Source organism: Melospiza melodia, unplaced genomic scaffold (genome assembly GCF_035770615.1).
Source record: "Melospiza melodia melodia isolate bMelMel2 unplaced genomic scaffold, bMelMel2.pri scaffold_18, whole genome shotgun sequence".
Taxonomy (NCBI): Eukaryota; Metazoa; Chordata; class Aves; order Passeriformes; family Passerellidae; genus Melospiza; species Melospiza melodia.
Genome location: NW_026948525.1, coordinates 17,652,703 through 17,796,881, shown reverse-complemented (window position 1 = coordinate 17,796,881; position 144,179 = coordinate 17,652,703). Strand labels below are relative to the sequence as shown.

Below are 144,179 nucleotides of genomic sequence, written 5' to 3'. Positions count from 1 at the left end.
AGAAATCAAGGTCAGTGCAGAAGGAGCAGCAGGAGGTGCTCCAGGCACTGGAGACCCAAGCACCCTGCTGGAGAGTCATGGAGAGAGGGGCCCTGCTCCCAGGCTGGAGCAGCCTGTCCCTGGAGGAATGCACCCCCTGGAAGAGTGACCCATGCTGCCGCAGTTTGGGAAGGACTATTGTCCCTGGCATGGACTCACACTGCAACAGTTTGCAGAGGGCTGCTGCCCCTGAAATGGACTCACATGGGAGAAGCTCCTGCAGAACTGTCTCCCTTGGGAGGGACCCACGGTGCAGCAGGGGAACCACTCCTCTCCCTGAGCAGGGGCAGAAGCCATGGGTGATGAACTGACCATAACCCCCATTCCCTGTCTCCCGGCACTGCTGGGGTAGGAGGTAGAGCTGGAAGGAGGGAGGTGAGGACCCTATTGTATTTCCCCTTTTCCTGCTCTGATTTTGTTAGTAGTAAATGAATTTCACATCTCTAAGCTAAGCCTGTTTTTCCCAGGACAGTATTTGATGAGTGATCTCACCCAGTCCTTATCTCAACCCATGAACCCTTCATTAAATTCTCTTTGTCCAGCTCCAGAGGGGAGTGAGTGAGCAGCCCACATGGATGCCTGGCATTTGGCCTGGGTCAACCCACGACACCTTGGTACCACAGGCTCACAATGGACCCTTGGCTCTATTGGGGTCTCATTGGTTCCATCAGGCCCTGCAGGGCCACTTCATTCAACAAGGCCCCAAAGTTTCACAGTGGTCTCCAGGATTCCATGAGGCCCTGCAATGTCAAAATGGACCTTTGGATCCATGGGGGCCCACAGTGTCACAATGGGCTCTTTTGCTTCTACAGCTTCACAATGGCCCCTCGGTTCCATGTGTCCTGCACTGTTCCATGAATCCTTAGTTCCATGGGGTCCTGTAGGGTCACAATGGTCTCCTTGGTTTCGTGGTGCCACAGTTGCCATCATTTCCACGGTATCACAACTGCCTTTGGATCCCAAGAGGCTCCAGAGTGTGACAATGGCCCCTTACTTCCATGACGCCCTGTAGTGTCACAATGGTGTCCATGATTCCAACAGGCCCTGCAGTGTCACCATGGACAGTTGGTTCAATGACACTCAACAAAGTCACCATGGCCCCTTGGTTCCACAGAGCCCCACTGTGTCACTGTGGTCCCTTTGCTTCCAGGGCTCAGAAGTGCCAGAATGACCCTTTGGTTCCATCAGGCCTTGAAGTTTCAAAATGGTCTTCATGGCTTCACGAGTACCCCCTGTGTCACAAGAGACTCCTGGTTCCCTGAAGTTCTCCCGTGTCACAATGGGCCCTTGGTTCCAAGAGGTTTGGTAGAGTCCCAATTGACTCCTTGGTTCCATGAAGCCCTGCTGTGTCACAATGCCCATGGTTCCATGAGTGTCAATGGTGTCACCACGGTCTCCTTGGATCCCCAGTATCACCATGGTCTCCTTCGTACCATCCAGGCCTTGTAACAAGAGACAGGGAGTCATTTTGTGCCTTAGATGAAAGGCTGCAGGACTCATGGTTGTGAGGCTATGTCACTGACAAGAGACAAAAACCACCTGAATCTGAACGCCAAATATCGTCTCAAATACCTTCAATCCCAGCCTCGACAGAGGTAGAAAATACAAACAGAGATTCCCCAGTAAATCAAAAACAGGGACCATATTTTGAATGCAGGCAAAATGCATTCAAGTGCACTCAAATGCACTCGCTATGATGGGGAGGTGATGATCCCCTATTCCAAGAGTGAACTTAAGAAGGGCTGACTATTGAAGGAACTGCAGAGAACCACAATATAAGGAAAGCAGGTGGCACAGGTAATTCTGGGATAGGCAGACCAGAAAGCAAGAGCAGATGAACCAGTGTAGCCACCACCAAGAAGATCATGTTCACGTGCTGTGGGCAGCAACCCCATCAGGCCATGTCACCATCCCCTGGTACAAGGTGGGTCACGATGGTTCATTTCACTGATCTCAGGGTGCGAAGACACACAGCAGGGGACTTTCAGTATTAACCAAAACAAATGCACCTTTTATTGAGTGCCCACAGCAGATGCAGCACAAGGATTGGAATGGGGATAAAGGATAGAGAGACAGAGAAAAGGAGGGGGGAATAGCTACCAACAGAGAGATGAACTCCTCGTGGTCCGGCCAATAGATCAATCTGGTCATGTCAGGGAGAGTCTCAAAGTCTTTGGTTAACTCTGGGCTATTTTATAATCTGCCGCCAGGAGGGGAGCAGGACGGCACATGGAGGGAACAGTGGAGAATAAATCCATTTGGAAGAGGCACAGACAGCCCAGTTCTGTACAGCACAAACCGGTGCCAGCAGTGAGCGGGGCCCGTTGTTTCAGGACTGGTTCCAATGGGAAACCTCCTGCTTCCCATGGCAGACATCCCGCTCCACTGAGGCCAGCACCCCTGGGTTAGAATTTGAAGGGTCTCAGTCTCAGTCCTTGGGGAGGGCTTCAAAATCCGTCCTTGACAGCGGCTGTAAGGCAGATGAGGGATCTTTGGACCGTCTCTTACAGACTGACATCGCAAAATATAAAAATAATAATTCATCTCCCCTTAAAAGAAAATTAACTGAATTATTAAAATTATAATTATTTTTCTTATTTATAGTATTATTATTCTATATTTGTATTACCAAATTTGAATGTTTATATTAAAAAACCCATACCATTTTAGCAAGCAAAAAATGTATTGGTCATTAGTTCTAAGTAACATGATTCCCTTCATTAATTCACTGTCCAGTGAAGCTCTTGATTTCTCCTTTATGCTTATTAGTCCCATTTTAAATCCTTTTGTCATCTTTTTTATCATTTTCACAGACAGGGTAAAAAAGGCCACTTTGGGGTCCATGGAGACATTTCTGGGGATCATTTGGGGCAGTTCAGGGTCTGGGAGGGAATTCAGAGAGAACTTGAGGGTCTGGAGGACACTTGCAGGAGCCGGGTGGGCACTTGGATGGGCACTCAGGGATTCTGAGGGACAGTTCGGGGTCTGGGGCAGCACTTGGGGGTCCAGGGTGGCCCTTGGAGGTCAGGGAGGGGAATTTGGGGCCCTTCGAGGTCTGGGCGGGCCCTTGGGGGGCTCTGACTGGGATCTCTGGGGCACGAGGGTTGATGGGAGTTGTAGGCGAAAGTCTAATACGGTTAAACAGGGCCGCGGAGCATCACGGGAGTTCGAGACGCAGCTGCAATGGTTTTCAGTGGGGCGCAGGGCATGACGGGAGATGAAGTCCCGGCTGGAACAGCGCTGGACATACGCCGCAGAGCATTATGTAAGCCGTAGTCCCGGAAGTGGCTCCAACGCTTTGTTTGGAAGTCCGGGAAGGCTCTTCGGGGAGACTCCTGCGTCCAAGCCGTGACTTGAGATCCTCGGGGGAACGTAAGCGGTTCGAGAGAACTTGCAGGGAGTTCGAGGACCTCTAATAATGTTCTTTAGGGTGTGGGGCGCGGCAGGAGTTTTAGGCGCAGGACTGTGTTCTGAGGGGCTCTGGGGCCGCGTGGGAGGAGAGGAGATGAATTCCCAGAAGTGGCTGTACTGGGCATCTGTGCTGTCGGGAGCACTCAGGGGATCCGGGGACGCTTTTGGGGGGTCCCGAATGGGCACTGAGGGGGCACTGAGGGATCCTGGAGGGTCTGGGGGATACTTAAGGGACAAAGTGGAGGCAGATCCTGGATGTTCTGTGGAGTGCAGGGCATGACGGGCGTTGTAGTCCCGGCTCCAATGGGGCTCAATTGGGCCGCGGGGCATGACGGGAGTTGTGGCTACCATAGGCACCGTCCCCGAGTCTCCGATCTCTGGCGCTGATTGGCTTCGAGTGATGACAGGCGGGAGTCTTGGCAAATGGGATGCAGTGAAGGCGGGAACAGCCCATTCAATTTCTCCCGTCCCTCCCATTACAGCCCAGTTCATCCCGAGTACAGACCAGTACAACCCCAGTACAGGCCAATACAACCCCAGTACAGCTCAGTTCATCCCAAGTAAAGGCCAGTACAATCCCAGTGCCCCCTCCAGTCCCTCCCAGTACAGCCCCATCCCTCCCAATAACCCTGAGTTTATTCCCAGTCCCTTGCAGTTCCCTCCAGTGTCATCCACAGGATGCCCCAGTGTCCCCAGTCTTCTCCGCAATGGCCCCAGTGTCTCCAGTATGTCCCAGTTTGCCCCAGTGTCACTCCCAGTATGTCCCAGTGTCTCCCACAGAGTTCCCAGTGTTCCCCAGTATGTCCCAGTCCTCCCCAGTGTTTCCAAGGACAGTTTAATTTCTCTCGGTGGCCATGGCAGCCAAACCCAGCAGTGGGGTCAGTGCAGTGCCCATGTCCACAGCCCCTTGCAGGGGCCCAGTGCATCTTGGGCTGATGATCCACCCTCACAGCTCGCCCAGGGCAGCTCTGCAGTGGATTTGGTGGCACCTGGGGCTGGCACACACCTGAGCACTGGGTCTGTTTGCACTGGGGAAACTCAGCAGTTTGAGATGGCTGCAAAAAGTACAAAAAGGGAAAACCCCTCTCAGGCTGGGTGCAGCCAGCTCTGCAAGCACAGCAGGGCCCAGGGCAGTGAGGACAGACAGGATGGGGCTGGGCAATGTGGAGCAAGGTTGTCCACACTGGGTCAGAGCTCCAGGCACAGCTTCTGTGAGCAGGCCAGAGCTGCTGAGAAGAGACCCTGGGTCAATATCAATCACAGAATGCTGCAATCACCTCTGCTCTAAGGAGAAATTTAATAAAAGACACCCTTTAAAATAGGAATGTATATTTTATTACTGCTCTTTGAAATCTTTCTCCATAACTGGACTAGGAAAACTTTAATGACCCTCTCAGGGCTTTGATTTTGTTTACATCAGACTCAGTCCTTGAGAGTGTTTTGAAAAAACTTCTCAAGAACACAAAGTTAAATTTAGACTCCAAATTTTCTTGAAGTTTTAATGGGTCCCACTGAGAGACACGACTGGAAAAATGTCCCCAGGTTCCAGTCTGAGCAGAACACTGGAGGCAGTGATGACAGCTGGGGACAAACAAGGCAAAGGTGTCTTTGTGGGGCCCTGTGACAACAAAGGATCATTGTGGCACTCTGGGGCCTTCTGGAACTGTAGAGACCATTATGACACTTTGAGATGTCATGGATCTATGGGGCTATTGTGACGCTGTGCGACTCAATGGAGCCAAAGGTCCCTTGTGACATTGCAAGGCCTCATGGAACTGTGGAGAGATCATTAGGACACTTCACAGCCTCATGGAACCAAGGGGCCCTTGTGACACTGAGGGGACTCATGACTCATGGAATCATGGAGACCATTGTGACACTATGAGGCCTCAGGGAATAAGCAAAGCATTGTGACACTGTGGAGCCAAAGGAGGCCATTTTGACTCTGCAGGACTTCATGGATCTGAGGGGTCATGGTGACATTGTGGAGCCCCATTGAACCAAGGGTTCATTGTGACAATGCAGGGCTGCATGGAACCAAAGGTCCAGAGTGACACAGAGGGGCCTCCTGTCATCAATGTGACACTGTTGAGACAAAGGAGACCATTGTGACACTGCAAAACCCCAGGGGCCAGAGATCCATTGTGACATTGCAGGCCTTATGTAACAGAGGAGTCACATGTCACTGTGGGGCCTGTGGAACCACGGAGACCATTGTGACACAGCAAGGCCCTATGGAAATATTGGGACAATTGTGACACACCCAGGCCTCATGGAATCATTGGGACCATTGTGAAACTGTGAGTCCTTGTGGAACCAAGGGGCCATTGTGACACTGTGGGATCCATCGAACCAAGGGTCCATTGTGACATTGCAGGTCTTCTTGTAATCAAGGGGCCATTTTGACACTCCTGGATCCCATGGAAACAAGGGAACACAGAAGAGGTATGGCTGGTTTGGCCTCCCAGGGGCCACCTGACTGGTCCAGCTGACCTTGGCATGTTGAGGGTCTCTTCTCATCTGCAATTGAAACACTGGGGCTCTGTGCTTTCCTTCCTATGGAAAAGATCTGTCCTTGCTGTCCAGGAATCCGTGGCCAGAATTGGATTTCACCTCCAAATTTCCTTCTAATCAGGGATTGTTCCCATAGGAATATTGCCAGGACAAGTCTGGCTGGCAACGGTTTCACAATGGTCACTTCCCATGAGTCTGCAAAACACTGGGGAAGGCTCCATACATTACTTCCTATGGGAAAGAACTGTCCTGCTTCTCCAAGCACTCATGGCCAAGACTGGGCTTCCACCTCCAAATTCCCTATGTCCAAAGAATGCTCCCAGAAAAAAATCTGCCCTTACTGACAAGTCTGGCTGGCCTTGACCTAGTGAGGCTCTCGCCTGCCATCCAAACACTGTGGCTCTGTGCTATGGAAAAGAACTATCCTTCTCACCCAGGTGCCCATGGTGAGAATTGGAATTTCCACTTCCAACATTGTCTATTGAGAAAGACTGGAGGAGATTTTTGGCTGAAAACATTTAGTGTGAGGGGGAGGAAGGGGCAGGTCCAGCCTTGCCCTGCCCTGTGACCCCAGCACTGCCCTTCCCTGGAACCCCAATCCCCCGAGAGCCTCTATCCCAGCCCAGCAGTGTCTGCCAGTCCCTGGCACAGCACAGGCAATGCTCCACAGCCACCTCTGCAGCCCCAGCCCAGCTCCTGAGGGACCAAATGAGCCCAAATCCCACCTGGGGGAAGGGCCCAGGAAGACCAAGGGGTATTGAAGGCTGACCACAAGGCAAGCACACTTGTTGACCCTACTCCTCTTGGAATTTCCGTCTGAACAGTGCTGGAATCCAGGAGTTGGTAGCTCTGTGTGCTTCTCTAAATCTTTTATGTTTGTCTCTCTTTCTGTGTCTTCTTCTTCTGTTTCTGTGCTCCTGCAAATTTTGATTAACATTAAATTCAACAGGCTTAGAGTTTGTGAAGTTGAATGGGCCAAGTCAATGCCTTGAGAAGTGTTTTCTGTTGACTGAATATCTGTCTCATCTGACATGAGAAGAATTTTCTAAAGTAATACAAAACTTTTTGTGTAACTGACAATCTGTTAAACCACTAAGATACTGAACATGTCTCTGTGAAACACATATGTTAAAGACAAAAATACCCAGGAACCTCCTCTTTCTTTTCCAGTCAACAAGAAGCAGTGGGCTCTGGCCCCGGCCCCCATCACAACCAAACCAAACCAAACCAAACCAAACCAAACCAAACCAAACCAAACCAAACCAAACCAAGCAACCCTGCAGTGGGCTGAGCCCCTTCTCCCATCCCCAGGCTACCCCCTCCATTGGCCCCATTCTAACCAAACAAACCCCAACAACTACCAAACAGGAAAACAAAAGAGGCTACAAAATCCCAACCAGAAAAAAGCAGCCACAGCCATTAAAATCTTACCATCAAGTCCCTCCGCTCCTCAACACAATTAAAACTGAAAACTCCTACAAACTTCAACCCATACAAAATAACCCTACCACGAAAATTAAACACATAAAAACCAAAAAACCAGCCATAAAACTAATCCTAACATAACCCAACCACAACTTCCACCACAAGTTACTGGCAGGGCAGGTGTTACTCCTTTCAATACTTCAATCGTCCCTCAAGTAAGGGAAAAAAACAAAATACAAAACATTAAAAAAAAAAAGATAAAATCATCAAAGTCAATAAAGAATAAATTAAATCCAAAATAAAACAGAAAAAAATAATTTAAACCTAAAAGTAAAATCCTCTTATAAACTATAAAGAAAAAACTCTTTTTCTTTATTACACATAAAACTATAAAAAATTTAAATATTCAAAATAATATCAAACAAAAACTATATTAAAAAACAAATGTTTTTGTAATATACAGTTAAAATAAATGTAATTTATTTTAACTGTATATTAAAAATAAATGTAATTTCATAAAAAGTTTAAATAAAAGTTAAAATAAATGTAATTTCATAAAAAGTTTAAGCAGAAGGAAAATAGCAATCCAGTACCCCCAAGAGAAGATCTCTATTCCCAGAGATAAAAATAATTTTAAAAGTAAATAATAAAAACATTTACCTTTAAATAACTGTGGTGGTTTGACTAGGAAGAAGTGGGAATTCTGGGATGCTGTGGTCAAACCAATGGGTGCTTGGATTTTGATATTGGCACCTGGTGTAGCCAGTGGGATTTTGGACACACCTCCGAGAACACACAGGGGTTAAAAGCAGAGCTTCGGACCTGGGAGACTCTCTTGGGACTTTGAGGGACGGAGGTCAGATCTCCCTCCCCTGTCCAGCCACTGCTGCTGGGCGGGGGAGGGGCAGCCATGTGGTAGGCCTGGGCCTGGACAGAGATGGGAGTTGAGGAGGCCTTGGAGGATGGAAGGGTGGAGAGCCCCAAGAGACATCGGACAGCCATTCCCCCCCCCCACCACCCCCTTGGAGACAGAGAGTGCAGCCTGTGTCATTATCTCGAAACTCAGTAAATATGTGCTGGCAGCAGGCAGCCTGGCTGAGGAGATGGGGGGGGGGGGTGCAGCCAGGAGTCCAGCTGCCTGGAGGAGTTTTTAACCCTTTTTGGACAATGAAAACCTTACAGAATATTAACCCTTCCTAGACGAGTGATAAGAGTGGAGGAGGACGAAGGAAATGAACGAGTGATGGAGGTCTGGACCAGAGAGAGAGAGTGAGAGATGTTGAAAGAATGGAGAAGATGGAGTGGCATTTTATGCTGGACTCTTTCGTGTAGTCATGGACAGAGCCATGTTTCCGTGTGATACAGAGACTGAGTCCAGGGGGAGAAATGTCCCAGTGCCAAAGAAGATTCAGTGTGGGTACCCCTCGGCCCCAGGGGTATATAAAATATGGGGGGGATAGATGTCCCAAAGGTGGGAAGGTGAGATACTGTGCTTTTCTGGAACTGGACAAAGCATCCTTAGAAAGACAACCCTGGAAGCAGTCCTGATCCCTGTTCGGTGGTGAGAGCACCGGAACAAGGACGGAAGAGGCCACCATGACAAATGGAAGGACTCCCTCTCCTCTTGAGGAGCTGAAAGTTTGAGCAATTTAAAGGGTGGTGTTGGACTCAGAACTGGTGATTTTGGAGGATGTATTGTATTGGGAATTTAGGGGGGAGGAGGGGGAGAGTGTTTTTTGTGAGGTTTTCATTTTCCTCGTGTTTTCTTTTTTTTTTTTTTTCTTTTGTGTGTAGTTTAGTAATTGTTTGTGTGTAGTTTAGTTAATAAACTTTTCTCTATGTTTAAGTTGGAGCCTGCTTTGCTTATTCCTGGTCACATCTCACAGCAGACACCGGGGAGAAGGTGTACTCATGGGGGCTCTGGCTTTGCCAGGCCAAAACCATAACAATAACTAATCTTAAAAACAAAACCCCATAGGTCTACATGGCCCTTCAACAAGTTGTAGAAAAGCTTGAAGCAATAAAAAAAATTATTCATAATAACAAATTTCCCCAGACAGCTGTTATGCATGAGAGAATTAAGAACCACAAAAAAACTAATTTTAACTAATTTTTCCCCTTATAAACAATCTTCATAACCTTAATAAGAAAAATTTTTCTTCCTAAATAAACAAAAAAAACCCCTTTTCTAGAAATAGTAAACAAATTAGAAATTTTGAGTTTACTTTGTTTCCATTGTCAGTAAAATGAAAATATTGTAAAGAAAAAAAAAATGTTCAGAAGAGTTTGTTTTAAGTCTTAATACCTTTTTTCCTTAGGCTGCTTTTAATGAAATTTTCTTTACACCCTTTTAAAATTTTAAGCCTACTTTACGTATCTTATACTCCTATTTCAGAACAAAACAAATACATAAATAGATTACCAACACTAAAACCCATCACACTCCCAGAATTTTTCAATACATTAATTAAGTAATCTCATGAACAGAAAAATCTTAAATTGACAAACGAAAACAATTACAATGTCATAATAAACATTTTGCCAAATATCTCTTCTTTTCTAAAGCACTCAATAATAGCTGGTTTGTTGTTTTATGCTCCTGAGAATCTCTTGTTGGTATTGCTCCAGTGCATCAAACTCAGAGTACATAAACAATTGCAATTCCTTTTAAATGTCTCCTTGAGAGAGTTTTTTGGCGGATGGCAGTCAGGGCTTGTGGGTCCTGCTTGGCCCAGCCCAGGCAGGGCTTTCCCAGCCACATTCCACACTCCATTGCCCAGCTGCAGCCGCTGCTGCCTCTGAGTTGTGCTGCCCCAGCCCCAAGGACGCTCTCCTTCTCTGCCCATTCCCCCACAGTCTCTGGGCAGGGATGGCCTCAATGGGGGCTGCTGACATCCTCAGCAACTTGGAGGCTGCTGCTGAATTTTCCTGCTCCAGGGGCTTGTTCAGCCTTCAGCTCTTCAGTGCAGGAATTCAGTGTCCCAGGGCTCGTTAGCATCGGAACACCTTGACCATCCAAGCCTCTGGGGATAATGTGATTTCAGTTTCCAAATCTTGTGTGGTTAATAAGAGAGATTGCAGAAGTGCATTCAACTGAATATGTTTTATTTTAAAAGACAGTGAGAAAAATGTCGACAGAAGGGAACCAGGACATCAGTTTGATCATCACAGGCTCAATTTTATTGATCAGTACGGCGGGTTAAATACAGTTAATAATGAGCTTCATACATATTGCAAAAGTTGAGCTCAGGATTGGTCAGCTTACATATCAGCACCTACACCTACTTCTACATTCCTATGGTTCTACTTTTGATACTTTCTACATATTCTTAGGATGTATTCAGGACTAATCTCAACTCCCTATCCTCATGTTGCAGCAAGGTCACTGCTGACTCTTCCTTTCAGCTTGCTGACTGCTGACTTTTCTCCTTCAGCTTAACCAGTGGCATTATATCAGTGTGGCCTTTCTCAGCTAACCAATTATTAATAATGCTCTCCACATTTCCCCCGTTTTCTTCTTGTGCAAGGAGATTAGTTTGCCATGTTTTTGCTATTTTATGGCTGACCATGTTTTGAATACAGTTAAAGATACAAGGCAAAATAAGCAAAAACAGTAAAATTACACCCAGCAGTCCTATAGCATAGATCACAAGGTTCCTCAGCCATGGTCCAAGTCCTAAGCCTTTAAGCCATTCGTCAATTCCTAAACCGTCTTCTTCCTTAAGTTTGTGAAGTCCCTGTTGTAATTCTTTTATCTTAGTGTGAATGGACACCGAATGATCAGACAGATTCATGCAACACATTCCCTCGAACTCTTCACATCCATGCCCTTGTGCTAAGAGCAAAAAATCTACAGCAGCTCTATTTTGCAAAACAGCATGGTTAACACTTTGCACATCTGCAGTTAACATGTCCAGAATTTGTGATGTCTTGTTCAGCTCATCCCTTGCCCAGCATCCTAATTGTTTTGCCAAATTCATGGCTTTATTGGCAGATCCTCCTGGCAAGATAGTTGAAACCACCACCTGTTTGAATGTGCCCCAAAACCGTGGATCTCCTATCTTGCTGCAGTCTAAGTCATGTATGCTACGTTTTCCCCTGTTTGAATTTTGACTCAGCTGCATTAGCAAGGACACATTAGGATGAAACAATGACAATTTTCCCAAAAAACAGGGTCCACCCTGTGGTTTAGCTGGTATACCATTCCATGCCCTGTCTCCACAAATCAAAAATATTCCTGTAGGTAACTTCATTGGTGCTGTGATATTTGTGCCGTTACATTGACTGTAATGCTGTGGAGAGAATTCACTCACATTCAGGGATGAATCTAGGGTGGCCCATGTTTCTTTAGGTTGGTTTAAATTCTGAGCACCCGAAAGTTTGAAGCTAAACCATCCACCAGCTGTAGTGTTAGATATGCTGGCATTTGTACTTCCAAAAAGATCCAATTCTTCAGGAGGAGAATGCAAAGAGGTGTTAAGTGATTGGATTAGTAAGCATTGATGATAGCCATCACTCTGACCTGCAGTATACCCTTGTTGCACTGGCAATGTGATGTTTGACATGTTAGACATACATAAGGTTTGATTGTTTATCAAACTGCAAAATTCTCCAGGAGACCACACCGGAAGTCCCACCAGGCATGTTCGAAATGGGTTAGTGACTCCTCCAAGACTAAGACAAAGTGATGATTGGTTAGTTTGATTAGCAAGTGTCACCCATAAATTTTCCCTTGGTTGACTAAAGTGTGTTATTCCTACTGCTTCACTTGCTACAGCATGGAGCAGTATAACAAGAACAAACCTCATTTTTCTTTCTGCTTGCTTTGCTTCTCCCTTGCTTCCTTCTGCTTGCTTTGTTTTTCCTTTCTTCACTGTCTTTTCCCTGGTTTGCTAGATTGTCTATTGTAAGGCTGAGTCAATTCTTGAATATACTGATCTAATTCTAAATCAGCATCCTTGCTCACAAGTATAGCATGAGATAAGTTTGAAGGCAAATCAGCTTTACAGCGAGCTGCTATGATGCGTGAGGCTTTATTAATTTCAAATATTCTAAGGTTTTCCTGCAACTTCCACCTAAGATATGCTATAACCACTTGTTCTGCACTCTCAAAAAGCTGTAATCCTGTCCGTCCTGGCAGGCCAGTACTTTGTTCAAGAGCTCTAACCCAGATAAAATTTTGAATCCACTTTCCAGAAAAAGGTGCACACCATAAATATCCTAGTGACCTCTGTGAATACCAATAAACCTGATTACAATCTGCACAATGCAAAGCTACCCATGCATAGCATTTATCTTTATCCTTTTTGCAAACATAACAAGGAAGCGAATGTAAGTAAGGACCAGTATAAAAGTCTGGTTCTTCAACCCAATGCAACCAATTCAATGGTGGTGATCGCAAAGCCTCTTCAGCTTTTTTACTATATGAGGCTAATAGTTCAAGCTCTTTCTTTAATACAAGGCGCATCTTATTTCGTAATCGTAGTTCTTGTTCGTTATCCTCCTGAACAACTATATCCTCCTGAGGGTCCCACAACTGTAAAAGTGTTCTAATCATAGAAAATTAATTAGCAATCACTGATATCCTTATTCAAATGAGACCGTTCCCTTTTTGCCTTCTTTTTCTTATCTGTCTTCAATCTTACTGCTCCTGATTTACTGGTCCTGCCACTTGCAAACTCAATTTTTGCAACTTGTCAATGCAGCAATCTAATGCTCTATCAGGATCCCCTTTGAAGGGTCCTACAATTGAATGCTGTGTTAAAGGCACTAATTTCCTACACCTTATAGAAACTATACGTGATTTACTATGAACCTTAATTCTATTCACAATACATTGTACCTCCCATCGATAATAAGCAAGAATTTTCTGTTCAGGAGACTCATAAAGATTTAAAGCTATATATGCGTTTTGCCCTGTTTGTCTCCTTAATTCATCTTGCCAGCTTTTTCCCCACGTGTGCTCGTGTTCACAAGTATGACACCACAAATCCCGTAATAATGATTGTTCTATCCAAAAAGTTCTTTCACAACCCCCACAACGTAGAGCTATCCAGGCAGCACAATGTGGATTGTGACAGTCAAGGCAATGTAGTTTCGCTGGATTTGTTAAGCGAAAAGTTGATAATGAGTCAATGAAACGAATCAACTCCCGGGCTGTCCGATAGTGACGTGTCAGTGCTCTGTCCACCGCTTCCGAGTACCCCTTCAATTGTAACAGTAGTGGTTGTAGGACTAGAAGCAGTTTCTTCCCCAGTCGCTCCTTGTCCTCCTCCGTAAGGCGATCCACCAGAGGCTGCATCAAAAACAGGTTTTGGTCCACTTAGCAGGTACCCACAAAGGCCCTGTAGGTGAGGAAACACAAAGATACCCCCGACCCCAATATAATACTTTTGCAGGTTTCTTCCATAATCCTGTACTCGGGTTCTTATACTTAACCCAGACCTCTGTTTCCTTAGTATTTTTCCTGACCTGACCTTGGATGATGTTTCACTGCAGGAGGGGTATCATCTTCCCCAAAAATGCATAAATGGTTAATCACATACAAAACCTTAACCAAACATGCTTGTGGATCTGCCAAATCTTGATGTTTTTCAATATACTGCTTAAGGGTACCGTTTGCTCTTTCCACTATTGCTTGTCCAGTAGGAGAGTGTGAAATACCTGTCACGTGCTTAACAGACCACTGATTCAAAAATTTCCCAACCCTAGCACTTACATAAGCTGGACCATTATCGGTTTTGATACTCTTTGGAACTCCCATAACAGCGAAACAACTTAACAGGTGTCTGATAACATGTATAGCTTTTTCTCCTGCCTGAGCCGTAGCCCATATGTAATGACTATATGTATCTATGGTGACGTGCACATGCTTGACTTTACCAAATCTAGCTATGTGTGTAACATCCATTTGCCATTTCTCATTTATTTCTAAACCTCGAGGATTAACCCCGATGCCTAGACCTATCCCACCATTATGATAACTACATGTTGGACATGCTCTGACAATGGCCTTGGCTTCTGACAAACTCAGCTCAAAGTGTTTTGCTAAACCTCTGGCATTTTGATGATATCTACTATGTGCTTCTCTGGCCAATGTGTGCTTGTCAATAGGACAAGAATTATCAATGGGTAGGGTAACCAATTTATCTGCACGTTCATTCCCTTCTCCTAAACCTTCAGACCACTTATGGCTCCTAATATGAATCACAGAATATGCTGCCTTTCTTTCTCGTAAAGCCTTCCTTAACTGTATCAGTAACTCATACAATCGTTTATTATTCACTTCCTTAATTGCTGCTTCCTCTATTCGTTTGACTACTCCTGCAACATACATAGAGTCTGTGACCACATTTAAAGGCTCCTGTAAGTTGGACACCGCCCATACTACTGCTAACAATTCCAAAGTTTGTAAGCTATCTGCAGGGTCTGCTGTGAGGAGTTGATGCTTCCATTGTCCTTTTTCTTGCCAGGTAACAGCAGCACGCCTTGATTTCTTTCCTGCATCTGTAAAAACTGTAATAGCTCCTTCTATTGGGTTTTCTTCTCTTAAAGGTCGAGTAATCCAGTTCCATTCTGTCATCCATTGCAAAACTCTAGGCACTAATTTACTAGTCTCTACTTTAGCAGGTGACGTCAATAATGCTTCTTGTAAATTCTTTGAATTTATCAAGTACCAGTCCAAGGTTTCTTTTTCCATAGGTAATCTAATAGTAGCAGGTTCTCTACCATCCACTTCAAGAATTCTGAGATGCCCCTTTTTGATTAATGCAGCCAATTGTTCAATTTTTGAAGATATTGTTTTCTTATGCTGTAGTGGTGGTGATAACCATTCCAACACCCGTATCTCCCCCGTTTTCTTTTGCAACTGAGAGAGAGCACCAAGCAAGTGGCAAGGGCTATTCCAAATAGTAAGGTCAATGGGGTGGTCGAGTTGTAGACGAGACACATACCCTTGCTGTACACAGTTACTAATTTGCTGCAAGGCAAGATGATGCTCCTTTGTCAGGTGTACAGGAGTAGTAGGGTCCACACCTTTTAACAAAGGCCGTAGGGCTTCTAATAAGTGATTTGGTATTCTCACAATAGGCTTCAGCCACTGTAAGTCTCCCAGCAACTTCTGTGCATCATGTAGAGTTTTAATGTCCAATTGTAATTCCAATTTTTGTGGTATCACTATTTGATCCGTCAAAGTCCATCCCAAATATTTCCAGGGCTTTGTAGTCTGAATTTTCTCTGCAGCAATAACAAGTGAATATGCAGCAAGAGTATTTTTAATGGTGTTAATCTGTAAAGAGGAGAATGGCTGTTGCTGTGCAAACAAAATATCGTCCATGTAATGATATATTATAGTTGCTGGCCATTTACGACGTAGTGGCTGTAATGCTGCATCAACATAAAGCTGACATAAAGTGGGAGAGTTGCGCATGCCCTGTGGAAGAGATGTCCATTCAAATCTTTTATCCGGTTCCCCACGATTTATAGCTGGTAAAGTAAAAGCAAATCTCTTCATGTCATCAGGATGCAGGCCAATAGTGAAAAAACAATCCTTTAGGTCAATAATTAAAAGTGGCCAGTGTTCTGGAATCATAGCTGGATTTGGAAGACCAGGCTGTAAGGCCCCCATTGGTTCCATTTGGTCATTTACAGCCCTCAAATCATGTGTCAAACGATATTTCCCTGATTTCTTTTTGATTACAAAAATAGGTGTATTCCAAGGGCTTGTGGACAGTCGCAGGTGTCCCTTTGTATATTGTTCCTGTACCAATTCATGGGCATGCATAAGACTCTCCCCTTTTAATGGCCATTGCTTAACCATCACCGGTGTATCCGTTTTCCAGGTGAGTGGAATGGGGAAAGTCCAAGCAATGGCAATTACCCCAAAGGGTGCTGATTAGTTAACACCACTCCCAATTGTGTTAAAATGTCGCTTCCAATTAAGCAGGAAACTGTAGGAGGCAGTTGAACAATTGAAAACACAGCAGATATTTGTTGATTCTCAATGCACACAGACAAAGACGGCGACCTGCTTGCCAATGTAAATCCTCCTACTCCTGTGAGCATGTTTGATGAAGGAAATAGAGGCCAATGTTGTGGCCAGGCTTCTGGAGAAATGATGCTAGTATCTGCTCCTGTATCCAATAATCCATAAAGGGTTATGCTTTGATGCCCATAGGTAATTTCAACCTTTTGTTTTGGTCTATTTTGTAAATCCACAGTTAAAAGTGTAACACCAGTAGAGTCAAAACCTTTTTCATCCCGTGCTTGCCCAGTAAATGATTGTATTCCTGATGTCATTTGTGACAGTGGTACAAATTGTGCAATGCGTTGTCCTTTTGTAATTTTAATCGGAGGATAAAGGGTGTAAGCCATAATTTGTATTTCCCCCGTAAAGTCCGCATCGATAACACCAGGCAAAACAAATAATCCCAACATAGTTATAGAGGAACGTCCCAGCAATAATGCTCCACATGTTTGTCCATTTAGTATAAGAGGACCCTTTATTCCAGTGGGTATCCTCTCAGGCTGGTTTGTCATTAGTGTGACGTCTACTGCTGCTGATAAGTCCAAGCCGAGGCTCCGTGTTGTTGCGGGTTGCAGACAGGAGGTAGCAGCGATGTCACGGCAGCTGCTGGTGTCTCCGATGTCACGGCAGTAACTTGTGTCTGTCCCTCATTGCCGCATCGGTAACACTTGATGAATGGTCTCGAGCCTCTTTACGTGACTGCCAGTGAGCCGCTTTGGAGAGGAGCAAGAGCAGCTAACTCCTGATTTTGAGTAGACTATGCTTTTGCAACCCTAATCCTAATTCCTTTAAGGCTTCTGCTATAAATGCCTGTGAAGCTGTTGGCATTAATGCCATTCACTCTAATGCTTCCTCAATAGTCCAGTTTGCCCCTAAAGTAGCTAACACTCTCTGGGTTGCTGGATTGCTATTTTGCAAAGCACACCTGCTTCAATAGCGCCCTGCAACACCAGCCCGATCTATAGCAGTAGCTGTTCTATCGATAAAATTTCCAAATGATTCTTCCCTACCTTGTTTAATGCCCATATAAGCTGGTAACCCTCCTGGCTCTTTAACCATGTCTATTGCAGCACGCACTAACCACATAGACTCTCTAAGTTTATCAGCTCCCGATATCATCTGTGCCTCTGTACGCAAAAATGCCTCTAAGCCCATCTGCTCCTCTACTATTACTCCATGTAATGGGTCTCCCTGGGCTCGTTGTACAGCAACCGATTCATTTACCAACGCGTGCCAATGGGCATTAAATAATAACTGCTGATGCTGAGTGAATATCAACCGAACTACTCCTCTTAAATCATTAGGACATAAAACCTGAGTATTAAAAAGATAATCTAACATTTGCTTAACAGGCTCACTTTTTACTCCAAACTGACTAACTGTAGAACGTAGCTGAGTTAACAGCTCCCAATCTAAGGGAGTATATTCTGCTATATTATGCGTAAGGTTCCCCTGTGCATCATACTGTGGTGTGTATGTAACTGGACATGCAAGACTAGAAGCTATTTCCACCGCCTCACCATCCCCCATTTGCATTACTTCTTTCGCCAAAGCAGCCCAAGCTTCCCTCCTCTGTTTAGCCATCTCCCCCCATGGATCACGGTGTGCCCCTGGGATGGGATCTGGCCCTTTAAGGGTTCTATGCTGCTGGCGCTTCGGTGCAGACACCGAGGTTTCGCGCGGGGGGGGCAGTGAGGCAGAGGCTGGCTCGTGCGGGGGAAGCAGGAGCCCCCTCTCCCCCGCTGGAGCTGACAGTGAAACCGGAGCCGGCTCACGCGGAGCCAGCCTGCGGGGGGCAATCCGCCCCCCCGCTGTAGCCGGCTCTGGCAGAGAAATGGACCCCTCCCCCACCGAAGCTGTAACCTGAGCCGGCTCATTGAGGGGTAGCGGCGGAGGCAAGGCTGGCGGCGGAGGCGAAGCTTGCTTGCCCCTACCCCCACCATCCGACCCGCCTGAAGCTGGTGGCGGAGGCAAAGCTGGCTTGCTCCTACCCCCACCATCCGACTCGCCTGAAGCTGGTGGCGGAGGCAAAGGTGGCTTGCTCCTACCCCCACCATCCGACTTGCCCTCCCCCTCTGACAGGAAAGGTGCAGACGGTTCCACTGCGCCTATAGAGAAATCCTCCACACCACTTTGCTGGGGACTCTTAGGCATAAGTACCTTAGTTACAGAAGGTGCCAGGGGATCATCTTCACGACCATACCCTATATTCCTCTTATGAGCTTCTGTTGCCCTTTCTGCTGCCTTTCTCTCAGAGACCTGCTGAAGTAACGTGTTATACACCACCCGCCATAACTTCCCAAATTTCTTTGCTGACTTATCATCGTCTAGTACTGTATCCCACAATATTTCCCCAAACTTTCTCCACTCTGATAACTCATGAACTGTATGAGGATTAGAAAAGATACCCTTAGCATGGCCATAGGCTAATAACCCTGGTAACTCCTTTTTTAAATCTATCCCTTTTATCCCACGCCGCTCTAAATAGGCGGTAAATAAATCATATGCCGCTTGCCTATCCATACCTATTAATCAGCGCGCGCTGTTGCAGCTCTCCAGGCTCCGGCGACACGTATTGGCTTAAGTCACAGTTGTGAACCTTAAGGGTGCTTCAAATTCCGGCACCGTCCCAGCTGCTGGGACCCAAACCCAACTTCCAGACCATGGCGAAATCCCTTTTTCTTTTAATCCGAGAAAAAGGGCAGAGATTTGGTTATGCCCGCATTCTCCACCATTTGTCGACGGAAGGGAACCAGGACATCAGTTTGATCATCACAGGCTCGATTTTATTGATCAGTACGGCGGGTTAAATACAGTTAATAATGAGCTTCATACATATTGCAAAAGTTGAGCTCAGGATTGGTCAGCTTGCATATCAGCACCTACGCCTTCTTCTACATTCCTATGGTTCTACTTTTGATACTTTCTACATATTCTTAGGATATATTCAGGACTAATCTCAACTCCCTATCCTCATGTTGCAGCAAGGTCACTGCTGACTCTTCCTTTCAGCTTGCTGACTGCTGACTTTTCTCCTTCAGCTTAACCAGTGGCATTATATCAGTGTGGCCTTTCTCAGCTAACCAATTATTAATAAAGCTCTCCACAGAGCAGGAACAGTGGCATGAGATTTTCTGTGGTGATTCCCAGCAGTGAATGTACCCAACTGATGCTTCCACAGAGCATTTGGGGTTCTGGCAGAGTCTTTGGGTTGTCCTTGATGTGCAGTGTTTGTGGTGTGATGGTTCTCTCTGCAGTTTTTAGGCCGAGACACTTCCAAGGGGCTGTCCTTTGAACTTTATCTGCTGCAATCTTAAAACCTTTCTCCTGTACCACAGTGATGACATCTTGTACTGCAACATCCAAAATTATTTCAGCTTCTGCACAAACAACTATGTCGTCCGTGTAATGAAAAATGATAGCATTAGGATGTTCATTTAATGGTCCATATAACGAAAAGCGATTAGCATTAGGGCAAGCGAATTTGGACATCAAGCCATTGACAAATGTTTGGTCTCCTCTTCATTCGTTGAGGCAATACAGTCCACTGGTACCTCTGTAAAGGTGCTTGTCGATTTAGTGACGGAAAAGGCAACCCAGGAGAGTGTCATTGGGTTGCATGGGGGTGTCAAAAAAGTAGTCATTAAGATCTATATCAACCATCTGCCAATAACAGTGTAATCATAGGTACAATTGGACTAAACCTCCCTGAACTAGCCTTCCTTCACATCTCAACCCATGCAATCTTCAAAGCAATGCTCTTTCTATGCTCAGGCTCCATCAATCACAGCCTAAATGGCAAAGAAGATATCCGAAAAATAGGAGGACTCCAAAAACTGCTACCCTCAACTACGGCATGGCGCACCATCGGCAATCTTGAGGTAACATGGAGGCTGAGCGCAGGCTGGACTGGAGGGAACCCCCTGTCCTTGATGACCTCATTGATTTTCCTGAGGTCCTGCAGGAGCCGCCTCTTGTCCTTGCCAGGCTTTCATATGATAATGAAAGGTGCATTGCAGGGGCTAGTAGAGGGTACAATGTGGCCAACAGACAGCTGCTCCTGCATGAGGGACTGCAGGGCCTTTAACTTTCTGCCTGGGAGGGGCCACTGATCCACCCATATGGGGTCGTTGGTCTTCCAGGTTGACTGAAGGGTGGCACGCTACTCGGTTTCCCCATCTGGAAATCTTCAGGTGTTGATATGATCTCTAGCCCTGTCCCTCTTTGGGACAAGAGGCCTTTCCTCAAATTGTTATTGGTGCCCGGGTGACAAAAGATCTTACGGTACCACTGTGCCCTCAGGACCTTCCATGCACATGGTACCTTGACTCCAGAAGCTGGTAGTGGCTCTCCTGATGCCGATTATCACTTCAACCCCTGGAACTAGGGGCCATTCTTTTAACCAGTCAGAGAGGGAAATTACAGTGACATCAGCTCTTGTATCTAATAGTCCTGAATGACATCTCTTTCTCGCTTTACATGACCAAGCACACTTTAGAATGGGTCTATTTCTGCCCGTAATCTGTGCCCACATCAGCATTGGATGAGCTGGTGTGGTGATCATATCCCGTGGGAGGTAGGCTCTGGCTATAACTGTTCCTTTTGGAATGAAAAGGGGAGGGTCTAAGCATAGAGCCTGGACAGTTATCTCCTGCAAAGATGTCAAGGCGACTATCTCAGGTAGTATAGTGTGTGTCTCCATCCCTTCCCTGGTGTTGGTTAAAATCAAAATGTCTCTGGGCCATCCTTCAGGCCTGTATTTGCCTTTTGGAATATGGTGAACATAAATATCGTGGATTGGAATAGAAAAGGCGCTTACCAGCTGCCTTTAGGTTCCGGGGCAGAGCTGTCTTTTGTCGAGGATTCTGCAGTGATCAAGCTGTCCTGATGGATCTGAGAAGGTCGCTGTGCTGGTTCTCCACGATGTTGGGGAGAGTAGGGCAGAACGGGCTTGCATTTGGTGTCATCGTGCTGGGCCTTTCTGTGTCTGTGTGGGGTTTCCCGCAGGCATCGGTTTTGCTGGTGTTGGAAAGCGTGTGGACGAGAGGGACAGTGAGGAAAGTGGCTGTGACACCTAGAAGGTCCCTGGTAATAGTCTGTATTTTTACAATTCTATTGAGAATGCATCACCTCCCCACCTTTAAAGCAAGGTCCTTTTTCATGTGTGTGCCAGGGAATAAGCTGGGAGGCTACCAGCACCTCTACTACACCGTGACAAGAAGCATTACCTCGGCTAGCATCACAGTGTAAGGATGCCCTAATGGTGCATGCCACGACCATTTGTGCAATGGTAGGCTTTCTGTAGAGGGGTAGGGAAGGTAAAATGTCTTTAAAGGTGTTGTTAGCATTTGTTTCAGCAAGTTTAGTAAGCAGTTCCTTCCTGGCTTTTGGATGTTCAAGTTTCTTCTCTATTGCTTGTGTAAGGTGATCAATAAATTTTAGAAGGGATTTCCCAGGTCCCTGCAGGTCTCTTCTAACAGAGCTCAGGGAAGGTCTATTGAATTAGGATTACTGAAATCTTCCTCCCTGGCTAGATGGTCTAGTGTTAGGTGTACCCGCCTGTCTTCTCTAGCATAGTCTTTTAATAGATGTTGTAGTAGTTTTTTCCCCATTCCTTCCCACAGAATACTTTCAGTGGGAGAAAGTAGGATGCGCATAAAATGGCGCAAATTGTGGGGCACCAACACATGTATTGGATAGATGTTATTTAACAAATGATTAATATAGGGCAAGCCCCTCCCATGGTCTTTCGCTGCTTTATAAATGTCTTTCATCTGCTATGTATGAGAGCTTCCAATTGGGGCTTAGCCCCACTCTGCTACTGCACCGGTGGGTCTTGTAATTTAGCTACCAATTCCCAGTCCCCTTCTTCTGCCGCCAGCTTCAACATCCTTGTCCAAGAATCCTCAGGCTCATGCTGAACGTCAGATGAACCTTCTCTCTCCTCTCCAGAAGACAGAACTTGGTCTCTGGCAGAGGAGCGGGGTCTTGGGGTGAGTGGCCAGGCGCGGTGTTGTGGGCCTTTGGTAGCCAAGATGGCGGCCTTCCGGGTACCGCCCCTCACACTTCCGGCTCCAACAGTGTGGGATCCGCAAGGGGCTGAGTTGGAGGGGGTAGGGCAGCGGGAGTAGGCAAGGAAACGCTGGATATCCCAATGCAGGGGTGGTACCTGACGCAGGGGTAGGACCCAACACATGGGGAAGATTTAATGAGAGAGCTGAGCGTGGGAGGGAGTTTGACATTGACAACCCCCTCCAGAGGAGGGACTCCATTTTGTGAGCTATCTGAGGGGGATCCAGGGAGGAGAGGTACTGGAGAATAAGTTAGGGTAGAATTCAGGGCTGTGTGATCTGTGCAGACATGCCAGGGGGTAGAGAAGGAGCGGAGATGTCTACAGCAGGTGGCTTGTCTGTGCTTTACAGCAGTTTCTGTCTCTCATCCTAATGGTGTGAGTGGGTTGAGGAATGCTGCGGGCAGAACAGAAAGTCTGGGTTGAATATTAGAATTTTGAACCCTTGAGAAAACTCCATAAAACATGTGAAAAATTGTGGAAAATGTTGCGACTCTTATCACTTCCTGAGTTTGCAAAAGATAGTCTTTCCCTAACTCAGTCCCAAAATGCTACATGATGAACTGAATCAACAGAAATGTCTGGGAACTCCGTAAACAGCCAATGAACAAACGACTTCAAACTTCCCTTAGTAAAAGTCTTCCATTCTGAAAGGAGAACTCCCTAACTCCAACATATATGTCCCTCTCATCTTTGGATAATTTGTTACACAGAGCTGCCCCTGATGTAAAGGGTGGCCCACCCACAGGACTAAAATATCCCCCAAAAATCCTGCACTGCTGGTGGCTGTCCCCCAATTCACTGCTCTGGTGGCTCTGGATGCAGATGTTTCAAAATATCCCGTGGGCTTTGTCCATCGAATCGGCCCTCTTGCTGCTGGAGGGTGCCAACGCTGCCTTTAGCAAGCCCTGATAAAATTCAGGTCTCACTCCAGGGCGGAGGCTGACCCAAGGCATCTTCTGTCCCGTGACGGTGGAACAGTCAAATCGTCACTGGAATCGCTCTCAGGAATTCTCAAAGAAGGTCGCTGTTTGGGCACCCCTTGTTGTGGCATGTCCACAGCCAGCCTCTGTGAGAGACGTGCACTCCCAGAGCTGGGAGCAGGCTAGCTTGAATGGATGATGGATGAGGCAAGAGAGGAGCATTTGTGTGGAACTCCAAACAGTGTGGTTTGTGCTGGAGAGGGTCCAGGGAAGGAGACAAAATGAGGCTGGGCACACAAGGTTTTATATGGGGGAAAAAAAGGACCTTGTATGCAGTAACTTAGGACCAATAGAGGATAAGAAAGGGGAGAACACCTAGGGGAGTACATATAAGGAAAGAAAAAACTTCATGATATCATGAAAATTACCTGAATCCCCATTACCCAACAAAAGCGAATATGCAAGATCATTGCTTTAGAGGGGTGCCGCAACTTACTTAAGTTCGTCATAGTACTAATGAGGTATTAGAGTTGCAGTGGTAGGCCCCAGGACATCCAAAAAACTACTTCCTGAGACTTCATTGCTGACTTCATTGAGGAGCTCAGCAGTGCTGAAAGCAGAGGCCTGTCCTTTGTGTTCCCTTTGGGATGGCAGTGGAAGTGCCCTGAGTGCACATTCAGAGGCACCTTCATGGCTTCTCATGCCATGACACCAAAACTAAATGTGCAAGGTGACTTCCTTGAGTGACATGTAGTCCTTTGAAATATCTACGGGAAGTGGTCAGGAAATGCATTCTGAGCCTGTTCCATGGAATCAGCTGTGAGGGGCTGAGGGCTGGCCTGATCCCGGTGCTGTGTCCCGCTGGGAGCAGCCGCACAGGCTCACGTGCAGAGCAGGCACTGCCAGAGGCGATGGAGATCTCACCTGCCCTGCAGCCACCATTGTCAAGGTGCTGTAAACCCCAGCTGGTGCTGACTTTCCCCTTGGATCCCTCGGTTTAGTCACTATGGGGAAATTTGTTCCTGAAGCCCGTGGGATTTCCCCTTGGCAGGTGTGATGGGGATGCTCGGGGAGTGTGGGGCTTTGGGGGCAGCTGCCCGGGCAGGGGCTGAGCTCGGGGCCCTGTTGGGCCCATGGCCCCCAGCAGCAGCAGCAGCAGCAGCAGCAGCAGCAGCAGCAGCAACAGCAGCAGAAGCCCCAGGGCCCAAAGCCCTGTGCCGCCGGCCCAGCACAGGCTGACCTGTCACTGCAGCTGTCACCCGAGTGGGGCCCGGGGACCAGTGGCCGCTGGCAGCAGCAGGAATGCGGGCAGGGTGAGGGTGCCCTGGCTTGGCTTTTGTTTCTGGAACAAAGCGGGCTCGGGGCAGTGCAGAGCAGGCTGGGAAGCAGAGCCCAGGGCCTTTGGAGTCTGCAAGGCTTAAAGATCAGCCCCTGCAGCAGCCCAGATGCAGGTGGCCCAGTTGCCAAGGCTGTGGTGGCCTTGAGAGCGTGCAGGTGGATTTTTCATGGCTGTGGCCTGCTTGCGGCTCTGGGCCCAGGAGTGCCTGTGTCTGCAGCAGGAAGGGTGGCTGAAGGTTTGCTGCCTGCTTTGGTGGCATGGCTGCAGGGGCCAGTGCTGTGAGAGCCCCCTGTGTGAGAGCTGGTGAGAGCTGAGCTCTTGGGGACAGCGCTGTGCCCCAAGTCCAGGAAGAGCAGCAGTGCCCAGTGGCAGGAGTGGTGTCAGTGGGAGCCCCTGTGCATAGGGACCCCCAGCCCCAGGGTGGCCGTGTCAACACCCCCAGGCACCTCCAGCCCTTTAGAACGTGGAACAAGTGGAACTCACAAGCGTGCAAACGCTGCCTTTGCCCAAAAGAATGGCCCAGAGAAGTCAGGTTTGAAAAAGAAACAGTATTTATTTGCCGAAGATTGGCAAACCTAGGATTTACAGAACATGTTTCGCTGTGACAATCGTTATTATAACAACACGAATAATGTACAGAACATATTTACATGGGATCTGATGGGCTAACAATCTTCGAAACATATTTACAAAGAACTTCCAACGCAGTGAACATATTTACAAGCAACTTCCGAATTCTCAAACATATTTACAAAGGCAACGGAGCAGTCCCATCATGCGCATGAGCCCTGGAAGAAAGTAAACAGCAGAGCTGGACTCAGCTGCCAGCACTGGGCCCAGCAGGGCTGGCAGCTGGGCCTCAGGGGCTGGGCCAGGGCTGGCAGGGCTGGCGTGGCCCCAGGCAAGGGCAGGGCGGGCCGGGGCTTGTGCTTGTGGCAGCACAATCCAGGCCCCCTGCGGGCACCGTGTCCCTGAGCGGGGCCATCCAGCCCAGCCCCAGCCTGGCGTCAGGGGACCCAGTGTGTGTGCGGGCAGGGCGTGGGAAGCATCTGCCTGTCTTACTTGTGAAGCTGCTCCTTCATCCAAGGACCATGGGCTCCTCCTCATCCTTCTCGTCAACTTCCATGCCCTCGGTGTCATCCTCCTCCTCTACGTCCATCTCCTCGATGGTCTCCTCCTCATCTACTTCCATGTCCTTCACAGTGGAGGACATGGAAGTAGAGGAGGAGTCCACCTCCATCATTTCTTCCTCATCCAGCCCCTGGTCCACATCCATCTCCTCCGCAATGTCTCTCTCAATCTGCAAGGGGCAGCACAATCTCCCAGTGGGCTTCCTGTCCCACACCATCCATTGCCACATGGCTGCAGCCTGCCCAAGCCGGGTGCCCCCTGCCTGGCATGGCACTGTACCTCCATGGGCACAGCAGAGCACATCCTGCTGGGATTGGCACTCCAGAGCCGGCGGCAGGGAAAGCCCAGGCAGCAACAGCAGCTCTGTGCTGAGGGTCAGAGCGCAGAGCGAGTGGCAACTGACCCTTGGCAGCCGGTGAAGTGTCTGCTGTGCTCATTTCCAGGTCCTGGAAATTCCACCTGGAACCCTCTGGGAGCTGTGATGTCACTGAAGTTTCAGGGCCACTGCGCAGTGGGAGATGGGGATGGCAGAATGATCAAATCCTTGAATGGTTTGGCTTGGAAGGGACCCTCAAGATGATGTGGTTCCAAGCTGAGCAAGCTCCCAGCACAGCAGGTTGCTGTGGCCCCTGTCCCACCTGGCCTTGGATGTTGCTGGGGATGGGGCATCCACAGCCTCTCTGCACTGGTCCCTGTGTCAGGGACAAGCACCCTGAGAGTAAAGAACTTCTTACCTTCATCAAATCTCTTCCAACTCTTGCACTTTGATCCCATTCCTCCTTGTCGTGTCACTACAGTTCCTGACCAAGGTTCCTCTCCCACTTTCCTATTGGTCAGGTTGTTCCTGCAGGGTCTCACATGTGGCCTGACCTGAAGACAGGAGATAGAGAAGCCAAGTACCCAGTCACAGACAATGCAGAATGTGGCATGAGAACTGAAAGAATAAAGAAAATGGAAGGACATGCAAGGCATTGGTTTTTGTGGGCAACGGGATTCATGCGTTTTCTTCGAGGCTAGGTTCCCTGTTGCACTCAGTTCCTATGTTCCAGCCTGCCCACAGCCAGCCTCTCTGAGGGACCTGCACTCCCAGAGCTGGGAGAACACTTGCTTAAACTGCTGGTGAATGAGGTGAGTGCGGGATCTTTGTGTGGAACTCCAAACACTGTGGATTGCCCGGAAGAGGGTGCAGGAAGGGAGACAAAATGGGGCTGGGCACACAGATGGAAAATGGGGGAAAAATCAGGGTAGCATTGCAGTGAGCAAGGACCAAAACTGTAGAATAGAGGGGAGAACCTTCTAGGGGGTGTAGATATAAGGAAAATACAGCAATTGAACTGGACAATGCCAGCAAAACGTGCTGCAGCACCATGAGCCTGCAAATGGCCATGGGTGGCACCATTGCATTCAGAGCGGTGTCTCTCTTTTTCCTTGGTCACTTTGCCCTGAGGTATTACAGTCCCAATTATAGGCCCCTGGGCCCTCACAACTCCCGCCTCTTTGTTGTCTATAAAGAGGGCTTCTGCCCTAGATTTTTGCAGGAATTTAGTAAAATAGGACGAAATAACCAACACAATGAATGCAATAAACTGTCACCACAAAACAGTCTTAACTAAAGATGAAAGCCAGCCTTTCATCCCGCTGTGTTTTAAAATTCCAGTGAACCAGTCATTGTTGCCTTCCATCTGCATCTTGTTTCCTTGATCTTTCAGCAGCTGGATGCCCTGGTATACTGACTCCCTATGTGACAACAGGTAGAAAAAACACCTGCCTTGTAGTGCCTTACAGGCATGGCCATGGACAAGAAATTGTGGCTTGTCTGTGGAAGCACCCAGCTGAAGGCATGTGGCTCAGTGAGGAGCATCCAGTTCTCTGCTACAGCGGCTATAAATGGCAGCATCCTCTGACTTTAGCTAATTTAGTATCTTGAGGCTTGGGTTGCCTAAAAGCAAACAGATAAAGAGATTAGAAGATGAAACTTAAGTTTTGTTCCCACTAAACTTTCTCTTCTGTAAGCCAAGGGTGTGAACACAGCTTATTAGAAGAATCATGTATCAATGCTAAAATATAATTTTTACAAATGTTAAGACATAGATCCTGGTTAATGATGTCTGAGCTATCTTGGTCTTGGTGTGTGTGGTCAACGCTGCTTAGGAGATCTTCTTCTGTCCTTCTCCTTCTTCTTTTCCAGGCTGCTGCTCTCTCTCTTAGGCTTCCATTCTGTTCTTCTGGTGGTGGCTCTGGTGTTTGCCTCACCGTTCCCAGAAAGAGTTTTTATGTATTTTGCTGGGATCGATCCTAGGAGTGTTGCTGTGAAGACAAGGGCATCTTCTCTTCCCCAAGTATTTAATGGGAAAGGGCCCATAAATTTGTTTAGATTCAGGGTCTTTGATCAACCCAGGTGGCTGTTCTTTTAATTGGGCTGCAGCTGAATTAGTAAACTGCCTGATGACTGGGAGAGTTGGCTCCATAAATGAGTTGGTCAAAATGTTGAATACATAAAAAGCCTTGGCCAGTCTCTCAATGGAAGATAATATCTGGATTCCCTCTCTCGGTTGATCAAGGGTCCTTTTAATGGAACATTGGGCCCTCTCAGCTATGGACTTTCCAGTGGTGGAGTGTGGTATGCCTGTGACATGTTTTATACCCCAGTGGACAGAAACTTGTTGGAATCAGTGTGAGGTATATGCAGGAGCACTATCAGTTTTAATTTCCTGTAGAACTGCTAAGGTGGAAAAAATCAAAAAGTAATATTTTATAGCATCTTCTGATTTTTCACCAGCATGGGCAGAGGCAAAAATCTCACTGGAAAAGATTTTGATTGAGACCTGGATGTATTTTAGTCTGCCAAAAGGTGCCTAGTGTGTGATGTCTGATTGCCAGATGTGGAGATTCTCTAGTGCTCTTGGATTGACTGCAGCTCTGACAGAAGCAAGGGCATGTTCCTGACAATTTTGGCCGTTGTCTACAGTGGATCTTGCCGGGTCTCTGGTAATTTTGAACATCCTGTGCAGCACAGAAATGGTTGCGTGGTAGAATTGGTGGCTTATCTTTGCCTGTTTAAAGACTGTCTGAGGCGTATTGCAGTGGTTCAGATGTTTGAAGTAGGCAATTGAGGTGCTCTGGAGTGAGAAGTAAGTATATATTCACAAGGTCTCTTCCTGCAAGGGAGCACTGATGTTTTCTAGCTTTCCTGATTAGTTGTGTAATAACTCTCTGTTGGGTTGTTATAATTTTAGTAGGTTGGTGTGCTCTGAAGACACATTCAATTTGTATTTGGGGATCTGAGATTGTTGAGTCCCCCTGAAACAATAATGTATGGAATTTTGGACTTACACCAAGGATTGCCAGGGAGAAAGGAAAATCAGGGTGGTGTCTGTGTGCCTGTTTAGTGGGCTTCCCTGTCCTCATTGTTGCACTCACTGTGTACTGTCACTGTAACCCTCTTCTACATGCTCCACTTTGACGCCACATTGCTCACCCAGCCCTCACAGTGGTTGTTGCCGCTGTGGTGCTGCTGCAGAGGGGACAGGGACAGCTCGGTGCCATTGTGGAGCCCCTCCTGTTTCTTCCCCTCATGGTAAAATGACACCAAGATGACCGTGTTGTTCTGCCAGCCCTGTCAGCGCAGTGTCACCGTGTCCCCCTCCAGCAGTGTCCCTGCTGGCACCTGCAGCACCAGCCAGTCTAGGGCACAGAGGAGTCCTGTCATACCTGATGGCATCGGGCCCCCTCCTTAGGTGCACCAGGGGTCCCCAATTCCAACAAAGGGTTCCCCCAGACTGGATGCTCTGGGATGTCCCCAGAGCAGGGGACAGGCTCTGGCCACACAGGAGGTAATCCATGGAGCTGAGCCCACCCAGAGCCCTTGGGGTCCCTGCAGGTGCCAGTCTGGAGACACCTGAAGCCCCCTCACCATCTAAGACTCTCACAGCAGGGCTACGCCCGGTGCCGGGTCTGTCACATTTGTACGTGCCACTCTCGGTGACAGTGAGGCGGTCAGGTCCCTCCTGCCCCCAGCACCATCTGTTCTTGTACCCGGTGGTGGCACTGGCGGTCCCCGAGCCCTGGCAGGTCAGTGTCACCTGGTCCCACAGCACCACCGGCCTCCAGGGAGGCTCCACGAGAAGCTGGGTGGTCTGGGCACCTGTGGGTGACAGGGGACACCAGCCTGCCAGGGCCAGTGTGGGGCTGGGGACAGCAGGGTGGGGCCATGGCATCCCCTGAGGTCTCACCAGTGAGGCTGAGGGTCTGGGCTGGAAGGAAGGACAGAGCTGGGTGGGGGTGGCCCTGCAGGGAAAACAGCACTGGGGCAAGGGGTGTGGGGACTCTCCCCAAACTGTCCCTGTGGGGACAGCAGTTCTTGTGGGAAAATGTGTCTGGGTGGTCCCCAAAAGATTTGGCAAGGCAGGGGGACATGTTTGTGTCACACCACCCGTGCACCACATCCCTGTGGCACAGACACCTTGGGAACAGGGACACTGAGGCCACCCCGGGCTGAGGCAGAATATGGGGACACCGTGGACATCTCGGGGAAGAGATGCTGGTCCAGGTCACCCCCACCAGCTCATGATCCCATCCCCATTAGCCCATCCCCATGGCCACATCCTCACCATTCTTGTCCCCTTCTGTCCATTCATCCCAGTTCCCTTGTCCCTATGCCCAGAGCTACCTCAGCCCAAAGGTGCCAGTGCCCACATTCCTGTCCCCACATCCCCATCCCCAAATTCCTGCCCCCCTGTTCCTGTCCCCAAACCACCCTACATCCCCAGTCCCACCAAGGTCCACTGTGGGTAACATGGCTCTGCTGGCATTGGGGACCTCAGGGGACCCTGCAGCCCCCCCTGTGCCCCCTGCCCTCCCCATCCCCAGGGTGTCAGGCCTGTGCCTGGGGCACTCACCCCACTATTGCAGCGACTTGATGAGGGTTTCTCAGGGTGAGAGAGATGGAAGAGAATCTTGGTTCATGATCAGAAGGCTGGATTTATTGACATATGAAATATAATACATTATGACTATACTAAAAGGAATAGAGAGAAAAGTTGCAGAAGCTGCTAAGCTAAGAATAGAATCCAAAACCAAGAGAGTTCTCTGTGACTCTGTTCCAGAGAGCTTGCCCTGTGATTGGCCCTTAATTGTACACATGGAACATGAGCCAATCTCAGGTGCACCTATTGCATTTCACAGCAGCTGATAATTATTGTTTACATTCTCTTTCTGGGGCCTCAGCTTCCCAGAAGATGAAAAAATCCCAAAGAAAGGATTTCTATGAAAAAATGTCTGTGACACCCCACAGGAGCAGCGCCACCTTCCCGGCCATCCCAGTGTCCCAAGCCATGTGGACTGGCTGTCACTCGCTGCTGTGGCCACCGCTGCCCTGGCTGGCGGCTCTTCGGATGAAGGAGAAAGAAGCGAGGTCACGTCCGTCCCCTTGGTGGGGACAGGGTGGCCACAAGCTGGGCACAGGCTGGGGACAAGACTGTATGGCACATGGTGGGAAATGGGGTTCTCATGAGTGGGGAGCTCAGGGGGTTTAGGGACCTGAGGATGGGTGTCCAGGGGAATGGGGTATCCCAGGGAGGGGGTCCCTGGGAATGGGGGTCCTGAAGATGGGGAAATCACTGAAGATTGAGGTGCCATGGAAATGGAGGTTCCTTTTGATGTTTCTTTACTTGCCACTTCTCAATGTGTTCTTCTCATACAGATCAGATACCCCACCAGTACATTAAATCAACATTAGCTTTTTCACAAAATTATCTGAGTTATTCTCATCATTGTCACTTAGTTACACAAATAAAGGCATTAGCTACTTCTGCAACAGTTAATGTTATAACACACAGCACATTGTCTCTATCTTGATCTTTTGTGAGAGCCTAAACTAAAACATAATAATCACACTGAAATATATATTCTACACAGGGATTAGGGTAAAATGGTGAAAAATAGCAGTGTATCAAAAGCAGTTAAAAATAGGTTACAAACTGTATTATGTCAAAATAATTGGGGGAAACCAATATACTGAAAGCCAATGACTACATAGTTATTCATAATGGGGAGAAGGTGTATGGAAGGCTTTATTAGACTTCTTATCTGCTCTGATTTTGACAGCAATAAATTCAACTCATATCTCTAATTCCGAGGCAGTTTTTCCCATGACAGGATTTGATGAGTGATCTCTCCTGGACCTTGTCTCAACCCAGGAACCCTTTGCTCAATTTTCTCTCCCATCCAGGTGCAGAGGGCAGTGAGAGAGCGGCTGTGGTGGGTGCCGGGCATCCGGCCACTGTCCATGCACGGCAAGGCAGGGAGGAGGAGGAGGGTCCAGGTCAGGCTGTTGAGCAGATTGGTGTGGGATTTGCAGTAATGCTGGAGCTCTCTCAGTCCCTTGGGCACAGGGACAAAATTATATATTGCTGCATTTCCAGACTGGTTTCCCCACAGCTGCCCCTGCAGGGTGGGTTTCTAGCCTGCCCTGCTCTGAATACCATTAAAGGCCCTCGCAGAGCCACTGCTTGGGCTCCCTTTGGGGTTTGTGCTTCTTGCAGGGCTGAGCTAACCACATGCAGGCCTTTTTCCACCCACAGAATTCTCACCTCTGCAGCAGCTCTAAAGCTGCCAGAATCAAAGCCAAGGGGGCAGGGGGACCCTCAAGTGCTGGCTGCCACCTGGGGCTGGCAAGAGCAGGGCTGGGCTGTGGCCATCCCTGTGCAGTGGGGCTGGGCCATGGCTGGGCCCCACCCTTGGATGGCCACTGGCTTCAAGGAGCAGGAGTTTGGGAGCTCCTTCCTGGCCAGGGCTCCATTCCCCTGCTGCTCTTGCTGGCTCAGATCCTGCAGGGGATGAGCAAGAATGGAGAAGTCTGGAGCCCCCCGGAGCTGCCATGCTCCAGGACAGGACCCTCTTGTCCAGCATGTGTCCCCCCTGGGACAGGATCCCCCCAGGACAGGAGACCCCTGGATGTGCCCCACCATGAGAGAGCCCACTCCCCCCTTCCCCCCCCCCCCGTGACACTCAGCACAAACGGCGTCTTCCTTCTGTGCAGGAGAGGGAAAGTGAAAATGTTGGGGAGGCACAGTCGTACACCCCCATCTCCCACAGCCTCCTCAGCCCTCCCTGCAGACCCCTCACCCCTGCTTCCCCCACCCTGGGCTTCCCCCAACCCTTTCCCTTCTCAGATGTCCCTCAGGATCATCAAGACACAAACTGGGGGGTTGTGAAATTGAGGGGTAAAATGATGGAAATGGAAAAAAAGAGAGGGAAAAGTCCTTGGGGGCTGAGGAGCACAGATCCAGAGAGGGGGCTGTGATGGGCCCTGGGTCACCCCAAAATCTGAGGCACCAAGGGAAGGAGCCGTGAACCACAGGTCCACCCAGCCACTGCTTATCTCTGGCACCCCCATTCCCCAGGGAAGCCAACCATAGCACCCCCATTCCTTCAGCCCCCTGTCCCTGGAAGCCCAATCCCAGTACTCACATTCCTCAGGATTTCCTTGGCCCAGGAACCCCATTCCCAAGGAACCCTCTCCTGTTGCAGTTCCTGTTTTAGCTATCCCAGTTCCTCCCTCAGGTGTGCCAACAACCTCTTCCTTCCCCTCCCCCTTGCCCCCTTGCTAAGTGCTGTGTGTCAATCTTAACATTCCAGCTAGAGCATTGTCTGATTGGAAAACTTCAAAAGATGCCCCTCAGCCCTGGGGACATTGGGCTATCCAGGTGTCACTTTTCTCCTGAGACTTCCCCCCTCCTACCTCCTTGGTGGCATACCTACCCCTTCCGTGCCCCTCTCCCGGGCTTAAAAGACAGGGGCAACCACAGGGTTCTGGGTTCTGTTGGAGCTGTTGAAACATTCAGAGGTCTGTGACCTAGAAATAAAGCTCTGCATGAAAATCCTCCAGCAGGACCCATCTCCTTTTTCCTTCACCATCGCCTAAAGCCTTTCCACAAGAGGTAAAACTGAGTTCCTGCTTTCCTGGACTTGTCCCAAGCGCCAGCTGCAATACCCAGCTAGCCGGGGGTGTCTCTGCTGTGAGACCACCACAGCTGCTGCCTTTGGTCCAGCAGCAGGGCCAGACAAGCCCATGCACGTTTCATCCAGCAATATTGGCTCCCCCATTCATTCCATCCCCAAAAATCCCCCTTCCCACGCTACCTTGAAATTCCCAGGACCCCCTATTCCACCAGCACGTTCCTCCCATGAGTCTGGAGACCAGGTTCTTCTGGGACTCTCATATCTGAGTCCCCCCAGCCCTGGGGACCCCCATTCCCCTTGCACGCCAATCTCTGGTGACTTCCCCTCCTCAGGACCCCCATTCCCCTGGGCACCCATCCCTGAGATCCCCTCAACCCTCCACTCCTGAGAACTCCATCTCCCACCTTTTGCCACCCAGTTTTGTTTCCAGACTGTCTCCATCCTGCCCACAGCCTGTGCCCAGCTTGTGGCCACACTGCCTCCAACCGGAGCCATGAACACGTGAGGATGAGACGTGACCTCCCTTCTTTCTCCTTCACCCTTAGAGCTGCCAGCCTGGGAGTGGTGGCCACAGCACTGAGTGACAGCCAGTGCACAAGGCTGGGGACACCGGGATGGCCGGGAAGGTGATGCTGCTCCTGTGGGGTGAGTGCCCTGGGCACGGGCCTGACACCCCAGGGATGGGCCCTGGTGAGGCAGAGACTTGTGGGGAGGAGGCACAGGGGTGCTTCAGGGTCCCCTGAAGTGCCCAATAGCACCAGAGTCAGTGCAGGTGGTGACCAGGGCCATGGGGTGGCTGTGGGGACAGGACAGCGGGTATGGAACTGTAGGGACAGGAATGTGGAGAGAGGCATCCTGGGGCTGGGGCAGCTGTGGGCAGAGGGACAGGGACACAGGGATGCAGGGACAAGGACAACAGCCCCTGTCACCTTCACCTGGCTGTGGAATGGCTAGAAGGTGGCCCAAGGTCCCTTTCTGGAGCTCGGGGCTGTGGCTGTGGGACATTGGGGCACCTACCAGTGCATGGACATCAACCAGCTGGATGGGCACTGTGTGTTCTCAGAGCTGGCACTAGAGGTGACACTGCATGGTCGCAGGGATACAGGTGGGGTCACACAGGACCCCTTGTGGGCTGCAGCAGCCCCGGGATTCTGGGTGACCCTGATGTGTCCCTCTCTGTCCCCAGCAGTGGCAACAGGGGTCATTGGGTCACTTCCATTCCTGGTCCTCCTCGTGGGTGTCACTGGGGGCTGGCACAGGTGTCACTGCCTGGGTGTGTGACAATGGATATGGATGGGTGACAATGGATATGGATGGGGATCCTCTGGTCAAAGGGAGGTCCCCAGGTAGGGGGCAGACAAAGGGACAGCAACAAGTGACTTTGGCTGGGGATTCCAGAGGATCTTCAGGTGCTCCTGTATCATTCCAGGAGGGTCTTGAGGAATATTATGATGGGACTCGGAGCTCCTGGTTGGGCTCGGGAGGTATTGGAGGGTCATGCAGAGATTTTGAGAGGGCTTTGGGAATCCTGGGACAGTTTACGGGGTGCCCCTCCCTGTATGGGGAAGCTTGGGTTTCTGGCGGTTCAGCAGTAAAAGGGGGGTTGGTGGTACCAGGATGATTCAGGGGTTCTGTGGGGCTTCAGGGTGCTCAGGAGTGCTGGGGACATTCAAAGGTCCAGTGGGGGTTCAGGAGTCCCAGGGAGGTTTGGAGGTCCTGAGGACCCCCAGGGGTTCAAGGGCTCTGGGGACTCCATTGTCACCTTCTCCAGCATTTCCCTTGCAGCTGCCAGGAAGCTCCAGGAGAAGTGAGTGAGACACTCCAGCCAGGACCCTTTTTTCTCCCTCTAGAGATTCCTTTCGACACCCCCTTTTCCCCACAGCCCCCCCCAAACCGCTTTGGAGGAGGGGAGGTGCTGGACACGAAAGATGTGATCACCAAGAGGGCAGGAAGTGAGTATGGGGGACAGGGACAGCAAGGAGAGAACAAAACCAACAGCAATAGAATTCAGAATCCAAAGGGTCAGAAAAGGAAAAATTTCCAGGGAATGCCCCTTACAAGAGACCCTCATGGTCAGAGCGTGAATCCAGTGGAGAGTGGACACAGACAGGGACTGTAGGGGCTGGAACCAAGTGCCAGCACCACTGGGAGAGGCTGTGCAGGACCTCCAGGACAAGCTGGAGTCTGAGGCAAACAAGTGGTGTCCCCATGGACATTGCCAAAGCCTTTGTCACCATTCCTGTGGCAGAGGGCAGGACACAGCTTGCCTTGACCTGGAGAGGTGTCCAGAGCTGCTGGAACTGACTGGAAACTCAGCCCCACCCTGTGCCATGGCCTGATCCTGACTGCCCTGGAAAAAGGGGAGACTCTGGAACCCCCACAGGACCTTTGTGACATCCTCGTGTGGGGAACACGGCAGAGGAAGGGTTTGGGACAGGGGACAAGAGAATCCAGAGCCTCCTGAAGGCTGCTTTGGCCATCAGAGCAAGGAAGGTCCAGGGCTCTGCCAGGTTCCTCTGGCGGAGGAAATGTCCTGGGGGAAATGTCCAGGGCTTGTTCCCTTTTGGTGGCTTTCCCTGGAAATTGTTCCTTTTGTGACCCTTTGGATTCTGAATTTTGCGAACTGAGAAGGATTGGTTCAACAACCTGACTGGGACCCTCTTTCTTCCTGAGCTGAACAGGGCTGAGCTGAAGAAACAAAAACCATTTCTCCTGGTTTAATCAAAAAGCTGAGTTTAGGTCCTGTAAGAGGGACAAGGGTCCTGTGCCCCCTGGCACTGGGGGAGGGAATGGGGAGCCCCTGGGGGTACTGGGAGTATGGGGAGCACTGGAACGGGGAGCTCTGGGCAGCCTCACATGGGAGCCCCCACTTGTGGCCACCCCCTGGGCACAGTGGGCACCCATGGGAGCTGGGGTGAGGGGGACACACAGGGGGTGCTCTTGGATAGGGACCTCAGTGCCCCCAGTGTCCCCAGTGTCACAGCATGTACTCGCAGATGTCACTAGGGTCCCACTGTCATCCGTGGGATCCCAGCACCTCAGAGCAGGTCACCTGGGGGATGAGGCACAGGGGGGCCCTGTGAGAGACACTGGTTGTGGGGATCTGGGTGGGGTGACACCCGTGGGTGATACGTCCCTGTCACTCCCCGTACTCACCCTCTGCCCACTCGATGCCCACAATGTGGGAGTCCAGCACTGCCCCCTCCTCTGTGGGGGGTTCTGTGGGGATAAGGGGGGTCTGGGTGGAGTCTGAGGAGGGGGAAAGGGGAGTCCCAGCCTCAGCCCCCCACTCACCTGTCCTGGGGCTTCCTAGTGGCTGCAAGGGAAAGGGGAGGGGGTGACCGAGGGGACCCCAGGAGCCCTGAACCTTCCTGGGACCACAGCAGCTCCAACCACCCATGGGATCCCCAAATCCCCACTGCAGCCCTGATTCCCAATGGATCCAAGATTCCCCAGGACACTCTGAGCACCCCTGAACTCCCCAGAACTTCTGCACCACAGCAGGGTCCCCAAACACCCCAGTGTCCCTGACCCCATGAGCCCCAAGAACCCCAATCCCGGCAGGGACGGGCACACCAAAACTTGCCCAGGACCCCAAAAATATTCCCAAACATCCCTGCACAGTCCTCCAGCAGCTCCCCAAACCCTCCAGGAGCTCAAAAGGCACCACATGGTTCCTCAAAGCCCAACTGGGGACAGCCCTGGAGCCCATCCAAGACTTTCCAAATTCCCCCCAAACTCCCCCAGGATCCCCAGCTGAGGTCACTGAGGGCTCAGTGTCCCCCAGCTCAGGTGCCCTCCGTGCTGCTGATCTCTGCCCCCACTCTGGGGGATTCCCCTCACTCCAGGACCCCCATCCCCCCCCCCATTGTCACTCACCCCGGTGGTGCCACCAGTGACAGCCCCCAGTGACAGCCAGGAGCAGGAGCAGGAACAGGAGGGTCCTGCCGACATTCACAGCCACAGCTGGGGACAGAGGCGGACATATTGGGGTTACCCTGAACTACAGGCATCCTGAACTTCCCAGCAACCCTGTGTGGCCCCACCTGTGAGGCAGGGTGAGCCAGGTGTCACCTCCAGGGACAGCTCAGGGCTGAGTGCCCGGAACACGCGGTGCCCGTCCTGTCCCAGCTGGTTGGTGGCCATGCACTAGTATCTGCCCAAATGTCCCACATGGATGTCCCTGAGCTCCAGGAGGGATCCCTGGGCCACCTCCTGCCCATTGTGCAGCCAGGTGAAGGTGACAGGGACTGGGCCCACCTGCACTTTGCAGCGCAGGGTCATGGGGTCACATGCATGCACCTGGTGTTCCAGGGGACCAGGGGTGATGGTGGCATTGGCCATGGGCACTGTGGGGACAGAAACAGGGCTGGCACTGGGCAAGGTGGGATGGGGATGTCATGGGTAGGGTCATCCCCAGCCCGAGGGTCCCACTCACTCAGGACAGTGACATTCAGGAGGTCACTCTCAGACACGCTGTCCCCATCGCTGACCCGGCACTGGTACTGGCCACTGTCATTGTCCCCAATGTGGCACAGCTCCAGGTGGGGGCTGGTGCCCAGCGGTGCCCCTGAGCCCTCCTGGTGCCAGGAGAAGGACAGGGGACCTGTCCCCATGGCCACCGCACAGCTCAGCATTAGTCGCTCCCCCAGTGCCACCTGTACCCTGGGGGGCTGTGCTGACAGGGACACCCCCGAGGGCAGGACCCCTGTGGGAGAGGGGGACACCAGGGGACAGTGAGAGACCCGGGGGGTGTCAGGGAGGGGCAGGAGAACTCCAGTGAAGGAGAGGGTGTGCAGAGATTGGGGGAGGGAGGGTTAGAAAGGAACATCGAGGGATGATGGGGAGCTCAGGGCGGGAACACCAGAGAAATGAGAAACACCAGGAAGGGTACAGGGACCCAGGGACGGGGTGGTGTCACCTGGGGTATGTGTGGAGACCTCAGAGAGAGGTGAAGAGACCCAGGGTTTGGTGAGGGACCCGATGAGGGATGGAGAGAAACACGAGCCAGGAACGAGGAGACCTGGGGAGGGACCTGCAGCAGGGATGGCGAGACATGGAAAAGGTGTCAAGGAAGGATGGGAGTACCCATGTAGGGGCTGGGAGTCCCGGGGAGGGCCCCGAGAAAGGATATTGGGAGCCAGGAAGGGATCCGGGAAAGGTTGGGTACCCCAGAGCAGGTGTCAGGGAGGGCTGCGGGGTGCCAGGTAGTGTAGGGGACCTGAGGCATCTGTGGGGTTTCCCCGTGCCCATCCCCACACTCACTGTGCACCGTAACACGGAGCTGGGCACTGCTCTTCCACACGGCCCCACCCTCGGATTGCACCTCACAGCTGTAATTCCCTGAGTGGGAGACCCCCACGGCGGGCACCAGCAGCTGCAGGGACCCCTGCAGGCCCCCCACTACCTGCCTTCCCAGCAGAACAAGTGCAGGAGCGGGGCTCGGGGCCGCAGGGGGCTGGGGGTCCTGAGGCAGCTGACTGTCAGGGGGGACCCCACGGTGAGCTCGGGGGGACCCTTCAGCACTGGCACCGAGAAGAGCTCTGGGAAGGAGAGGGGAGGGGGATTTGTGAGCCTGAATCCCTGGGGAGGGGCTGTGGGGGTGTTGGGGTGGGGGCTGTGGAGTGCTCACCGTGCACTATCACTGTCACTGGCACTTATCGCAACAACTTCTCTGATGTGCCGAATTTCATCCGGCCCTCGCAGCTGTAGCTGCCGCTGTGGTTCAGCTGCAGAGTGGGCAGGGAGAGCTCGGTGCCATAGCAGAGCCTCCCCAGTTCCTTGCCCTTTCAGTAGAAGGATGCTGAGGTGATTGTTCTATTCCAGGAGCCCCGGCAGTGCAGTGTCACCGTGTCCCCTCCAGCAGCACACGCCCCGGCACCTGCAGCACCAGCCAGGCTGGGGGACAGAGGGGACCTGTCACACCTGATGGCACCAGGACCCCCCCATTGTGTCACACCCAGGGCACCAGGGGTCCCCAGTTACCACACGGTTTCCTCCACTCTGGAATCCTCTGGGATGTCCCCAGAGCAGGGGACAGGCTCTGGTCACACAGGAAGTGACCCATGGAGCGGAGCCCACCCAGAGCCTTCAGAGTCCCCGTGGGTGCCAGGCTTACATTGGCACCCAAACCCCCCTTACGTTGTAAGACTATCAGGAGGGGGCTGCGTCCAGTTCCGGGTCTGTCACACCAGTAGGTGCCACTCTCGGTGACAGTGAAGCGTTCCTGTCTCTCCTGCCACAAGCGCTGCCTGTCCTTGTACCAGGTGGTGGCACCAGAGGTCCCCGAGCCCTGGCAGGTCAGTGTCACCCTGTCCCACAGCACCAGTGGTGTCCAGGAGGGCTCCACCAGGATCTGGGTGGTCTGGGCACCAGTGGGTGACTGGGGACACCAGCCTACCAGGGCCACCAGGGAGCTGGGGACAGCGGGGTGAGGCCATGGCATCCCCTGAGGACTCACCAGCGAGGCCAAGGGTCTGGGCTGGAAGGGAGAAGGGACAAGGTTGGGTGAGGGTGCCACTGCAGGAACAGTAGCACGGGGGCATGGAATGTGGGGCTGTTCCCGAAAGGTCTCACTGGGGGCAATGGTGTGGCACAGATGTCTTGAGGACAGGGACACAACAGCCAACCCTTGCTCAGGCATAGAGACGCTGTACTGGCACAGGTCACCCCTGCCAGCCCCACAGCCCCATCCCCATGGCCTTGTGCCCATGGTCCATTTCCGATGGCACCTGTCCCCATGGCCCATCCACATGGTGTTTGTCCCCTTGTCCCTGTCCCTGGATTCCTGTGTTCCTGTCCTGGTCCCCACAGCTGCCCCAGCCCCAAGGTTCCTTCTGCCACATCCTTGTCCCCCCCCATCTTCATCCCCCTGTCCCCTCATACCTGTCTCCTGTTTTTGTCCCAAAAGCTACCCCACAACTCTGGTCACACTTGGCTCCATGCCCTGCTGGCTTTGGGGACCTCAGGGAACCCCACAGCCCCCTTTTCCCCCTCCTCTCCCCATCCCCGGGATGTCAGGCCCATGCCCAGGGCACACACCCCACAGGAGCAGCGCCACCTTTCCGGCCATCCCGGTGTCCCCAGCCATGTGGACTGGCTGTCACTCACTGCCAGGGGTGGCTGTCCCCTGGGTGGTGGCTCTTTGGCAAAAGGGGAAGGAAGCGAGGTCAGGTCTCATCCTCATGTGTAGGTGGCACCTAGTGGAGGCAGCGTGGCCACAAGCTGGGAACAGGCTGTGGGCATGGTGGGGACAAGGCTGGGTGGGACACAGTGGGACATGAGGTTCCCAGAAGTGAGGGGCTCAGGGGGTTTGGGGATGTGGGGATGGGTGTCCAGGGGAATGGGGGATCCCAGGGATGGGGCCCATGGGAATGAGGGTGCTGAGGAGGGGAAGTCACTGGGAATGGGGGTCCCCACGGCTGAGGGGATTCAGGGATGGGAGTCCCAGAGGAACATGAGTTCCAGGCATTTGGGGTCATGGGATGGGGATGCTGGGGGAATGGGGGATCCTGTGGGAATGGGGGTCCTGTGAAAATCATGGTCCTGTGGGAAGGGAATGTTAGGGATGGAATGAACTGGAGAGGGTTCCTTGGGAATGAGGGGTCCTGGGCCATGGAGATCCTGGGGAATGTGAGTACTGGGATACAGGTTCCAGAGAGGGGGAGACAGAAGAAATGGGGTACCCATGATTTGAATTCCAGAGGAATGGAGGTGCCAGGGATGGGCAGTGGCTGGATGGGCCCACAGGTTCCAGCTTTTTCCCTGGGTGCCTCAGATATTTGGGTGACCCACGGCCCAGCACAGCCCCCACAAGGGGCTGGCAGCCAGGGTATCACCCCAGACAGATTCTGAGGGGCTCTGGGTCTGTGGAGCTGCTGCAGAGGTGAGAATTCTGTGGAGAATAAAATGTCTGCCTCTGATTTGCTCAGCCCTGCAAGAAGCACAAACCCCAAGGGGAGACCAAGCACTGGCTCTGCCAGGGCCTTTGATGGTTTTCAGAGTAGGGCTGGCTGGAAACCCACCCGGCAGGGCCAGCTGTGAGGGAACCAGCCCGAAAATGTAGCAATTGATCATTTGTTCCTCTTTGTAAGGGACAGAGAGAACCACAAAACTACTGCACAACCCGCAACATTCTGCTCAACATCCTGACCTGGACCCTCCTTCTTGAAGAAAGCCTGCAGCCTTCTGGAACCTCATGGAAAGAATGTTTGGGTTTGGGAGGTGTCTGCCAGATAAGAGGGAAAAGTGTGGAAATACCAAGCAGGGGCTCTGCCCCTGGCCATGGTGGGGCTCTGGGGAGTAACTCTGTGTGGATTCCAGGTGTCCCCAAAGCTGCTCCATCCCTACTGTATCGATATCAATTACTGTTCCAATTTTTATCAGCATGAATCATACCTATTTATCACACTACCCTCCTCACTGGAGTGAAAGGCTGAGGGTTGGCAGGAATTGCAGTGTAAAGCCACCAGAGGGGCTGCTATGGACCCAAGACCTGCCTGGGGTCAGGCGCTGCCTTCCTTCCATTCAGGATCAGGGAGAGCAGTCGCTGGTGTTGCACAGGGTGTGTGCCTGGCCCTGGGACACTGCTACGCTGCCAGTGGGACCTGGGATCCAACCTCCTGCCTTGGCAGCTTCTGCTCGCTGCCGGTGGTGGTGCCGGGAGCGATTGGTGCCTGTGAGTTTGCAAAAGGAGCGATTTCCCTTCCTCCCACCCGTCCGAGGCCGCCATGGCCCCTGAGGGGATGGCGCTGGACCAGGGCGCCCCCTGCTGGCCGGGAGTGCTCCCTGTAGTGCCCCCTGATGGCCGCAGTTAGAACTGCCACAAAAACCAACAGCCCTGAGCGGGAGGGAAAGTTCTGGGTTTCTGTTGTTTGTTCTGTTCTGGTTTATAAATTTCCCAGTAAAAAGCTGTTATTCATTCTCCAACACTTTGACCTGGTATCCCCATAATCTTGGAAATTAAAAGAAGTTTAGAGATGGGTCTTCTTTCCATTCCAGGAACATTCTCACTTTCCTTGGCAGATATTCCTCATTTAAATGAGTTACCACCTCCTGGGTTCCAGCGGGGATGCGACAGACACCCTAAGAAGAGACAGGGTCAGGGATTTGGCCACCTCATGCTCTGCCTTTTAAGCCAGTTGGGACACCAAGGGCCCTCTCCTCAGATGGCACTTCTGGTCCCCAGACCACTCAGGAGCTGGCTTTGTCAAAGCGTCACACTGTCCCCGGTGTGCCACAGCTAACAGACTGATGGACAGATGGGGCCCTGTCTCACCAAAAGCAAGGCCTGACCCACCCCTGCCACACACAGGTGTTCCAAAATGTTTCCAGACATGAAACTTCCTGTCTCTGACACCCCACCGTAGCTCATGGCCTGAACCCAACTGCCCTGGCAAAAGGGCAGGCTCTGGAACCCCCACAGGACCTTTGTGACATCCTCGTGTGGGGAACACGGCAGAGGAGGGGTTTGTGACCAGGGACAAGAGAATCCAGAGCCTCCTGAAGGCTGCTTTGGCCATCAGAGCCAGGAAGGTCCAGGGCCCTGCCAGGTTCCTCTGGTGGAGGTAACGTGCTGGGGGGAGTGTTCGGGGTTTGTTCCTTTTTGGGCGCTTTCCCTGGAAATCTTTCCTTGTGTGACCCTTAGGACTCTGAACCTTGTTGCTGTTGATGTTGGTTTCATTCTCTCTCATTGCTGTTTCAGGAAATTGTTCTTCTCTCAGCCCTTTGGGATCTTTGTGCCCCCACAGGGAGGCAGAGGGGCAGTTTTAGTGGCAGCACACACACAAGTGGGTGTCCATGGGTGGGGACCCCCAGTGCCCCCCAGTGTCAAAGCACATTCCCGTAGATGTCACTGAGTTCCTGAAGTTGCCCTTGGGTTCCCCGCAGCTTCACATAGGTCACCTGGGGATCCTGGACGGTGGTGGCACAGGAGGACGCTGCGAGAGACACAGGCTGTGGGATCTGGGTGGGGTGACACTTGTGGGTGACGTGTCCCTCTGTGTGTGTGTCCCCCGTACTCACCCCCTGCCCTCTTGGTGACCACGACGTGGGTGTACAGCAGCTCCCCCTCCTCTGGGGGGGCCGGGAGATCCGGAGGGGCCCTGAGGGAACAAAGGGGTTGTGGGGAAGGGGATGGGAGGTCTTGGGGGTTGGGGTAAAAGGGGAGAGTGTGGGTTGAGCCCCCTACTCACCTTTCCTGCTTCTTCCTGGCGGCTGCAATGGAAGCAGGGGAGGACTGACTGTGGGGTCCCAGGGCCCTGACCCCTCTCAGGATTCCTGAACCCCTTCAAGACCTCCAAGTATCCCTGAAGCTCGCCAGAATCCATGAGCCTCCCCTGTGTCCCCAAACAACTCACACTCAAGAACCCAAATCCCAGGAGGGACAGAGACTCCCCCAAAATACCCCAGGGCCTTGGAAAGAATCCCCAACATCCCTGCAGGACCATCCAGCACCTGCCAAAACCCTACAGGACCCCTAGCCAAAGTCACAATTGTGGTGCTATGGGTATTTCCCTATGGTTTCTCCAATTCTGTGGGCCTCTACAGCTCCCTGTAGAGGATCCCCCCATTGTCACCCACCCACACTGTGCCACAGGTGCCAGGTCACAATGACACGCAGGAGCAGGAACAAAAGGGCCCCACCGACCCCTGAGGCCACTGCAAGAAACAGAGGGGGTCACATCAGGGTCACCCATCACCCCAGGGGTCCTGCAGTCCCTGGTGACTCCACCTATGTCACCCCACCTGTGACCCAGGGTGAGCCAGGTGTCACCTCCAGGGACAGCTCTGGGCTCAGTGCCCGGAACACACGGTGCCCGTCCTGTCCCAGCTGATTGGTGGCCACGCACTGAGAGGTGCCCGAATGTCCCACATTGATGGCCCTGAGCTCCAGGACGGGACCCTGGGCGACCTCCTGCCCATTGTGCAGCCAGGTGAAGGTGACAGGGGCTGAGCCCACCTGCACTGAGCAATGCAGGGTCACCTTGTCACCTGTGCGCTCCTGGTGTAACAGGGGACCGAGCATGATGGTGGCATTGGCCACGGGCACTGCAGGGACAGAGACGCGGCTGGCACATGGCGAGGTGGATGGGGGTGCCATGGGTGGGGTCATGCCCAGATCGAGGGTCCCGCTCATGGAGGACGGTGACATTCAGGAGGACACTCTCGGCCACGCTGTCCCCATCACTTACCCAGCACCGGTACTGGCTGCTGTCATTGTCCCCAACGTGGTGAAACACCAGGCAGGGGCCGCTGCCCGACAGTGCCCCTGAGTCCTCCCGGTGCCAGGAGAAGGACAGCGGACCTGTCCCCATGGCCACCGCACAGCTCAGCACCAGTCGGTCCCCCAGTGCCACCTGTACCCTGGGGGGCTGTGCTGACAGGGACACCCCCGAGGGCGGGACCCCTGTGGGAGAGGGGGACACCAGGGACAGTGAGAGACCCGGGGGGTGTCAGGGAGGGGCAGGAGAACTCTAGTGAAGGAGAGGGTGTGCAGAGATTGGGGGAGGGAGGGTTAGAAAGGAACATCGAGGGATGATAAGGGGGTCAGGGAGGGAACACCTGGAGAGGGAGATAAGCAACACCAGGAAGGGTACAGGGACCCAGGGAGGGGGTGGTGTCACCTGGGGTATGTGTGGAGACTGCAGAGAGGGGTGACGGGACCCAGGGAGGGGTAAGGGGACCTGCCCTGTTCTCAGCTGTTCTAATGGCCTGGAAAGGCTCGGGATGGCCTTGGGGCTGCCCGCGCTCCAAAGGATGAAATGAGTCTTGAATTTTTTCTGTTCTTCAGTGTTGTTTATTAATTCTTGTCTACAATATTTTCTCCCGGCCCGACAGAGGTCCGCACAGCAAGCCAGCCATGAGCACACTGACTGCCCTTGGGGCAGTCGCTTATTTTCATACTAAAAACTACGTGTCAGATATTTGCTTTTTCTCCCCAATACCTTTCACCCTTATTGACAAGTGCACATTCAGTAAGAACCAATCTCAAAGTGCCACTATCACCACCGAAGATGGATGACAAGAAGAAGAAGAAGAAGAAGAAGGACAGGACACGCCCTAATTCCTCCATTTTGTCTCCTAGAACCCCCCTGTATGGGGATTCTAAAACTTGTGTTTTCACATTATAATTAATCTATCCCTTCAGCATTTATCCCCGTGTGATCCTCCCATCCTCATACAGGTGTTGTTTCCTGTGCAGGATCAAAGTCTAACCACCAAACACTTCTGGCAACGTTCCAGGACCTCTGAGCCCCCCAAGGGTTGTCTCGGTAACTCTGCACATCAGGAATGTGCTGAGTTCCCACAGGGACCCAATGAGGGACGGAGGGAAACACGAGCCAGGAATAGGGGGACCTTGGGAGGGACCTGCAGCAAGGATTGCAGGAGACGGCAAAGGTGTCAGAGAAGGATGGGAGTACCCATGTAGGGGCTGGAGGTCCCAGGGAGGGACCTGAGAAAGGATATTGGGAGCCAGGGAGTGATCTGGGAAAGGTTGGGTGGCCCAGAGCAGGCGTCAGGGAGGGCTGGGGGGTTCCAGGCAGGGTGGGGGACCTGAGGCATCTGTGGGGGCTCCCCGTGCCCATCCCCTCACTCACTGTGCACCGTGACACGGAGCCGGGTGCTGCTCTTCCACACGGCCCCTGCCCCAACACTGCACCTCACAGACATAATTCCCCAGTTGGGACACCCCCATGGTGGGCACCAGCAGCTGCAGGGACCCTGTGGGTCCCCCACCACCTGCCTGTCCTGGTAGAACACATGCAGGAGAGGGGCTCGGGGCCGCAGGGGGCTGAGGGTGCTGAGGCAGCTCAGAGTCAGGGGGAACCTACAGTGAGCTCGGGGGGACCCTCCAGCACCGGCACCTGGAAGAGTGAAGAGCTCTGGGAAGGTGAGGTGAGGTGAGTGAGACGAAGTGGGGATCCATTCTGAATTAGGTGAAGTGCCGGGAAGAGGTGAGAGGTCTGTGGGGCCAAAAGCTGAAAGAAAGGCCGCATTCCAGAGACAGCAAGAAGACAGAGAAAGGAAAACAGAAATTACCGCAAAGTCGATCTGCCCCAGACCTAAGAATTCCTCTGATAAAGAAGAACTAGTGCTAAATGTCACGCAAAATGAATATGTATGAACTTATTGTGAAACTGTATGCATATGCGTTTGGGAGGGGGATAAAAGAAGACCCGAGGTCTTCAGAAGTACGCTTGCCTATTAGGGAGGCTTGCGTCCTGTACGTGTCGTAATAAAACATACCGAACTTTACAACTTTTACGAAGTTGTGAAGTTTCTTCTTTTCTCCGCAGAACATTCTTGGCGAGCCAGCCAGGAGAAGGAGATACTTTTCGTCTCCATCTCTGTCCCCGCAGGGGCAGGGAGGGGACCGACGGACTCCTAGGCGCGCCCCAGGATTTTCCTGGTGGGGCTCCGCTCGTCTCGGCTTGCCTCCTGCTGGGAGAGACAAGGACCTGCTGGCCTGCGGAGGAAGATACGGTATGTACTGAGGGGCCCCCGGGGAGAAGAAGAAGAGCAAGAGAGTAAATCACCCAGACACCCAGAGACGTCTGGGATCAGCTGATAGAGCAGCTGAGTTCAGCTGATAGAGAAGCTGAAAACTGTATTAGAGACGGGGTTCATCGATTCTGATAGAGCGGAATCGCTAGCAGCTCTGGGGTGAGCTGGGTGAACCCGTGTATGTGTGTATTGGGGTCCATTGTTCTGATAGGGCAGAGCTGGACCCGCGTATGTTTTCTTTGCCTGTGTGTGTGAGTGGTGTCCGGACACTGTGTGGCTGTAGGTTGCATTGTGTGATCAGCGCGCTGTGTTTGTAATCGTGCAAGTGTATAAAGTGTATGTTGTATAAAAGAGAGCAGATCCATAGTGCTCTACTGCGCGGGGAGGGGGAAGCCCTACCCGCCGCTGGAGAGGCTGAGTAAACATCGGCCGGAGCAGGCTGCGGGGGCGGGGAGCGCCCGACAGTGAAAACAGAGTAAACTGTAGAAAAGTGTGGGTGAGAACGGTTGTTGAATAAAAGTGGTAAATTGTGGTGTAGGTTGTGTACACTCTCACCGTGGCTAGACGAACCCGAGGGGTTCCTCTGCCTCAGTGGTTTGGACTCGACCCCTGGGAGTTTGTGAATCTGGTGAATTATTGGATAGATAGGGGAGACGAACGAGTTCATTAAGAGGGGCTCTACCGGACTTCAGCTGGCACTCTCATAAGTCTGGACTGGGAACAGCTTGCCGTAGAGGATTTAGAGCTCCCTGTAATAAATAGAATAGCTTGCCTTTGCGAGAAATTTCCAGTAGCCTTTGGTGCATCAAGGGGCTGGCACGCTGCGTAGGTATTATTAGAGTGCATAGTTTGTGGGAAACGCTAGTATTGCTGTTCCAGCAGGCGACAGGGCACTTGCCCCAAGTGTAAGTTAGAGGTTTCTCATCGAACTGATTCAGAGTCTAAGATCTTAAAGCTTTTGTGTAGAAAATCGCATCTAGTACCTGCCACTTAGAGTGTGTGGGAGGAGGACTGAGAAGCTACTGTGAAGTCCTGTGAAAAGAGGTTTGGGTAGAAGCGAGAGAGGGCAAGAAGGAAATAATGGGAACCAACCAGAGCAAAGAAGTTCCACGGGCTAGCCCCTTAAGGTGCATCTTGGCCCACTGGAAGGAAATCACTAGCCGGGGGGGCTCTGAGAATAAAAAGGATTTAATCCAGTATTGCACACGCTAGTGGCCCTTGTACAGGTTAGGGGACAGAGCAAAGTGGCCACCCACTGGAACCCTAGACTATAATACTTTACTGCAGTTAATGTTGTTTTTAAGACGAGAAAGTAAATGAGATGAGGTTTCATATGCTGATATGTTTTTTGTTTTAAAGAATCACCAAGAGTGGCAAAAAGACTGTGAGATTAAATCACCCTCAGACCCACTGGTCTTGGCCCTCGAAAAAGATAACAAGGCAAAGAGAGGGCAAATCAAACGCTGTTGTTCAGCATGCAGTATAAGACAACGGTGTATGAGATCGGATAAAGTCTATCGTTCTGAAGAGCAAGAATGAGACTCATTTGAGTAAGTGAAAGGTCCTCCAGCTCCTCCCTGGGGGGGGGAGGCAGAGGAGGTTGAGGCTGAAACCGAAGATGAAGAAGAAGAGAACTTCCCCAAAAAAGAAGAGGACTCAGATAGAGAAAGCACATCTACTAGAACCCACCCTATGCGTGGGAGTCCAATTGCATCTAGAACTAGGAGGCAAGTAGTGCTACAAGCCCCTCTGCGACAGGCAGTGGGATCAGAAGAGACCAAATTGATGATCAAAGTTCCATTTACCACACTTGATTTAGAAGCATAAGAAAAGATTGCAAAGAATTATCGTGTTGACCCGATACTCACTGCCAAATGCTTACGATATGTTATCAAACAACAATCCAGACTGAGCTGACATCCAGCTGCTACTAGATGCTTTCACTGAGACTGAGAAACAGCTGATCTTAAAGACAGCAGAGAATTTGGCAGAAGATTACTGTAAGGCCACACAGCTAGATGTAAAAGAACATTTCCCCCTCCAAGATCCACAATGGGATCCTAATGCGTCGGCAGAGGTAATGAAATTAACAGAGTATCAAGAGTGGATAGCAACAGGAGTAAAAAGAGCTATTCCAAAAACCATAAACTAGTCTGCCTTATATTCCCTTAAGCAGGGGCCTTCTGAGACTACATCTGAATTCCTAGAGCGTTTGAGAGATGCTATGCGTCATCATACAACATTAGATCCGGAGTCTGAGATAGGGATAAATCAACTAGTTAATTCATTTTTGGGGCAGTCTGCTAGAGATATCAGACGTAAACTTCAGAAAATTTGGAGACCAGATGGGAAGAATCTCGAAGCCTTGTTAGAGGAAGCCTAGAGAATATTTAGTAACCGGGAAGAAAGATATAAACAGAAAATGAAAAAGTTAGTGGCAGTGGTACAGGAGGAAAGGCAGAAGAAATACAACCAGAGACCGCCGAGACAGGGACCACCTCGGCTAGACAGGAACCAGTGTGCAATCTGCAAAAGAATTGGTCACTGGAAAGACCAATGCCCAGAACGAAGAAAAATTAACCAGCAGATGGCTGCACGCGTACAAAACAACTGAGGAGGACCGGAAGATTCTACCCCAGCGGATCCACTGGTTATAACAATGAGGCTGAAAGAAGAAGAGAGAAGAGTGGAATTTTTGGTTGACACGGGGGCTACATATTCAGTTCTAAATAAGGCTTTAGTACCTGTGGAAAATGATTATGTTGTAGTGCAAGGGGCAACTGGCCAGTCTGAAAGAGCATATTTTTGTAAACCTTTGAGGTATAAATTGGGAAAACAATGAGGTATTCATAAATTCTTGTACATGCCTAACTCACCAAGAGCACTCTTAGGGAGAGATTTATTAGAACAGTTACAAGCAACCATTACATTCAAAAAGGGGGAAATTACTCTGGAAGTAAATGATCAAAAATACATAGAGTTATTAAGTTTAACTCTGACAGCTATTGACATTAAAGAAGAAATTGATGAAGAAATACTGAGTCAAGTATTTCCTGGGGTGTGAGCCTCTGATGTGCCAAAGAGGGCGAAAAATGCCTCTCCCATAATAATCAAACTCAAAGAAAGGGCGCAACCAGTAAGAATCAAGCAGTACTCCCTAAAGAAAGAGGATAGAGAAGGAATCAGCCCAATAATTGAAAATTTTCTGCAGTTAAGATTACTGAAAGAATGCCAATCTGATTTCAATACCCCCATCTTACCTGTTCGGAAACCTGATGAGTCATACCAGATAGTACAGGATTTGAGGGCTGTCAATAAAATAACAGAAGATCTGTATCCAGTAGTAGCCAATCCATACACTTTATTAACTTGCCTAACACCTGAGCTAACCTAGTTTACTGTTTTAGATCTAAAAGATGCCTTCTTTTGCCTCCCCATCCATGAAGCCAGCCAAAAAATTTTTGCATTTGAATGGGAAAACCCTAAGAGTAAGCGCAAAACCCAGCTCACATGGACCAGACTACCCCAAGGCTGGAAAAATTCCCCTACTTTGTTCGAAGAGCAACTTGCAAAGGATCTGGAGTCCTGAGAAGCTCCACAAGAAGAAAGAAAGCTTTTGCAGTATGTAGACGACCTTCTAGTAGCCACTCAGACGAGAGAAGCATGTGTGGCCTGGACGGTAAGCCTTTTGAATTTCCTAAGACTCCAAAGATACAGAGTATCGAAGAAAAAGGCACAGATAGTAAAACAGAAAGTTATCTACCTGAAGTACGAGGTGAGTGCTGAGCAACAGACTTTAAGGCAAGCTCGCAAGGAAGCCATATGCCAGACCCCAAAACCCCAGACCATAAAAGAGCTCCGAACCTTCTTAGGCATGGCAAGATAGTGCCGGCTGTGGGTCTATAATTATAGACTGCTTGTCAGACCCCTCTATGCCCTGATTGCCGATAGAAGCAGAGATCTCCAGTGGACAAAAGAAGCAACACGGGCCTTTCACCAGCTGAAGAATGCTCTCATGTCAGCTCCAGCTTTAAGACTTCCAGATGTGAGTAAACCATTCTTCCTATTTTCCCATGAGAAACAGAGAATTGCCCTGGGAATACTGGCTCAGGACTTGAGTCCATACCGAAAGGCAGTTGCCTACCTCTCTAAACAACTAGATGCAACAGCCAAAAGATGGCCAGGTTGCCTCAGAGCTGTAGCAGCAGTTGTGCTGAACATTCAAGAGGCACGCAAGTTTACCCTGAGACAAAAATTGACTGTGCTAGTGTCCCACACTGTATCTGCAGTACTGGAAGTAAAAAGTGGCCACTGGCTTTCACCACAGAGATTTCTGAAATACCAAGCCATCATAGTAGAGCAAGATGACATGCACATAGGGCCATCTAGAAAGAGAGAAGACTGCTTACCTCACAGAGAAAAAACATCAAACATGCACAAGAGATAATCCAGCTGCTGAAAGCAGTTCAGCTGCCTGAAAAAGTAGCAATTATGCATATTAAGGCACACCAAAAAGTGAGCTCAGAATTGGAAGAAGGAAATGAGCTGGCGAATAGAAAAGCAAAAGAAGCAGCAAAAGGTGAAGTAGCTACTGAAAGAGCCCTTATTCCAGATAGACAAATCTCTCTTGAAAGTAAGCCAGAATACAACAAGAGAGATAAGAAATTAATTGAAGATCAAAAAGAGATGTATAACCAAGAAGAGTAAGCTACCATTGAAAAGAAGCTAGTAATCCCTTCCCATCTATTGTAGCCACTAGTAAGAGAGGAACACCAGAAAACGCACTGGAGAATAGATGCCCTATACACCTATCTGATTGAAAGAATTGTTGCTAAGAATTTATATGCCACTATTACTCAGGTGACCCGACAGTGTGATCTTTGCCCCCAGACTAACCCCAAAAACACTCCCAGATCGAAACTCGGTCAGATTGGGAGAGGCCATGGGCCTGTACAGCAGTGGCAAATTAACTTTTCAGAACTCCCAAAGAAAGGGGGGTATCGGTATTTACTAGTATTGACAGATACATTTTCAGAGTGGCCAGAAGTGTTCCCCACCAGAACTGTCAAAGCTTGAAAAGTGACCAGAGCATTATTACAAGAAATAATACCACGCTTCAGAGTTCCAGCCACAATATCCTCAGATAGAAGATCACATTTCATTTCCAAAATAGTACAACAGATTAGTAGCCACCTAAGCATAGACTGAGAACTCCACACTCCATACCGCCCCCAATCAAGCGGCCAGGTAGAGAAGATGAATCATTTGATTAAACAGCAAATCATAAGACTGAGGCAAGAAGCTAATCTACCTTAGCCCCAGGCTCTTCCAATAGCACTGTTGTGAGTTCGAACAAAACCTCGAGCTAAAGAAAAGTTAAGCCCTTTTGAAATACTCTATAGAAGACCATATAGAATACAAAAGAGAGTGTCCACCCATATTAGAGAGGTAACACTAGCCACCTACATAGTGACTTTAAACAAACAGCTCAAAGAAATTGAGAAACATGTGGCTAGAACTCAGAGCAAAGAATTAGATGAGCCAGTACATAATATACAACCTGAAGATTATGTGTATGTTAAGTCTCTTACAAAAAAGACCTTAGAACCACAGTAAGAAAGACCATTCCAAGTGCTTCTCACCACCTTCACTGCAATCAAAATCAAAGAGCAGAACGCCTAGATTCATCACTCTCAAGTGAAAAAAGCCCAAAAACCTCTTGAAGAGTGACGCCAAGAGACGATGAACTGAGACTAAAACTTACTCGAGCAAAATGAGTATATTGCAGTCGAGAGTAGCTCATATTTTAGTTTGTAGAATTGTTTTGTATGTAATCATAACTAAAGTTTTAGAACTTGAAAGTACTTTTATTCAGAGCAATGCTGAATAGCCTTAGTCCCAGGCGTTTAATCAGTATACTAGATCCATGAGAAAACCTTCTAAGATAAAAGATTTAAACCTATCCACTGTAGTAATTCATAGAGATAAAGTCCTAAAAACTTCATTTAGGAGCTAGACAGCATAGTTACAAAAACAGGCATACCTCAGAAACAGAACAAAAAGAGATCTAACTGGCATATTAAAGACAAAATTAAGAGTTTTAAATAGAATTGATTCAGAAATACTGAGAATAGACTGGCCACTGCAGCAAGTAGCCTAACAAAATTGAAACAACCCTTGCAGTCATCTCTATTAGCATTAAGAACTAGCCAGTGGCAGATTTCGAAAGTTCTGTCAAAATGAGAAACGGCCAGAGACCAAGACCACAAACTGATAGTAGAAGCACTTAGTACAGTTCAAGATAATGTGTCCTTAGCTTTCAGTTGTATACAAGCACAGTTATGGATGCAAGCAACAGCAGCTCTGATCATATGGGAAGGGGGTGAAAGTAATTTTCCAGCTGAAATTCAGAAAGTTGTGTGAGACAATGCAATTGATTTTGAAAAGAAATTTCAGTCCTAGTAGACTATAGTGAATTTCACCTATGATCCTGTTTCTAATGTGGCAACTGCCTTTGTGCTTACCATACGTAATGCCACTGTTTATGTTATCCATCCCATCATCGCCCTAAAATTAAACCATGAAAAAACCATACTCTATCCCTCAGAACATAGAGTATGAGCACGAAAGATGAACAGAAAGTGGCAGACAGTAAACTTAGAATCCTGCATTACTAAAGAACAGATGAGATTCATTTGCGAAGGCAATACTATTAATGCTCAAGATGTGTGTTTAGACACTGAACAGAGTATTTGTCACTTTGAAATTCATCCAGTCACTGACCAGAGAACTGTGCTCGTATATACTGGAAAAAAATGTGTGTGTGTCTAAAGACTGCCTGTGCTGCAGTAAATATTGATAGCAATGATGTTATTCTATCTAGTAAAAATCATTCTAACTTCTGTATTTGTAATTTTGTTAAGATTATCAAGTGTGATTTTTCGTACTTGGCCCCAGTGACATCCCACCATCTGATTAAAGCTAATTACACAATATATCACAGACTACCACCTACCCCTATTGAGATGAACCTTACATTAATGAAACAATTAATTGAGCACCAAGACTTATTAGAAATCCTGAAAAAAATCCAAAAAAGTAGAAAGAAAACCTTAATTACTGTCCAACACGATACAAAGGAAATAACCAGAGTTCTACAGAGAATAAAACAAAATATAGATCGTCACTAGTAAGATGTAATCTTTGAGTAGTCACCAACTGCGAATAGAATCTTTAATAGGTTGTGTCACCCCATTGTAGTTTTACTAATATTAGTTAAGATAAGTTTAAGACTATCTATTACATTGTTAATTTAGAACTGTAAGATGCTACAACAAATAGCTGTACTAACATCTTTGTCAAACGTGCATAGTGAAGCGTTAAAAGACACCTATCCTTGCAGAAGTTTTCCTTAAGTAAAAGAATTTACTTATTTCTTTAGAAAGGGGGGAATGAGACGAAGTGAAGATCCATTCTGAATTAAGTGAAGTGCCAAGAAGAAGTGAGAAGTCTGTGAGGCCAAAAGCTGAAAGAAAAGCCGCATTCCAGAGACAGCAAGAAGACAGAGAAAAGAAAACAGAAATTACCGCAAAGTCGATCTGCCCCAGACCTAAGAATTCCTCTGATAAAGAAGAACTAGTGCTAAATGTCACGCAAAATGAATATGTATGAACTTATTGTGAAACTGTATGCATATGCATTTGAGAAGGAGATAAAAGAAGACCCGAAGTCTTCAGAAGTACGCTTGCCTATTAGAGAAGCTTGCATCAGGCACGTGTCATAATAAAACATACCGAACTTTACAACTTTTACGAAGTTGTGAAATTTCTTCTTTTCTCCGCAAAACATGAGGACTGTGGCTCTGAGTCTGCTGGGAAGTGGCTTTGGGATTGTCAAGATATTGGAGTTTCAGCCACAGGGGTGCTCACTGTGCACTTTCACTGTCACTGGTGCTGCTAGCCGTGACTGCCAGGACCCCACCAAGCCCTCACATCTGTAGCGGCCACTGTGGTGCAGCTGCAGAGGTGAAAGGGACAGCGTGGTCCCCTTTAGGGACCTCCCGAGATCCTTCTCTTCTCGGTAAAACTGCACCCTGGTGAGATGGTTGTCCTGCCGGCAGCGGCAGCGCAGTGTCAAGGTGTGCCCCTCTAGCAGTGCCTGTGCTGGCACCTGCAGCACCAGTGGGCTCTGGGAGAGGAAGGTCACATCTCACTGATGAGACCGGGCTGAAGTGGGTGCCAATAGCACTGGGGACATCCAGGTGCTCTGGGGTGCTCTGGGGTGCACTGGGATGTCCCTGTGTGCAGGGCACAGGCCCTTGCCACACGAGGGATGTGAGGCCACTCATGGAGCGGAGCCCACCCTGTCCTCTCAGGGGCCATGCTGATCTTTAAAGATCCCCCTCATCATCTAAGACTGTCACAGGGAGGCTGAGCCCGGTTCTCAGTCTGTCACACCAGTAGGTTCCTCTCTCGGTGACACTGAGGCGGTGCTGTCCCTCCTGCCACCAGCACTGCCTGTCCTTGTAACAGGTGGTGGCACAGGCGGTCCCCGAGCCCTGGCAGGTCAGTGTCAACCGGTTCCACAGCACTGCTGGCCTCCAGGGAGGCTCCACCAGGAGCTGGGTGGTCTGGGCACCTGTGGGTGACAGGAGGACACCAGCCTGCCAGGGCCAGTGTGGGGCTGGGGACAGCAGGGTGGGGCCATGGCATCCCCCGAGGACTCACCCGTGAGGCTGAGGGTCTGGGCTGGAAGGGAGAAGGGACAGGGCTGGATGGGGGTGGCACCATTGGGGAAAGTACCACATGGGGTATGGGGGACGGGGGCTGTCCCCAAAGTGCCCTTGTGTGACATAGACCCCTTGGGGACAGAGACACTGCAGGCACTCCTTGCTCAGGCAGGACACTGGGTCACACTGTGGACACCCCTGAACTGGGGACGCCATGGTCACCCCATGCTGGCACAGGTCACCCCCACCAGGTCCATGATGCCTCTGCAAATCCTTGCCCCAACATTTTTGTCCCTACATTCCTGTCCCTTGTTCCCATCCCCTCGGCCACCCCATGGCTCCAGTCACCTCATGCTCTGGCTCTACTGGCATTGGGGGCCTCAGGGGACCCTAGAGCCCCCCTGTGCCCCCTGCCCTCCCCATCCCCGGGGTGTCAGGTCTGTGCCTGGGGCACTCACCCCACAGGAGCAGCGTCACCTTCCCGGCCATCCCGGTGTCCCCAGCCATGTGCACTGGCTGTCACTCATTGCTGTGGCCACCGCTCCCCTGGCTGGCTTCTCTTTGAATCAAGTGGAAGGAAGCGAGGTCACGTTTTGTCCCCACGTGTAGGTAGCCCTTGGTGGGGGCAGGGTGGCCACAAGCTGGGGACAGGCTGTGGGTAGGGTGGGGACAGGATGGGGACAAGGCTGGGGGTGACATGGTGGGACATGGGGTTTGCAGGACTGGGGGGCTCAGAGGGTTTGAGGAGCCAGGGCTGGGTGTCCAGGGTAATGAGGGATCCCAGGGGAATGGTGTCCCTGGGAATGGGGGTCTGTCATGGTTTAGGCCATGGTCCTGGAGAGAACCAAGGTCCTGGGGGAAGGGAGAATTCAGGGGTTGGAATTAACAGGAGGGGGTTCCTCGGGAATGGGGTGCTTGACCATGGAGATCCTGGGCAATGTCAGTACTGAGATGGGGGTTGCAGAGAGGGTGGGACATAAGGGATGGGGGTCCCATGGTGTTCCAGGGGAATGAGGGTGCCAGGGATGGGCGGTGGCTGGGTGAGCCCGTGGGTCTCAGCTACTTTATGGGTTGCTTCAGATTTTGGGGTGACCCAGAGCCAGCTCATCCCCCACAAGGTGCCGGAGGCCTGGGGGTTGTCTCAGACAGATTCCAAGGGACACTGGGTCGGTGTCCCCACACGCCCAGTGACTCTGCCCTCTCTTCATTTCCATTTCCATAATTTTATCCCTCAATTTCACAACCCCCTGAGTATGAGGCTTGATGATCCTGAGCAGGCCCTGAGCAGAGAATGGGTAGGGGGAATCCCAGGGTGGGGCAAGCAAGACTGAGGGGTTTGCAGGGAGGGTTGGGGAGGCTGTGAGGGGTGAGGGTATCTGGCTGTGCCTCCCCAACATTTTCACTTTCGTGCAGCAGAAGGAAGCCGTTTGTGCTGAGTGTCACATGGTGGTGGGGGAAGGGTCTTTCCTAAGGAGCACATCCAGGGGTCTCCTGTCCTGGGGGGATCCTGTCCCAGGGGGGACACATGCTGGACAAGAGGGTCCTGTCCTGGAGCATGGCAGCTCCGGGGGGCTCCAGACTTCTCCATTCTTGCTCATCCCCTGCAGGATCTGAGCTGGCAAGAGCAGCTGGGGAATAGAGCCCTGGCCAGGAAGGAGCTCCCAAACTCCTGCTCCTTGAAGCCAGTGGCCATCCAAGGGTGGGGCCCAGCCATGGCCCAGCCCCACTGCACAGGGATGGCCATTGCCCAGCCCTGCTCTGCCCAGCCCCAGGTGGCAGCCAGCACCTGAGGGTCCCCCTGCCCCTTGGCTTTGATTCTGGCAGCTCTAGAGCTGCTGCCGAGGTGAGAATTCTGTGGGTGGAAAAAGGCCTGCCTGTGGTTTCCTCAGCTCTGCAAGAAGTAGAAACCCTGATGGGAGCCCAAGCAGTGGCTCTGTGAGGGCCTTTAATGGTATTCAGAGCAGGGCAGGCTAGAAACCCACCCTGCAGGGGCAGCTGTGGGGAAACCAGTCTGGAAATGCAGCAATATATAATTTTGTCCCTGTGCCCAAGGGACTGAGAGAGCTCCAGCATTACTGCAAATCCCACAGCAATCTGCTCAACAGCCTGTCCTGGACCCTCCTCCTCCTCCCTGCTTTGCCGTGCATGGACAGTGGCCAGATGCCCGGCATCCACCACAGCCTCCGCACCTGGATGGGAGAGAAAATTGAGCAAAGGGTTCCTGGGTTGAGACAAGGTCCAGGAGAGATCACTCATCAAATACTGTCACAGGTAAAACTGCCTCGGAATTAGAGATATGAGTTGAATTTATTGCTGACAAAATAAGAGCAGGATAAGGAGAAGTCAAATAAACTCCTCAGTACACCTTCCCCCTGTTGTGAATGACAGTCTAGTCATTGGCTTTCACTACTATATTGGTTATTGCAAATTATTTTGATATGATACAGTTTGTAATCACTTTTTAACTGCTTTTGATAGATCACAGTTTGTCAGCCTTTTTAACCTAATCCCTGTGTAGAATATATATTTATAGCATGATAAATATATTATAGTTTAGACACTCAAAAAATATCAAGATAGAGACAATGTGCTGTGTATTACAACATTAATTATTGCAGAAGTAGCTAATGCCTTTATTTGTGTAACTAAGTGACAATTATGAGAATAACTCAGATAATTACGTGAAATAGCACATTGTGAAATGTTCATATAATGTACTGGTGGAGTATCTTATCTGTATGATAGGAACACATTGAAATGTAGCAAGTAAATAAACATCAAAAGAGAGAATGAGAAGACGAATTTACCACTGACCGTTCAGTTATCAAGAACTGTCAAACCACAGAACAGGGGGGCCTTGTGAGGACATAAAATATGTAAATTTAATCCGAAGTATGGCATGTATTTTATGAAAATGAATCAAGGGTCAAATCCAGCAAAAAATTCCCAGAAAATGTAAATTGGAAAGAATGTTTGAATATATATAACCCTCCTGAGTATGTATTTACCAAATACAAATGAAAAGGTACATAAGGAGAATTGTTGTAGTTAACTGTGTGCCTCTGGCAGTTGCCAACCACCCAGCATGCTGTTTGCTGTCATTTTTATCCATTATTAAACATTTACAAATTTTAAAGAGTAAGTCCTGTTTCTCACACAGTTTAATCAAAAACCATTATTTTGGGTACAATAAGAGAGAAAAATGTGTGTGCACTTCCCCCACACTGGCAGGGGAAATGAGGAGCCCCATGGGGAGCTTTGAAGAGGAAGAAGGGACCCCTGAAGGGAATCAATGCCCCCAGTGCCCCCAGTGTCACAGCACGTCATCGTAGTCACAGGGGTCCCGCTGTCCCTCATGGGGTCACAACAGCTCCGCATTGGTCACTTGTGGATCCTGAGGTGGGGCAGGGGTGAGAGACACCCGTGGGGGTCCTGAAAGTGACACTGGTTATGGGGACCTGGATGGGGGTGACACTTGTGGATGACGTGTCCCTGTCCCCCCCTGCACTCACCCTCTGCCCACTCGGTGCCCATGATGAGGGTGTTGAGCACAGTCCCCTCCTCCGGGGGAGTCCTGGGGGGGAGGGGGGGTCTGGGTGGTGTCTGGGGAGGGAAAAAGGGGAGTCCCAGCCCAAGACACCCACTCACCTGTCCTGTGGCTTCCGAGCAGCTTCAAGGAAAAAGGGAGGGAGTGACTGTGGGAACCCCGGGGCCCCTGAACCTTCCTGGGACCTCAGCAGCTCCAACCACCCATGGGACACCCAAATCCCCACAGCAGCCCTGATTCCCAATGGATCCCTGATCTCTGCCCTCACTCTGGGGCCTCCCCCTTACTCCAGGACCCCCGTCACGCCCCCCTGTCACCCACCCCAGCGGTGCCACCAGTGACAGCCCCTGATGACAGCCAGGAGCAGGAGCAGGAACAGGAGGGTCCTGCCGACATTCACAGCCACTGCTGGAGACAGAGGGGACACGGTGTCAGGGTCACCCTGAACCCTAGGGGTCCTGAACCACCTGGCGACACCATGTGACCCCACCTGTGACCCAGGGTGAGCCAGGTGTCATCTCCAGTGCCACCTCTGGGCTGAGTGCCTGGAACACGCGGTGCCCATCCTGTCCCAGCTGGTTGGCGGCCACGCACTAAGAGGTGCCCGAATGTCCCACATCGATGGCCCTGAGCTCCAGGAGGGGACCCTGGGGGTGGCCACGCACTAAGAGGTGCCCGAATGTCCCACATCGATGGCCCTGAGCTCCAGGAGGGGACCCTGGGCGACCTCCTGCCCATTGTGCAGTCAGGTGAAGGTGACAAGGGCTGAGCCCACCTGCACCGAGCAGTGCAGGGTCACGTTGTCACCTGCACACACCTGGTGTGACAGGAGACTGGGGGTGATGGTGGCAATGACCACGGGCACTGTGGGGACACAGACAGGGCTGAGGGCACAGGGAGGGGCTGGCAGCCGGTGTGTGGGAATAGGAAGAAGGGGGGATGGGTGTGATGGATAATGTTGGGGATGGGGTCACACCACAGAGGGGTGTGGGGACTCAGGGCAGAGGTGGAGGAACCCAAGAAAGGTGTCTGGGGGTCACAGAGGTCCCCAGGAATGGGACCTGAGGGGTCTCTGGGGGTCCCCATGCCCATCCCTGCACTCACTGTGCACTGTGACATGGAGCCGGGCACTGCTTTTCTGCACAGCCCCCCCTCGGAGCGCACCTGGCAGCTGTAATTCCCTGAGTGGGAGACCCCCATGGTGGGCACCAGCAGCTGCAGGGACCCTGTGGACTCCCCACCACCTGCCTGTCCTGGTAGAACACGTGCAGGAGGGGGGCTCGGGGCTGCAGGGGCCTGGGGGTGCTGAGGCAGCTGAGAGTCAGGGGGGACCCATTGGTGGGCTCGGGGGGACCCTCCAGCACCGGCACAGGGAAGAGCTCAGGGAAGGTGAGGTGAGGTGAGGACTGTGGCTCTGAGTGTGCGGGGAAGTGGTTTTGGGGGTGTCAGGAGATTAGAGTTCCAGCAGTGGGGATGCTCACCGTGCACTGTCACTGTCACTGCTGCTGACCATGACTGCCAGGACCCCACCCAGCCCTCACATCAGTAGTGGCTGTTGTGGCTCAGCTGCAGAGGGGACAGGGACAGCTCAGGCTCATCACGGACCCCCTCCAGTTTATTCCCATCACGGTAGAAGGACACTGAGGCAACTGTGCTGTCCTGCCAGCCCCCGGCATCGCAGTGTCACTGTGTCCCCCTCCAGCAGTGCCCCCGCCGGCACCTGCAGCACCAGCCAGTCTGGGGGACAGAGAGGTCCTGTCACACCCGATGGCACCGGGACCCCTGGTCACACCCAGTGCACCAGGGGTGCCCAATTCCAACATGGGGTTCCCCCACGCTGGGATGCTCTAGGATGTCCCCAGAGCAGGGGATGGGCTGTGGTCACACCAGGACATGACCCATGGAGTGGAGCCCACCACCAGGAGCCCTCGAGGTCCCCGTGGGTGCCAGGTGGGGGACGGCCAAACAACCTTACCCTTTAAGACACTCACGGAGGGGCTGAACTTGGTGCCAGGTCTTTCACACGTGTAGGTTCCTCTCTCGGTGACAATGAGGTGATCCTGTCCCTGCTGCCGTCGGCGCTGCCCATCCTTGTACCGGGTGGTAGCACTGGCAATCACCGAGCCCTGGCAGGTCAGTGTCACCTGGTCCCACAGCACTGCCGGCCTCCAGGGGGGCTCCACAACGAGCTGGGTGGTCTGGGCACCTGTGGGTGACAGGGGACACCAGACTACCAGGGCCAGTGCAGGGCTGAGGACAGCAGGTTGGGGTCATGGCATCCCCCGAGGACTCACCAGCAAGGCCGAGGGTCTGGGATGTAAGAGAGAAGGGACAGGGCTCAGTGCAGACAGGGGCAGAGGCACAGGGGCATGGGGTGTCAGGGATGTTCCCAAAGTGCCCTTGTGTGACATGGACCCCTTAGGGAAAGAGACACTGCAGCCATCCCTTGCTCAGGCTGAACACTGGGTCACACTGTGGACACCCCTGAACTGGGGATGCCATGGCCACCCCATGCTGGCAAAGGTCACCCTACTAGCCCCCTGATGCCTCCCCAAATCCTTGCCCCGACATTTTTGTCTCCACATTCCAGTCCCCCTTCTCCTGTCTCCACAGCCACCCCATGGCTCCAGTCACCTCATGCTCTCTCTCTGCTGGCACGTGGGACCTCAGGGGACTCCACAACCCCCCCTGTGCCCCCTCCCCATCCCCAGGGGGTCAGGCCCGTGCCCAGGGCACTCACTCCACAGGAGCAGCGCCACCTTCCTGGCCATCCCAGTGTCCCCAGCCGTGTGGACAGGCTGTCACTCGCTGCTGGGCGTGGCTGTCCCCTGGGTGGTGGCTCTTTGGCCAAAGGGGAAGGAAGCGAGGTCAGATCTTGTCCTCACTTGTTGGTGGCCCTTGGTGGGGGCAGAGTGGCCTCAAGCACAGGATCATGGGGATGGGGCCATGGGGACAGGCTGTGGGATGGGTGGGAACAACCTGGGGACGAGGGTGGGTAGGGACAAGGTGGGACATGGGGTTCCCAGGAGCAGAGGGATTGGTGGGTTTGGGGACCCAGGGATGGGGTCTGTGGGAACGGGGGTCCCGAAGAGGGGGAATCATTGGGGATGGGGGGCCTATGTGAATGGGAGTGCCCAGGGCTGGGGGGTCTCAGGGATGGGAATCCCAGGGGAACGTGGGCTCCAGAGATTTTGGGTCATGGGATGGGGATGCTGGGGGAATGGGGGGGTCCCACGGGAATGGGGGTCCTGGGAGAATCATGGTCCTGCAGGAACGAGGGTTTCAGGGTATGGAATAGGAGAGGGTTCCTTGGGAATGAGGGGTGCTGGGCCATGGAGATCCTGGGGAAGGTCAGTATTAGGATAGAGGTCCCAGGCAAAATGGGACATAAGGAATGGGAGTCCCATGATTTGATTTCCAGGGAAATGGAGGTTCCAGGGATGGGCAGTGGCTGGATGGGCCTGTGGATCTCAGCTCCTTCCCTGGATGCCTCAGATTTTTGGGTGACTCCAGGCCCAGCACAGCCCCCACAAGGTGCTGGAGGCCTGAGGGTCACCCTAGACAAATTCCGAGGGGCTCTGGCTATGTAGAGCTGCTGCAGAGGTGAGAATTCTGTGGGGGAAAAAGGCCGGCCTCCAGTTTGCTCAGCCCTGCAAGAAGCACAAACCCCAAAGGGAGCCCAAGCAGTTGCTCTGCGAGAGCCTTTGGTGCTTTTCAGAACAGGGCTGGCTGGAAACCCCACCTTCAGGGGCAGCTGAGAGGGAACCAGTTCGGAAATGTAGCAATTGACCATTTGCTCCTCTTTGTAAGGGACAGAGAGAACCGCAAAACTACTGCAAATCCCACAGCAATCTGCTCAATGTCACCTGGACTCTCCTGGATCAAAACCTGCAGCCTTCTGGAACCTCATGGAACGAATTCTTGGATTCTGACTTTGGCCACAAAATTAGAAAGAAATGTGAGTAAATATCCATCAGAGGCTCTGCCTGAGGCCATTGTGGAGCTCTGGGGAGTGACCCTGTGTGGATTCCAGGTATCCCCAAAGCTGCTCCATCCCTGCCCTCCTCACTGGAGTGAAAGGCTGAGGGTTGGCAGGAATTGTGGTGTAAAGCCACCAGAGGGGCTGCTGTGGACCCAAGACCTGCCTGGGGTCAGGTGCTGCCTTCCTTCCATTTGGATTCATGGACAGCCCTCACGGGCGTTGTGCAGGGCATGTGCCTGAGTCCAGGACACTGCTACGCTGCCGGTGGGCACTGGGATCCAACCTGCTGCCTTGGTGGCTTCTGCCTGCTGCCGGTGGTGGTGCCGGGAGCGATTGGTGCCTGTGAGTTTGCAAAAGGAGCGATTTCCCCTCCTCCCTCCCGTCCGAGGCCGCCATGGCCCCTGAGGGGATGGAGCTGGACCAGGGCGCCCCCTGCTTGCCGGGAGTGCTCCCTGCAGCGCCCCCTGCTGGCCACGGTTATAACTGCCACAAAAACCAACAGCGCTGAGTGGAAGGGAAAGTTCTGGGTTTCTGTTGTTTGTTCTGTTCTGGTTTATAAATTTCTTAGTAAAGAGCTGATATTCCTTTTCCTACACTTTTGCCTGGAAGCCACATAATTTTCCAAATTTAAAAATGTAAGAGATGGGTCTTCTTTCCATTCCAGGAATGTTCCCACTTTCCTTGGCTGACATTTCTAATTTAAATGTCAATTAAAGAGTTGCCAACTTCTGGGTTCCAGAGTTGATGGGACAGAGACCTAAAGAGGAGACATGGTCAAGGACTTGACCATCTCATGCTCTTCCTTTTAAGCCAGTTGGGACACCAAGGGCCCTCTCCTCAGATGGCACTTCTGCTCATGTGGTCGCACAGGAGCTGGCTTTGGTAGAATGTCACACTGTCCCCAGTGTGCCATGGCTGACAGACTGATGGACAGATGGGGCCCTGTCTCTCACCACAAGCAAGGCCTGACCCACCCCTGCCACACACAGGTGTTCCAAAACGTCTCCAGACATCAAACATTTCCTGTCTCTGACACCCCACCATGTGCCATGCCCTAATCCCAACTGCCTTGGCAAAGAGCGACGCTCTGGAACCCTCACAGGGCCTTTGTGAGATCATAGTCTTGGGTACAGGGCAGAGAAGGGATTTGGAACAGGGGACAAGAGAGTCCAGAGCCACCTGAAGGCCGCTGTGGCCATCAGAGCAGAGAAAGTCCAGGGCCCTGCCAGGTTCCTCTGGTGGAGGAAACATGCTAGGGACAGCGTTTGGGGTTTATTCCTTTTGTGGCTTTCCCTGGAAATTGTTCCTTTTTTGACCATTTGGACTCTGAACCTTGTTCCTGTTTCTGTTGGTTTTATTCTCTCTCATTGCTGTTTCAGGAGATTGTTCTTCTCTCAGCCCTTTGGGATCTTTGTGCCCCCACGGGGATGGAGAGGGGCAGTTTTTAGTGGCAGCACACACACAAGTGTGTGGTACCCCCAGTACCCCCCAGTTCCCCCCAGTGTCACAGCACATTCCCGTAGATGTCACCGAGTTCCTGCAGTTGCCCCTGGGGTCCCCGCAGCTCCCGTAGGTCTCGTGGGGATCCTGAAGGGTGGTGGCACGGGGGGACACTGCAAGACACACGGGCTGTGGGATCTGGGTGGGGTAAAACTCATGGGTGATGTGTCCCCCTGCGTGTGTCCTCCCCGTACTCACCCCCTGCCCTCTTGGTGGACAATGTTGGGTTCCCAGGGGAATGGGGGTGCCAGGGATAGGCAGTGGCTGGGTGGGCACAGGGGTCAAAGCTCCTTCCTGGAGTGCCTCAGATTTTGGGGTGACTCAAGGCCCAGCACAGCCCCCACCCTGGGCCACCCCAGGGCTGTCCTGGGAGTTTCTGTGTCCCTGCTCCACACACCCCTGGGTCAGGTCCCCCCATTTGCTCTTCCATCCCAGGCAACACCTGATGCCAAATTGCTTGAGACAAAATTATACATCTATAGAATAAAAGGAAAAGCATTATTTTCCCAAGAAAGAACAAACTCATCAAAAATCAATCTGACAAGGTATATAATGGTCTGGTTTATAGAATCCATTGCTTTCCCAACAAATCCCTCACAATAAAAACACAAACAAATCACAATGAAATGAGAAGTTTTGGTTCTCTTGCTGCATCCCACAGCAGCTTTATCTCCCTAAGTGTCCAACAGCTCCATGGGATTATTCCCTGCCTGCTGGGCAGCAACCCAGCCCATAGGAAACCTTTTCTTGACCCATATTTAGGAACTCTCCCTGTGTTTCTCATTTCCACCTTGAAACCTGATTGACTTCCCATTGAAGAAGGGGAGAAGCTCTGTCTATCCTTGGGACAGTGCACAGGAATCTGTGGAAATGCCTGTGTGTGCCCCAGGGTCTGATTCCCTGGTAAATCCACTCCAGCCTGCCCTGAATTCCCCTGCATGGACACTCCCTGCTCCTGCTGTGACACCCCTGTTCCCCAGCCCCTCGTGTGCCGCCCCTGCTCAATGTTTTCACACTTTCCCCTCTCTTCTGGTGTACACATCCAGAACACACACATTCTTTCCATGAGGTTCCAAAGGGCTGCAGGTTTTGTTCAAGAAGGAGGGTCCAGGTCAGGTTGTTGAGCAGATTGTGTTGTCCTTGCAGTAGTTTTGTGGTTTTTCTCAGTCCCTTGGGCAAAGGGACAAAGTGATCAATTGTTGCATTTCTGGACTGGTTCCCTCTCAGCTGCCCCTGCAGGGGGAGTTTCCAGCCAGCCCTGCTCTGAAAACCATCAAAGGCCCTCTCAGAGCCACTGCTTGGCCTGTCTTTGGGTCTTGCGCTTCTTGCAGGGCTGAGGAAAACACAGGCAGGCCTTTTTCCACCCACAGAATTCTCACCTCTGCAGCAGCTCTAAATCTGCCAGAATAAAAGCCTAGGGGACACCTGGGGCTGGCCAGAGCAGGGCTGGGCAATGGCCATCCCTGTGCAGTGGGGCTGGGCCATGGCTGGGCCCCACCCTTGCATTGACACGGGTCCCCAGGATGTGCCACCCCTGGGACAGGCACCTGGCCAGGAACATGTAGGGACATTTCTGGAACTGCCACCCTCTGGGACAGGACCCCCCATGCCAGGATAGGTCACCCCCTGGGACAGGATTCTCTCAGGACAGGACCCCCCTTGATGTGTCCCCCAGGACAGAACCCCGCCCCTTTCCCATCTGAAACTGAGCACAAATGGCCTCTTCCTTCTTGTCTAGGAAAAAGAAAGTGAAAGTGTTGAGGGGACACAGCCCAACACCCCCATCCCCCACAGCCTGCCCACCCTTTCCTGCATCCCCCACTCCCCATCTTCCCTCTCTCCTGGGTGCCCCCAACCTGTTCTTTGCTCAGATGTTTCCCAGGATTGCTGCGTCTGGAACTGGGGATGGGGGTACATGGCACAAAAGTGAGGAAAATAGGGAAATAAGAGAAATAAAGAGAGGAAAAAGTCAAGGGCAGGGGTGGACACAGAGGCACAGCAACCCAGGACCCCCATGTGATACTTCCCCAGAAAATGAGCACCCCAGGGAGGCAGTGCTGGGCCCTGGGTCACCCCGATTTCTGAAGTACCCTGGGAAGGAGCTGTGACTCCTGTGCCCACCCAGCCACTGCGCATCCCTGGCACCCCCATTCCCCTGGGAACCCAACCATGGGACCCCCATTGCCTTGGTCTCTCCTCCCTGGGGACTTCTATCCCAGAACTGCCATTGCCCAGCACCACCATTGCCTTGAGCCCATCCCATGGGCTTCTTCTTCCCCCAGAACCCCTATTCCCAAGGGTCCCCTTTTTCCCCCTGCACCCCCAACTCCGGCACCCACATGCCATGACACCAAATCCCTGGGGACCCTGTTTCCACAGCACTCCCATCCCTGAATCCCCCTAGGCATGGAGACCCCAATTCCCCTGGACACCCACCCTTGGTTCCCCACATCCCCTGAGCCCCCCACTCCTGGCAACACCATCGCCAACCATGTCCCCAGACTATCCCAGAATGTCCCTGGCCTGTGCCCAGCTTGTGGCCACCCTGCCCCCACCAAGGGCTACCTACATGTGGGGATGGACGTGACCTCGCTTCCTTCCCCTTCATCCGAAGAGTCACCAGCCAGGGGAGCAGTGGCCACAGCAATGAGTGACAGCAAGTGCACATGGCTGGGGACACCGGGATGGCTGGGAAGGTGGCGCTGCTCCTGTGGGGTGAGTCCCCTGGGCACGGGCCTGACACCCCGGGCATGGGGAGAGGACAGGGCACAGGGGAGCTGTGGGGTCCCCTGAGGTCCCCAGGGTCAGCAGGGCAATGAGCCCAGTGTGACCAGAGTCCTGGGGTGGCTTTTGGGGACAGGAACAGGGCTCAGGAATAGGGGAACTGGGATTTGGGGACAGGGGATAGAGATGTTGGGACAAGGATGTTGAAGAAGGAACCTTGGGGCGGGGGCAGCTGTGGGGACAGGGACACAGTGATGCAGGGACAGGGACAAGAGGACAAGCACCATGCTGATGGGCCATGGGGACAGGTGCCAATGGAATGGGACCATGGGTGCAGGGCCATGGGGATGTGGCTTTGGGGCTGCTGATGTTGACCAGTGTCAGCACAGGGTCCCCATTCCTGCGCATGGGTTGGCCACTGTGTCCCTGCCCTTGAGACATCTGTGCCACACCAATGCCCCCATGGAGACCTTTTGGGGACAGCCCCAACACCCCATATTCCCTGTGCTGCTGTCCCTGCAGTGCCATCCCCCATCCAGCCCTGTCCCTTCTCCCTTTTAGCCCAGACCCTCAGCCTCGCTGGTGAGTCCTCAGGGGATGCCATGACCCGACTCTGCTGTCCTCAGCCCTGCACTGGCCCTGGTAGTCTGGTGTCCCCTGTCACCCACAGGTGCCCAGACCACCCAGCTCCTGGTGGAGTCCCCGTGGAGGCCGGCGGTGCTGTGGGACAGGGTGACACTGACCTGCCAGGGCTCGGGGACTGCCAGTGCTACCACCTGGTACAAGGACAGGGAGCACTGGGTGCAGGACAGACAGGAAAACATCACTGTCGCCAAGAAAGACACATACCAGTGTGTCAGACCTGGCACCAGGTGCAGTCCCCCCCTGAGAGTCTGAAATGGTGAGGGATGTTTAGGTGTCCCCAGCCTGGGACCCACGAGATCCCTGAGGGCCCCTGGTGGTCTTTGCTCCATAGGTCACCTCCTGTGTTACCAGAGCCTGTCCCCTGCTCTGGGACATCCCAGAGCATCCCAGAGTGAGAGGATCCTGTTGATGGAATTGATGACCTCTGGTGCACTGAGTGCAACCCAGTGGGGGTCTCAATTTCACCAGGACCCTCTAGATCCCTGTCATGTGATGTGATGTGATGAATCCTCTCTGTCTCCGAGACTGGCTGGTACTGCAGGCACTGGGGCAGGCGCTACTGGAGGGGGACACAGTGACACTGTGCTGCCAGGGCTGGTGGAACAACACGGTCACCTTGGTGTCCTTCTACTAAAAGGAGACAGATCTGGAGGTGTTCTCCATTAGCACCGAGCTGTCCCTGTCCCCTCTGCAGCTGAACCACAGTGGCCACTACAGCTGCAAAGGCCAGGTGGAATACTGGGTGTGGAAGGAGTCTGCGCTGGTGACAGTGACAGTGCATGGTGAGCATCCCAGAGCTGCCACCCTGACACCTCCAGCCCCTTCCAGGGAACTTGGGGTCACAAATCTCCCTCCCCTCTCCTTCCCTGAGCTCTTCATGGTGCAAGTGCTGGAAGGTCCCCCTGATCTCACCGTAGGTTCCCCCCTCACTCTCAGCTGCCTCAGCACCCCCAGGCCTCTGTGGCCCTGAGCCCCCCTCCTGCACCTGTTCTACCAGGACGGGCAAGTGGTGGGGGGCCTGCACGGGTCTTCGCCCGCTGTGGGGGTCTCCCACTGGGGGAATTACAGCTGCCAGGCGCTCTCCAAGGGGAGGCCATGTGGAAGAGCAGTGCCCGGCTCTGCGTCACGGTGCGCAATGAGTGCTAGGATGGGTACAGGGAGCCCCAAGAGACCCCTTGGGTCTCCTGCCTGGGCACCTCCATGGCCCCTGGACACCTTGCTTGTGTCCCCCCACCTCTGCCCTGTGTCCTCTCACCCCTCCATGGTGTGACCTCATCCCCGACATCCCCCATCACACCCATCCCCCCCTGTCCGTACCCTCCCACACCGGCTGCCAGCCCCTCCCTGTGCCCTCAGCCCTGTCTGTGTCCCCACAGTGCCCGTGGTCATTGCCACCATCACCCCCAATCCCCTGTCACACCAGGTGCGTGCAGGTGACCCCATGACCCTGCGCTGCTCGGTGCAGGTGGGTTCAGCCCCTGTCACCTTCACCTGACTGCACAATGGGCAGGAGGTTGGCTGGGGTCCCCTCCTGGAGCTCAGAGCCATCAATGTGGGACATTTGGGCACCTACCAGTACGTGGCCACCAACCAGCTGGGACAGGACGGCACCGCGTGTTCTGGGCACTCAGCCCTGAGCTGGCACTGACAGTGAAAACATGGGGACACAGGGGCACAGGTGGCGACACACAGGGTCACTAGGGAGTGCAGGACCCCTGGAATGATGGGTAACCCTGACACCGTGTCCCCCTCTGTTTCTTGCAGTGGCTGCAGGGGTCGGTTGGGCCCTTTTGTTCCTGCACCTGCTTGTGGGTGTCATTGTGACCTGGCACCAGTGGCACCATATGGGTGGATGACAATGGGGAGACAGGGATCCCAGGGAGCTGTAGAGTTGGGGAGCAATTAGCACCCACAGCCCCAGAATTGTGACCTTGTCTGGGGGTCCTTTAGGGTTTGGGGTGGTGCTGGAGGGTCCTGCAGGGATGTTGGGGGTTCCCTTGGGGGTGTTTGGGTGTTTCTGTCTCTGCCGGGCTTTGGGTTCTTGAGGCTGAGTTGGTCAGGGGCACTGGGGATGTTCATGAATTCTGGGGGACCTCAGGGATGCTTGAGGGTCCTGTGGGAGATTGAGGGCCCCTTGGCTGTTCAGGATTCCTGAGAGGGGTCATAGCCCTCAGATCCCACAGTCACCCCTCCCCTCTTTCCTCTGCAACTGCCAGGAAGCAGCAGGAAAGGTGAATGGGGGCTCAACCCACCCTCTCCCCTTTTACCCCAACCGCCACGACCTCCCATTTCTTCCCCCACATCCCCTTTGCTCCTTCAGGGTCCCCCCGGATGCCCCGGCCCCCCCAGAGGAGGGGGAGGTGCTGTGCACCTACATCGTGGTCACCAAGAGAGCAGGGGGTGAGTACGGTGGGGACACACACAGAGGGACACCTCACCCACGAGTGTCACCCCATCCAGATCCCACAGCCCATGTGTCTCGCAGTGTCCCCCCGTGCCACCACCCTCCAGGATCCCCAGGTGACCTACACGGAGCTGCAGGGACCCCAGGGGCGACCACAGGAACCCGGTGACATCTACGGGAATGTGCTGTGACACTGGGGGGCACTGGGGGTGCCCACCCATGGGCACCCACTCTTGTGTGTGCTGCCACTAAAAAATTGCTCCTCAACCTCGTTGTGAAGGGAGAAAGATCCCAAAGGACTGAGAGAAGAACAATTTCCTGAAACAGCAACAAGAGAGAATGAAACCACCAGCAACAGCAACAAGTTTCAGAGTCCAAAGAGTCACAAAAAGAACAATTTCCCAGGAGAGCCCCCAACAAGTAAGAAACCCTGAACACTCCTCCCAGCATGTTTCACACCCCAGAGTAACCTGGCATGGCCTTGGATCTTCCTCGCTCTGATGGCCAAAGCAGCCTTCAGAAGGCTTGGGATTCTCTTCTCCCCTCCTCTTCTCCCCTCCCAAACCCCTTCTCTCCCGTGATCATCCCACAATGATGCCATGAAGGCCCTGTGAGGGTTCTGGAGCCTGCCCCTTTGCCAGAGCAGTTGGGATCAGACCATGGCACATGGTGGGGTGTCAGAGACAGGAAAAGTGTGATGTCTGGAGACATTTTGGAACACCTGTGTGTGGCAGGGGTGGGTCAGGCCTTGCTTTTGGTGAGACAGGGCCCCGTCTGTCCATCAGTCTGTCAGCCATGGCACACTGGGGACAGTGTGACACTCTGCCAAAGCCAGCTCCTGAGTGGCTGTGTGAGCAGAAGTGCCATCTGGGGAGAGGGCCCTTGGTGGCCCAAGTGGCTTAAAGGGCAGAGCATGACGTGGCCAAGTCCCTGATCCTGTCTTCCCTATAGGTGTCTGTCCCATCCACACTGCAGCTCAGGAGCTGACATCTCGTTTATAAGCAATATGTGCCAAGAAAGTGGGAATGTTCCTGGAATAGAATGAAGACCCATGTCAAAAATGTTTTCTAATTTCAAAAATGGTGGGGCTTCCAGGCAAAGTGTAGGAAAAGGAATAACAGGTCTTTATTGGGAAATTTATAAACCAGAACAGAACAAACAACAAAAACCCAGAACTTTCCCTGCCGCTCAGGGCTGTTGGTTTTTGTGGCAGTTCTAACTGCGGCCATCAGGGGGCGCTGCAGGGAGCACTCCCGGCCAGCAGGGGGCGCCCTGGTCCAGCTCCATCCCCTCAGGGGCCATGGCGGCCTCGGACAGGAGGGAGGAAGGGAAATCGCTCCTTTTGCAAACTCACAGGCACCAATCGCTCCCGGCACCACCACCGGCAGCGAGCAGAAGCTGCCAAGGCAGCAGGTTGGATCACAGCACCCACTGGCAGCGTAGCAGTGTCCCAGGGCCAGGCACACGCCCTGTGCAACACCTGCAACTGCTCTCCCTGATCCTGAATGGAAGGAAGGCAGCACCTGACCCCAGGCAGGTCTTGGGTCCACAGCAGCCCCTCTAGTGGCTTTACACCACAATTCCTGCCAACCCTCAGCCTTTCACTCCATTTTCTTCCTTCAGCCCTGGCACAGCCACTCTGGAAATGTTGAATTACCCTGGCATATTGAGGAAAGCTGGTACTCGGTGCTGACTCTGCCAGGGCTCCTCAGGGGGCTCCAGAGTACGTTTGGAGTTCCTGCTCTTCCTGGGCCACTGCTGGTCCCTACACAGAAGCCACAGGGGGAGGAGGAGAAGGAGAGCAGAGCCGCAGCTCTGAGGGCTCTACAGCTGCAGCTGGAGCACAGGGGCAGCCCAGGCTGGAAGCAGTGCCTTGGGAGGGCAAAATGGGGCAAAATTGGAGCTGATTGGGCCAATGTCCCAGTTCTGCTCTGGGTGCTGCAGACCATTAAGGAGACATTGTAATTAGGGCCGGGGTTCCTAAATTTCAGCCATGGTTCTAAAGCATCCCAGTGCACAAACATCCAGTGCCTCTACTGGCGATTTTGGGCTACACAAGGCAGCACTGGACACAATTTGGGGGTCCGATGCTGCCAGCTCTGCCCACAAGGAGCTTTTTTGGCTGTCTGTGTTATGTTTGCCCAATATTCCCATCATAAAAAAAAGCCAAACAATATTTGATATAGCAGCAATTTTAATTGAATAGCTGAGGAAATATATAAATAAGGGATAATTTGGTTCAAATAATAGCGCATAAGCAAAAAAAAATGTGGGGTACAGAGTGAAGGGCTCTTGGACCCGTGCCACCTCACATATGAGCTTGCCAAGTGAAAATTACCCCCTTACATGCCATGTGTTAATACCATCTCCTCCCATTTTTGGTTTGTCATATTTCTATCTCCACCCTCATTACCACCTTTACCGCGCATGTGCCACCACTCAGTTTGGTGGTCGCACAAGTCTTTTGGAGGTTGTCTGATGAAGATTTCGTAGTCTTCCTGTTGTTGCCTGATTGATAAATGACACAAAACTCGGATAAGTTTTGTGGGTGCTTTATTAAGGGCCCGGGGAACTGGGGGACTCACGTCCCAAAATCCGAGCCCCCCAAATTCACGTATGGGTGCTTCCCTCTTATACATGCAATTCACAACAAAGTCTCCAAGAAATAGTTTCCCCGTTCCCCTTGCCTGGTCACAGACCCCTTGTGATACATTCCTTGGTTCACAAACAAGATCATTAATCCTCTGCTTATCTTATTCTAAGAGCATTGTATGCTGCCTCCAGACAGGTTAGCATTCTTACTTTCCTGCACTAGTTTAATTATTTATTAAATCCCTAAGACTACCTCCTAGGTTACACACAAAACTCAACACACTTTTCAACGGCTACAAAACTACTTTTTAACGAAAAAGTTAATTGAACATCCATCCCTTCCATGACTGTAACCTTCGTTTCTTCAACCTGTACTAGAGTAGACCCTTGAACGGGTACTAGTCTCATGATCACTAGCAGTAATATAATTAAGAAGGCGGCTTTGCGCGGAAGATCATCCGGGTTGGAGACACTATCTGGGTTTCCCATTGGAACGGTGCCTTCTTTACCCTGGTGTAATGGATCCAAGCATCCATCCCCTGGACCTTCACCGCCGTGTAGGTCGTCATCATCACCTGCTGGGGTCCGCTCCACGATTCCCGTAGCGGATCCGTGATCCACTTCTTGACGTACACCTGGTCCCCAGGCTGGATGTCGTGGACAGAATTCTCCAGCGTGAGCGGTCTATTCCACTGTAACGTATTCCTTAAAGAATTCAAGATCTTATTAAGTGACATAACATACTCTGCAATCGCCTGGTCCCCACTCACATGTACCTCCCCTTTAATACAGTTGCATGATATGGTTTGCCATATAATATCTCATATGGACTTACGCCTACCTTTTCCCTTGGTTTAATTCGAATCCTGAGTAGGGCCAAAGGCAAAGCTTGAGGCCAGTGCAGTTTAGCTTCCTGGCAAATCTTTTTGATTTGTCCTTTCAGGGTTTGATTCATCCTTTCCACCTGCCCACTAGACTGAGATCTCCAGGGGGTATGCAAATTCCAAGTTATATCTAACATTCGTGTTAATTCCTGCACTACCCCAGCTATAAAATGCGGACCCTTATCTGATGACAATCCTAAAGGTACTCCAAATCTTGGTATTATTTCTTTTAACAAGGTTTTTACCACCTCCTTAGCCTGATTAGTTCTACATGGAAAAGCTTCTGGCCACCCTGAGAACGTACATACGTACACTAACAAGTATCTGTATCCCTGTGCCCTAGGCAATTCAGAAAAATCAACTTGCCAGTAATCTCCGACTTGCAACTTTCCCATTTGTATTTGTCTCCTAACTACTGGATTATTTTTCAAACATACTGGGCACATTGCATTAACTCTTTTTGCCATTGTTAACATCTGATTAGAGATTATCTCATTCTTCAAAAATGTTACCAATACTTCTGCCCCCCAATGACATTTATTATGTTCTGATTCCAAAATAAATTTCATTATGCGGGTAGGTACCACTATTTGTCCCATTGGTGTAACATACCACCCAAGTTGATTCTTCTGTGCCCCTAGCAAGTTTATTAGTTTTCCATCTTCTATTGAATATTTGGGCTCCTGATTCAGGTATGGGGTAGCTGGATTTGTTCTTACCGGTACCAATGCCATTTGAGTCCATACTTCCCGTGCCACTTGCCGTGCTGTAACATCAGCAAATCGATTTCCTCTGTAAACGTCTCCTTCCGCAGTCTGATGTCCTCTAACATGCATTACTGCAACTGCTTTGGGACTGTGTACCGCATCCAGTAGCTGTAGCACTTCTTCCCGGTGCTTGATGTTGGTTCCCTGTGAATTCAAAAGCCCCCTTTCCTTCCATAACGCCCCATGTACATGAACCACACCAAAGGCATATTTAGAATCTGTCCAGATATTAACCCTTTTGTCCTTGCTCAAATACAGGGCTCTGGTGAGTCCAATCACCTGTGCCTTCTGGGCCGAAGTTCCAGGTATCAAAGCCTTTGCCTCTATTACCTGATCCAATGTTACCACTGCATACCTGGCATAGCGAGTCCCATTCTCGACAAAACTGGACCCATCAGTGTATAGTTCCCATTCAGGTTCTTCCAATGGTTCATCCTTTAGGTCAGGTCTGCTGGCATATACTTGTTCAATTACCTCTACGCAATCGTGCACCAGTCCCCCAGCTTCCTGGTCACTGCGTAAAAACTCTGCTGGATTAACATGATTAGTAGTCTTTATTTCAATATCATCCTGTTCTCTCAGGATAGCCTGGTATTGCAACATTCGACTGGATGATAGCCAGTGACCCCCCTTTTGCTCCAAAACGGCCATGACCATATGGGGAACAAACACTTTCATTTTTGCCCCCAAAGTCAATTTCCGGGCCTCTTGAATACGAATTATTGTTGCCGCCACAGCTCGTAAACATGAGGGCCACCCGGAACTTAGCGAATCCAGTTGTTTAGAGAAGTATCCCACTGGCCTCTTCCAGGATCCCACCTTCTGGGTGAGGACCCCCAATGCCAGTTTTTGCCTCTCATTCACGTACAACTGGAATTCCTTGGTCACGTCAGGGAGTCCTAGGGCTGGGGCCTCCTTTAGTGCCTGCTTCAATTCCTGGAAGGCCTTCTTTTGCTGTGTCGTCCACTCCAACCGATGCTGCTTCAAGGTCTCATACAGTGGCTTGGCTAGGAGACCGAAATTCATGATCCACAGTCGACACCATCCCACCATTCCTAGAAAAGATCTCAATTCCTGATGGTTACGAGGCAAAGGAATAGCACATATTGCCTCTATTCGGTTTACTCCCAAACGTCTCTGCCCTTGTGTGATCTCACAACCGAGGTAAATAACGCTATTTTTGACCAATTGAGCTTTTTCCTTAGAAACCCGATATCCTGCTTGGCCAAGCATGTTGAGTAATTTAATTTTTAATTCCACACACATTTCCCTTTCCTTAGTAGCCAGAAAAATGTCGTCCACGTACTGCAGGACTACATACAAGGATGGGGATATTGTTACCTGGGTTATCTTCCATTCCTCCAGCTCCTTGGCCAGTTGGTTTCCAAAAATAGTAGGGGAGCATTTAAATCCCTGTGGGAGTCTCGTCCACATAAGCTGCTTCTTTCTCCCAAAATCAGGATTCTTCCACTCGAAGGCAAAATATTTCCTACTCTCTACTGCCAGTGGGATGCAGAAGAAGGCATCTTTAGGGTCAATCACTGAGAACCATTTAAACTCCTCCGATACAGATGTTAACAAGGTATAAGGATTAGCAACAACTGGATGTATGTCTTTCACTATTTCATTAATAGCCCTTAAGTCCTGTACCAAACGGTACTTACCATTAGGTTTCTTTACTGGAAAAATTGGAGTATTATACTCCGATTCACATTCCTGTAATATTCCTTGAACCAAAAATTGTTTAATTAACGGGGCTACTCCCCTCCTTGCCTCAAGTTTCAAGGGGTATTGCTTTCTCCTCACTGGTCGGGCCCCTTCCTTTAGTTCCACCTTTACTGGCTGCACAGCTTTAGATTTTCCAGGGACCCCTGACTCCCATACCCAGGGTACTACAGCCTGCTCAGTTTCTTCTGGAATAGGAGAGGCATCCATTTCCTTGATCACAAAAATGCCTGCTATTTGTTCCTCAGGTATTTCCAATTTCACCCTTCCCCCTTCAAATATTATTTTCACATTAAGTCGGGACAACAGGTCTCTGCCAAGAAGGGGTGTGGGGCAGTTTGGCATATAAAAAAATTGGTGATCTAATTCCTTCCCCCCATAATCTAAGATTTAAAGGTTATAAAAATGGTTGTTCCTCTAGCTTCCTTGCTGCCCCCACCACCTGTACCGTTGTGTCACTCAAAGGTCCCAATCGTCTATTGAGTACAGAATAAGTAGCTCCAGTGTCTACCATAAATTCTTGATCCTTTCCATCTATTTCTAAAACTACCCTTAAATACTTTTCTAGTCAGCTTTGATTCTGATAGTTTCCCAAAACTAGTGCTTGAGCGACTTCTGCTGGTCCTCCCGTGAATCCTCCCACAGGAGCGTTCCCCATTGGACCTGTCCTTAATCCCATGTTTCCCATGCCCATACCTCCTCTTACCGGGCAGTCATTTTTCCAGTGTCCCAATTGTCAGCAAAACGCACACTGGTTTGGATCCAACCTCCCCATGTTATAGTATCTAATAATACCTGTAAATTATTCCAGTCCGGATTCTGAGTCTTTATTACCATTTTAACCACCCTTGCCACCCTTTCAGGATCCTCCCGATAACTCCCCGCTGATTGCTTCCATATTACCAAATCCCCTGGGGAGAAAGGCACCTTTATAAGTATCCTTTCTCCCTGTGGTCCCACAGCTTCCCTTAACGGTGCAATTAACTGTGGCCCCTTCTGCCCCTTCCTTCCCTTGTGAGTCCGCCCTGCTAACGGAGTTCTTTTAACACTCTCATTCTTTTCACCATCACCATGAGAGTGATACCATCAGTATCACTCTCACTAGATCCCATTTTTATAGATATATCCACAGGGGGAGCAGGGGGCACCTTAGGAGCAACTGGAACCCTTGGAAGTGCTATATAATAAGACAAATCTTCCTCGACTGAAGGATACAAATTACGCTCCTTTCTTTCTTTACATCCCACACACTCCCTTTCATCATTCACTTCTAAAACTAAGATACCACATTCCTTTTGCCATTCCTCTTTCCGATATAAAACGAAAAACAAATCCAAATATGGTATTTCATCCCATTTCTCATTTCTCCTTAAAAATTGCATCAAAGATTCCATTATCCCCAATTCCAGTGTACCATTCACCGGCCATCCCGCTTCCCCAATCTCATATTCAGGCCACCAATGATTACAATAATCTATCATTTTACTTTTATCCAATTCTTGATAAATCCCCTCACTTTTCCACCGTTTCAATATACAACCTAATGGTGTATTTCCAGGTATTTTACCATTGGCTTGCACTAAGGTTTTAAAAGTTTTAAAAGACATCATATTACAACCTTTAATTCCACTATTAATCCCAATAAACCAATATACCTTAAACCAATATACCTTCTCGCCGTCCTTCCCTAAAACAAACAGGAGGCGAGTTCCGGTCCTGCGTCCTTAGACGTCTTATGGCCTGAGCCTAGGCTTTTTTTTAGCAACCAGCAAATCCAAAACTAATTATCACCTTTTTCCAATATAAAGCACCTTCGGGCTTACCTTGGCAGTTGTCCAACAGGCGTGGGGTGTGGGGAACGACCGATTACTCCCCGAGAAGTGCTCGGTGCCGGCTTGGAGTGGATCGGGATGCGAACCACCCCAGCAGCCCTTGGAGTCCTGCCGCGGTCGCCAGAAAACTGTTGCCCGATTGATAAATGACACAAAACTCGGATAAGTTTTGTGGGTGCTTTATTAAGGGCCCGGGGAACTGGGGGACTCACGTCCCAAAATCCGAGCCCCCCAAATTCACGTATGGGTGCTTCCCTCTTATACATGCAATTCACAACAAAGTCTCCAAGAAACAGTTTCCCCGTTCCCCTTGCCTGGTCACAGACCCCTTGTGATACATTCCTTGGTTCACAAACAAGATCATTAATCCTCTGCTTATCTTATTCTAAGAGCATTGTATGCTGCCTCCAGACAGGTTAGCATTCTTACTTTCCTGCACTAGTTTAATTATTTATTAAATCCCTAAGACTACCTCCTAGGTTACACACAAAACTCAACACACTTTTCAACGGCTACAAAACTACTTTTTAACAAACCAGTTCACACACAACTCACTATAATTAAATATTTTGCTAAATTTCATTTCTTTTCCAACACTGTGTGTCTTTTAATTCACCTTTGGGTTACACATGCGCCACCAAGCCAGTACAATGTAAGCCAAGACTAACATATCACTACATCTACATATCAAGGCAATAAATCCCTTATAATTAACATTTTTCTGGGACCCAACCAGAGTGTCCCTTCTGTGTTAATTTTTAGCAACTGTTATCTCTTGCTTTCCTCCTGTTCCTGAACATCTGCAGGGAGGGGGGATGGAGCCCCTCTTCTCCCTTTCTTCTTTGGCATTACAATTTTTAACTGTTTTATTATCCACAAATATTAATTACTGTATTAATATTGATACCTGTTTCAATTTTTATCAGCATGAATCATACCTATTTACCACAAATCCCCCATTTCTCTTCTTGATCATTATGATCTGTGCTTTATTAAAAATCTATGCCCTGATATCCTTTATATTCCTCAGAATTTTGATTTTCTTGTTGTCTCTTTTCAGCTTCAAATTTCTCCAGCATTTCTGTTGCTGCCTCTAATTTTCCACACTTTTTTCAAATTTGGTTAGCATTTCCTGGGCTATTTCAATCTGTTTAGGTCCTTATTATTTAACACCGGTTGATTCAGCTGTTAGTACCATCACAGATTTTGGTTTTCCTCTTTCTACTGATTCTGAATCTAGAGATATTATTGTAATCTGCATCTCCTGAATCACTGAGTGAATTAGCCTAATAAAACATGGAATCATACAAGGCAGAAACAAAAGTCTCAAAATTGAACAAAACAACATGAACTCTAACTTTTTCTACCAAACACCGCCAAAGAGGTTATTTCACCAATCTGCTTTCTAGATTGAATTCCACTTTTGTACTGGCACCTGAGCCACCCTTTTAATTTCCTCCACAGGTTCGGTGATAGCTTCTCCATAATCTTCAATTTCTATACAGCAGTAAAATTTGTTAAATCTCCCACAAACTCTTCCTTCTTCTGCTAACAGATAGTCTAGGGCAATCCTGTTTTGGTACACAAATGCCCGCATTTGTGTATATTGCCTGGCCAACATTTTTAAGGCACCGGTGGTGTGATTTGACACCACTTCCACTACTACTTGGGGCCCTATCACTCGATTCAGCAGGCAAATTAGGGTCCTATATCCCCATGACCAATCCTGAGCCATTGATAGATTGGTAGGGGTTAGCTCCAGGACTTCTGTACCAGCATAAATCAGTCTGTTCATCCCATTCACAGTTTATTTTTTATTGGTCTCTAATATCCAACAGGGGTTTCAGGTCACCAAACTTTTGAACAATTATCCATATTGACCACCAATGTGGATTTACAAGGAGTATGCCCCACTACTTTATTACATTTTCTTCCTTCTTGAGTTATACAAATGATTTCAATTACTTGATAGCTTAGAATCTATCTTTCAAGTCTCTTCAATGTTCTAGAAATTTGGCTATGGTTCCATTTTAAAAATTGTTCTGGAGCTAAGCTCTCACTTTTCCACGGCCATCTTTTCAGCTATTTTTAGACCTCCACAAATCCAACATTTGGATAATCCCAATTCTGTAGCAATCTCTTGCATCAACCTCACAAACAGGTTCTTATTCGAGGCTGGCAGGTTCCAATCTTTGTAGTGCTGTTTAAGTTATTTATACAGTTCAGCCAATTCTTTTGACTCTTTTCTCTTGTTCTTTCCTCTATTCTCCTTTGTTTCTTTCTCTTCTTTTATTTTCTCTTTCAATTTTTCTCTTAGTGCCTGGTTTCCCATGCTTATACTTGGATCATTTCAATTATCATCTCTTTCAAAACAAAAGAACTTTTCATACTGGGGGCAAATCTGATTACCATGGGGATGAGGAGCTCGTCCATTATAGTTTAAATTTTTCCCTACCCAATGCATCTTTCTTTCTTTAACACAAACATCTATAAAGTGGTTGTGATTGTAGCAAGCAGAACTAACATATGGGTGTGTCACAAACACAGATCCCATCTTGTCCTTAATCTTCATAGGGTGATTGCAATAGTCACAAATACTGAAATTGCTGGGACTTGGTTTTTGCCCTGTTTGCTTTTTTATTGATGAAACTCTGTCAGGTGTGGCTCTCTGGCTTTGGCCAACCGTCCAGGGTACCAGAATGATCACAGTGAAAATAATATAATAGATTTCTTTAGGAAATCTGCCTTTCTACCTTTCTCAAGGCCCTTGGGTTACAACCAAGGGCTGAGATGCTAGTCTTCTCAGTAGCAAAGGTAATATCTAGGGATCTAGTCACTGGTGTTTTTAGTTTCTCTGGTACCCATAGCCCCACAGTTTGCTTGTCCCCTCTAAAATGCCATTTCTCAGTTCTGGCTGGTTAAGAAGAAATAATTAAAACGACAAGAACAGGGGAAAGGTTAGGCTGGAATACCATAAACCTGTATTTTCCAAAATTTCAGGGATGTGTCAACCACAATAAGATTTCACTAAATATTTTCTACTTCAAGTGCAAGAAGTGCATTAAATCGCAGCCTCCAATAGGCACACTTGCCAGGCCAATATGCCCCTGGAATGCACTTATGATGTGATATATAGACTTCTTCTCCACAACAACTATCTATTATGAGACACTGGTCTATAATATTATAAATTGCTCATTCTCTTATTTGTGCTACAGCCAATATGGCAAGAACCAATTGATCTAAGTTCTCTATTAATCCAATTGCTCCTGGAAGGGTCCTGTCTCCCAGTCTCATTGGTATCTAAAAAAAATCACTAGCAATGCGTTCTATAGTTAGCTGTCTAAATACATAACTATAGCAAAGCAAGCAAATCAATTGTTTCTCCTTCTCTTCCCTCTTAGTTACTCTCCACCATGAGTTAAAGCAAAGTGTGCAAACAATACATATCCAGGGATGACACCCTAAACCATGTTTACTGCACTCCCAACATTTTAGTTGTCTCTGAACTCTTTCAACAGCAGGTGTTATCAATCTCAGTTTCTGGAATTGCAGTTTTGTAATAAATTCTAATAATGTTGCTGGTGGGTAACCCTGGAGGAGATCTTTGATCCTTTTAGGCTGTTCCCACTGATTCAGAAAGTCTTTTATTCTTTTCCACCAGCGTTCTTCTGCCTCTGAGCTCAAGGGAATTGCGGTCGGCAGCCACTCCAGGATGCTTAGTTCATTCTTACTAAATCAGGGTTAATATAAATCCACTTAAATCCCACCATATTATCACATTCTTGGAATTACATGTTCCAACAATATTTTAGCCTCCGTTTGAACTGTAGTCCGAGCTGCTGGAAATGCTTCAACTCACTGAGTTAATTGATCTATTATAACTAACAAATATTTCCACCGACTCACTTTAGGCAATTCTGTAAAATCAACCTGGATCTTTTCAAATAGCCTGTAGGCTGTTTTGCATCCTCCAGAGAGAGGGCTTCTTAACGCCTTCTTAGTTACTTTTTGACAGATGAGACACCACTGGGTGATTTGCTTTCCCATTTCAAATATCCTTATACACCCATAAAATTTTAAAAAGTGATCACAAAGGGCTCTTGTTTCCCAGTGTGTCCATCTATGCAAGTTATCTAAGACCTAATGTGCCACTGGTTTTGGCATCATAATCTTGCTATCAAGAAAAACCCACTTTCCCTCCTTAAATGTTGCTCCTAATTTCCTTATAGCTGCCAGTTCTGCTAGCGAAAGAGAAAGTGTCCCCTGCTGAATTCTGTTTCTTGTAAGGTCATGATTTCAGTATTTTTGCTTTGGGTTTTTTTTTTCCTTAAGGTCGCTCTTTTTGCTTCTTCGTCGGCCAAATTATTCTCTCTGACTCTAATATCCCTGTCTCTCTGGTGTCCCTTTGCATGAACTACTGCTATTTTCTTTGAGCTTTTTAAAGCTTCAAGTATCTGAATTATCAATTCCCCGTGTACTAACCCTTTCTCTTGAGTGTTTATAAGTCCCCTTTCCCTCCAAATTTTTCTAAAAGTATGTACTACACTAAAAGCATATTTGGAGTCTTTATAAATAGTCCCTTCTTGCTCTTTTAGTATGAATAATGCACGGAGTAATGCATAAAGTTCACAGGCTTGTGCTGACCAGGAGGGACTAAGGGGACCAGATTCCTTTACCCCAAGCTCTTCCCCACTTCACTCAAATGCCAACCCGTATCATTAATTTCCAGATTATCTTCTTCAGTTAAAGAATAATTTTTTAGTTTTCCTTCCCAGGGTTTTATCTGTAAATTTAAGGCTATTACTAGATCTCTGCTTAATAAATTATTCTCGGCTTCTGGTATCAACAATAAATCATTTACTCCAAATTTGTCACCTGTTTAAATTTGCACCCCTTTAATTACAGGAACTGGAAAAGCCTCTCTTGTAATTCTAACTACTGGAACTTGCTCACAACTTATCTCACATCCCTGGGGTAATTTTGTCATTGTCGACTGAGAAACTCCTGTATTGACTAAGAATATAACTTATCAACATACTTCTGGTGGTGTTTTTCAGTCCCCTTCATTAAACAGAGCCCCTGACCTCCATTAAAAGTTTCCTCATCTTGCTCTTTCTTCCTGCAACTTTTTTTGTCTGTGCCCCTTTTTATGATAGTAAAAACAAGTAGGACCTGCACCCTTTAAGGTAGGGCAAGAATTTTTTTAGGTGCTCTTTCTTGTAGTGGGAAAAACACACAGGTCTTGTGTTCCTAAAGATAGATCTTGACATCTGATCTTTGTTTTTCTCTGTGGATTTTTCTGTATTCAAAGCTGCCTGCATTTCTTTAACTGCTGCTACCAAAATTCTGGCATCTGCTTTCTGCTTTTTCTTATCTCTGTTCACATACACCCTTTGTGCTCCTCTCAGTAACTCCTGAAGTCCCCTGTCCTGCCTCTGAACAACAGACCTACTTCTCCCCTCAGGACTCCAAAAGGCAGCATTTTCACTCTCCTCCTGATTAACAGGGTCTTTTGAATTCACATATATATTTAGAGCCTGGCAAATCCAATCCTCAAATGATCCGAACTTGGACCAATATAAATTATCTTTCCGGATCATTTCCTTTGTCCATTTAAACATGTAATACTTAACTATTTTCCGTTTACTTTTTCTCCTTTGGGATTTCCATTCATCCCTAAACCGTATTATCATCCCCAGTGGGCTGTCCTGAGGAATGCTCTCCCCCTGAGAACCTGCCTCACAGTTCCTAGATACCTCAAACTGCTGTGAATTATTCACACAATCCGCAGCCCCTGGGTCAAGGAACTTACTTTTTCCCTGACCCATTTCTGGCGACAACAAACTAAGAAATCCCTGGTGTCACAGACATCTTTTGTGAAAAATCCTTTCTTTAGGATTTTTTCCCCTTCTGAGAAGCTGTGGCCTCAGCAACAAAATGTAAACAATGGTTATCTGCTGCTGTGAAATGCAACAGGTGCACCTGTGATTGGCCCATGTTGGATGTTTACAATTAATGGCCAATCAAGGACCGAGCTCGCTCTGGGACAGAGTTGGAGAGAGCTCCTTTGTTATTCATTCTTTTCTATTCTTAGCTTAGCTAACCTTCTGAGAACCTTTCTTTCTATTTCTTTTTAGTATAGTCATAATGTAATATTTGCGACCACTGTGACACCGCGGTACCAGGAGAGTCTTAGTTTCCCACACTCACCTCATGGCTCAACTTCCTCACTACTTTGTCACACTGCCTTTTGAATCTAACTGTTCCACTCCTATCTCTCCCTCTGCAATCTACTTGTTCCACTCCTATCTCTCCCTCTTTCTCAATCTATTAGCGTCAACCTCTCACCATCTAATCACATACTAAATTGCCTGCTACCAACCCCTCCAAGGAAATTTGAACCTATTCATTCACTCTCTTTCTCAGTCTCCCTACTGAGTCAATACCTCCTGCTCAAAGACCTTCCCACAGGTGCCTGGACCAGGGATCCCCTCCTTCCCCTTGGGTCAAACCCTCCTGGGGTCCCCACTCGTTCACTTTTCTTTCACTTCCCTCCTTTTCTGGCCGGTCTCCTCACGGAGATCTCGGAAACGCGGTACTGGGAGGTCCCGCTCACTTTGGGGGTCCAGGACTGCCCAGCCCGTGTCTCAGACACTCCACACACACTCACACATGCATACAGCCGCACCCCGACCCAAAACATCGTGATACTCACAGCCTCCTTTTCTCACGAGGGTCTTCGTGCACAAAGCAGTTTTCTATGGGTACTCTCTCTCCTATAAGCCGGCACTATGATGGGAGCCTCTCTTGCACGATTTTAATAATTAATTTGCTTATGCGTTATTTTAATAAAGACTCTCTTTTCCCAAGGGAGAGTGGTCTAGCCTTGGGACCAATTAAAAGTCAGGTGGGGAACTCCTTCCCAGAAACTATCCACCTCCCAGGAGCTGAGAGAGTCCCGGATATTGGCACCAAAATTCTTATGTTTGCCCAATTATCCCATCATAAAAAAAACCAAACAAGATTAAAAGTAGTAACAATTTTAATTGAATAGTCAAAGTAAAAAAATATAAAAATTAATACAATATAATTTGACTAAAATAAGGGATAATTTGGTTCCAATTATGGCGCAAAAGCAAAAGATAACCGCGGGGTATGGAGTGCAGGGTTCTGGGACCCTTGCCACATCATGTACAAGCTTGTCAAGTAAAGATTACCCCCTTTTATGCCATGTCTAAGTGCCATCGCCTCCCATTTTTGGTTTCTCATACTTCTATCTCTGCCTTCATTACCATTTTTACCATGCATGAGCCACCACTCAGTTTGGTGGTCGCACCAGTCTTTGGGGCTCGTCACTGATGAAGGCTCTGTAGTCATCTTCTTTGTCCTTTGATTCACCTTTGGGCTACAAATGCGTATCAAGGCAGTACAATGTAAACCAAGAAAAACATATCACTGTAGCTATATATCAAGGCAAAAAATCCCTTATAATTAGCATTTTTTGGGACCCAACCGGGTTTTGCTCATTTTTAGCAATTGCATATTCGGCTTCTTTCCTGTGGTCCTTGAGAACATCTGCGGGGAGGACGGGGGGAGGCCTCCTCTCCCTCTCTTCTTTGGCAATAAAACTTTTAACTATTTTATATTCCCAAATATTAACTACTGTATCAATACTGATTACTGTTTCAATTTTTATCAGCATGAATCATACCTCTTTATCACAGTTCTGTGCCAGAAGGAGCGAAAGCCCATGTGCATGGGGGACTGTGCTCCTACATGCAGGGGCTGATGGCAGGAGCACCTGGAGCAACTGCTGGCACACTTGGTCTCTGTCAGATGATGTTGCTCCATCCTGAAATGAATTTTTCTCATGGAAGGCATTGGCAGTAGCACCAGAGCACCATCCATTGCTGAGTTTCGCAGGGCAATTAGATTGCAAAGGAACAGTCTGAAATTTCCTTGTGCTTTTCTCACTCTCTTTCCCACATTCTGGAAAAAACCAGAATCTGCCCAGCCTCTGCTATTCAAGGCTTCAGTTGCTGCATGTCTTGCTCTAGCAGCTCACGTCCAAACAAAACTGTGTCCCTGCTGAGCACTACAATGAGCGGCCACAAAGTGGCAAGTTCCCCAGTGAAGATCAAGGCAGAGAAGTGGAAGTGCAGAGGATAAGGACAAGTCTGGGAGGAGAAGCTCTTCTGTGTCTCTGATGATGGTGCCCACACCCTGAAGCAGCAGCCAAGAGACGCGCTGAAAGCCGACCAGCACAGTTTTGGGCAACACAGTTTTGGGCAACACAGTTTTGGGCAACACTAATGAAACCATTAGCCAGAATGCAAAGGAGGACTGCAAGGATGGAGTGTGGCCTGGAGGGGAAGCCCTAGATGCAGCTGAGGCCACTTTGTTCAGCCTGGAGGAGAGTAAAGGGCGTCATTGTGGTCTTCAACATCCTCCTGAGGGGAATCAGAGGGGCTGCTGCAGCTCTCGTCACTGTTGGGACCAGTGACAGGACTGGAGAAAAGGGCAGGGAGCTGGGACAGGGCAGGTTTCATTTCCGTATCAGATCAAGGTTTTTCACCCAGAGCACGGTCGGGCACGGGGACGGGTTCCCCATGGACGCAGCCCAGCGGAGCCCGGCCTGGCTCTTGGGAAAACTGCGGTGCTGCGCCAGGAGTGGGGAACGGCCAAAGCTTGGGTCCTGCCCGCGGCTGACCCTGGTGAGCCACTGCTCAGTGGTTCAGGATGCACTAACTGCAGCACGGAGCAGGCCAAAGAGAAGGAGGAGGCTCCTCGATTGTGAGGTTCCACAGGCCAAGGCTTATTCCAAGGGAAGGATTCAGCAGCAAAGAGCCGCCAGCACTTCTGTGCACGGGATTTTATCGGGGTACAACTCAGGGGGTGGATACAAACAATTGAGCAATAAGGAATCTGCAGGGGAGGAGCGAGGGGATTCCATCAGTTGCTTGGGACTAATTAGGCCAGATGGGAAGAGAGGGTAGGTCACATGCGCCAGCGGGGCTTCCAGCAATAGAGGAATTCCAAAGGGGTGGTGCAGTCAGGGATTGGTCCAAGGCAAAAGTGACAGGGAAGATTCAGGAATAAAGAGCTGGATTATCTTGAGAGGCAGGGAAGGAGCTGGAACAAAGAGTGGGGAATGGCATGAGGGAGACAGCTTTGAGGGAGGGCAGAACCTAGGGGTAAACCAACTTGGGGAAAATACGGGGTACATGAAAACAAACCATTCTACGATAACTGATAAATAAACACGAACTGGAACACCCCAGGGAAATGGTCACAGCACCAAGCCCGTCTGAGTTTGAGAAGTGTTCAAACAAGACAATTGAGCAGTCACTCAAGCTTTTAGACACTACATCAAAAGTAGAAAGTGTACGATAGTCAAGAGAGGGAAAAAGAAAAAGAGCTCCCTGCAGCCATGGTGGCAGCTCTGGATCAGCACCAGGGAGAGGACAGATGTAGGCGCGGTTGAAGCAGAGGCAGGGGCGAAAATAGCAGAGGCAGAGGAGGTTCAAAGCAGCCACAGACCAAGCTGGGGCCAAATCAATGTGCATCATGTAATAAATCAGGACACTGGAAATAGGGCCAGTGCCCAGAGTAAGCAGACAAAGTACACAAAACTCTTGCAGCCACTCTAGATGATAAGAAATCACCAAGACTGGCAATTCTTACCCTAGCAGGACACTGTTTAAAATACAGCTAAAGAATGATGAAGAAGTTGAAATTTTAAGAAATAGTGGAGACACATTTGCACTCTTGAATCAAGAACTGATACCCAAAAGTGAAAACTATCTTCAAGCAATAGGAGCAACTATAGGGCAGCCAGAAAATGCATTCTTCCTGAAACCACTTTGATGTAAAATCAAGAAGAAAATGGGAATACATCAGTTTCTTTCTTTACCAAACTCACCCAAATCTGTCCTATGCAGGGATTTGCTTGAAAATTTAGAAGCAACAGTTCCGTTTAGGAAAAGAAAACTTCAATGGAAGGTACCTGAAGACAAATGAGCTGTTTTAGCAGTAGGACTGACAATTGACACCAGACCAACAAACAAGAAGTACTAGTTAGAGCAAGTATTGAATCAGGTGTACCCAAGAGTATGGGATACTTATAGCCCAGGAAAATCAAAACGAGCAGACCCTATGAAAATTGAGCTACAGACAAGAGTTAGGGCAGTAGTCAGAAAGCAATACCCTTGAAGATTAGAAGCTAGGAAAGGAATAGAGCCAACAATCAATTAAATCTCTGACATCAGGACTATTGGAAGAATGGGAGTCAAAATTTAATACTGCTAGATCAGCAATAAAGAAACCTAATGGAACTCAGAGACTAGTGCCAGATTTCCAGGCAATTAATGGTTTATACCTTACTAGCTTACTAGCTAAACTTGGAGATGATTTTATTTGGTGCGGGGAAGGTCCATGGGCAGGTGCTGTCGAGAGCCGTTCCCTCTTGGTCTGAGAGACCAGCTCCCCCAGCCCACCTTGCTCCCAGGCCCGGAGGTTGTAACGTGCCCTCGACTGGCAGCCAAAGGAGGGCTCTTGACACCGTGTCTGATGCAACAGGGTTTATTGAAGGTAGGTCAGAGGGTGCAGGTTGGGTGAGGGTGAGAAGAGGGACAGGAAGAGGCAGGAGCACAAGCACTGTAACATGACACATAAGGCACCTGCAAGCTGCTGGGGAAGCCTCAAGTCTGCTCAGTGAGCCACGTGTGCCCTCAGCATTGGGACAGCCACCTTTCCCTCAGTGAGCCTCACATCCCAGGGTCAGCAAATCAAGAGGCACCAGCCATGCTGTAGGTGACTCAGAGCGAGTGCAGTGGGTCATGGTGGCCAGGGGCCAGAAGCAGGCAGAAAGCCAACAGGGCTGGGGAAAAGGCTCTGCTCTGCTTACAGCGTAGGCTGAGGGCTGGGAGAGCTCCATTTCCCCCGTTGAGATGTTGGAGACGGGGCCTTTCACCCTCCTGATAGGGCTGCCCCTGGCTGCAGGCAGCCAAAGGAGTACGACGACACAAGGCTGAGAGCAGCAAAGCAAAGAGCCAGCCGTGCACAGCACAGGGAGGTGGCCCAGTGCAAAGCCAGCGTGGCACCCTGAAGGTGCCCGCTGCACTCTCATGTGTTCCTGGCCTGGGCAGGACAGGAATGCCCGTGGTCTAAGAGGGCCTTTCTGTGGCCCCTGTGGGCTCAAAGCTGCTGCTCTTCTGGCTCCATGGGGCCTAAAGCCACAGAGCTTGGCCCCCCCCACAGCAAGAGGAACAAGACTTGGATATCAGGCAGTGGAGCTCAATGCCTAAGGCTGAGGGGTGGGGGGCTCCAGTCTGGAGCACAGGGAGGGCACCCCCCTAGCCCCACAACAGCTGGCCTCACAGCCCTGAAAGGCCAGGAGCAGGTTTCCATGCCTGATTCCAGGGCGTCCCTCCAACCGGCCACCGACCTGGAAGCGCCAGAGCAGCCGGCTGTCAGGATCAAGGCGGCTGCCAGGGGGCTGCTTATGGCCTCTGCCGGCCAATTGCTCAGGGCTTAGCAGTGCCTCAACCCCTCAGGGTCTCCCCAAGCCTGGCCAAGCTTCCTGGCAGCAGCACCGCAGCCCTAGAGCAGCTGCAGAGGAGCCCCATCCAGAGGCACCGGGGAGCCCTCAGCACTGCAGCCAGCAGCAGACAGGCAGGAGGACACGGATGGCCCTTCCTGTCCAGCACAGGGCTTGTGGCCATCTCCAGGCACCGCTCTGGCAGGGATCCCTGCAGCTCCGGCCCCTGCCCAGCCGCTCTGTGGGCAGCACAAAGGCTTCAGCAGAACCACCAAAGGCCTAAAGGCTTCTGGCCATTTTCCCTGCAACACTGCACGCCTGGGCAGCTGGCTGAGTACAAGCAACCTTTTCCCCCTCTTCTCTTTTGCCCTACAGACCTTGCGCAGGAAAAGAAAGATCCTGGGACTCTGTGTATTGTAACGTATTTTATATTTACCTACTCTACAATGAAAATGCAAACACGGAAATGTTAAAGAGGAAAAAGAAAATTCCTGCTGGCTTAAATGGCCCCAGATCATCTCTCTGCAGAGCTCCAGCAGAACAGCAAGGCAGTGCCACACAGATGAGGCCATTTCCTCCATGCACTGCGGAATCGATCTCGCAGCTGACGCCATGGGGAGTAGGGAGCTCTCTGTATGGCTCGGAGAACTAAACAAGATTCAATGGCAGCATTTCTGATTGCAGGACTGCTGTCATAGGCCATTTCTTCAAGGGCTGCAAGAGAGAGGAACAGAGGCAAGGTCAGATCCTGCATGTGCAGGGAGCCAAGGAGAGCCCCCTGCCAGGGCCATCCCGGTCGTCTCTTGCCATGGCCCGCAGGGAGCAGGGAGCAAGGGGATCAGGCCGAAGTTGCTGGCCACGCATGCCACACGTAGCCCTGATATCTCTGTGTGCTCTGCCCACGGGTGCAGATCCCTCCACCGCAGGGGCAGGGCTTGCAGCTGCCCCCTCCAGCCCCCACGGTCAGTCCGCTGCCCTCACTCACTCACCAGTGCAGATCAGCTGCAGTTCTTGCTGCTGCCCTCTCAGGTGCCGCCCGGCCATGCCTGTGAACACAGAGCCTGTCACGGCCCCAGCGGCACAGCTCCCTGCCAGCGGCACTGCCGGCGCTGTGGCCACACGGGCTGCTGGCCAGGCAGAGCTCGGCCCGGGCCCTTGCCGCACGCTGCCGCCCCAGGGCACGGCTGCCAGAGGGCAGCAGCAACGCCCAGGCCAGGGGGGGCTCCACGGCGCCGGGCCCGGCTGGCGCTGCCGGGGCAGCAGGCGGGGCCGCAGCCGAGCTGCGGCGGGGCGGGGAGGAGCCCGGGCTCGGGACTCACCCATGAACCTGCCGGCCGCCTCTCGCAGGGACTCCTGTGGGCTCTGCAGGTAGCGCAGTGCCCGGCGCAGGTGCTCGGCCGTTCGGCTCCTGTCCTCTGCCAGCTGCAGAGAGCGGCAGGAGGGAAGGGTTGGCGCGGGCTCAGCTCCTGGGCCGGGCGCTGCCTGCGCCCATCGCCGGCCTCGCCTGCCCGCACAGCCCTGAGGCGCGGCCAGCAGCCGCTGGCCACGGGCTCCCGAGGGCAGGGGGCGGAGGGCCGGCTGCTGCCCGGGGAGCCGTGGTGCCGCTCCGCAGCCCCGCCGGGCCGGGGCTCCATGGGCACCCGACTCAGGCCCACGGGAGCCTGGAGAAGAGCCCGCCCGGCCTCTGGCTGCAGCAGCAGGCACAGATGCTAGCCTCCCCACGCTGAGCACCGCCCTCAGGGACCTTGGCCATGCTGATGCTGGGGGGTCTCTGCTGTTCTTACCAGGCACTCCTCAAAGCTTTGATCCACGTCTAGCATTTGTTCTATATCTCTCCTCTTCAGGAATCTGGCTGAGGAATGCAGCGTTTCCCGGGAGGCCTGGAGAGGGACAGAGATGCACAGATGGCCCCACAGTCCAGGGCACAGGAGCATCCCAGTGGCACAGGCTGGAGGAGGCTGCAGCCCACAAGGTGCCAGGGCAGGAGGCAGCCCAAGCCCCTGCCAGGGGGACCGCAGTTGGCCACAAGTGCTCACCTCAGCAACAATCTGATTCTCATCATGGCAGTGGAAGTAGAGAGGGAGCAGGCTCTGGCACACGTGGGACTTGAGGGCCTTTCTTCCCTCTTCTGTTAATAAGTCCAGCATCTCTTGAAATAGAGCCATGGAGCTCAGCTGCACCTGGATATCATCCTGGATGAAAGGAAAGGGCAAAAGACCTGAGCATCAGCTGCTTCAGGCCCCCCAGGGCACAGGCCTGCATCTGCACAGGGCACCAAGGGTCTGGGCAGCAGCCAGTGGCTGTGGCTGTGGGCACAGTGCCTTACGCTGTCAAAGAGTGGCAGGAGCGCCTCAGCCAGCTGCAGGGCGATGGGGGTGGCTATTGGAGCACCATTATCCAGGAGCAAATATCTGAGTAGAAGAATGCTCATCCTGAGGATATCGCTGTCATTTTCCTCCAGGAGCTCCACAAGACTTTCAGTCAGGCTCCGCATTTTTTCAGCCTGTGCGGAACACGACTTTGTGAAAGGCCGCCCTGCTGCCGCAGGGCCCAGAGGCCAAAGGCCTGTCCCGAAGCACTGGGGCAGCTGAAGCGGGAAGCAGGAGAGATGGGAACAGCTGCCCCAGCGGCCGAAGCCCAGACAATGCCAAGTGACGGCGTTTCCCAGCCCCACGCTGCCTGCACGGCTTCAGCCACTGCCCCCTTCTCACCATCAAGGGATTCTTGCCCAGCACTACGAGGCCTCGGAGTGCCAAGTAACGCTATGTGAAGGTCTGCCCGAAAATGAACGGGTGACGAATGATTTTTGGGTGTAAAAATAACCAACAAAAGGCACAGGGGTTTTGGAGTAACAAATCAACAAGGTGCAATTTTTTTTATTATAACCACAGCTAAATATGCGTTTGGTTAAGGGATTGGGGAGGAGATGGGTAAGACAAGGAGAAAGGGAAGAAAGAATGTCCGGGAATGGGGTATACCTACCAAAACGTGATATCTTCAGGGTCCTGCCGCCGAAACTCGCTTGTAAACATCTTGGGGAGTACTCAAAGGACAGTCGGACCGAACCCCAATATATATACTGTTCTTGGTTGGGGGAAGGGTGGCTGAAATTAAGTTTCCATGGAGGGGAGAAGTCCATTGTTTTCATGGCCGAATGCTCACAGGTACGTTAGGTTTTTCCTCCTCCCTGAGTTGGGAGGGAGTACAGTCCCAGTCTCTGGAAGGAGGTTGCCAGGAGGGTGCCATGGGGGTGCCAATAGGGTGCCAGAGGGGTTCTTGGTTCCTTGATGAGGGGATTCGCATCTCGGTTGGTCCATCACGGTGGTTGAAGACAGGCAAGAGGGGTCTTCTCATGGAGCTGGGGGGAGCCATCCCAGAGATCAGTCCAGCCAGCTCAGGAGTTTGGAAGAAAGTCCAGTTCAATTTTCCAGAAAAGGGCAGCATGCCCCCTTCGAGTACAGCATGGCATGTTCTGCAAACATCACTTGTGAACACACTAGATAAGCAGGAGACTTTCTTTCCCAACCGGCTCAGCAGCTTTAACCCTTCGGTAGTCTTTTCTCATGACAATTGTGAGGCAAAAATTGAAGGATTTTCGGATGGACTTCTACACGACCCCGTGACTCACGATTGTCTTGAGGAATCTTCATCAGCAGAGCTCTAGAGTGTCTTTGAAACTCGTTGCACGTAGGTAGCATAACCCCGGAAAAGTAGGGATGACAGGGGAGAGGGGATAAAAGGGGAAGAGAAGGAAAAGAAAGAAGGAAAAAGGGAACCAACAAACATAAACATAATTAATATTGATCATCATAACAACTTCACATGTGGTTATTTGTTATAACAATTTCAAAAAATTTTGATTAATTTTAACAATTTCAAAAAATATTAATCAATTAAAACAATATCATTTGTTTAACAATTTCAAAATGATTAAGACAAATCACAAATAATCAAAACAACAAACAAATCATAATATAATCGTCATCTTTTAAAATTATTTTCTAAAAATTAAAGTAGCTTTCTGTAAATCATACTTGATATTTAAGAAGTTGTTCTAAGGCACATATGCTTGATTCATAACTGTCTCGTATCAAGTGTTTTGGGGACATCTATTGTATAGAGTACATCAGCTAAGCGGTGTGCATTGACTACAGTTGACAATCTCTTAAGCTTTTTCATCATTCTCCAATTCAAAATGAATAGGGCTGCTGACAAGATAAAGCCAAGCGTAACTAGGATCAAAAGAACAACAACTGGATGGCACACACTGTTCAGAACACCTGTGGCAGTAGGAGACCACCCAAAGAGAGTATCCCACCACCTATGCTCAGCATCTTGCTTTACCCTCTCCATAACCCGCTGTATTTGTCTCACGTTGTGATGAACAGTCACCAGGGTCTTCTGTCCGCTCTCCTTGATTTTCTTGAGGATGTCAATCAGGTCTTGATGGAGCAATAGTTGTCTCACAAGGGTGAGGTTCATTCCGATAGGAGTGGGCATCAGCTTCTGGATCAGTGTATAGTTGGATTGCAGTAGGTGGTGAGAAGTAACTGGAGCTTCATAAGAGAAATCGCGTCCTACTATCTTAGTAAAGTTACAAGCACAAAAATTTGAATGATTCTTTGCATCTACCACAACATCTTCTACAAAGACAGAATCACATGTTGTTCTAAAGCATGCACAGCCATTGCCTATGTATATAAGAACTGTCTGGGTATCCTCATGTGGACGAATCTCGAAATGACAGATGTTCTGCTCTGTGTCCAAACAGATATCCTGAGCTACAATTGCATTGCTTTCACAGATAAATCCTTGCTGTTCTCGGACAATACAAGTTTCCAGGTTAACAGTTTGCCATTTGTCATCGACCTGACGGGCCCATCCCCTATGTTCAGTAGGATAGAGAACAGCTCCGTCATGGTTTAATCCTAATGCAATAACAGGGAAGACCAAATGTACAGAGGCATTGCGTATGGTTAGGACAAAAGCAGTGGCTGTGTTTGAAATGGGATCATAGGTAAAGTTCACCAGGTTCCACCAGGATTGGAATTCTCTTTCAAATTCAGTGGCACTGTCCCAGATTATTTTCCGAATTTCTGTGGGGAAGGTGCCTTCCTCGCCCTCTCTTATAATTGCAGCGGAGACAGATTGCATCCACAATTGTGCCTGGATACAGCTGAGGGCTAAGGAAACATTGTTCTGTGTAGCACTAAGTGCATCAATTACCAATTTGTGATCATCCACATTCACTCTTTCCCAATTTGGCAAAATGTTTGACAGCAGCCACTGGTGTGTCCCTAAGGCTGACAGAGATGACCTCAGTGGTTGCTGCAATCCGGTCAGGTCCCTAGTTGTAGCAGCCAATTTGTTCATTAGTACTTCAGAGTCAATGCTATTCAGAATTCCCAATCCTGTACCCACAACACCGGTCACATCCCTTGGTGTTCTCTTAAAAGAGCTTCGTTTCCGAAGCCAAGTGGTCCAGCCTTCAAATAAGGTTTGCAGGAACGGAGAACAGGCTGGTTCAATATCTGAAACATTGTTCTGCATTAGCAATTTGACCTGTTTGAGAGACCATGCCGGATTGAACAATATTTGTTGTTGGCCAGTTTTCCTGATCACATAAGGTCCAATCTCGAAAATTATTGGGATGAGTGTGACCGGGGGTGTGGGTGAAGTGGTAACAGTGGCGACAGTGGGAGCAGTGGTTTCAACATTAATTACAAATTTAAAAGAAAGGCCTTGAGTATCCTTGGCCCAGAGACAAATTACCTCTGTAGTGCCGGTTAATGTGAAACTGTACCAGCAATCCCGTACGCTTGGGTGCGTGCAGATTTGCTGCTGTTCATTTTCCCGATCTGTGGAAACACTGATTGACCTTGCTTTGCTGTAATTAGACCCATTAACCATTCGGCACCCAACACTAATTTTTTCACCCACTATTCCTTGAACCTGCCAGGTTTTGCGTCTTTCCCATTCTTGTCTGGTGTACAACATATCCTCATGTGTAACTACTGTTAACAAGTTCAGACTCGTGACATCTCCCATAGATCCGGTGGATTGCAGGAAGGCATGAGACCAGGGCCACTCGAAGGAGTTCCCTGCTGCTCCTGCCATTCGGGATGTGAAGTCAGAAAAAAGGCTCGCACTTAGGGTCTGAGAGAGTGTAATTACAGCACTCGGTGTGGGTTTTGGTACAGTGTTTATCTTAAATGTGTAAACCATGCCTCTTAATCCTAATGGACTAGCTGTGTCATTCTCCCAGCGACATGTCACATAAGTGGGTTTGGCCAAAGTAAAACTGTATTTTCACCTGTGGCCCTTTTAAAAGCATCAGCTTGTACTAACCCAGATACAATTTCCACTCCTACTAACACAAAATGTTTACCTCCTGATTTCTTAAAAGGACCAATATAATCTATCTGCCACGCATCCCACAAGCCTTTACCTTTACCTTTCCTCAAATGCAGAGGGTTATCCTCTAAAGGATGCCTTTCCAGTCGCTTGCGGCACTGTTCGCAGGCCGATATGCATGTTTTACACATTTCCCTGGTGACTGGCCAGCCGCGGGCGTGTGCTTCCTGATACAGATCTTTGGCACCTGTGTGCTGCCTTTTTACATGTAACCATTCTAACAGTTGATTCCAATCCTCTGAAATAGTTTCTTTTTTCAGGGGGCTAAGCCTTGCTAATTCATCAACTTTGTTGTTCCATTCACCTGCTTGATTCCCATCAGTTTGATGAGAAGCTACCCAACCAACCAGAAAGTTTCCTTTACTGGTGATTTCTAGGATTTCTTTCCACTTATCTTTCTGCCACACTGGGATTCTGATAGCTTCCCTGCCATTTTGTTGCCAGAAAGGGAGCCACTCAGTGCAGACTTTGTGTACTGCATATGAATCAGTGTAGATGTAAACAGGAGAAGAGTTTTGTGGCTCACGCTGGAAAACCCTCCAGAGGGCTATGAGTTCTCCTACCCGAGCGCTGCCCTCCCCTTCTGTGATAATTTTTTCACCAGATGAAATATGCAAGGCAGCCGCCTTATATTTCTAAATTTTTCCTTCCCGCTTTGAGGAAGCATCTGTAAACCAACAGTTTGCTGCTTACTCAGGTGAGAAGGGTGGTGCTACTTTTATAAAAGAAGCACGTTTGTCTTGGCTACTATCCAGGCTCTCAGTGTCTTGTATTGCCAAGAATTTTGCAGCACCTTCTGTGACAGAAAAGCTATTGCAGTAATACTCTATCTGAGCATACCATTTCCTGACTGACGACTTTTGGGCTGTGCCACCAGGTGGAGGGGTCCCATTAGTAACAGCTTTAATTACCTTGAAGGGACCTCTCAAGATGATAGCTTGCTGCCGTGTGATTTTCTCTACTTCAATGAGAGCTAAGCTAACAACAGTCCTTTTTCCCAGGTTGTGTATCTTTTCTCAGCATCCTTAAAACCACAGGAAAAGAAGCTGACAGGCCTTGTTGGACCTTCAGGACCTCACTGCCAGATGTGTATTGATAGCCCTGAGGAGGCAAATCCCCATTCCACTTGGAAAGGGTCTTTAGGGTGAATGGGCCCCAGTGCCTGATGTGCAGTGGCTTCAAAAATCAGTAATTGCAGTGCTTCCTCCTGAGAAGGAGTCCAATCCCATTTGACTCCTTTTCTTAGTAAATTGTAAAGGGGCCTAGCAATGATTGAGAAATCTGGGATGTGTTTCTTCCAGAATACTAACAGTCCTAAAGCTTGCTAGAGGTCTTTTTTGTTTTCAGGCATTTTCATCTGCTCTAAATAAGTTAAAGTGTCAGGTGGGATGCATGTGCTTCCAGATCGCCACCAAATTCCCAGAAATTTTATTTCCTGAGATGGCTTCTGAATTTTCTCTGAGGGAATCTTTAAATCAAGGCTCTCCAGATGAGAGATTATATTCTGTTGGAGATCCCCCACCTATGTAATTTCCTCCCCTCCTACCAAAATGTCATCAATGTATTGGTACACAGCTACAGTGTCAGGTTTAGGTATATTTTCTAATTCCTTAGCTAAAGCATGGTGTGCTAGAGTTGGAGAGTGTTTGTATCCCTGAGGGAGTCTGGTGAATGTGTACTGTTGTCCCTCCCATGTGAATGCAAAGCGGTCCATGTCCTCTGGTTGTATAGGTATCATGAAGAACATGTCTTTGACATCTATGGTTGCCATGATTGTGTGAGCTTTTTCTTGTATTGATGTTATTAGTTCAGCTAAATTTGGCACTGCTGCAGTCAGAGGGTCAGTGTTGGCATTCAGCCTACGGTAATCAATCGTAAGTCTCCACTTCCTGTTGGGCTTTCAGACTGGCCACACGGGTGAATTGTATGGGGAGTGTGTGTTAATTATTATTCCTTGATCACGCAAATCCTGAATAAATAACTGGTTTGATGCCTTCTCTAGCTTCAGAAGGCAAGGGATACTGTTTCACATTGATTATTTTACTGTAAGGCAGTGCAGGTGCAGTCTGAAGCAGCCTAATGTTAAGTGGCAGAGTGCCAAAAGACCACAGAAAACCGTCAGTGTCTTCCCACTGCCTTCCTGCAAGGACATCTATCTCTAGCAGATTATTCAGGATGTCCCCAATTACCATTTTGACAACCAATTGATTTGCTTCTCCAGCGAGTGTTACTTTGACCAGAGCAACATTCATTGGTTCTATGGTTCCTAAAGCATTAAGAACGCAGCATTGCCTTTTTGTTGAAACAACTCCACACTTCTGGGCATCTCTATGTGTTAGTGCAGAGATCTGGGCTCCCGTATCAACAATGTAGGTTACCAGAACTTTTTTGGGGCCTGTGATTGCTGTAATTAACATGTCTCCTGATTTATTTTTTGTGAGCATTCGTAAGTAAACCCAACCTCCACCCCTTCGCTCACCTGTAAGCGATGGAGATATTAGTTTCCCGAAAGCTCTGTTGGTGAAGATTCACTGTTTGTGTTTTGGGGTATGGGCGGGTGGGCAGTTATGTTGCTTAGGCTCTGTGAAAGAAGTTGTGAAAGAGTTACTTCCGGCTTACTGCTAGTGCTTTTCAGGAGACACAGGGTTTCACAGCCAGGGTTTCACTGTCCAAGTTCTGTGAAAGAAGCTGAGAAACAGTTAATTTTGGCTCACTGGCTGTGTTCTGTGGAGAGGCTGAGATGCAGTTTCACTGCCCAGATTCCAAGGGAGAAACTGGGGAAGAGTTAACTTTGGCTCACTGGCTGTGTTCTGCGGGAGAGACTGTGATGTACTGTGTGTACTGAACTGTGTATTGGTAGGAGTGTTTGTTAGTTTCTGGTGAGGGAGGGGGATTGGTGCACTGGGCTGGGTGGGGGGGTTGATCTCCTAAAATTCCAGTTAGTTATTATTTTCTGCAATTTTTCAAGTGGTAAACCATCCATTATGTCCTGGGGAACCCCTTTTTTTATTTCCAGCATCCACCAGCGTTGTCTGTTGGAAATTTGTTTTCCTGGTTCTGTGTTTTCAGTGTTAGGAGTTCCCATAAATCGGACACCTTTTGTTTTTTCTGATTTTTCTTCCAGGGTTTTTACAGGCCCATACTGTCTACAATAATTTATTAAATCAACTGCTGCCTTACTCCATGTCCAAACCTTATGGCTACTAGATGTATCAGATGGTGTTGTGGGGGTCTGTGTTGGTGTATAGGGTGATGGTGCAGTGTCAGTAGACTCAGACTGATCAGTGGAGTTGTTAAGAAATCTGTCCAGTCTATCTATTGGGCTTAAAGCCATAATTGTTTTTTGAATAGTGATTGCTGTTGATTTCAATGTTTCTGGAAGCCCACGAATTAAAGGGGTCATAATTTCAGGCTTCACAGGCAATTGCATTGGGGATTCAAAACCAGGAATTAATTTTCTCTCATGAATCATTTGCAAACATGCAGCTTTTTGTACACTTTCTAGGATTTGGTCAGGGGTAGTGGCAATTGCTAGGGGATCACCCCTGTCCAAGGGATTTATTCCCCCGGCCCAATAGGCTGCACGTTGTGTTAGAGACCAGGAGTCACACTTATCTCCTGTTGTTAGGAAAACACCGTGTCCCCAGTAACCACTGGCTTCTTGTTCAGTTAACTTAATCTGGTCTCCGCCAGTGAGGGACACACAGAACACATATTCCATTTCTGATTCGTGGGGAAGGCGACCGAATTCCTTTTTCAATTTAGCTAATTCAGTAGCGCTTAATGGTGTTTGGTTGTTATGTGGGGATCTAGGTCTTCATCATTAATATAATTATATTCAGTTTTAATAAAAGGTCTCAAATGAGGACAACAATTTTCCCCACAATTTTTAACTGTTTCAGATTCTTTGTAAGAATAGTTTTGTTTTTCTGCCTCGAGCTCTTTGTATGGATAAATTTTTTTAATGCAAGGTGTTCCTTTTCCTTCCTCCTCTGTAGAGGAGTTAATTTTGTGTATGGTTTTGGTTTGTTCTTCCCTAAGGGCAGCTCGCAGTGTGTAAATTTCATTTCTGTCCTCATTTAACTGTTTTTGCAAAATTTCAACCAAATTTTGAAGGGAATCTATAATTATCATTTCCTCAGTTCTCCGTTTACAGTGATTTTCTATGGCTGCAGTAAGACATGCTCTGAGGACTGAGCAAAGAATGTTTTTATTTTTACCCATTTTGAATTTTGATTCATGTTGCAGAGAACATATTCTATCAATGACATTTTCCAAATTAAACCAATTGTTCTCTGCCCAAGTTTCTCTGCCAAATGACGTTTTGGCATTGTGTTTAGCAAGCAACGAGTCAAAGTCAGCTTTTGCTTTAGGATTGAGATTTTCATTCATTTTGTGTGAAGGGACTAGGACTATACCAGGGAGCTGATTTGTGAACTCAAGTTACACAATCATACACACCTTTTGTTCTCCTTCGTCTCCCTAGATAGCTGAAGAAAAAAAATCTGTCTGGAAGGCACTGTTTTAATTGCTTCAGTTTGTCCCTTCCTTTCCAGCCAATCCAGATACACACACTCACACACAAATGTTATCTTTATGAGGGGACCAGAAACCTAGAACAGGGAAAAAGCCACTCAGCCTTCACTGGGCCACCCCTCGCTCCCTGTGTAGGTGAAGGGACAATATCTGTCTAAAAGGCACAGCTTAATTTCTTCAGGTCTGTCCCTCCCCTTTTAGACAGTCCAGGTACACAAATACAGCAGTAACAACAGTAACAGGTTCAGATTCAACTCCAATACAACAATAACAGCATCAATTCCAATATCAATATCAGGATTAGGAGGAGTATCAGTGTCGGTGTCCGTGTCGGTATCAAATCAGTAACAGAAGTGACAGTAACAATTTCCCCTGCTTTTGCACCGAAAAATCTTTTGTGTCAATTCCGGAGCCTGAGCGCTCAATCGAGCGTGAGATTTGGCTTTGGCGTATGCAGTCTGTGGGAGATTACAGACTACACAGTACCTGCAAAATCTCACTGGCTATCAGAATCCTGTCCGTGACGCCAGTTATGTGAGGGTCTGCCCGAAATGAACGGGTGACGGATGATTTTTTGGTGCAAAGAATAACCAACAAAGGCATAGGGGTTTTGCAGTAACAAATCAACAAAATGCAATTTTATTGATGATAACCACAACTGAATATGCATTTGGTTAGGGAATCTGGGGAAGAGAAGGGTAAGACAAGGGAAAGAGGGAGGAAAGAAGGTTAGGGAGGGGCTTATAGCTACCAAAATGTGATGTATTCGGCGGTCCCGCTGCCGAAACTTGCTGGTGCACGCTTTGGGGAGATCTCAGAGGACAGTCGAAACCGAACCCCAAATATACTGTTCTTGGTTGGGGGAAGGGTGGCCGAAATTAGGTTTCCATGGAGGGGAAAAGAATAGGAACAGCAGGAGGGGGGAGGTTATTCCATTGTTTTCATGGCCGAATGCTTGCAGGTACGTTTACTCTGGGCAGTTTTTCCCCCCTCCCCGAGCTGGGAGGGGGTACAATCCCAGTCTCTGGAAGGAGGTTGCCAGGGGGGTGCCAAGGGGGTACCATGGGGGTGCCAATAAGGTGCCAGGGGGGTTCCTTGTCTTGTCTTGGTCCCTTGATGAGGGGACTCACATCTCTGTTTGTCTGTCACGATGGTTGAAGGCAGGCGAGAGGGGTCTTCTCTTGGAGGGGGGGAGCCACCCCAGAGATCAGTCCAGCCAAGTCAGAAGGTGGGAAGAAAGTCCAGTTCCATTGTTCAGAAAAGGACAGCATGCCCCTGCGAGTTCAGCATGGCATGTTCTGCAAACACCACCTGTGAACACACTGAATAAGCATGAGACTTTCTTTCCAAACTGGCTCAACAATTTTTAACCTTTTGGGGGTCTTTTCTCATGACAATTGTGAGGCAAAAAATGAAGGATTTTCGGATGGACTTTCACAACCAGAAACTGCTGCTCCATCCCCACGGGCTGCAGGCCCCCATGGGAAGGGCAGGGCCGTGGGGGCTGCTCCCCTGCACGGCCTCCCCTTCACATCCCTGCCAGAGCCATGGGCAGCTGCCTGTGGCCCCCGAGCGCGCTCAGGAACTGACCACTACTGCTGGAGGCATTGGTGCTGAGCCCCTGAGTCATCTCTCACTCGGACATGCTCACAAACAAAGGAGGAACAGGGCCTCAGTGGCCCGAAGAGCTGCCCACAGAACCAGGAGGACCTGGACGAGTGGGATTGCAGAAGCGGTGTGGGGAATACATCCAGGCAGGCTGCCAGGGGCTGAGGCTAGGGATATGGAAAATCTGTAGTGTGAAGGAAACAACACAGCATCTGGTGTTTTGAAACACAGCTAGAGTTTTCCTGTGCATTCTGACTATGAGTCACCAATGGTAGGCTGTGAAATTCCTAATACCTGTCTGGCCCTTGGGGCTGAGCTGTGAGATGAAGCTCTGGGAAGAGACCTGGGAGAGATCCTAGAGTGAGCCAGGGTCCCCCATGTCAGAGCAGAGCCTGGAACAGCGGGAAGGGATCCATGGCAGCCTCGCTCCCCCTCTGCCCTTTCCCCACCATGGGCCAAACAACATCCTGAAGCACATTGTGAGAAAACTGCTCAAAGGGAATGGTGGGTGCATTTCCCTCAGCCTTGTCCTGGGGCTCAGCAGCCAAGGGCTCTGGCTGCCCGTCTGGACACGCCGTGTCCGGAACAGCGGGAAGGGATCCATGGCAGTTTCGATGCCCCGCTGCTGCTTCTATGCCCTGCAGGGCTGTTTCCCAGCCTGGCCTGGCTGCAGCTTCTCCCTCTGCAGGAAGGCATTGGGCATCAGCGGCCACACAGCCCCAACTCACCAGGGATCCCCTGAATTTTCTCGGTCCCCAGTAACATCCTGAGGTGTGGCTGCCTCGAGGAGGGAGGGCCATAGCCAACCCCAAAGGCCTGGGGGGGATTAGGATTTTCCTGATCCTTATCCATGTTTTGGACAAGTATTGCCTCCTGAAGAGGCCACCTCCTGGATGTGCAATGATTCCATCTGATCCAGCTGTGCCTCTTCCTTTCTCAAGGGATGGACAGAGGGGCTCTATGGAATGTGGCATTTCCTGCAGGAAGGGAGGCGATGCCAGGCACAGCCACAGGAGGTAATTGCTGTGCCTCTGGGCCTGAGCCCTGATGAGGCTTGAGCTGCCCTCTCTGCTGCTTGGCACTGCGGGCACAGCCCGGACAAGATGGGCACAGCCCAGAGGAATTATCCCGAGCAGGCTCAGGGCACGCGGGTACTGAGCTGTCCTGCTGGGCTCCCTCCGTGGGAGACACGTCCCGAAACCTGGGAGCAGCTGCACGGGGTGCCCATGGTGGGGAAAGGGCAGAGGGGGAGAGCAAGGCTCCAGTGTGTCCTGAGAGGGCTTGGCTATGTGCCCGTGGGCTAAGGGAGCTGTTCCATGGGCAGGTGGGCAAACAGGAGGGAGGAACGGAGGTGGGGAGCGACAGCTGTGGCCCTGCAGATTTCCCCAAGCATTTAGTGAGGGTTTCCTGTGTGGGAGGGAGAGAGCCCCAGGGCCCTGGGCTGCTCCAGCTGCCCCTCCAGGCATGTTGCACAGCACCTGCAAAGAGCGTGGAGAGTGACCAGGAGGCACAGGCTCCCACAGCCTTACCCCACCCCCTTGCAGTGCCCAATTCCCCAAGGGAGAAGGGGATCCCAGCACACCATGGAAATGGTTCTGTTGCATCTGTGCTCCCTTCTCGACTGGGATCATGACTTGGATTAGTTGGAAATGCTGGTGAATGGTGCTTTGAAGACCTTGCCAGATGTTGGAGGCATGTTCTGAATGTACCTTTCCTGACAGAATAATCTGTGTCAGTGTGGCAAGAGCTCACATATGAGCCAGTTCCCTTAAGTTCCTCAGAAGGTTGATCAGTTCTGGAAACCTTGCTCTGCTCCCTTCTGGAGCCCTGAGAGATCCCACAGGATCACTGTCAGTAGGAAGAAGGGGCATTTAGCTCTCCATCCTCCTCCCATGTGCAATCTCACTGTGTCCATCTGTGTGCTCTGTGCAGCCACAGAGAAGAGCAGAGAGGGAAGGGGTTGGGCCCAGGGATGTGCCCCGGGGCTGAGCCTTTCTCAGCTCCTTTGCTGCCCCCAGGGAGCCTGAGCTGCTCCTGCTGCCACTGCCAAGCCCTGGCCCTGCCTGGGGCTGGGTTTATTGCTGATGGCAGCTCCAGGGAGTCCTTTCTGACCCGACTGCCCCGCAAGGGGCTCCTTCCATCCCAGTGTGGGGCCACTGCAGGCACAAGATCCCCCAGGCCCTGCTTCTGAGTGGAAGGCAGAGCCAAGGGAGTGCCTTGGAGGGCACCAATCACCCAGGTGCCCTCACTGCCACTCGGGCCTGAAGGAGAATCTTCCGCAGTGCTATTGGAGCTGTTGTGTCCTGCCTTTCATTGCAGCTGAGACTGTTGCTAAAGGTGATCTGGCTTCCCAGCCCACGTTCGGGATTGAGCCTCTGGGAGATGGTGAGGGTAGGTCAAGGCCTTTCCCCTGAGAGAGCTGCCAGCTCAGAGCCAAAAGCTCAGCCAGGGGGGCATCGCTGCAGGTGCCAGGACAGAGCCATGGCCGTGTGTGCCCTCGCCCTGCACGATCCACTCACAACTTCTGCTCAGCACTGGCAGCTGTTTGGAGGAAGGTGGGCCCTGGCCCAGCGGCAAAAGCCTAGATGATTTGTTGATTTTACCAGATTTTGCATAAGCATGACGTCCTGAACATGCCATAAAAGTAATGGTGAACAGTTCCGTCTTTTAAGGTGTACTTTTTGTTTCTCAAGTGGTGGGCCAAAAGGCAGGACAGAAGGAGGTGTTTCCCCAACGAAGCAGAGGCCGATTGGCCGCCCCTGCTGCAGGAAGGAAGGCCAAGCCAAACACAGACATGGGCACGGGCACAGGCTCAGAATGTAATTGCTGTGCCAGGGTCAGCAGGGTCAGCCCTTGCCAGGGCTGTGTGACAGCAGCTCTTCCCCCAGGGCTCGCCCATGCACGGCCTGGCAGCAGCCAAAGCTGGAGGTGCCTCTGGAGGCCTTGAGGCCTCTGGAGCTCATTCACAGCCCTGGGGAAAGGGAACTCATGCACCAACGTCCCTCCCACTGCAGCTGGGCTTTGTTGGGTGGCATAGCATGTGCCAAGGGGTGGCAAGGTGCCTGCAGGCCCCAGCTCTGGGGGAAACGGAGAACATCCTGCCCACATCCACTGTTCTGCCAGCTCAGCAGTACAGCACAGCACGGGCTGACATTCCCCATTGCTCCCAAAGGTGCAGCTGGAACCACAGCACATGTTCCTGATGCCCAGAAGGGCCTTGGAAGGGGTTTCTGTCAGGGAACGGGCTTCTGGCTAGGGTTACTGGCAGGCATGCTTCTCTTGGAGCTGATCTTCATCTTATGCTGTGTCCGAATATGGACTTGCTGGAAGAGAAAAGGGTGAGTGTTTAGTTCACCTTTCCCTCAAACAGCTACTTTTGAAAGTCTACTGTACATAGGAAACATTCCCAGTGAGGCTGCAGTGTAGGTGTGGCCAGTCCATGATTGTCCAAAGAACTCTGCTGAGGGTTCTGCTGCTGCCCAGAGCTTTCATTGGCCTCCTAAATGCTGGGCCTTGTCCTGGGGGGCCTGCTAGGGCTGCAGCCAGTGCTGGCTCCCACTGAGGCTGCCTGGCCAAGAGCAGCCCCAGGGGCACAGGGCAGAGGCAAAGCTCGGTGGGGAGGAGAACGAGCAGGGACGAGATTGCCCTTGAAAGGCAGAGGCGCTCTGGGGCCCGCTCCTGGCCAGGGAGCCTGCCCAGAGCCGTGGCCTGCTGGCCGGGGCCTTGAGGGACAGCTGTGCAGCTGGGCCAAGCTGTGCCAGCAGCTCCAGGCGTGCTGGGGAGCCTTGCCAGCTCTGGGCCCAGCTGTGCAGGAGGCTCCCTGTGTGCCACTGGCAGCTGGGGCGTCAGCCACCTCCTCTTTCCACAGTTCCACCTCTGGAGAAGAGTTATAAGACAGTGGCTGCACCTCACACCCAAACAGCAGGAGCAGCTCCTCCAGCAGTTAGAAGAGCCTGGGTAGCCCTGTCAAGAGTTCTGAGAAGAAGACTCCAGAACAGCCATTGACAAGGAAATCTCCTATTCTCCTGGAGATCCCACTGACACCTCCTCTCTCCATGTATATCCCCAAGCTACTTCCACCTCTTTTTTGATCCTCTTCTGTCCCGTCCCGACTTCTTCTATAGACCCCAGGAGCAGCCCAGCACCATCCAGCCCCTCCTGAGCCCAATATGTCCTTTTCTCTGCCCCTGAACACCCTGGTCCTGCCCTCTAAAAAACACTGAAGTTGTCCCCACTCTCTGCCAGGCTAGGTGATGGCCCTTTCTTTAGTTGCAGTACAGGGAAGGTGCTGTCACCCCAGTGTCTGGGTGGCAGCAGCAGCAAAGCCCAGCTGGCAGCAGCACTGGCTGAGCTCCATGGCCAGGAGCAGCTGTGGATGCCCACGGTGTGGGCAGGCAGGAGCCAGGCAGGGGCTGCTGTGACCAGCGGTGGGGTCCCGAGGGCTGGGGGAGCCCAGGGGTCAGGCAGCAGTATGGGGCTGAAGAGAAAAAAAGCCCCTTTGCTTAGTTTTTCCATTTTAGATTTTAGAAATTTGTAGAAATATTTCAAAACATTTTTTCTGTAGAGAGACACCCCCAAATATATCTTCCCAATTGCTATAGTGTTTAAAGATTTTTGTAAGTAGTTTTAGAATCAAGAGAACGAGTGACCCCATTTTTTCATTTTTAGAAATATTTAGAAATATCTTTTGTAGAGAGCAATCCCCAAATGTTTCACTCCTGTTTACACAACACATCTATATTTTTGAAACTGGTATTATTGTTCTGGAAAATATTTTCCCCTTATACAATTGTTGAGATGAAGGGAGAACGACCATCCTTTAATGCATCGAACTCAAGTTTATTGATCGATCAGTCACATCATAACAGTGTTAACGAACTTCATGCATATTCCAAAATCCAGGTTCATGATAGGCTAACAGAGAAAACTCTAACCACTCCTTTTGTTTTACAATACCGTTAATTGTTTACACAAAACAAAACCAGTGTTCCCACTGTGATATGAAAGGTTCTCAAAATTTCCACATCTGTTCTCAGGGTGCCATCTTTTCCCAGAGAGGGTGTTTGCTTGTTATGGGAAGACTGCCTGAGAACCTTATTGTTTATAAAGTGATGCCTGAGAAAGTCTAATTGTTTATAGAAATCAGGCTGGTGCTGCTGCTTTTGGAACTGCTTTGCAACTACCTTTTACTTTTCTCTCAATTGTATGCCTTCATGGCCTTTTTCTTTAAGCCATGCTTGAACTAAACTCTCCACACTTCCCCCGCTTTTTTCTTTGAGAGAAAAGAGGTTGGTTTGCCAGGTTTTCTCTATCATCCTACTAACCATCTTTTGGATACAGCTACAGAAACAAGGTAATATAAGTAAAAGCAATAAGAGTACACCTAATATCCCTATAGCATATATTACAAGGTTTCTTAACCATGGTCCCAATCCTAGGCTTTTAAGCCATTCATCAATTCCCTGTCCTTCTTCTTCCTTAAGGCTAGCCGTAGCTCTTTTAACTTAGCATGAAGAGATACAGAATGATCAGATAAATTCATGCAACACATCCCTTCAAACTCTTCACACCCATGGCCTTGTGCTAACAGTAAGAAATCTATGGCAGCTCTATTTTGTAAGACAGCGTGATTAACACTCTGTACATCTGCAGTTAACATATCTAATATCTGTGAGGTCTTATTCAATTCACCCTTAGCCCAACACCCTATTTGTTTTGCTAAAGTCATTGCTTTGCTTGCAGCACCCCATGGTAGGAGAGCTGAAACCATCACTTGTTTAAATCTACTCCAGAACAACGGATCTCCTATTTGACTACAGTCTAAGTTATGTAAGCTGCGCCTTTGCCTGCTTGTCTTATGACTTAGTTGCATTAATACAGATATATTAGGGTGGAATAATGATAACTTGCCTAAATAACAAGGTCCACCCTGAGGTTGGGCAGGTATACCATTCCAGGCTCTATCTCCACAAATTAGAAATATTCCTGTAGGTAATTTCTTAGGTGTCATGATACTAGAGCCTTTACATTGGTTATAAAGTTGTTTGGACACTATGTCCGGGCTTAGAGATGAATCCAGAGTAGCCCATGTCTGTTTATGCTGACTCATCTTTTGAAAATTAGAGTAATCAAAGCTGAAGCACCCACCATTGGAAGTGCTGGTCATGCTAGCATTTGCACTTCTGAAAAGACCTAACTCCTCAGGTGGGGAATGCAAAGGAGTATTAAGTGATTGAATTAGCAGGCATTGGCGGTAGCCGTCACTCTGACTGGCAGTATACCCTTTTTGTGTAGGCAATTTAATATTTACCATATTGCGCATACATAAGGCACGGTTATTAATAAGACTGCAGAATTCTTGAGGAGACCATACTGGAAGCCCTACCAAACATGTTAGAAAAGGGTTAGTAACTCCTCCAATGCTGAGACAAAGCGATGACTGATTAATCTGTCTAGCAAGTGTTATCCATACATTATCTCTAGGTTGATTAAACTGTATTACCCTTAATTCTTCAGCTACTACTACAACTAGCAAGATAACAAAAATGAACCTCATTTTTCTGTTTTTACTTTGACCTTCTTTTTCTAATCAGTTTTTAACCTTGCTGTTCCCGATACCTGAAGACCACACATTTGTAACCTTCTAATGCAGTTATCTAATGCCTGATTGGGATCTCCTCTTATAGGCCCTACAACAGAATGTTGTGTTAAAGACACCAGTTTTCTACACCTTACAGAGGCTATATATGATGCACTTTGAGCTTTAACCCTTTTCAAAATACACTGTACCTCCCACCGATAATAAGCCAAGATTTTCTGCTCATGCGATTCATAAAGATCTAAAGCTGAGGCAGTGTTTATCCCTGTTTCATTCCATAGTGCCCACTCCCAATTACGTTCCCAGGTATGTCTATAATTACAGGTGTTACACCATAAATGAAAAAGTGACAACTGATCCACCCAAAAGGTCTTGTCACAACCCCCGCAACACAATGCAACCCAAGCAGCACAATTTGGGCTGTGACATTCAAGGCAGTTCTCTTTTGCCTGTCCTCTTATATGAAAGGATGACAATGATTCAATAATATCAATCAGTTCCCTGGTCGTCCGGCAACGGCGTGTTATGGCCCTGTTGATCGCCTTCGAGTGTCCCTTCAGTTGAAGTAGTAGTGGTCTCAGGATCAGGAGTAGCTTCTTCTCCAGACGGTCCTTGTCCTCTTCCGTGAGTTGATCCACCAGCCGCTGCATCAAGAACAGGTTTAGTCCACTTGGCAGGTACCCACAATGCTCCTGTAGGGGTGGAAATACAAAGATATCCCCTTCCCCAGAACAGGACCTTAGAAGGATCCTTCCATAGCCCTGTCTTGGGATCTCGGTATTTTACCCACACTTCTTTTTCCTGTTCACCAATTTCTTGTGGCTTATAATGTAGTTCTGCTGGGGGTTGCCCTACATCTCCAAACACACACAAATGATTGATCACAAATAGGCTTTTTAATAATCTGGCATGGGGGTCAGTTACTTCCTCATGCTTGGCTAAATACTTCTTTAAGGTACCATTTGCCCTTTCAATGATGGCCTGCCCTGTTGGGGAATATGGAATACCTGTAACATGTTCAATCCCCTAATTTCCTAGGAATTTTCCTATCCTTTGACTGGTACAGGCAGAGCCATTATCTGTTTTAATCCTTTTTGGTGTACCCATCACTGCAAAGCAACTGTACAGATGTCTTTCCACATGTATAGCTCTTTCTGAGCTGTTGCCCATATATATTTGCTATAAGTATCAACGGACACATGTACATACTTTAGTCTGCCAAAACTAGGGACATGTGTAACATCCATTTGCCATAATTCATTTGTTTGCAGGCCTCGTGGATTTACTCCTAGGCCTAAACCACTTCCCCCATTATGGTGACTACAAGTCGGGCAAGCCTTCACAATAACTTTTGCTTCTGAGAGTGTTATCCTAAATTCTCTGCTTAAGCCTTTTGCATTCTGGTGAAACATTGAGTGGGCCTCTCGAGCCAATTGGTGACTTGACAGAGGTGTACTTTGGGTAATGGTAACCAATCTATCTGCCCTATCATTCCCTTCACCTAAACCAACATTCCATTTATGACTTCTAATATGAATTACAGCATAAGCATGTTCCCTGGATCTTGTAGCTCTCTTTAACTGCAATAGTAGTTCATATAGTCTTTGATTTTGCACCTCTTTTATGGAAGCGTCTTCAATTCTTGCTACAACTCCTGCTACATACAGAGAGTCTGTAACAACATTCAAATGTTCCTTAAATTGTGCCATTGCCCATACCACTGCTAACAGTTCCATGGTTTGTAGGCTGTCCACTGCTTCTGCTTGCAGAATATGATGCTTCCATACTCCCTTTTCTTGCCAGGTTATTGCAGCAGTTCTTGATTTCCTGCCAGCATCTGTAAATGCAGTAATGGCACCTGAGATAGGAGAATTCTCTCGCTTTGGATGAGTTATCCAGTCCCAGTCCCCTATCCATTGAATCAAAGCTGGTCAAAGCTGGTGTGTTTCAATAGGGCAACATGCACCTAAGAGACCTTCCTGCAGTTCCTCTGAATTAGTCAAATAGCAGTCCAAGGTATCCTTTTTCATTGGTATCTCGATGGCAGCTGGTTCTGCCCCAGCCATCTGCAACATCCTTTCTCTGCCCTTCTTTATCAGATCCACTAACGTTTCAATTTTTTGTAAAAGAGTCTTACTTTGCTGTAGTGGGGGGGAGATCCATTCTAATATCCGTGTTTCCTCCGCTTCTTGTTTGCATTGCGTAAGTGCTCCCAAAAGATATTGTGGGCCCTTCCAGATGGTCAGATCTATGGGTAAATCTGGATCCCTTCGATGAACATGTTCATGCATAACACAGTCCATAATTTGTTGAATGACCCGCTGTTGTTTGTTAGTAATACACACTGGATGAGTTGGGTCAGTTCCTTTCAGCAGTGGACGCAACTCATCAAGCAGTTCATTAGGTATTCCCACCATCGGTTTTAACCACTGTAAATCACCCAAGAATTTCTGAGCATCATTTAAGGTGGTTATTTTTGTTTTTAATTGCAGCTTTTGAGGTTTAACAATTTGTTCTGTCATAGACCATCCCAGGTATTTCCAGGGAGCAGTTGTTTGGATCTTCTCAGGAGCTACTGCTAGAGAGTATTGTGCCAGTGTGGTTCTTATTTCCTGGACTTGTTGTTGTGTGAAAGGCATCGGCTGAGCAAACAATACATCATCCATGTAATGATATATCACTGTATTAGGCCATTGCTTTCTAAGAGGTTGCAAAGCTGCACTGACATAAAGCTGACACAAGGTGGGGCTGTTGCGCATGCCCTTTGGAAGAACCGTCCATTCAAACCTCTGATCAGGTGCTTCTTTATTAATCACAGGTAATGTGAAAGCAAACCGTCGCATATCCTGCGGGTGGAGGGCGATAGTAAAAAAGCAGTCCTTGAGATCAATAATCAGCAAAGGCCAATCCATCGGGATCATGGCTGGGTTAGGTAATCCAGGTTGCAATGAGCCCATAGGTTCCATCTGATCATTAACAGCACGCAAATCATGGAGCAGTCCGTATTTTCCTGACTTCTTTTTAATTACAAAAATTGGAGTATTCCAGGGGCTGGTAGACAAACGCAAGTGTCCCTGTTGGAACTGTTCTGAGACGAGCTGATGTGCGTGTTGCAGACTTTCCCCTTTCAAAGGCCATTGCTTAACCCATACCAGAGTGTCAACAATCCAGGTAATGGGAATTGGGAAATTCCAAGCAATGGCTTTTACTCCAAAGGGTGTTCATTTGTTAAAACAACCCCTAGCTGAACCATAATGTCCCGACCTATAAGGCATTGAACAGTAGGTGGTAACTGCACCAACCGAAAAAGTCGCCGTCAGCTGCTATCCGTCGATATAAACTTGAAGGGGGGGTGAGCGGCTAGCCAGGGTAAATCCTCCTACCCCGGATACTGCAGTGGCTGCCGGCTGCAAAGGCCAGTGATGAGGCCAGCAGTTAGGACTAATGATGCTGGAATCTGCTCCAGTATCCAGCAGACCTGAATATGACCTTTTCTGTCCGTTAAATTCTACTTCTACTTTTTTCTTGGGTCTCTCGGCAAGATTTAAAGTTAACAAGGTAAGTTCTCCTGTGGAACCAAAAGCACTGTCTCTCCTCTCTTGAGTTTTTATGGGTTGTATTCCTTTCGTCATTTGCTCAAGCGGTACCAGCTGAGCAATCCTTTGTCCCTTGTTTATTTGAAGAGGAGGGAAAGGGGTGTAAGCCATTACCATAATCTCTCCCGTGTAATCCGCGTCAATAACGCCAGGCAAAACAAACAGTCCTAACGTAGATGCAGAAGATCTCCCAAATAGTAGCGCACCCACCGCTTTGTTCTGTATAATAATAGGTCCTTGGACCCCCGTAGGGATTTTTTGCGGGTGCAGAGTCATCAACGTTACGTCTACTGCGGCTGCCAGGTCCATGCCGAGGCTCCCTGCTGTGGCAGGCTGGAGACTCCTGGCTGCGATGGGTTGGAGGCTGACTGCTGCGGAGGGTTGGAGGCATGGGGGGGTGTTGTTGCTGCAGCGGCAATTTGTGTCTGGGCGCAGCTGCTGCGAGAATACGCACTCCTGGAGAAGTTTCCCGACCTCCGTCTACAAGTGCTCGTATTATGATTGTCCATACGGCATTTCTGGCACCAGATTCCGACAGCCTGGCATTCCTGGCGTACATGGCCCATGCCTCCGCATCGGTAACATTTCACGCGGCCCCTTTTATTTGAAGCTGCAAATGCGGCTGATGCTTGGAGAGGTGCAACAGCGGCTAACTGCAACCTGACTCTGAGAGGACTTTGCCTGTTCTTGCAAGCCTATTCCTAACTGTTTAATTGCGTCTACCACTAAAGCCTGCTGCCCGGTTGGTATGAGAGCCATCCTCTCTAATGCCTCCTCTATAGTCCAATTTGCACCTAAGGTAACAAGTATGTTTCTAGTAGCAGAATTACAATTTTGAATCGCACACTGTTTGAGGAGGGCCCCGCGCATATATTCTGCTACTCCCGTTCTCTCAATTGCAGCCGCAGCTCTATCAATAAAAGCGCCAAATTATTCCTCTCTGCCTTGCTTAATTCCAATATATACTGGTATCCCTCCTGGTTCCTTTACCCTTTCTATTGTGAGTCTGACTAACCTCATTGCCTCCCGGCACTTCTCCTGACCTATTAAGGCTTGTGCCTCAGTGCGAAGGAAAGGTCCCAGACCCATAAGTTCATTAACAGTGACGCCATGGAGGGGGTCACCCGGCTGCCTTTGAACTGCCACGCACTCGTTAACGAGCTCTTGCCAGTGAGCATTAAACAGCAATTGTTGATGTTGGGTAAAGATTAGTTTAACTATGCCACAGCAATCATTAACGAGAAGGATGCTGGTGTCAAAAATATAATCGAGCATTTGCTTGGCTGGTTCGCTTTTAAATCCAAACTGACTAACAGTAGCTCGCAATTGAGATAACATTTTCCAGTCTAAAGCACTGATTGTCGCCTGTATACTGCCTCCGACCTGAGGGGTAAAAATAACCGGACAAGCCAGTTCACTCGCCATGCTTATCAGCTCTTGGTCTCCCTTTTCCATTGCATCCTTGGCCAGGGCAGCCCACGCATCTCGTCTTTACCTTGCAATCATCGCCGCTAGATCGTTTTCCGACCCAGGGACCGACTGACTGCTTTTCGGGAAGGGAGTATGCGGTTTTGGCCCTGACTGCTGCGATACAGTAGATACGGGAGACTCAGAGGTGCTCCGTGTAGCCTGTGGCAAAGCAGGCAATAAAGCACCCTGTGGAGCTTGGCTCGTTAAGGGGGGCTGGCTCATTAAGGGAGGCGGCGAAGCGGGTAATGCAGCGCTCTGTGGCGCCTGGCTTATAGCCTGGCTCGCAGCCTGGCTCGCAGAGGGAGTTGGTGAGGCTGGTAATAAAACCGTCCTCGTAGTGGGGCCAAGAGGAGTTCCCGACTCCGTATCAAACTCCCTGTCTTGATCGTACTCTTTGTTACCATCATGAGCAGCAGTAGCCTGGTGGGCAGCCCTTTTTTCAGCCTGAAACTGCAACAGTTCGGTATTAACGACCCGCCATAATTTACCCCACTTTTTAGCAGTTTTATCATCGTCTAACGTAACCTGCCATAATATATCACCAAATTTACGCCATTCCGACAATTCATGAACTGTGTGGGGATTCACAAAGATTCCCCATTCCAAAGCATAAGCCAAAAGACCCTGTAATTCTTTCTGTAAGTCTATTCCCTTAATTTAACTTTTTTGCAAGAAAGTAATAAAAAGTTCATATGCGGCTTGCCTTTCCATACCTATATAAGTGCGCACTTTGCAGCTCCTCAAGGCTTCCGGCCGCACGTATCAGCCAGGCCCGCCTAGGGCCTAGGGCACGGCGTGTCTCGGCGGCTTTTCCTCCGCTTTGTTTATTCGCGCTTATTGCCGTTCCGGCTGCTTCGGAACCTGAACCAGTCCTCACCTCCTGTGGTGTTCGCAATCCCCGAGGTGTTCGCTATTACAGTCGGGTGTCACCATTTGTTGAGATGAAGGGAGAACGACCATCCGTTAATGCATCAAACTCAAGTTTATTGAGTTCAGTCACTTTAAATAACAGTATTAACGAACTTCATGCATATTCCAAAATCCAGGTTCATGATAGGCTAACAGAGAAAACTCTAACCACTCCTTTTGTTTTACAATACCGTTACTTGTTTACACAAAACAAAACCAGTGTTCCCACTGTGATATGAAAGGTTCTCAAAATTTCCACATCTGTTCTCAGGGTGCCATCTTTTCCCAGAGAGGGTGTTTGCTTGTTATGGGAAGACTGCCTGAGAACCTTATTGTTTATAAAGTGATGCCTGAGAAAGTCTAATTGTTTATAGAAATCAGGCTGGTGCTGCTGCTTTTGGAACTGCTTTGCAACTACCTTTTACTTTTCTCTCAATTGTATGCCTTCATGGCCTTTTTCTTTAAGCCGTGCTTGAATTAAACTCTCCAAATACAATAAAAAATAAAATTGCATTTCAGTGGTAATCTTCATTCTAGGAAGAAGTAAGACCCCTTCAGCCAGCCAGCCTGCTGCAGAGGCTCTTTTCCCGCAGGAGCTTTGTACCTAGTCACAACCAACATATATAAAACCTTTTCCCTGTTACTTAAGATTTTTGACAAGCTCACGTCTTAGTCTTCTCAGACAAACTATGAGCACAGTGGGCATCTCTTCAACTTACCATCTTTGTTTGCTTCTGGTGGAACTCCCTCAGTTCTAGAGCAGGGCCTTCTCTCAGCTTGCTGTTGGCCCCAGGCTCTGCTCCCGGCCTGCTGGGCTTTGTTGGGTGGCACAGCCTGTGCCAAGGTGCGGCAAGGTGCCTGCATGCCCCAGCTCTGGGGGAAACGGAGAATGTCCTGCCTGCATACACTGTGCTGCCAGCTCAGCAGTGCAGCACAGCATGGGCTGACGCTCCCCATTGCTCCCACAGGTGCAGCTGGAACCACAGTCCATGTTCCTGATGCCCAGAAGGGCCTTGGAATGGGTTTCTGTCAGTGAACAGGCTGCTGGCTGGGCTTCCTGGCAGGCCTGCTTGTTTTGGAGCTGATTTTCATCTTATGCTCTGTCCAAATTTGGACTTAGGAGAAGACAGTGAGTGTTTAGTTCACCTTTCCCTCAAACAGCTTTTTTTGAAAGTCTACTCTACATAGGAAACATTCCCAGTGAGGCTGCAGTGTAGGTGTGGCCAGTCCATGATTGTTTAAAGAACTCTGCTGAGGGTTCTGCTGCTGTCCAGAGCTTTCATTGGCCTCCTAATTGCTGGGCCTTGTCCTGGGGGGCCTGCTGGGGCTGCAGCCAGTGCTGGCTCCCACTGAGGCTGCCTGGCCAAGAGCAGCCCCAGAGGCACAGGGCAGAGGCAAAGCACAGTGGGGAAGAGAAAGAGCAGGGATGAGATTGCCCTTGAAAGGCAGGGGAAGGGAGAATGTCGCTTACCTAAGAGAGCCCCAAAGAGCAGCTGGAAGAGGTGCCGGCTGATCAAGGACCCCCGAGGAGCGGAGGGAGGGCATATCGGCTGACGGAGTGTCCCGAGGAGCGGCTGGGGAGAGTAGAGGTCTGCGTTGGCGGGGAGGAGCGGCCGGAGCGCTTGCACGGTCCGGTGGTGGGGAGGCTGGCGGGGCTGTCGGAGTAGGCTCAGCCCGGCCGGTGGGCACGGCTAACCCCGCCCGCCCGCAGGACCACGGCGCAGTTTCTGTTGGAGGCGGACCTGCACGGGCTGATGAAGCTGGACACGCTGATCCCGAATGCGCCGCCTGCGCAATGGCAGCGCAAGGACAAGGAGAGATGCCCCGGGCCCAGCCCCGTCGGCGTGTCGCCCATGAAGCCGGCCAATCGCTCCCACAGCTCCAGCAAGACGCCGTCCAAGATACCCAGTGCCACCAGCGGCAGAGGTTGAGTGCGGGAGCCTGGCCCAGGCTGCTTGTCCGTAGCCATGGGGCTCTGGGCTCCCTGCCACGCTGCCCTACCGGCTGCTGCTCAGGCAGGAGGAGGTGGGCTGTGCTCCTGACAGCCACCCACCTCCTTGCCAGCATGAGGGGCAGAGCTCTGAGCACTGGGGCTGGCCAGCTGCTGTTCGCCCAGCTGAGCCTTGCTGGCACACAGCTGTATGCTAGGATGAGTGTGGGCGGGACTGTCAGCTGACAGCTTTACATCCTGTGAGCGTTTCTGTATCTTCCCCTTATCTCTGGACTCTGGAATTGTTGCACTAGACCCAAGTGCACACAGTCCCTAACCAACTTGGTGGCAGGGAGGAAAATATAAGTTAGTTGTGACTGTGTGGCATGAGACCTCAGAGTCCTACTTGTCTGGTGGGTGTGATGTGGAAGAGTGTTGGGTTTACTTCCATGAAAGCTCTAATACAGGCTGTTAAATAGCTGTAAGACAATATTTTCATATGTGAATGCAGGTAAATCTTGATCCAAAATTCAAAGCACCCCCAAAAAGGCTGGGGGGGATTGCTACATTCCCAACCGCAGCACTATGCAGATGGAGATGGCAAATTTCCTCCTAAGCAAAAAGAATGACCCTGCTGAGGATTCCCCTACCAAGAAGGTGAGCATGTTGCTAAGTTACAATTACTTAAACAACCGCTACTCCTTCCTGCCCCTTTACAGAGCAGTGAACAATAGGTTCTATCAAGTGGGCACATGGGACTGACAAGTCCCAGTCATCACTACTTGCAGCTCTGGGCTTCAGGAGCCTAGGATGCGATTGAAGCTGTAGAGACTGCCATGCACTCTAAGCCTATGCTGCTTCTGGAAGGAAAATTTAGCTTTTGACTAATGAGGTGTTAAAATGTAGCAGGCAACACAAACACAAAGCTGTGAGCCTATGCAAAGTGAAACTACTGGTGGTAGCTATTCTAAGACAATGTCTCCACCGGGAACACTTCTGGAATGGTTTACACTGTCTTCTGAAATCTGTTTATGAAGCATCTGGTCGCTTTGTGGCTGTGGCTTTTCCCACTGGCAATAACACTGAATTTGCCATTGTGTGAAAATGTGAGCAGGACGATGTATGAAAGTCAGAGGAAAAATTGCTTTGACCTGCCTCTGTGTGACTGACCCTTGCAGCACAGGCAAACATCTTCAGATTCTAAGAGAAGGGGACTTAGGTGTCTGTTTAAATTGCAGTGTGGGAATTGTTTTCAATGCATTGCACTGAGAGTGATTTGTCTCTGTAGGAGCAACAGAAAGCCTGGGCAGTGCATCTGAATGGTTTTGATGTAGAAGAGGCAAAGATCCTCCACCTCAGTGGAAAACTAGAGAATGCTCCAGAAGGTATGATACAGAGTCTGTGTGAGCTGAATCAGCAGCAGAGATCAGGTCAGGGGAACAGCAACACAGAGGCTCTGTGTGTGGTCACAGGAGAAATCAACTGGTTTCTGAGAGCTGTACAGGCTGGAGTCTCCTTTCTTAAGGTTCCTGAGGTCGAGGGAGGGCATAACAGTTACAGTGAATTTATTTAGGAGAGTTGCTATGACTGCCAGTTGGTCACCTGTTACAGGGCTTGCAAGGGTCTTCAGGGTGAAGAGAGAGATGAGAATCTTGACCTCATGTTCAGAAGGCTTGATTTATTATTTTATGATATATATTACATTGTTACTATACTAAAAGAAATAGAAGGAAAGTTCTCAGAAGCTAGCTAAGCTAAGAATAGAAAAAGAATGAATAAACAAAGGGCTGTGTCTCAGCAGAGGGTGAGACCCAGCTCTGCTGTGAGTGGTCAGTAAATCCAAACATTCACCCGAGACCAATCACGCATCCACGTGTTGCATTCCACAGCAGCAGATAACCATTGTTTACATTTTGTTGCTGAGGCCACAGCTTCTCAGAAGGGAGAAAAATCCTAAAGAAAGGATTTTTATGAAAAGATGTCGGTGACATTTCACCTATACTGCAGGTTCCAAACCTTCATGAAGTCTGTAAGAGCACCAAACTCTCTGCACTTTCTAGCTTAAACTGCAACTAAATATAATGGGATTCAAAAACCCAAGTGTTTGTTAAATTTGTTTCCATGAATGACGAAATTGTAGCTCACCCCTGTTCAGCAGTTCATACTGCCAGTGATTTTAGTGCACTGCAGGCTTGTGAGTGTTTCTCTTACGACTTCATTTTCACTCCAAGGGATTCCTAGGTGGGTGTGCAGCACTCAGCTGGGAGGAAACGAACTCAGGTTAACAAACCTGTTCCCCTGCACACAGGCTATCAGAATAACCTGAAAGTGCTCTACAGTCAGAAAATGGCACCTGGATTCAGCAGGAAGAATAGCAGAAATATTCCCTCAAAGCCAGAACGGCTCTTGGATGCACCAGAGATGTTCAACGACTACTGTAAGTAGGCTACAGGGTTGAGTGCTGGGCATCCAGAACATTCTGCACTGGATTGCTGTTCCTAGGACAGTGTAACTGGGCTATCTGTATTATTTGGTGTAGCCAGGCTAGCACAGACCCCTTCTGGAGTGCCCCTGTGTGGCCTTAGCGGGACAGTGGTCTAGGGCACAGTGTAGGTGCCTTGGAGCAGGGTACCTGGCCCCAGCAGCTGGGCATAGTGACACTCAGAAGGCTGCCCCTCACCTGCACGTGTGTGTGTGCACATGTGCACCCGCACCTGCTGCATCAGCACGGGTGAAGGGCAGGGCTCTCTAGCCAAGCATGGTGTGACCTGCATTGCTCTTTCAAATTGTAGAACTGGATCTCATAGACTGGAGCTCCCAGAACTTCCTGGCAGTGGCTCTGGATAACACTGTTTATCTGTGGAATCACACTACTAGGGAGATTATCCCCCTGCTGCAGATGGAGCATCCAGATGTTTACATTTCCTCTGCGTCATGGATTAAAGAAGGAGACTACCTTGCTGTTGGCACAAGTAGTGCTGAGATTCAGGTGAATGCAGGAGTAAAACTAGAGGTGTTTTCAAGGGATTGACAGAACTGTGGGGCCTGGGGACAAAACCTTGGTTGGCAGAGGAAGGATGCCATGCACCTGACTTGTCTTCCCTGGTGTGGGGTGGAACTGCCCAGTGTGCAAGGCAGGGTTTGGTTTGGGGGTTTTCTGATAAGCAGTGTTACCTTCTGTGCTATAGTCATGAGATACACATTTTCTCTGTTCCCTTACTGAGAAAGCTGAATGCCAGAGTCTGTGCAGTGAGGTTCCTAGGGCATAGAAACAGGACTGGGTTTCTTCTGAAGAACTTTTTGCTTTGCCTCTCCAGCTATTGTTGCATTTATATTGTTGTATATCATATTTCTAGGGTCTCATACCTTCTGGGTGGTTTTCTCACAGCAGCTCTTCACAGCAGTGTTGTTATTGATTCTCAGTCAGGGCTCCTCTCCAGCTCTCCTTGAATGCCCCACCCCCTTTTATCCCAGCTACCTCCACGGGCTGCAGCTGCTACCCAATCAAGGACATTGCAACTGCAGCCCATTTACATGACTAGAATCAGGGCAGGGTCACTTATACAATACAGAGATCTCTTACTGCAATACATATATTTACTCAGGCCCCTATAAGCTATGGGACATTGAGCAGCAGAAACGTCTCCACACCATGACCAGCCATTGCGCCCCTGTGGAACAGCTGCATCCTCTCCAGGTAAAGCAGTGGGTCAAGGGCAGTTTCCAGTTGTTGCAAACTCCTATCCCTCAGTCTATGTGTGGCATGGGTTAGGGATGGCAGAGAAGTTTGTCCTGGCTTGGGATTCTTACTCAGCCTTATCTGTTGGGGCTGTGAGGAGAAGGCCTCTTTCCTGTATTGCAATTTGTGCTGAAGCTGTAAAGAGCTTGTGTGAGTGTTTCACTCACACCAACAGACCTGTGTTGCTGGTAACACTGGTTGAAACCCAGTGGCAGGTATGGCAGTCTTGCAACAACAAAAATGGATTTGGGTGAAAATGTGCAGCCTGGGGCTGGCTCTGGCATAAAGCCTGATGCAAAACAAAAGGTTAGCTCACACTGCCACAGCCAGCCTGGGTGTCATGCAAGAGCCATGCAAAGCACCACCAACCCTGTGCTCAGCCTTCAGTCATGTATTCTTCCAACAACTCTGATCTCCCTTCCCCTCCTGCTGACAGGAGGCCCTGGTGCCTCACTGAGGCTTCATGCAGGGGAGCAAGCACCAGGGCTCAGCTGACATTTATTGGAGCTTGACTCCCCTACACTTGGAAAAATGCCTTTTTTCCAGGCTGAACTGTGCTGGAGCAAGTTGCAGGAAATATATTTGAGCCCTTACCTGACCAACAACCAGCTCAGCCATGCTGCTTTGCACGGCGGAGCCGCAGTGTCTGAGCAACTCCACCAAGTCTGTGCCTCCCATCAGCCCTCAGTGATTTGCTGAGGGTGTGTTATTAACTGTTTTCACCTATCCCTCAGCACATTACCACACTGTGCCTAGCACCAGCTCTGCCTCCTGAGCCTTACAGCAGCTGGAACCTTCAAAGGTTCCCACTTGTGCTCTGCCAAGGCCAGTGAGTGTGTAACCACACCCACCAGAGCACCCCCCCACACACACACATAAAGCTGATATGGGGGGCACAGTCTCAACAAACAGCCACTGAGCCAGCACCTTCCCAGCAGTGCTGCTGGTGCATCCCCATTTGGCCACTTGGGAAAGATCAGGAGGCCCAAGGATGGAGCTCTCCCTCAGACACAAATCCTAGGGCCACAGCTGTCTCCAAAGGGGAAGCAGGCAGGAACCCAGATGCAAGGCTGGGCTCTTCCACAGAGCTGTGCTGTTGTTGTAGGAGCCCTGCACCTGGTGCTGGGAGTTAGCACAGACTTGCCCTGTGGGGCCACAGCTGATTAGGCCTTCCCTGGTCTCTGACCTGGAAGGAAAGCTTTATATGCCAAAAAGTTCCTGTCATTTTTGCAGTCCCATGTACGAGCAGCTCAGCTTTCTCACAGACTCTTTCTTTCTCCTTAGCACAGGCCCCACACCCAGATGCTGTGCATTACCCAGCCCTTAGAGGACCTCTGAGCATTACCAGAGGGTAATGATACTGCAGGGTCTTTGACCCCATGCTGGTCTCTCACAGTCCTGGAGCGAGGAGGAGCAGAGGAAGGAAGTGGGCACTGATCCAGCAGGCCCAGTAAACACAGCCCTGTAAGGTGTTAATTCAGTTCACAGCATGACAGCATATTAATCACCAAGTGCCATGGCCAACCCACAGAAGAGCACAGCTAACAGTGTTATGAGTGAGACGCTTGACTAGGCCAATATTCAAGCAGCAATCAGTTTATTATTTAATATGGTAAAGTATGAGCAATACAGCGCTGGGTACAGTGGGGGAAGTTTTCCCTCCAACTGTAAACAGATAATTGAGGGTACAGGTATTTATAGGGGTACTCATCAGCTTTTTTTTCAGCAGTTTCTATTTCCAGTCTTTTACTCATCAGCAATTTTTATTCGAAATTATTACATCACAGTTCTATACACTATTGTGATTTAAATTTCTCAGGATGTATCTCAAAGGAGTATCCCCAGATGGTGACGGTCCCATTTCTGAAAGAAGAAAGATGAATCTCATCTGGTGGGGTCCAGCTCCCCAGATGTGTGTCCACCTTTTAATTGCAGAGACTATAAATCTCATAACAGTGATGTCCAGCTTCCCTTTGGTCGAAACCATAAACCCTTGAAGTGATGTTCATCTTCCTTTCTCAAGCTGTTTTTCTCTGCTTCAATGAGGCGTGAGATAAGCATATTTCCTTTATATATATTCCAAAGCTATAGTTTCAAGGACACAAGAATATTATAAAATTATACTTCGAAAGGTTATTATTGCAGAACTCTTTATGGATTAAATGAAAGCAAAAAGTAACATCTTTAATTCCAATGCTCCTAAATCAACTAGGGTTAATTTGCAAACAAAAGATAGGTTCAAAGGCCTTTTTCCATGCTTTATTCTCCTCAGTTATTATTAGAATTCACAGCTCTCCCATTGTCGGGGTCCACACATTTCGCATTCTCAACTACACACATCACCTGTTTGTACCTGACACGAAACACAGCTTTGTATTTCACAGTCCCCCCTCTGCTTGTATAAATTTTCATTTATCTTACTCATTTGTGTCTGGGCTTCAAATCTGGCCAAAACTTTGGAAGCTTTCTCTTTTTGGTCTCTTTTCTTTAATTTCATTATTTTGGTTATCTTAGCTGTTTTCTCAAATTGACTAACTTCTCCAGTAGCCAATTCTGAGTCAGCAGGCATTACCGCAATCTGCATGATTTGAATAACTGAGTGGATTGGTCAGATAAAACATGGAATAAGTCAAGGTAGAAGCAATAACCCCGCTAATGAGCACAATATCAGGAACCTTATTTTTTTTCCACCAAGTTCTTCCTCTAAGCATCTGGTCCCACCATGAGGCTTGAAGAATGGAATTCTAATTTTGGACAGGGACATGAGCCACTCTTTTGATCTCTGCTGCTAAACCCCGGATGGTTTCTCTGTAATCATGAATCTCAACACAGCATTCTGACTCACTGAATTTTCCACACACCCCCCCTTCTTTAGCAAGCAAATAGTCTAATCCTATTCGATTCTGGTACACAAAAGTCCGCACCTGAGTGTGCTGCCAGCTTAACAAGTCCAGGGCCTCTGAGGAGTGATTCGAGACTACCTCTACCACTGCCTGCAGTCCAATCAACCTATTCAATAGGTAAATCGGGGTCTTATTTCTCCAGCTTCTGTCTTGAGCCTAAGTGGCTAGCTCATAATAATCTATTATTCTTTCTGCCGGCTACTCTTCTCTCGATCTAGACAGTGTGATTGCATTTGTCACAGACATCCGGAGCAACAGGCTCTGATCCTGCAGCTCACTCGTGGATTATGTGGAGTTCAGGAGTGCGGTTATTAAGGCCCATTGCCTGGGATGCAATGATCAATACAGTGAAAATAATTCTCAGAGGGTTTAACTCTCTTCCTCTCTCAAGGCCCCTTGGGTTGCATCCAAGAGCTGAGATGAAGATCATCTTGGTAGCAGAGTTTATACCTTGGGATTCAGTCACTGATATCTTTTGTTTAATTTTTGCCTTTTGCCTCATGAGCCTTCAGATTTCTATTTTTCATGGTTGTGGCCCGATTCTTTTTAATTTAGGCCAATTGGCTCTTAAGTTCAGGGGATGTGCGACTACAATAGGGTTGGTGTATGTGCCTCCCCCTCTTCCAGCGATACTTGGCTTCCTGCCACTCTTTTGCTTTAATTTGGTATTTGTCCGGTATCCAATTGTTCTTGTCACACTCTACTTTTTCTAATTTGGCCTTTGGTACTTCTTGCAAATCAATTCTACTCTTGTTCCATGTACTGCAGCCTACAAAGTTTTATCAGTTTCTTTCTCTATTTCTTTCATACAATTACAGCAGAGAGCATTAGGGATCTGTCCCCTTGGTAGGTTTGTATACCAAAATTCTTCACACTCTATACACTTAAAACAACCCCATGGATAACACTTACAGTTTGGAGTAGTGCATTCTACCTCTCGTGAGTACAACTGGTTTTGCAGCTTAAGGTAGGAGTGTTTTCGTGACATACATCAGTCCTTTTTTACCTTGGTTTTCAGTTCTCCGGGGGTAGATGCAATTCTCCACTGGGATTCAGCAGGCGTCTCTGTCTGGGGTTCCGTCTCTGTCGGTGGTTCCGCTGGTCCTTTGACCAACGACGTGTGGGTCCAACCTTTTTTCCGCAGTTCGGACAGCTGTATCAGTGGTCAGCAGAGTTAAATATGGACCTTCCCACCTGGGAGACAAACTTTCTTCCTTCTAGCTTTTAATCAGCACCCAGTCACCTGGTTTTATTTGATGTATGCTAAATCTGAGAGGGGCTGATTGAGCAATTACCCCTTTCTCCCTTAGTTCTAGGACATGTTGTCCCATCTTCTGGATGTATTTTTGAATAGTCATATCGGCAGTGACTACTGATGTTTGGGGTACTTCCTGGGAATAAGGCATTCTATAAAGAATCTCATATGCAGAAAGTCCCGTATCTGCATTTGGAAGTGTCTTTATATTAAGCAATGCTAAAGGTAAACATTTTACCCATGACATTTGGGTCTCAATCATTAATTTCGTTAACTGCTGTTTTATAGTTTGGTTCATTCTTTCCACCCTCCCAGAGCTCTGGGGGTGCTAAGGGGTGTGATATTCCCAGGAAATACCCATAGCTTGTATTACTCTTCTTATAATGCTGGAAGTAAAGTGGGAGCCCTGATCAGAATCAATGGCCCTGATAACCCCAAATCGAGGAATGATTTGTTCTAACAACATTTTAACTACAAACTTTGCCATGGCTCGGGCAGCCGGGTAGGCTTCCACCCAATGAGTCAGTTGATTTACTAATACTAACAAGTATTTCCTCTGCCCCCCCTTGGTAATTCAGTATAATTTACCTAAACCCTTTCAAATGGTCGGTAGGCTATTTTTCTACCGCCAGCTGGAGCTTGTCTCATTACCTTTTTGTTAACCTTTTGACATGTCAAACACTCCTGTGTTATTCGTTTTGCTATCTCAAAAATTCCAATACATCCATAATATTTTAAAAAATGATCACATAAGTCTCTTGTTCCCCGATGAGTATGTTGGTGCAACTGGCTTAAAATCCTTCTAGCATAAGCTTTAGGTAAAATCTCTCTCTTATCTGATAGTATCTATTTTCCCAGCTCTTTCTTAGCTTCTAATTTTTTATAGCTTCTTCCTCTTGAGTACTATAGCTTTTTGGCAGCTTCTCTTGAATTTCCGCTATAGTGTTCAGCTGAATAGTCTCTTTTAGTTTACAAGCTGCCTCCTTTTCTTCTTACTAAGTAGCTTGACCCTTGTTGATGACCTCTTACATGTACTACAGCTGTTCTCTTAGGTCTTTTCAGGGCTTCAAGCACTCTGATTTTTAACTCCTGATGGATCAGTTTCTTCCCTTGAGTGTTTATCAAACTTCTTTCTATCTAGATGTGTGCACAATTCCAAAAGCATATTTTGAGTCTGTGTAAATTGTCCTCACCTTATCTTTTCTTAACAAAATAATCAGGTCCCTTCCCAAAAGATTGCATTCTGCTTCTGAAGCTAGTAATAGATCACTAATATCCACTTTTCCTTTTGCTTCAATTAGTACTTGTTCAATAATGGGAACCTTAAAGGCCTCCCCTTTTGCTCTAATTACTTGAGCTGTTTTCCGGCTGATTTTGCATCTTTTTGGTAATCTTTGCACTGTTGATCTTTCAGCAGCTGGTGACTTCTTCACCTTGGGGAACTACTCTTAATTTTCCTCTATAAACAGATTTTGATCTGCCTCTCACTTCCTGCAAACCCTTTTAACATGTCCTTCCATACCACAGTAAAAGCAAGTAGGTCTTTTAGAACCCTCACCTGTTATTTTTCTCATGCTTTTAGCATTACTTGAAGATGCACTACTGTTCTGAACCTCTTTTACTGCAGCCATGAAAACCTTAGCTTTAGCTTTTGCCTTCTCTTCATAGCTCTCTCTGTGCTTCCTTTAACAATTCTTGCAAATTTCTCTCCTGCCAGCCGTCTAACTTTCCAAGTTTCCTTCTAATTTCCTCCCATGATTTCACCACAAACTGAGTTTGGATTAACGCTTCCCCACAGCTGTATCAGGATCTAATCCTGAATACATTTGTATGCTTTACCTTATTCTTTCTAACCAATCTATGGGTGACTCATCTTTCCCCTGACGTTCATTCAGGGCCTTGCTAATATTTTGCCCTCTGGAGACTGCTTCTCAAATTCCCTGAATAATTATATTCCTGAGATCCACCATATTCTGACTATCTTGGTCGTTGTTACGGTCCCAGTTAGGGGCTGCCAGGGGCCATTTCATTTCTCCTAAAGGTCCCTGCTGGTGGTTCCTATCCCAAATTCTCCTGCCAGCCTGTCTTATCAGCTGCCTCTCCTCTGCTGTAAAAAAAATACTTAAAATTGACTGAATCTCCGTCTGGTTCTTAGAAACTGATCTAGCCATTCAGACACCCCCAGAAGATCTTCAAGTAACCTTCTCATTTCTTTTTTTAAAAGTCCTTACATCCCTGGTTTTTAGGGGTACTGACACATACCCAATGACTGGTCTCCCTTGATTTCCTACTAATAGTACTTCCCTCAATGGGTACAGCTGCCCCCCTTCCCTTCTTTATTGCTATCCCCACTGCTTTCTGCTCGTGCCCTTTCCTGGCTTCTCGTTCTGTGTGCTGGTGGTGAATCAAGTACCAGGAGCGGAGCCACCGGGGCTTGTGGCAGCAGCAGCAGAGCCACCCTGGCTTGTGGCAATGGGAGCGGAGCTATCGGGGCTTGTGGCAATCGGAGCATAGCTACCGAGGCTTGTGGCAGCGGGAGTGGAACCACCGGGCCTTGCGGTGCAGGGGGTGCTGGAATGGGTGCAAAGGGTGCCGGGTTAGGTGCTGGATGAGGCACCTCTGCCAGTGCAGCTGGTTGTGGTAGATAAGGGGGGGGAAGGTTATCTAAGGGGTCCCACTGATCCCTCTCCTTTTTGGTTTTTAATGCATACAGGGGAGTAGGCCAGGACCCATGCCATAAAGCAGCATAATCACTTTCTTCTTGGATAATAGGGTCCTTTTTATTTACATAGGCATTCAAGGCCTTACAGATCCACCCTTCAGACGACCTGTACATTGGCCAGTATAAATTATCAGGTCGTATCATTTCCTTAGTCCATTCTACCACACAATATTGTATCATTTTCTCTTTACTTTTTCCTCTCCTGGATTCATATTTATTCCACAATTTTAACATTACCTAAAGGGGGCTGTCCTTGAGTATATCTGGCAAAATGCTCTCTCTTTTTCCAGTACTTTCAGTACCTTTATTTTCCTGCTGGTTTATACCAGCTCCTGGGTTTTGCTTTGGTATTTACCCATTTTTCCCGAATAGGTGTTCCCTCACTCGCCTTTAGCTCATTTGTTCAGACTTTAGTGCCTTCTTGTCAGGAATTTCCTTAATATAAATCCCTTCAAACGCCTCCTACCTCTGATTTTCTACAAGGAATAAAAAAATCCTCTCCATAACTATTATCTTATCACAGCCCCCCCAACCCCAACCTTTTATATACAGAAAATCCTCTTCCACACGCTTTGTTCCTTCATCTGCTGCACCCCTCGCGGAGTAGCGAAACCGAGGTTAGAAGAACGCCTCACTTGTGTCATGACTAGGTCACGTCTCATACACACACCATTCACATTTTACACACCTACACCCGTTCTTATCCCACCAAACCAAGTGATACTTACAGCCTCCTTTTCTCGCCTGGGTCTTTGTGCACGAGTTTATTACAGGTGAATTTACTGCAGTCTACTCCGGGAACTCAAAATTCTTTGCTCATACTTTACCTTATGGATTTCCTCTTCCCTGAGACATTCCCCCGTCACTCAGGGCCACTGGAGGCAGAAGCCTCCAAGGTGGGGCGCCTACCTGAGATCAGGAGTCTCCCTCAATGGATTTGGAAATTCCCGGCCAATGCACCAAATCTGTTGTGAATAAGAAGCTTGACTAGGCCAATGTTCAAGCAGCAATCAATTTAATATGGTAAAGTATGAGCAATACAGCGCTGGGTACAGTGGGGGAAGTTTTCCCTCCAACTGCACACTGATAATTGAGGGTTACAGGTATTTATAGGGGTACTCATCAGTTTTTTTCAGCAGTTTCTATTTCCAATTTTTACTCATCAGCAATTTTTACTCCAAATTATTACATCACAGTTCTATACACTACTGTGATTTAAATTTCTCAGGATGTATCTCAAAGGAGTATCCCCAGATGGTGACGGTCCAGTTTCCGAAAGAAGAAAGACGAATCCCATCTGGTGGGGTCCAGCTCCCCAGATGTGGGTCCACCTTTTAAATGCAGAGACTATAAATCTCATAACAGTGATGTCCAGCTTCCCTTTGGTCGAAACCATAAACCCTTGAGGTGATGTTCATCTTCCTTTCTCAAGCTGTTTTTCTCTGCTTCCATAAGGCATGAGATAAACGTATTTCCTTTATATATGTTCCAAAGCTATAGTTTCAAGGATACAAGTAATATTCTAAAATTATATTTCAAAAGGTTATGATTGCAGAGCTTTTTATGGATTAAATGCAAGCAAAAAGCAACATCTTTAACACCTTAATTCCAATGCTCCTAAATCAACCAGGGTTAATTGCAAACAAAAGATAGGTTCAAAGGCCTTTTTCCATGCTTTATTTTCCTCAGATATTATTAGAATTTGCAACTATCCCATTGTCCATGTCCACACATTTGCATTTACAAGTACACACATCACCTGTTTGTACCTGACACGAAACACAGCTTTGCATCTCACAAAAATGCTATTGGTTTAAGCGTTAATCCTTTGATAACAGGTGTCCTTTTTCGGGCTCATAAAAAGGTACATGGACGTCCGTAACTCTTTGTCTTTATTCTCTCATATTGTCCTAATTCAATTTGTCCAAATTATTATTACTCTAATTGTATTACTATTTTTATACCCACTTTATTCCAATTAAACTTTTAAAATTTTAAAAACAAGTGATTGGCGATTTTCACACATTCATTAATTTAATAAGCTCTAGTAGCTATTTATTTATTCCTCTTTCTGGTAATTAGATATATTTATAGACTTTTTATCATCTTTTAACAATACAGGGTCAGGGGCGGGGGGCACTTTGGGTTACCAGGAGACATTTCTCGGGCACATTTGGGGCATTTTCGGGTCTGGGGAGGGAATTCAGAGAGAACTTGAGGGTCTTGAGAACACTTGTGGAAGACGGGTGGGCACTTGGAGGGGCACTCAGGGATTCTGAGGGACAGTTCGGGGTCCGAGGCAGAACTTGGGGCTCCACGGGAGCCCCTGGAGGTCGGAGACGGGAATTAGGGGCCCTTCGGGGTCCCGGCGGGCCCTTGGGGGACTCGAACTGGGCTCCCTGGGGCACGGGGGATGACGGGAGTTGTAGGCGCGGGTATCATACGGTTTAACGGGGCCGCGGAGCATCACGGGAGTTCGACCCGCAGCAGAAATGGCTCTCGGTAAGGCGTGGGGCATGATGGGAGATGAAGTCCGGACTAAAGTAGTGCTTACATGCGCTGCGGAGCATGATGGGGGCCGTAGTCCCGGAAGTGGCTCGAACACGATGTTTGGGGGTCCGGGAAGGCACTTGGGGATACTTCTGCGTCCGAGCCGCGACTTGAGATCCTCTGGGGGAACGTAAACGCTTTGGGAGCTCTTGGGAGTAGCTCGGGGAGCTCTAAGCGGGCTCTATAGGGCGCGGGGCACGGCAGGAGTTTTAGGCGCGGGACTGTTCTGAGGGGCTCTGGGGCCGCGGGGGATGAGAGGAGATGAAATCCCAGAAGTGGCTGTAGCAGGCATCTGTGGGGTTGGGAGCAGTCAGGGGGTCCGGGGACTCTTTGGGGGTGCCGAATAGGCGCTGAGGGGGCACGAAGGGATCCTGGAGGTTCTGGGGGACACTTATGGGACAGATGGGGGCGGATCCCGCGGGTTCTGTAGAGCACAGGGCATGACGGGAGTCTTAATTCCGGCTCTAATCGGGTTCAATTGGGCCGCGGGGCATGACGGGAGTTGTAGGCAAAAAGAAAAGATGGCGCCTACCCTAGGCACTTCCCCCAGGCCTGGATCCCTAGCGCTGATTGGCTACAGGCAGTGATGGGCGGGAGCCTCGGCAAATGGGATGCGGTGGAGGTGGGAACAGCCCATTCACCCTCCCCCAATCTCTCTCAGTACAGACCAGTTCATCCCCAGTACAGCCCAGTCACTCCCAATACACCTGAGTTTACTCCCAGTCCCTTCCAGTTCACCCCAATTTCATCCAGAGGATGCCCCAGTGTACCCAGTCTTTCCTGCAATGTCCGAAGTGTGCCCCGCTTGCCCCACTATCACTCCCAGTCTGTCCCAGTGTACCCCACAGTCCATCCCAGTCCACCCACATTCCCCCTCAGCATTCCTCATGTTCCCAGGTTGTCCCAGTCCTCCCCAGTGTCACTCCCAGTATGTCCCAGTGTCTCCCACACTGTTCCCAGTGTCCCCAGTATGTCCCAGTCCTCCACAGTGTTTCCAAGGACAGTTTCATTTCTCTCGGTGGCCGTGGCAGCCAAACCCAGCAGTGGGGTCAGTGCAGTGCCCATGGCCACAGCCCCTTGCAGGGGCCCAGTGCAGCTTGGGCTGATGATCCACCCTCACAGCTGGCCCAGGGCAGCTCTGCAATGCCTTTGGTGGCACCTGGGGCTGGCACACACCTGAGCAGTGTGTCTGTTTGCACTGGGGAAACTCAGCAGTTTGAGATTGCTGCAAAAAGTACAAAAAGGGAAAACCCCTCTTAGGCTGGGTGCAGCCAGCTCTGCAAGCACAGCAGGCCCCAGGGGAGTGAGGACAGACAGGATGGGGCTGGGCAATGTGGAGCAAGGTTGTCCACACTGGGTCAGAGCTCCAGGCACAGCTTCTGTGAGCAGGCCAGAGCTGCTGAGGAGAGACCCTGGGTCAATATCAATCACAGAATGCTGCAACACCTCTGCTCTAAAGAGAAATAAAATAAAATACATCCCTTAAAATAAGAATGTGTATTTTTTTACAAGGTGTTTGAAATCTTTCTCCATAACATGACTTGGAAAATTTTAATGAACCTCTCAGGGCTTTAATGTTGTTTACATCAGACTCAGTCCCTGAGAGTGTCTTCAAAAAACTTTTCAAGAACTCAAAGTTAAATTTAGACTCCAAAGTTTCATGAAGTTTTAATGTATTCCACTGAGGGGTACGACTGGGAAAGTGTCCCCAGGTTCCAGTCAGAGCAGAACACTGGAGGCAGTGATGGCAGCTGGGAACAAACAAGGCAAAGGTGTCTCTGGTGCTGAGCAAAGCTGGATGTGTTTCAGGAATGCAAAGGGACAAGGCCTGAGCCCCAGCCCCTGGCCAGGCAGATCCTGTCCCTCCCTCTTTGCTCAGGGCTCTTCCCAGGATGGGCACTGGCATGTGGGGATGTGCAATGGCAAGGGCAGGAGCATGGGGCGGCCCCTGCCAGGCTGCTGAGCGGGGACAAGGAGGCAATGAGGTCCCAGGCCTGCAAGGGTCACTCATGGCCTCAGGCCCAGGCCCAGCAGCCATGGCCAAAGTGCTGCCCATGTTGGCTCTGGCAGGGCTGTCTCGCAGCTGCTGCCCATCCCTGTGCCCTGTGCAGCCCAGGCTGTGCCACAGTGTCCCTGCCCTGCGCCTCTGTCCCTGCAGGCTGTCGGCATCCCCCGGCTGCCCCACCTGGCTGGGCCCTTCCTTTGCTGACAGCTCTGCCTCCTGCCTGCCTCTGCCTGCCCACACAAAGCCTGGGGCTGATACCAAAAGGGTTCATTCCATTTTTACCCTGCCCGTGAACTTTCAGCACAGGAACAAGGCATGCAGGGGCTGCTTTCTCATAAAGGATGTTTGGAAGAGAAGAAGAAGTCATCTGGCTAAAGGGTACAGGGATAGAGAAAACAAGGAGTGAATCTAGGAACTTGGAGTGGGTTTTATGGAAATGGGAAAATTATCACATTTTGTGACTGTGTATAAGCAACATACGGGTAGAATCACATGTCTATGTAAGGAGTTATCCCTCACTAGGCCTCAGGCTTGAATAAATTATACCCTCTTAAGTAGCAAATCAGTGTTAAGGAGCCTTATTCTGATATTTCAGAGATTTGGTGTCAGTGGTTTCTCACAGAACCAAGGAGTCAGCTGTGACACTGTGCAAACTCATGCAACAAAGGGTCCATTGTGACACAGCAGAACCCCATGGAACCAAAATCAATTTTGGCACATTGGTGCCACATTGAACCAATGCTGCAGTGTGGTACGGCGGATCCAAGGAGGACATTGTGATCCTGAGAAACCTCTTGGAGCCAAGGGGCCATTGTGACACAGCAGGGCCTGGTGGAACCATGGGTCCATGGTGACACTGCAGAACCTCACGGAACCAAGGTGACCGTGTTCTGCTGCGGAACCTCATGGAACAAAGGGTCCATGGTGACACTGCAGAACCAAGGAGACTGCTGCTGGCAGTGTGAGAGCTCAAGGAAGCAGAAGTTCACTGTGAAACAGCAAGGCCTGATGGAACCATGGGTCCCTTGTTAAACTGTTTGCCCTCATGGAACCATGAGCCATTGTGACATAGTGTGGGAACACGGAGCATAGGGACCACTGTGACACTGCGGATCCAAGGAGACCATTGGGGCTGAGGAACCTCATGGAACCAAGAGTCCATTGTTCCACTATGGGGCCCTATGAAACCAAGGGGAACACCGTGACATTGCAGGGCCTCATGGAACAATGGAGACTGTTCTTACACTTTGGGACCCACTGGAACCAAGGGGCCATTATAACATGGCAGGGTGTGGTGGAATCAAGGGGACTGCAGTGAACACTGTGGGTGTCCATGGGATGAAAGGTCCATTCTGACACTGTTGGGACCAAGGATACCATTGTGACACTCTGGGGGATCATGGAACCAAAGGTCCATTGTGACACAGCAGGGCCTCATGGAACCATGGAGGCCATTTTTACACTTGGAGGCCTTGTGAAACCAAAGGGCCATTGTGGCACTTCTGGGCCTTGTGGAGCCAAGGAGACCATAGTGACACTGTGGGGCTCAGTGAAACCAATGGTCTGTTGTGACACTGCAGGCCTTATGGGGTCATGGAGACCATTGTGACACTGCAAGGCCTCATGGAAGCAAGGAGCCATTGTGACACTATGGAGTCTTGGCAGACCAAGGGGCAGTTGTCACACTGTGTGGCACCATTGAATCAAGGAGTCCATTGTGACACTCCAGGGCCCCATGGAACTAAGGATCCATGGAACAGTTCAGGACCCCATGGAACCAAATGTCCATTGTGACATTGTGGGGCCTCATGGAATCCTGGAGGTTATGATGACACTTGGAGGCCTCGTTTGGTTTAGGAGGCCCTGCAGGGCCTCATGGAACCAAGGAGACCCTTCTGACACTGTGAGTCCCCATGGAACCAAGGGTCCATTGTGACACTGCAGCCCCAAGGAGACCCCTGTGACACCGCCAAGCCTCATGGAAGCAAGGGACCATTGTGACACTCTGGAGCCCCATGGAAACAAGAGGCCAGTGTGACACATCTGGGGCCTGATGGAACCAAGGATCCGATGTGACACCACCACTGTGACACTGCAGGGCCCCATGAATCCAAGGGAACAGGGAACGGGTCAGGTTGGCTTGGCCTGACTGGTCCAACTGCCCTTGGCATGTCGAGGGTCTCTTCTCATGTACGTCTGAAACCCTGGGGCTCTGGGCTTTCCTTCAAATGGAAAAGAACTGCTTTTCTCATCTAAGCATCCATGGCCAAAAGGGGATTTCCCCTCCAAAATTCCTAATATTCAGGGTTTGCTCCCAGAGAAAAGCTGCCATTAGGCAGCCAAAAGTCTGTCTGACTTTGTCTTCCTGCGGGCTGGGTCTCACCTGCCTTCAGACACTGTAAGGCTCAGTGCTTTCCTTCCTATGGAAAAGAGCTGTCCCTCCTGCACAAGTACCCATGGCCAAAATTAGTACTTGTCCTCCAAAATTCCTACATTCAATGGTTTTTTCTCCCAGACAAGATCTCTGAGTACAGACAGGTCTGGCTGGCCTTGGCTTCTGGTGGTTGCCTGAATTCTGCCCTGAAACACTGGGGCTCTGCCCTTTCTTTCCTAAGGGAAAAGAACCATCCTTCCTCTCCAGGTGCCCATGGCTGATATTGGGATTCCACCACCAAAAGTCCTATATCCAATTATTGCTCCTACACAAAAGCTGCCATTTCAGACAGGTCTGGCTGGCCTTGGTCTCTGGTGCCTGCAGTTCATCAACCCCTGAAGCACTGGGGTTCTGTGCTTTCCTTCCTATGGAAAAGAATCTTCTTATTCCTCCATGACCAAATTGCTATTCCTCCCAAAATATTCACTACATGAAGGGTTTCTCCCAGACAAAACTTGCCAGCTCTCACTGGCACTGTGGGCTCTGATGGCCACCTGTCATCTACCCCTGAAACACTGGGGCTCTCTGCCTTCCTTGTGATGGAAACAGAACAGTCTCCTCACCCAGGGGCCATGGCCAAATTTGAGATCTGGCCTTAAATTTCATATATGCAAGGATAGCTCCCAATCAAAAGCTGCCAGGAGGGACAAATTTGGTGGCTTGGCCTCCCAGGGGGCTGCTTCTCATCTACCATCAAACTCTGGGGCTCTCTGCTCTCCTTCAGATGGAAAAGAAACAGCCTTTTCATAAAGAGACCAGTGGCCAAAACTTGTATTCTACCTCCCAAATTCTGTGTATCCAAGGATTTCTCTCAGGTACAAGCTGCAATTCCAGAAAGGTCTGGCTCGCCTTGGCCCTTGGTGGCTGCTGCTCATCTGCCCCTGAAACACTGGGCCTCTGCTTTCCTTCCAATGGAAGAGAATCGTTGTTCACATCAAAGTGCGCATGGGCAAAACTGAAATTCGGCCTAAAAAATTCCATCTATCCAAGGATTGCTCCAAGGCAAAAGTAGCCAGGATACACAGGTCTGACTGGTCTTGTCCTGAGGTGATTTTCTTTATGAGCAGAATGTTTTCATTTCCAATACCTTGGAGAGGGCTGAGAGATCTCCCAATGTGGGGTTTGGAGGCCTCAAGCACATGAGCACAATATAGGGACACTGGGGCTCTGTGCTCAGTGGGGTGGAGACTGAGGACAGCAGAGAAGAGCCCTGGGAGGGAGTGAAGGGTGGTTTCAGAGATGGTGGCTCCTTTTGACATAGTAGAGAACAGCCAGAAAAAGAAAGAATAATGCAAAGGGCAGGTAGGGAGGGCTAGACAGGACCCAAAGAGAAAGGAATTTCCCTCCCAGGGCAGGGGGCAGGGCTGTGGTGCAGCACATCCACAGCAGGAGCCTTGAGCAGCCCAAGGCTTTGTGTGGGCAGGCAGGGGCAGGCAGGAGGCAGAGCTGTCAGCAAAGGAAGGGCCCAGCCAGGTGGGGCAGCCGGGGGATGCCGACAGCCTGCAGGGACAGAGGCGCAGGGCAGGGACACCGTGGGACAGCCTGGGCTGCACAGGGCACAGGGATGGGCAGCAGCTGCAAGACAGCCCTGACAGAGCCAACATGGGCAGCACTTTGGCCATGGCTGCTGGGCCTGGGCCTGAGGCCACGAGGGCACAAGTGACCCTTGCAGGGCTGGGGCCTCATTGCCTCCTTGTCCCTGCTCAGCAGCCTGGCAGGGGCCGCCCCATGCTCCTGCCCTTGCCATTGCACATGCTCACATGCCAGTGCCCGTCCCGGGAAGAGCCCTGAGCAAAGAGGGAGGGACAGGATCTGCCTGGCCAGGGGCTGGGGCTCAGGCCTTGTCCTTTTGCATTCCTCAAACACATCCAGCTTTGCTCAGCACCAGAGACACCTTTGCCTTGTTTGTCCCCAGCTGTCATCACTGTCTGTAGGGTTCTGCTCTAACTGGAACCTGGGGACATTTTCTGAGTTGAGTTTCTCAGTGGGACCCATAAAAACTTCAAGAAACTTCAGAGTTTCAATTTAACTTTGAGTTCTTGAGAGGTTTTTTGAACTCTCCTTCAGGGACTGAGTCTGATGTAAACAACATTAGAGCCCCGAGAGGGTCATTAAAGTCCTTGTGATGTGTCTGTGCTGCTGAGCTGGGGTGGGCTCCTGGCACAGAAGCAGCTCCTGGCAAAGCAAGAAGAGCTTCAAAAAGACATTTCTCCTGAGGAGCAGCTCCTCTTTCAGCCCAGCCAGGCTGGGGCACTGCCTGAAGCCACCACAGAGGCACAGAGAGCTTCAATCAGTCAGGGCTGGGAAGGTGCTGAGAAGTGCCTGGGGAAGAATCACTGCCAGCCCTTGGCACAGGAACCTCTGGCTGCAGGACAATGCAGCTGCAGCTCCTGGAGCCATCTTCTAAAGCTGGAACATCCCAATGCCTCCAGACTCTGTGAGTAATTCTCTGAATATTTCTGGTGCAGGGGAGGTGAAATGCTCATGAAGCTTTGACATGCGGAGGACTGCTGGTCAGTCATAAAATATTTCCAATACAAGGATTTCATTAAATTAGGACATTTCCAAAGACTTTGTATTCAGTTTCCTAATATTGGAGAATGGCAGGGATCGGGGACATTAATATTAAAGATTGATTGTGAATTATTAATTATGAAATTTTAAAAGTTCCTGAGACATTGGAACTGTTATTTTAGTTTTCCGTAGATTCACAGGAGATCGCTAATGTACTTTCAGCCACTCTGCCCACGGACAGCACCAGCATCCCCTTTGCTGGAGCCATCAGGCTCAGTCTGAGCTGTCCTTTGTCCCACATGCAAACAGAACCTGCCCCAGCCAGTGCCCTGCAAACAGGCAGGGTTCTTTCAGTCCAAGAAGAGTGCACAGAGTTTTGGGCTCTGTGAGTGCTGGCAGGGAGAGATCAGGCACAGGGAAACACCTGCAGGAGGGAAATGTCCAGGAAGCAGAGAAAAGATTGGACAATGAGAGAAAACAAAACCCAGCAATGCTGTGGCAGGGAGAGTTTAGAGATGTCCTCAGGATCCCCTCCAGTGCAGTCCCTCCCTCTGAACAAGCCCCCTCCCTCCTGTGCCCCAGCCCAGCCTCTGCCCTCAGGGCCGGGGCTCCAAGGCATGCAGCCCCTCCTGTGCAGGCGGAGCTGCAGCAGAGCTGGGGGCAGCTCTGCAGCCCCAGGCCCAGTTCCCTCTGCAGAGCACAGGGCTGGGAGCAGCTGCCTGGCCCTGGGGGCTCTGGAGGGGGCACAGCTGGCTCAGGGTGACGCTGTCCCCAGTGCCCGACTCTGGGCAATGCTGTCAGTGCAGCCAGGGAAGGAGCTGCATCTCCCTCAATCCAAAGCCATCATAAGGACACTTGGAAGTGTCCCTGAGATTTAAGTCCAAGCTGGGAGCTTCAATCCAGAGTGCAAACCTGTCCTAAAGTATCTCTGAGTTGTAAGATTGATGGGGAAAGGCAGAGGTGTTGTGACACTGAAAATGCTGCTGGGTTAATGAAATGAGCAACATGAGTCCTTGGCTACAAATGTGGAGCTGGGCTGTGGTGGATCCATCTCTTCTCAGCAGTTCCTGGTGACATTTTAGGGAAAACATGGGAAGATGATCACTCTCCACCTGAGAAAGGTTAAAGCCCAGAGAAACTCTGTTTAGGTCAGAATAAGAGACCATCTCCCCTCACGCTCCTCTCATTACTTTGTCTCACAGAACTTACTCTGTTCTCCCTGAGTGCAGAAACAATGTAGAGGGCTTCTGATTTCCAAGAATAACAGGAGACAAATGGGGGGAGCTCAATCAGAAAACCTCAGAACTCTTAAATACAGAAGCCTGTTAATTAATAATTAAAATAATCCATGTGTGTTACAGAGGAGGGTGTACGGGAAATGGCTTTGATTTTGGTTACAAATATCGCCTCTAACACTTCACTGTCCTTTTCTCCATGAAGAGATCCCCATGTGTAGCCACGGCAAATGTCCAACAGCAGCTCCATCAGGCACTTCCTCCTGCTGGCAATGGCAGACACGCGGCAGCTGCAGCTCCTGCACTTCTGCCTCTTGCTGGGCATCTCCCTGGCTTCCCTCCTGGGCAACGGCCTCATCATCAGCGCCGTAGCCTGTGGCCACCACCTGCACACACCCATGTTCTTCTTCCTGCTCAACCTGGCCCTCACTGACCTGGGCTCCATCTGCACCACTGTCCCCAAAGCCATGCACAATTCCCTCTGGGACACCAGGAACATCTCCTATTCAGGATGTGCTACACAGCTCTTTTTTTTTGTGTTTTTCATGTCATTAGAGGTTTCCCTGCTCACTGTCATATGCTATGACCGCTACGTGTCCATCTGCAAACCCCTGCACTACGGGACCCTCCTGGGCAGCAGAGCTTGTGCCCACATGGCAGCAGATGCCTGGGCCACTGCCTTTCTCTATTCACTGCTGCACACAGCCAATACATTTTCCCTGCCCCTGTGCCATGGCAATGCCCTGGGCCAATTCTTCTGTGAAATCCCACAGATCCTCAAGCTCTCCTGCTCCAAATCCTATCTCAGGGAACTTGGGCTTCTTGCTGTTAGTGTCTGTGTAGCCTCAAGCTGCTTTGTGTTCATGGTTTTCTCCTATGTGCAGATCTTCAGGGCTGTGCTGAGGATCCCCTCTGAGCAGGGACGGCACAAAGCCTTTTCCACCTGCCTCCCTCACCTGGCCGTGGTCTCCTTGTTTTTCAGCACTGCCTTTTTTGCCTACCTGAAGCCCTCCTCCATCTCCTCCCCATCCCTGGATCTGGCAGTATCAGTCCTCTACTCGGTGGTGCCTCCAGCCCTGAATCCCCTCATCTACAGCCTGAGGAACCAGGAGCTCAAGGCTGCAGTGTGGAGACTGATGACTGGATGGTTTCAGAAGCATTAAACTGCTGGCCGTTTTCTGCAAGTCATTGTAATAAAAGTGAACTTTGATAGTTCTTGTTGAATTTGGAGGTTGGTTAATTCCTTTCATTCCTTTATTTTTTTAATAGGGTTCACAGAGAAATGCCATTGTTTTTGCCATATTTCGTTTTGTTTCTTTCCACCTTTGCTGTGGCCCCAGACTGTGTCAATGAGGAGCTCTGCCCCTTGGTGGCTTCAGGTGAACTAAAGGGTCTCCCAGAAGAGATCCTCTCATCAGAGACTTTTCACCACAGATCCCCCTTCTGTTACCTTCTCTGGAGCTGCAGCAGCAATGTCTGTGTGCAGAGCTGGGGGCAGATCAGTGCTGGCCCAGCAGCTGTGCCCAGCAGCAGCAGCACTTGGTGTTGCCAGTGCTGCTGCCGTGGCCCTGTACCACTGCCCTGGTGGCCCTGGTGTTGCTGCAGGGCCTGAGTGCTCTCAGGGCCGGGCACAGCCCTGGGGGTGGCAGTGCCGGGGCTGCAGCAGGGACAGGCCATGGGCACTGCGGGGGCAGCGCTGACGCCTCAGGCCAGGGCCTGGGGTCTCCAGGCTCCTTGCCCAGGCTCTCTCAAGAACACAGCCAGGCCAATGCTCAGCACAGAAAAGCCCCGTGAGCAGCCCCAGGCTGGCCGTGGGCAGGCTGGGGGCAAACAGCATGGCTGGGGCTCTGCAAGGGCCCTGGGGGAGATGGGAAGGAGCAGCAGAGCAGGGGCTGATCCATCCCCAGTGCGCTGGACAGCCCAGGACAGCATCCCAGAGCGTCCTCATGGAGCTGCCAACAACATCCCCCCTCTGCAGCCCTGGCCTCTCCTCCAGCTCACACAGGTGCCCCATCCTTGCAGGCACAGACACAGCAGCACTGGCTCAGCAGCCCCTGTTTGCATTGCACAGAGCAGGGGAAGCACCCCCATGATGTTGGTGTGGGGACATGAACCTGAGGGAGCACAAATGCCATCAGCCCCTGGGGACAGCAAGGGCTGGGGGACACCAGGGAAATCACTCAGGTTTATTGTGACAATAAATGGGGGGAGTTGAGCAATTCTAACCTGCACCCTAACACCACCTTGTCTCACCTGAGCCTCCTCTAGATTACACAACCACAGCTCCCTCATGTCTTTTCAACCAGACTTCTGTTCCAGACCCCTCCCCAGCCTTGTTGCCCTTCTCTGGACATGCTCCAGCCCCTCCATGGCCTTCCTAATTTGGGGGCCCAGAACTGGACACAGCCCTTGACGTGTGGCCTCACCACTGCCAAGAGCAGAGGAACAATCCCTGCCCTGCTTCTGCTGGCCACACCATTCCTGATCCAGGCCAGGAGCCATTGGCCTTCTTGCCCACCTGGACACACTGCTGGCTCATGTCCAGCCTGCTGTCCATCAGTCCCTGCCGGTCCCTTTCTGCCTGGCTGCTGTCCAGCCACTCTGTCCCCAGCCTGTCGTGCTGCAGGGGTTGTTGTGGCCAAAGTGCAGGACCCGGCACTTCGACTTGTCAAACCTCACCTTGTTGGATTTGGGCCCTGGATCCAGCCTGTCCAGGGCCCTCTGCAGAGCCCTCCTACCCTCCAGCAGATCCACACTCACACCCAGCTTGGTGTCTTCTGAAAATTTGCTGATGCTGGACTCAGTCCTCTCATGCAGATCATCAGTGCAGATACTGAAATCCGCGCTGGCTGGCTCTGACCCCTCGGCCGTCCTGTCGGTGCCCTGTGATGGCACTCAGGGTGATCTGTTCCATAACCTTGCCGGGCACCCAGGTCAGGCTGACAGGCCTGGAGTTGCCCAGCTCCTCCTTCCAGCTCTTCTTGGGGATGGGCTCACATTGGCACCTCCAGTGCTCTGGGACCTCCCTGCTGAGCCAGCACTGATGGTAAATGATGGAGAGCAGCTTGGGGAGCTCATCCACAGCTCCCTCATCCCCCTGGGATGGATCCCATCTGCTCCCAGAGACACCTGTGAGCATCTGAGTGGCTCAGCAGGTCCCCAGCTGCTTCCTCCTGGATTACAGGGGGCTGTTCTGCTCCCTGTGCCCATCTACCAGCTCAGGAGAACACTTGTCCTGAGGAAAACTTCACTTATTGTTGAAAATTGAGGGTAAGAAGGGGTTAAATTCTTCAGTCTTTCCCTCTTCTTTAGTTACTCTATTCCCCACTCTATCCAACAATGAATAGAGGTTCTTCTTACACTTCCTTTCGCTATAATTTATTTATACAAATATTTTTTATTATTTTTCACCCAAGTGGTCAGGTTAACCTCTAATTGAGGTTTCACATCTCTGTTTTTCTTTCTGCATGGCCTAACAACATTCTTAAACAGACTCTGATTTGCCGGAGTCCAAAGTTCTCTCCAAAGGTGATGCACCCTCTTTTTTCTGCTGAGTTCTCATGAAAGCTCCATGCACAGCCAGGACAGTAATTTTCCTCGCTTGCTCATCTTTTGGCACCAAGGGACAGGCTGCTCCTTGCCCCTAATAATTAGTTTCTTTAAGTGTGTCCATCTTTTCCTGGACCCCTTTGTTTTTGAGTGCTGTTTCCCTTAAATAATCAGTCCCTGATTCAGTACTCTCCAAATCTGCATCCTGAATAGGCCAAGGTCTGCCCTCTCTAATTCCAGTGTAGACATTTTGTTGATACCCCTCCTTCTTTCACAGGATATTGAAAACTCCAGTATTTTATGGTCACTGTATCCCAGGCAGCCTCCAACCAGCACATCTCCACCAGCCCTTCTCTCTTTGTGAACAGCAGCAGACAGAGCTTTTCTTGGGAGTGGGATTGTTACCAAAAAATTGGCAAAATAATACAACTCCATAACCCCAATGTAGCACTAAGAAGCAGCAGTCTTTATTTGGCTGCATGCACAGGGGGATAGCTCCTCCCAAAGCTCTGCATGCTGAGTACAGGAAAGTTTCTGTTTATATTCTGTATTTTGCACACATATGCATTGATTGTCCTGGACTAAACATAGTTATGATAATCATTTCCCCAAAATAATTAACATATTTCCCCTCCCCTTTACCCATGCATTTTCCTGTCCTGGGGGTTCTCTCTGGTGGTCCCTGGTGGGCGTGGACCCCAATGTTCCTGTGGGCCTGGCTGAGCTGGCAGGACACTGAGGCTGGTGAATTTCAGTTCCCCTTTTTACACAATGGGCATTGTGTGGTTTCCATAGGCCTGAGGTTCTGGAGAACCAGCATTGTGTGTGCTCACCTGGTGCAGCCAATTTATCATCTGGTAACATGAGGTCACAGAGTGGGCTATGACATCACAGAGTAGGTTATGGGAGGTCATCGAGCAGCTGCGACATCATAGACAGTCTCTGTGACATCACAGAGACAGGTGTGACATCACAGGACAGAGGACTGACATCACAGAGCAGACTATGACATCACAGAGTTGGCTGTGACATCAGAGACGAGCCATGTGACATTAGATAATGGGTTGTGACATCACAGAGAAGGCTGTGACATCGGGGGGTGGCTGTGTGACATCACAGGAGGGAATGTGTGACTTCACAGAGTGTGTTGTGGCATCAAAGACCAGCTTAGCAATATCTGAGAATAAACTATGACATCACAGAGCAGGCTGTGACATCATAAAGCCATCTGTGACATCACAGGAGGGCTGTGTGACATCACAAGAGGGCTGTGTGAGGTCACTCACATTTGGCTGCTTTGTGCCGTCCCTGCTCAGAGGGGATCCTCAGCACGGCCCTGAAGATCTGCACAGAGGAGAAAACAATGAACACAAAGCAGCCAAATGCTAAACAGACGCTGACAGCAAGAAGCCCAAGTTCCCTGTGGGAGGATTTGGAGCAGGAGAGTTTGAGGATCTGGGGAACTTCACAGAAGAACTGGCCCAGGACATTCCCATGGCACAGGGGCAGGGAAAATGTATTGGCTGAGTGCAGCAGTGAAAAGAGAAAGCCACTGGCTCAGGCAGCTGCTGCCATGTGGGCACAAGCTCTGCTGCCCAGGAGGGTCCCATAGTGCAGGGGTTTGCAGATGGACACATAGCGGTCGTAGCACATGATGGTCAGGAGGAAATACTCTGCTGAGAAGAAAAACAAAAAGAAAAAAACCTGAGCAGCACATCCTGTGTAGGAGATGTTCCTGGTGTCCCAGAGGGAATTGTGCATGGCTTTGGGGACAGTGGTGCAGATGGAGCCCAGGTCAGTGAGGGCCAGGTTGAGCAGGAAGAAGAACATGGGCGTGTGCAGGTGGTGGCTGCAGGCTACGGCGCTGATGATGAGGCCGTTGCCCAGGAGGGCAGCCAGGGAGATGCCCAGCAAGAGGCAGAAGTGCAGGAGCTGCAGCTGCCGCGTGTCTGCCAATGCCAGCAGGAGGAAGTGCCTGATGGAGCTGCTGTTGGA

At 49.9% G+C, this 144,179-nt stretch overlaps 1 pseudogene; it reads right to left on the bottom strand.

The window, feature by feature from the left end:
- Positions 1-36,877: 36,877 nt before the first annotated feature.
- LOC134433406 (Fc receptor-like protein 2) lies at positions 36,878-113,528 on the bottom strand (annotated as a pseudogene).
- Positions 113,529-144,179: the final 30,651 nt, after the last annotated feature.